Raw genomic sequence first — 144,179 nt, 5'->3', positions numbered from 1 at the left:
GAGGCCTTTGGATCCACTGGTGCAGCTGGTATGTCCTGGTACCTGGCTACCTGGAGGCAGAGGTTTGGACAAAAAGACCTGCTGGGGCATAGGTGGCACAGAGAGGGGACACTTCCTGCAGCTCCATTCCAAGGGTGTCAGATATAGGTCCTTCCCTCCCACCCTGAGGATACCCTGGCTGCTCCTGGACTTAGACATGGTTTCTCTGTTTCCTTTAGTCCCTCCCAAGCCCCTTTCAACACCTCTTCAGTGGGAAGAAGGCATCAGTTCTCAGCTCCTGACCTTTTCCCTTGGGATTGTTTTCCCCAGATTTCACTAGGCAAGGCTCCTCCAGAGGGAGGCTGGGGTAGCCAGATCCTTGATGTAGATTTCTTATTGATCCCCTTCACTTCTGCCTGTGAGTTGGGTGGGTGTTCCTGGCACAGGAGACCCTCCATCCCTGATTCACCGAGTTAACTGTCCACTTTGTCTCTGGTTTTATCTGCTTATCTCTTTCTCTCTCTCCATTCTCTTCCTCTTATAGTCTCTCTCAGAGGCCTCTCTCCTTCCCCCACACTCTCCCTCTTTGGTTCTCCTCTCCTCTTTACCTCTTGACTTAAGGTGTTGGCTGCCACATCTCTAGCTGATGTTCAAACCCTAATACAACCACAAAAAGCGCCAGTGACATTGCCCTTAATCACCTGTTGCTGTCACATCCTGGGGGATGTCCAGAAGGCAGGGACATTTGCAATCAGGGCTCAGAGACATTTACTGCAGAAAGGAACTGGAGCATGGAATCATGGAGAACACATCTCCTGGGGGCCAACACTTTCACCGTGAGCCTGAACATGAAATAATAATAATTATGAATCAATATCCCTCAGATATGAACTTTGGTCCTGGTCCTCCATAGAGGACCTCATAAATGTCTCATAGACACTCAGGTCTGCCCTTGCACCTGGTTCTCTGCTCAGTTTTCTCTCTACACAGCCTTCTATTAATGCTTTGGCCACCAATGCTCCACTGGTTGGGGCATTTAATTTAGGTATCTGTCAACTAGTTGTTCTATCATCAGTTTACTCTGTCATGAAAAGCAAACATGAGTCTTTACTTCCATCAGTGCCTAATCTGATCTGTGAATGAAATCCAAGGCTCTTAACATTAGTGTTCCTTGTTGAGCTATATATTAAACCCAGATTGCACTTCTAGATGTTACCATCAATGCCCCTCTTTTCTGACCTGCCTCTGCCTATTAAATCTTTATTCATTAATGACCTTTAGCTTTAACCTTAAACCCAGGGCTCTGTTGAGTATTCTGCCGTCAATGTGTCTATGTTCTAGATCTTAAACCTGGGCTTCTGTTAACTTTTCCACCACCAGTGTGCTCCTATGACCATTACCTAGGGGGTCTACTGATATTTCCAACAGTTTCCTTTGTTCTGACTTTGAACCCAGGCCTTTGAAAAAATTCTGACATAAAAGCCTGGGCCCTTTATTGGTAACCATCTGGTCTGAATTCAAACCTGATCTACTGTCACTAGTCTTTCCCTATTAATACTTTGTGCCTTAATCAAGTCTTCCACCACCATTAACCCTCTAATTTGTTGTCTTACATGGAAAAAAGGACCAGATATGATTTGAGATGGGAAGATTATTATGGATTATCCAGATGAGTCCAATGTAATCACAAGGATCCTTTTGAGAAGGAAGAGGAGGGTTAGATTCAAAGAACGTGTGAAGGTGGAAGCAGAAGGTCATGGAGACTTGAAGATGCTACACTTCCTATTTAGGTCACTATTTTACGTTCAGTGTCCTTCTAGTCTGACCTAGAAGTAAGATTTTTAAAAAAGATTTTATGTATTTATTTGAGAGAGAGAGAGAGAGAGAGAGAGAGCGAGCAGAGGGGGAGAGTGAGAGGGAGAAGCCGACTCCCTGCCAAGCTGAAAGCCCGGTGTGGGACTCGATCCCACAACCCCGAGATCGTGACCTGAACCAAAGGCAGACTTTACTTGTTAGTTTTCTCCATCCATGAACCTTGATAGAGGTCTTAACTATTTCACCATCGATACTCCTCTATTTTGTAGATCTAGAATGTGAGCCTTTGTTAACTATTCAATCCCATTCTGGGCTGACCTCAACGCTAGTCTTTTGTTAAGTTTTCTAAAATCAATGCCCCTTAGGCTCTACATTAAACCTCTGCCCCTCTTACTTCTTTCGGCTTTGACATGGGCTGCCAAAGGCCACATCTGCCCACTTTAAGAGACCGGGGCAGAGAGTCTGGCCTGTGAGTGACAAGAGGGAGCGGACCTTCTGTGTTCCAAGGAGCCAATAGAAGAGCAGGAGAGCCCTGAGGCGGGGCCTTGAGTGACCAACGGGTAGGGGGCTCAGCTCCAAGAAGGCCGGAGGGCTCTGACGCTAGGCTGCCAGAGGTGGGCCGGGAGTGTGAAGAAGAGACTACACTATGTCCAAAGACTCTTCACTTTCACCAGAGGTTTTAGAAACGAGGCTTCTGCAGAGGAATTTCCCAGGCTGTGCTTCTACCTTCTGGCCTTACCAGTCCTCCGCCCCCCTCCCCAGATCCCGATTCCCACCCAACACTCCCGACCTGCACGTCGCCCCGCCTTTGCTCAGGCCCGGCCTCTGCAGAGGACCGGGAACGCCCCTTCACCCTCCCGGAAAAGTCCTCCACATCCGAGCCTCACACTGCTTTCAAAGCACTAATTCCGAATACCCAGCCTCGAAAATATCACGGGGACTCCCCGTCCCCTAAAATGCCTATCTCTTCTGGTTGGAATGGGAGCCTCCAGAAGCAGTGTGAGGCCCTGGCCGGCGACAGAGTTCCTGGCGTAGCCCGAATGACGCCATTTTTGTTACTGGCAGAGCTCGGCTGGGAGGCTGTTGCTGAGCCTGCGAAAGATAAGCTAATGCGTCATCTAGAGTTACCAAGGAGGGCTGGAGGGGAAAGGGAATTTCGGGCGATGCTGAGCCTGCTTGTGGAAGCAGGGAGCCAAGCTCGTCTTGAGAAGGAGCTTTGGGGTCCTGAGAGCAGAGCCAGGGTGAGGGACCCGGTTGAGTGATGAGGGTCTGTGTGGTCAGTGATGGGGACATGTGGAAGGACCAATGAAGGGGTTGTTTGGGCTGAATGATGTGGAGAGCAGTGATAGGGAAGGGAGTCTGTAGGACTGTGTGTGGGATATGCGATGAATTTATGGAAGTGAGGGGGGGGGGGTCTGTAGGTAAGTGATGGGGTTTCTAGGAAGTGAGTGAAAGGGGTTTGTGGGGTGAGTGAATGGGGTCTGGGTGAGTGATGGAGAGTTTTTTGGGTGAATGATGGTGGATCTGGGGTGAGCAATGGGGTGGTCTTTATTAGGGTGAGTGATGAGAGTCCATGGGGTCAGGAGTGGGCAAATGTAGGGTCAATGTTGGGATTCTGTGGGGTCCATGATGGGTGGCTCTTTGAGATCAATAATACATCCATGAATAAACAAAAATCCTTGCCCTTGTGGGGTCAACATTCCAATGGAGGAGTCAGACATTGAGGCTTTACTTTATTTCCCTGATGACTGCTTTTTCATATATGTATTGATCTCTTAGATCCTCTTTCGTGAGGCACCTGTTCAGATCTTTTGCTCATTTTCTTATCGGATGTCTGCCTTTTCCTTATTGATTTGTAGGACTTGTTTTCATATATTCTGATAACTACTCCTTTAGCAGTGGTATGTGTTTTGCCAATATTTCCTTGATTTTTTGGCTTCTCTTTTCCTCATTGTGGCTTTGAATATTAAGGTTTTAAGTTAACTTTGAGCTGTAAAGCACAGTGTAAGTTTAGAGTTTTGTTATTCTCAAGTTAAAAAGCAGACAATGTCCTCTGTAATTTAGGACGAGAATTAATTTTTTATGGCACTGGGAAATAGCATGTTGCATCTCTGAAGACTTCGGTGCCATGACAGCCAGGGAGGAGTTCTCTGCTTTTTTTTTTTTTTTTTTAAGATTTTATTTATTTATTTGACAGACAGAGATCACAAGTAGGCAGAGAGGCAGGCAGAGAGAGAGGAAGGGAAGCAGGCTCCCTGCTGGACAGAGAGCCCTATGCGGGGCTCAATCCCAGGACCCTAGGATCATGACCTGAGCCGAAGGCAGAGGCTTAACCCACTGAGCCACCCAGGCGCCCCTAGTTCTCTGCTTTTTGTTTTCCCACAAGCTCACCCTCTAGTCACTGGCTGTGTGATCATGGATAAGTTACTGAAACTTTTAGGCCTCAGTTTCCTCACTGTGAAATGAGGATAATAGTAGGGTCTATCCTTTGAGGCTTGGATGATAATTGAGTTAATACCGGATTATTATCTATTCACCATGGTTTTGTAGCACTTATCTTGTACGGATCGTCCATGAACTGAAGATCAGCTCTATTCGTGTGATTCCCAAGAAAATATAATGAAAGAAATCAAATGCCAAGTAATAAGATTTTGTCAGGTAGCGTTGAGCTTTGGAGGGCCACAAACCATTGCGATTATCTTAGGGGTCAGATGTTTGTTGTTATTAAACAATTGGGAGTGTGATCTTGTGGTCTGCCTTGTCTTCATTCTGCAGCTGTATTTCCATGCTATTAACTTCATTTCCATATTACTACTAAGCTCATTTCTATGGAAATTTTTTTTCAAGATTTTATTTATTTGTCAGAGAGAGAGCGAGAGCGAGCACAGGCAGACAGAGTGGCAGGCAGAGGCAGAGGGAGAAGCAGGCTCCCTGCCAAGCAAGGATCCCGATGTGGGACTTGATCTCAGGACTCTGGGATCATGACCTGAGCCGAAGGCAGGTCACTTAACCAACTGAGCCACCCAGGCTTCCCTCTGTGGAAATTTTTAAACATTCAGCAAAATAAGAGGGAATTCTATAATAACCCCCCATTATGCCCATCACCCAGTCACATCAATCGTCTCCTGATGGCCACTGTTGTTTCACCTAGACCAGGGTATGGAAAACCAGAGGCAGTGGGCCATATTGGCTCGCTGCTCTTTTCATGCAGCCATAAACTAAGAATGGTTTTCACATTTTTTAATGTTTGGAAAAAAATCAGACTATGTTGTGACATATGAAAATGATATAAAATTCAAATTATAGTGCTCATAAGTGAGGTTTTTAAAGAGTATACTTAAAAAATTTTTTTTCAAGTGAGACAGTGCCATGGGGGGAGGGGCAGAGGGAGAGGAATAGAGAGAGAGAGAGAGAGAGACACTCTCAAGCAGGCTTCAAGCTCAGTGTGAAGCCCGATGCAGGGCTTGATCTCACTACCCTGAGATCATTGACCTGAGTTAAAAATCAGGAGTCAGACTGATTTTAACGGACTGAACCCCCCAGGTGCTCCATAAATGAGGTTTTACTGGAACACAGTCAATAAACAGAATTGGCTTATATATTGTCTCTGGCTGCTTTCAACCGCTGAATAGTTAGTTGCAACAGAGACCATAGGCTTCACAAATCTGAAATATTTACTATCTGTCTCTGTACAGAGAAAGTTTGCCAACCTGTAATCTAGACCGCCCATTTATTTCTCCCTCCTAGGTTGTTTTCTCCTTGTTATTGGTAACATAAAATGCACATTTAAAAAAAAGATTTTACAGGTCATGATCTCAGGGTCCTGGGATCAAGCCCCGCATCAGGCTCTCTGCTCAGCGGGGAGCCTGCTTCCTCCTCTCTCTGACTGCCTTTCTGCCTACTTGTGATCTCTGTCGAATAAATAAATAAAAAATCTTTTAAAAGATTTTATTTATTTATTTGACAGACAGAGATCACAAGTAGGCAGAGAGGCAGGCAGAGAGAGAGAGAAGAGGAAGCAGGCTCCCTGCAGAGCACACAGCCCGATGTGGGGCTTGATCCCAGGACCCTGGGATGAAGACCTGAGCCGAAGGCAGAGGCTTTAACCCACTGAGCCACCTAGGCGCCCCTAAAATGCACATTTTTAAAAAAGATTTGACAGAGAGAGAGAGAGAGAGAGAGAGAGAGAGAGCACGAGCCGGGGGAGGGGCAGGCAGAGGGAGAAGCAGACTGCCGGATGAGCAGGGAACCTGATATGGGACTCCATCCCAGGACCATGGGATCATGACCTGAGCTGAAGGCAGATGCTTAACTGACTGAGCCACCCAGGTGCTCCTAAAATGCACAAATATTAAGTGTATAGCCAAATGAATCTTTACATATGTAGTCCTTATTATTTTGAAACAAATCCCAGATATATCATTTCATAATAAAGACTTCATCATGTACCTGTAAAAGATAAGGTCTTAAAGGTCAATACTGTTATTCAAGGTAAAATAATTAACAATAATAACTTCAGATCATCATTGGTTAAATTTTGTAATATCATTAAATATCTAGTCAGGGCTCAAACTTTAATGATTATCTCAAAGATTTTTTTGTGTATTCAAATTAAGATCCAGACAAGGTCCGCACTTTACATGTGGTTGCTGTGTCTTTTGAGCCTCTTAATTGTCTCTAGTGTTACTTTAAATGGTCACCTGCTTTTCCATTTCTTGGAGGTTCCACAAATTATTTTCTCAGTCCTCAGTGACTGGGCATTTGGTTATTTTCAAAACTGTGGTGTTCTTGACAAAGTTGTGATGAAAGTTCTTTCAGTTAAATCTCTGCACGCATCCGTGATTATTACCTTAGAAAAAGTTCTAGAAATGGAAATGCTGGTCAGATGATAAACACAGATTATCAATGAATTAACAAGCAACACATGTTACATTCAGCCATCGAAGAGTGGTTAAACCCAGCTTGGTCTCTGAAGACTCTTCTGTACCCCACCGCACCCCCAATTGCTTTCCGAAGAGAAACAGAAAATGACTGAGTCCCAGGTAAGTTGTTTGTTTCCTGCTTGTTTTTCCCACAGTAAAATGAGAAAGGACAATACTTTGAAAATAAGAATTAGAGAAATTTAGACAGAATAGAAGATCAAGATGCAGGTAAAGTTGCTGTTAAGATACATAGATTATGTGGCCTTACTTCATATAAACTGAGCTAAACATTTTACCTTCAAGCTTCCTGGCAGCCACAGGGAAAATGGCAAACAGGATACGTTAGATGGCTTGTATTCTCCATCAAGAGAAGTTCAGTCCAGCTCTTCAGCAAGTCACAATTTCTGGGACTTTAGCTTAAAAAATTTTATTGCTGAGTTTTCCTAAAGGCCAGTGGTTTTCCACTCAGTGGGGTATCATCAGTAGTTGTTTCAAAGAGGCGCTTTTTAGTTAAAATTTTCTGGCAGAGGCTTGGAGGGTGGATGGTTTCCTGGTTTTCCATGGCTCCTTTGCTGTCATCACATAGTTTGTGGGATCATGCCCCAACACAAGGCCAGTTCCTTCTCTGCTCTTCCATTTTATGTCTTTTTTAAAAATAGTTTTTAAATTTTTTTATTTTTATTTTTTTAAAGATTTTATTTATTTATTTGACAGACAGAGATCACAAGTAGGCAGAGAGGCAGGCAGAGAGAGAGGGGAGGAAGCAGGCTGCCTGCCAGGACCCTGAGATCACGACCCGAGCCGAAGGCAGAGGCTTTAACCCACTGAGCCACCAGGTGCCCCAAAATAGTTTTTTAAAAAAGATTTTTATCCATCCATTTGAGAGAGAGAGAGAATACGAGTGGGGGAGAGGGGCAGGGGGAGAGGGAGAAGCAGACTGCCCATAGAGCAGGGAGTTAGATGCAGGGGTCAATCCCAGGACCCTGGAATCACCACTGGAGCTGAAGCCAGATGCCTAACTGACTGAGCCACCTAGGTGTCCCCATTTTATGTCTTTTTATCCCTTCTCTGCAAGGGTAATATATATATGGTGCAAAAAATGTAAATAATATTGCAAAGTAAAAATTAGAAAGGGAAATATCTCTTTAATGTAACTTCTGCCCTCTTCCCTGGTATAACTAGTGTTGTACAGTTTGGGGATGATCCTTCCAGATACATATAACCCCTGCATGTATAGATACATATGCATGAATGTGTGTGAGTGATTTTATTATTTTCATGTATTTTTCTTTACCACACACACTATATCTTCTGTAACTTTTAAAAAATGTATTGATAAAATATTACCAATAAATACAGCTTTTATATATTTTATTATGGAAAATTTCAATTTTGAACATACACAGAAGTAGATTTTTGTGAACCGCTTGTCCTTATCTCCCAGCTGCAAATATTATCAACTGATGGCCAATCTTGTTTTATCTATGGTCAATCTTCATCCACTCCTGTCATCCTCCTCCTCATCATTATCATCAAGCCAGTCCTTTATTAATATTTTTGTTGAGGATTTTTACTACTCTGTTCATGAGACATATTGACTTGTAATTTTTCTTCTATTTCTGTTTATGTTTTGCCATCACAGTTAGGTTGGCTTTATTTAACAAGTTGGGAAGTATTCTCTGAAAGAGTTTGGGTAAGATTACTATTATTTCCTTCTTAAATATTTGAAAGAGTTCTCCAGTGAAGTCATCAGGGTGTGGAGTTTTCTTTGTGGATAGGTTTTTGACTATGAATTTGACTTATTGAAAAAATATGGTACCATTCATATTTTCTATTTCTTTGTACATTGGGTTTGTTAAGCTGCGGTTTTCAAATAATTTGTCCAGTTTGCCTAAGTCTAAATCAGGGGTCAGCAAACTTTTCCTGTAGAGGGCCAGATAGAAATATTTAGGCCTGTTGGCCATATGGTCTTTGTTGCAACGACTCAGCTCTCTTTTTGTAGGTTGAAAGCAGCTGTAGACAATATGCAAACCAATGAGTGTGGCTGTGATCCAGTGAAATTTTATTTATGGACACTGAAAGTTGAATTTCATATAATTTTTACATGCCATAAAATATTGTCCTTTGGCTTTTTTCTTCAACCATTTAAAAGTGTAAAAACCATTCTTAGCTCATGGGCCAGATTTAGCCTGCATGCCATAATCTGCTGTCCTATGATCTGCATCGTCAAATTTCTTGTCATAAAATTGTTCATAGCATCCTTTTATTATTCTTTTAATGTTTGTAGGATACCAGCCCCTTGTTGATGGACTTTTTTATTTTATTTATTTATTTTTAATTTATTTTTAAAAAGATTTTATTTATTTGAGAGAGAGACTGAACACACAGAGGGAGAGTGAGAGGGAGAAGCAGACTCCCAGCTGAGCAGAGAGCCTGATGTGGGATTCGATCCCAGGACCCTGGGATCATAACCTGAGCTGAAGGCAGATGCTTAACTGACTGAGCCACACAGGTGCCCTGCTTATTGCTTTCTAGAGGCTTTTTTATGAGTGATAGGAATTTTGAAGTACACATTACAAACTTCTTTTTTTTTTTGGCTATGTATTGATTTGTCACTCAGCCTTATTGGCTGTCTCCTCTCACTAGATTATGAGATGCTTGAGGGAAGATATTTTTTCCAGCTTTCTTTCTGGCTCAATCCCCAGTTCCTAGAACAATCCCTGGTATTCAGTGGGGTCTCAGTAACAGCTTTCTGCATAGATGAAATTTTTTTCACCTACAGTGTATCTTAGAGATTGTTGCATATCAATCCTTGTTGCTTTTTATGGTTGTATGTGGTATTCCTTTATGAATTATTGAAGCATAATTCATCCGATCCTCATGAGGTTGTCATCATTTTGCTGTTATAAACAGTACTGTAGTTTTTTATTTATTTATTTTATTTTTTATTTTTTTAAAAGATTTTATTTATTTATTTGACAGGCAGAGATCCCAAGTAGGCAGAGAGGGAGGCAGAGAGACGGGGGGAAGCAGGCTCCCTGCTAAGCAGAGAGCCCGATGTGGGGCTCGATCCCAGGACCCTGGGATCATGACCCGAGCCAAAGGCAGCGGCTTAACCCACTGAGCCACCCAGGTGCCCCAGTACTGTAGTTTTTTAAAAAAGATTTTATTTATTTATGTGACGGAGAGGGAGAGAGATAGTGAGAGAGGGAACACAAGGAGGCGGAGTGAGAGAGGGAGAAGCAGGCTTCCCGCTGAGTGGGGAGCCTGATGCAGGACTCAATCCCAAGACCCTGGGATCATGACCTGAGCCAAAGGAAGATGCTTAACGACTGAGCCACCCAGGCACCCAACAGAACCATAGTGAAATAACTTCACACGTGCTGTTTTGTTCACATACCTGAATATATATGTTAAGTAATTTCTAGAAATGGAATTGCTGGTCAGATGATGTGCACATTTAAAATTTTAATGGCTATTATCAAATTAATTGCCCTCAAAATATTTTGTACCAGTGTATACCCACAATTTGAGTGTGCTCTTTTTTGGTATCTTTACCAACTTAGTGACTTATCAAACTCTAATCTTTGATAATATGTAAGAAAAGCATGATGTTTTGTTTTGGTTTAATTTGCATTTCTCTTCATGTAAATGGATTTGAACATCATTTTCCATGTTTAAAAGCCATTTGCATTTCCTTCTCTGTGAATTGATGGTCGTGTCCTCTGATTATTTTTTTAAAAAAGTGAAGTTGTTGGTCTTTTTCTTCGTGCTTTGTAGGAGCTCTATAAGTTGAGGAAATTATCTCTTTGTCCATTTTATGTGTTGTGCACACATCCACTCCCCAGTTAGTTGCTTGTCCTTTGAGTTTGTTTATGATATATTTTGTTGTGCAATACAGAAACTAGTCAGATTTATCACTGTTTTCCTTTGTGGCATCTAGGTTTTGTAGCATGCCTAGCTAGAAGATTTTTCTCCACTTTAAACTTATTTTAAAAATCTCTCCTGTCTTTCTTTATTTTATGGCTTCTCTTTTTCTTTGTTTAAGTTTTTGTTGTATCTCAAATTTATTTTTGTGTATGGTGTGAAATAGGGAGTCTGTCTTTACATTTTTTTCTAATAGCTACCCAGTTTTGAATAATCTGTCTTTTTTGCAGTTATTGATTTATTTATGTATTTTTTTAAAGATTTTATTTATTTATTTGACAGAGAGAGATCACAAGCAGGCAGAGAGGCAGGCCGAGAGAGAGGAGGAAGCAGGCTCCCTGCTGAGCAGAGAGCCCGATGTGGGGCTCGATCCCAGGACCCTGAGATCATGACCTGAGCCGAAGGCAGCGGCTTAACCCACTGAGCCACCCAGGTGCCCCTTATTTATGTATTTTTATTTTATTTTTAAGTAACCTCTACTCCTCACATGGGGCTCAAATTCACAAACCCAAGATTAGGAGTCACATGCTCCATCGACTGAGCCAGCCAGGCGCCCCTGCACTTATTTAAAATACTCCTTTCTTATATATTAAATGTCCCATTTTTATTTATATCTAGCTTTAGACTATTTGTTCTGTTCCACTAACTATTCTTGGCAATGGCAGAATTTTACAAAGTTTTTCTCCTTAAGTAGGCTACACAAAGGTGCTAAGTAAGTATCCTACAGGTATTGCTGTGGTAAAAATGATCAGAATGAGCAGATTGTACAGGAATGTGCTGTCATAGGAACCAGTGACATATGAAGATGTGGCCGTGGACTTCACCCAGGAAGAGTGGCAGCACCTGGATGCTGCTCAGAAGACCCTACACAGAGATGTGATGCTGGAGATCTATGGCCACCTGGTCTCTGTGGGTAAGGGCATATTCTCCATGGAACAATGAATTGAATCCTCTTCATCCTTCAGAGCTGTCAAGACCATGACCTTTATGATTTTCCATGAATAAAGTCTTCTTTTATAGCTTGCACTTTCCATTCATATTTTTGTTATATCTGAAATTTATATTTGTGAGTTAAGGATCCATCTTTCCTTGGGAGGCCCCTGAGACTGCTTCTTCTCCTCATGGATTTCTGAGCTGCCAAGGCCAAGACAATTATACTTTTCCCTTAACAGGGTGTTCAAGTATAAAACCAGGTATAATCTTCAAGTTGGAACATGAAGAGGACCCATGGATCATAAAGAGTGAATTGTCAACATGGATCCACTCAGGTGAGTGAGAATTGGGTAGATGGCTGAGAGGACATTTTCTTCTTCTCTGACATCAGTGGCCTCCTTTCTTTCTTAAAATTCATTAGGCCTTTTTTATAGCATCCATCTTACATTAGCACCTTCCTAACACTTCTGTTTGTTGCTGTTTTCTTTTTGGTTCCTATTTGATTTTATATTTTTCTTCTTCTTTCAGACAGGGAGAAAAGCCTTGACTCCTCCCAGCAGATCATTTCAGAACTTTCATTTCAAAAGGAGATATTGGAGAAAGCCCCAAAAGATAATTCATTGTACTCTCTCTTAAAAGCCTGGCATACTGATGGTCAGATAGATAGGTATCAAGGAAACCAAGACAAGGTTTTGAAGCAGGTCACAGTCCTTAGCCATGAAACATTGGCCAAGGAGAAAACCCCCAAATATAATACATTTGGAAAAATATTTGGTGGGTGCATAGACCTTGGCCCTTCAAGTAAAAAACTCCATGATTTTGATTCATGTGAAAAGAGCTTGAAATCTAATTTAGACTCACTGACATGCAATAGGAGCTATGCAAGAAAGAACCCCATTGAGAGATTTGGATGTGGGACACCACTTAGCTGTAGTGATTCCTGTACTGTGCCTGAGAAAATTTATACTGACATGAAACCCCATGGACATAGTCGATGTGAAAAAGGTCTTAATCATGAACAAGTCCATATTCAGTATAAGAAAGATCAAGCTGGTAGGAAACCCAATGTTTGTAGTGAGTGTGGGAAAGGGTTTATTAAGAAGTCACAGCTTACTATACATCAAAGAATTCATACTGGAGAGAAACCGTATGTATGTGGAGACTGTGGAAAGGCCTTCAGTGAGAAATCACACCTCATTGTGCATCAGAGGATTCATACTGGGGAGAAACCTTATAAATGTACTGAGTGTGGGAGAGCTTTCTCCCAGAAGTCACCCTTCATCGTTCATCAGAGAGTCCATACTGGAGAGAAACCCTATGAATGTTTTGAGTGTCAAAAAGCCTTCTCTCAGAAGTCACATCTCATTATACATCAACGAGTTCATACTAGAGAGAAGCCATTTGAATGCAGTGAATGTGGGAAAGCCTTCTGTGAGAAGTCTCACCTTTTTACACACCAGACAACTCATACTGGAGAGAGACCCTATAAATGTACTGAATGTGGGAAAACTTTCCCTCGGAAAACACAACTCATCATCCATCGGAGAACACATACTGGAGAGAAACCCTATAAGTGCAGTGAATGTGGAAAAACCTTTTGCCAGCAGTCCCACCTCATAGGACATCAAAGAATTCATACAGGAGAGAAACCTTATATATGTACTGACTGTGGAAAAGCCTTTTCCCAAAAGTCACACCTTACTGGACATCAAAGGCTTCATACTGGTGAGAAACCTTATATATGTACAGAATGTGGAAAAGCCTTCTCTCAGAAGTCCCCTCTTATTATACACCAAAGAATTCATACGGGGGAGAAACCTTATGAGTGTAATGACTGTGGTAAAACCTTCTCCCAGAAATCACCCCTCATTATTCATCAGAGAATCCATACAGGGGAGAAACCCTATGAATGTCCTGAGTGTGAAAGGGCCTTTTCCCTGAAGTCACATCTCATTATACATCAGAGAGCTCATGCTGGAGCAAAACCATATGAATGTAGTGAATGTGGAAAGGTCTTCTGTGAGAAGTCTCCACTAGCTGTGCATCAGAAAACTCATACTAGGGAAAAAACCTCTGAATCTGCTGAATATGGGATGGCTTTTTCCCGGAAATCACAGATGATCACATATCAGAGAACAGACACAGGGGAGAAACCGTCAAAATGCAGTGACTGTGGAAAGGTGTTCTGCCAGCATATACACCTTGCTGGACATCAGAATCCACATAGGAGAGAAACGTTGTGTATGTACTGATTGTGGGAAGGTCTTCCCAGAAGTCAGATCTCACTGTGCGTGAAAAAACTCACACTGAACAGAAATCTACGGATGTGTTGGACAGGAAGAAAATGTGGCACCTCCTTTACTGTAGAATAGCCTCATATGCTGCTAAGTATTTCTTTTTTTCTGTAAAGATTTTATTTATTTATTTATTTGAGGGGGTGGGGAAGAGGAGTGGGAGAAGGACAAGCAGACTCTGTGTTGAGCTCGGAGCCCATCGTGGGGCTTGATCTCAGGACCCTGAGGTCGCTACCTGGGCTGAAATTGACTGAGCCACCCAACCACCCAATTCTGAAGTATTTCTGATTACCCCTCCACAGAATGATCTTGTCAGGTTCTCAATACCGTAAATGTGGAATGGATTTGTTCACCCTCAAAGTATCCTATCCCCCCTCACAGAATAAATGTATCTGGCACAATTAGCACTGTTTGGGTGTTATTTGGTCCTTGAAGGTATTGTAGAACTCTCCTTGAATTTATTTGGGGATGGTGCATTTTTTGAAAGCAATCTTTCTGTATTTCTTTCATCATATTTTCTCTCTTTAGATTACACATATATTTATGTTGATATACCTATCGATATATAGATATAGATATATGAATCCCTGTAATTTTCATAAAAATCATCCATTTCCTGAAGGTTCTTAATATATTTGTGAAATTTTGAAAAAATATATTTGTGAAATTTTGAGCAAAGTGATCTCATATGATTCATTTGATTTTCCTCTAAATATGGAGTTATTTCTCCACTATCATTTCTTATAGAGTGTATTTGTGATTTTTTCCCCCTCAGTTAGGTAAACTAATACTTATGTTTTGTTTATCTTATGTCCCCCCAAAGACCAATTCTTGCATTTATATAATTTCTCCATTTTCCAATTCATTCATTGGTACTTTTTATTTCATTAAAGTCCTTCCATTTTCTTTTCTATTTCTTCTAACCTCGTTAATTGAATGTGTATGTCAATTAATCTCATTCTTTCTGGTCTGTTTATAGATGTGTTTTGGGCTGTGTATTAATCTGAGAACTACCTTAGCAGTTTGTGGTTCAATCTGAGAGTATTCTGGTTTTTGATAGGTTAGTCCTACTGTATAACCCAATATTGTTTGTGGATATAACAGATCTATTTAGTCTTAGGTCTTTCAGCGTATTTCCTGTTGTGCATCCTGTTTTCATTGCTTTTATGTCTTTTCATCTTTCACCATGTGTTCTAATTTCTTTTGTACTGTTCTGGATGTGTTACTTGTGTTCCAGAGCATAGCAAAGGGATGTATGCTTTCAAAAGGTTTTCAGGAAGCTAGCAGAATTATGGTTTCCATAATCTTGATAACCCATAGTAGCAGAGAGATGAGATTTGAGGCTGCAAAAAAGCATGATGGCAAACTTTTGATCATAAATGTTCAGAGGACTTTTTTTTTTTTTTTACCTTTCTGCTTAATGCCATGATTTAAGGTATATAATTTCTCTTACAGTCCTTTTGGGCAGAGATGGTTTTATTTTTAGCTCATTCTTTCACAGAGAGTAAAGCCTTTTTGTTTCCAAATTTATGTCAGCAGTCTTTGCCCACATTGAACAGGACATGTTCTTGAAAACTGTAGTGTGAGTGACTTTGGTTTGGTGATTGTTCTTGAAGTGAAGGATACGCAATAGTGAAATGTCTGTTTGCTGTGGTGTGGCCCAGCTTCTGGGGTCTGGTCTCTTATGGAGTCAGTGACTTGCAGCACACCACAGCAAGAATGGGGAATTTCCTAAAAATGTCCCAGAGTGTGGATGGGCATTATTACTTCATGTGCAACCAATCTTTACTGAGCATGGCAGGCACTACTGTAAGGATTCTGCAGTGAACAAAGCAGACAGAAATGTCCCTGTCCTCATGGAGAGATGGACAATAAAAAATTATATATATTATATTAAAATACATTTATATAATATGTATCATAGATAAGTGTATTTTTAATATAGTAAAGAATAAAAAGCTTAATGTAACATAGATAATATTTAAGGGTTTCTTAAAAGATGTATCTCCAACAGAAACTGATTGCAAATAATGATCCGAGATACAAGAATGATGAGCAAAAAAAGTGATAAAGATGTGGGTAAATTAAAATGAACAGTAACTACAAAACCCAGTAATGATAAACCATGGGTATAAGAACAAGACAGAAATAAAATGTGCATGTTACACTTAGTAGGAAATATATTGACTAAATTTAGACTTTAGTAAGTTCAAATGCATGCTAAAATTTCTAAGGTAACCAGCAAAATAATAGAAAGAGTGTACAACTTCCAAATTAAGAAAGTCAAGAAATGGATGGTGTATTATTTTCCTATTGCTGTTATAACAAATTACCATAAACTTTGCAGCTTAAAATAACTTAGATTTATCTTAGAGTAGGTCATAAGTCTAACACAGATCTCACTGGGCTAAATCAAAGTGTTGACAAGGCTACATTTATTTCTAAGCTTTCAGAGAGAATTCATTTACTTGCCCTTTCTGGCTTCTGGAGGCTGTCTGAATTCTTTGGCTCATGACCACTTTCCTTCTTCTTCAAAGCCCTCAAGTTACAGCTCTATGACTCTTCCCACATTGTCACATTTCTCTCTGACTACAACTGGGGAAGGATTTCCACTTCTAAGCACTTTTGTAGTTGGATTAGACCCACCTTGCTAATCCAGGATAATTTCTGCATCGCAAGGTCTCTAACCTTAATCATATCTGCAAAGACCCCTATTCTATGTAAGGTAACATATTCACAGGTTCTGAGCATTAGGGCATGGGTATTTTTGGTGGTCATCATCCTGCTTATCAAAGGTGGATTAAAAAAAATCAACCTAAAAGAAGACAAGAAGGGAGACAAAAATATTGAAAAATAGTGTTACAAATATAAAGCACAGAATAAGATAGTCGAAATACATATATATATATAGAGAGAGAGAGAGCGAGAGTCAGTCATAATAAATACAGATGAACTGTACCCACCAGTTAAAAGAGAAAATTGTCAGATTGGATGACATAAAATCTAGCTGTATGCCATTTTAAGAGACATACTTAAAGTCTAAAAACATTATCAGGTATTTTCAGAACAGCATTACACAATAACACTCTTCCTGGGCTTCGCATATTGTTGAGTCAGCATATATATTGTTTCCCCACAGAATATGCAGGCTTTGAGTTGACAGAGAGATAGTATATGATGATAAGTCTCCATCTGTCCCTATTTTATTGGAGTTATTTTTTTGAGTCAAGAATAGCTGTTGAATTTTATCAAATTACCTTCTCAGCGTTTATGGAGATGATCATATGACTATTCATTTTGATCCATTATATAATAAATTATATTAACAAATGTCCTTATATTGAACCCTTCTTGCACTAGTAGAATAAACTTCATTTGCTCGTGCTATGAGCCAGCATGCAGCAGACAAACTTTTGCTGGTATTTTAGTTAGTAGTTTTGCATTGATCGTTGCAAATAAAACTGATCTGTAGCTTGCTTTTTTGGTCCATATTTTTCAGATTTGTTTGATTCAACTATGTTGGCTCCCCACAAACCCTTTAGAAGTGTCCCTCCCTTTGTTACAGAAGAAACTTGCCCAAACTAATATGAAGGCAACCAGGACCGCATGACAAAAGATTAAAAGACAAAAGCAATGGAAACAGCATGAACAATAGGAAAAAGACTGGGAGATCTAAGACCAAATAGCTCTGTCATGTGTACAGACAAAATCAGGGTAAACTTGTCTACTGAAAGACCAAATATATTCAGTTTGAAATACAAAGCAAAACCCAAAATACAGGACACCTGGGTGGGTCAGTGCATTAAGCCTCTGCCTTCGGCTCAGGTCATGATCTCAGGGTCCTGGGATCAAGTCCCCCATTGAGCTCTCTGCTTCGCAGGGAGCCTGTCCCCCACCCCCGCCTGCCTCTCTGTCTACTTGTGATCTCTCTCTGTCAAATAAATAAATAAAACATTTTAAGAAACTTCAAAATACAAGAGATAATTTGGAAAGATTAGAAGAAGGACAAATATAAAATCATACCTGACAATTGCAAACAAAAGGAAGTGAGAAGAGAATCTTGACATCTGAAAATGTTGAGTTTAGGACAATTAACAACAAGTGACAAAATGTAGACTGATTTTATTTTATTTTATTTTTTAAAAAGATTTTTATTTATTTATTTATTTGACAGACAGAGATCACAAGTAGGCAGAGAGACAGATCAAGTGTCACATGTCTACCGACTTAGCCAGCTAGGCACCCCAATAGTTTTTTTTTTAAGATTTTATTTATTTACTTATTTATTTACTTATTTTAATTTTTCAGTGTTCTAAGATTCACTGTTTATTATTTATTTGACAGAAAGAAGAGAGAGAGAGAGCATAAGCAGGGGGAGTAGCAGGCAGAGGGAGAGGGAGAAGTAGGCTCCGTGCTGAGCAAGGAGCCTGATGTGGGACTTGATCCCAGGACCCTGGGATCATGACCTGAGCCAAAGGCAGAAGCTTAACTGACTGAGCCTCCCAGGCACCCCTTGATATTTATAAAAAAAACAAAAACTATGGGGCACCTGGGTGGCTTAGTCGGTTAAGTGTCCAACTCTTGATTTCAGCTCAGGTCATGATCTGAGGTCATGTTGTGAGATCGAGTCCCCTGTTGGGCTCTGTGCTGGGCTTGGAGCCTGCATAAGATTCTCATTCTCCCTCCCGCTCTGTCCCTCTCCTCTAAAAAAATCCCCCAAAACAATAACAACAACAAAAATAAGAAATAAAATAATATTCAAAAATTTTAAAAATGGGAGATTTTATGTATTGATCTATAATAGATCAATTGGACAAATAAAAATTATAGAAGAATTAAAAAATATAATAAGATATTCCTTTTTTTTAAAAGAAATCATTTAAATCGCAGCACCACCATTGTGTATGTGCCTTTTTTTAAAAAAGATTTTATTTATTTATTTGACAGACAGAGATCACAAGTAGGCAGAGAGAGAGAGAGGAGGAAGCAGGCTTCCCGCTGAGCAGAGAGCCCGATGCGGGGCTCGATCCCAGGACCCCGGGATCACGACCTGAGCTGAAGGCAGAGGCTTTAACCCACTGAGCCACCCAGGTGCCCCTATAATAAGATATTTGTAACAAATAGGAGACTAAATCTTTTAGATCTACAAATATAACAGGACTAAATTTAGTTATTAAAAAACAGAATACCATCAAATTGGATCACACTTAAAGTAGTACTCAAAATGATTAGTCCAAAATATTTCTATTAACAAACAAGAAATGCTGTTAAGGGAAAATCATAAAGGTCTTTGCCTTGACAGTTCAAAAATTCACGTAGAAAATAAGCAATTTCAGGGACATCATAAAGAAGCTGCACATTAGCCTCCCATTAAAACTGGATCCCTAACTCATACCATACACAAAAATAAATTCCAGGGGCGCCTGGATGGTTCAGTTGGTTAAGCATCTGCCTTTGGCTTGGGTCGTGATCCCTGGGGTCCTGGGATTGAATCCCGTGTCAGGCTCCTTGGTCAGTGAGGAGTCTGCTTCTCCCTCTCCCTCTCCCCCTCCCCCTGCTTGTGTGCTCTTTCTCTCTCCCTCTCTCTCTCTCACACACAAATAAATAAATAAAATCTTTAAAAAACAATAAATTCCATATGTAACAGAAAGGTAAACACTAAAAAACTCCCAGAAACCATAAACGTAATAAAAAAGAAACACTCTGTTATAGGAAAAACAAAGACCTTGGCACTGACAGCTCTGAAGTACAGAGAAAATGATTAGGTTCATTAAATTACAGAGGGTGGCCATTCTTACCCACAGAGATCAGGTGGTTGTAAGTCTGCAGCTTCACTTTCATATTCAAGGTCCTCTGAACAAGGCCCACATTCTTTTTTTTTTTTTTTTTTAAAGCAGAAAAGCATTTTATTTACAGTGCAGTGGCTAGAATTACAGAATCAATGGAAGTCTGGAGAATCAGGGTCAGAAAAGAAAGAAGAGCTAAGAGAAATAAGGCATTCAGAAGATCACACCCTGAGAACATTTTTTTTTGCTTTTTATTTATTAAATAACAATCTTCTAATAACATTAAATTCAAATTTAAAAAGAGAAAGAAAAAAATCCATAATTTCTCCATGAGAGAGTTGTCTTTCTTAGTTTTTGTGTGTTTCTCACTACTCTTTTATTATTGTTAGGTTGATGTGCTTTAGAAATGATAGCTCTTTTTTAAAGATTTTTTTCTTTTTAAATTTAAACTCAACAATTAACATATAATGTATTATTTGTTTCAGGGGAACAGGTCTGTGATTCATCAGTCTCATATAACACCCAGTGCTCATTAGAACACATATCCTGCCCATTGTCCATCACCCAGTTACTCCATTCCTCCACTCCCTTCCCTCCAGCAGCCCTTAGTTTGTTTCCCATGATTAAGAGTCTCCTATGGTTTTTCTCCCTCTCTGGTTTCCTCCTGTTTCATTTTTTTCCTCTCTTCCCCTAAGATCCTCTGACTTGTTTCTTAAATTCTACATATCAGTGAGACCATATAATTGTCTTTCTCTAATTGACTTATTTTGCTTAGCCTAATACCCTCTAGTTCGATCCATGTTGTAACAAATGGCAAGATTTCATTTTTTGATGGCTGCATAATATTCCATTGTATATATATACCACATCTTCTTTATCCATTCATTTGTTGATGGACATCTGGGCTCTTCCTCAGTTTGGCTATTGTGGACATTGCTGCTATGAACACTGGGGTGCATGTGCCCCTTCAGATCACTACATTTGTATCTTTAGGGTAAATACCCAGTAGCGCGATTCCTGGGTCATAGGATAGTTCTATTTTCAAGTTTTTGAGGAACCTCCATACTGTTTTCCAGAGTTGCTGCACCAGCTTGCATTCCCAGCAACAGTGTAAGAAGGTTTCCCTTTCTCCAGGCCCATATTCTGCCACTCCTCCTGGGAGAAGTCCAGAGCCATGTCCTTAAAGGCTACTGATCCCTGTTCAGCACATACCTGTTCAGCTTGAAGTGATTATCCTCATCATTTTTACCACATTAAAATGTGTAGAATACTTACTGTGGACCTAGATTTTGCTTGTACTTTATAAGAGAAATAATGTAAAATCCTGCTATCAGCAGAATAGTAATTGAAACAAAATGGAGTCCAAAAAGGGACCCAACTACAAATGGGAATTTAATAATATGATAGAAGTGGCATTCTACATCCATGGAGGAAAGATAGATTATTTAAAACCAAGTAGTCATGAGAAAAAAAATCTAGTCAGACTCCTACCTCACACCTTAGAAAAAGATAATTACATATGTGACAAAAATTTAAACCTAAAATACTGAAACCATAAAACATAGAGAGAAACAATAAAAGAAATACAAGAGAATAAAGAGAATTTTTGTTTATAACTTCTTAGTGTAAGAGTCCTTATAAAGCATTATATAAAACCTAGATAGTGGGGCACCTGGGTGGCTCAGTCATTAAGCATCTGCCTTCTGCTCCGGTCATGATCCCAGGGTCCTGGGATCAAGCCCCGCCTTGGGCTCCCTGCTCTGCAGGAAGCCTGTTTTCCCTCTCCCACTCTCCCTGCTTGTGTTCCCTCTCTCGCTGTGTCTCTCTCTGTCAAATAAATAAATAAAATCTTTTAAAAAAAAAACTTAGTATAAAAGATTGGTAAGTTTTTCTCTATAAACATGTTTTTCTTCAAATTATATAAAAAACTACCATAAACAAAACAAATAGCAGGATAGAACATAGAGTAGATTTTTTGTGTGTCAAAGACAATACAGAATATAATGAACAACACACTCATTTTACACAAAGCTCCACACAGATAGATGGGCTTATATGTATATTAAACAAAATCTGGCCAGAATTTCTTCAGACCAGATAATCCTGGTTATGTTAGACCGAAGGTTAGGGAATATATTATGGAGGATTTTCCTTTTCCTTTTACAGAGATTTTTTTTTTCCTAATGTTTACCTATATTGTTTACATTTTTTCCTCCATATACAGGTTGTGTTTGTGGAGAAAAAAAAATGCTTTTCAAGTAGAAGAGCATAGGAGAACGAACTTGCCTTCAGTTGGGGGATAAACTCATAGAGATGACTGCAAAGAAGCCATAGAAAAACCAAGAAAGCCTACCCTCCACCCTGAAAACATCTGCTCAGAATTTTTTACTAAATATGGACTCACTGGGAAAATTCTGAGCTGAAAATCACTGACCTTTAGAAAGAACCAACAATAAAATTTCCTAGGCCTCAGTGCCTGGCAATCTTTATTTACTTCCTTAGGAACTGATTTGTTTTCTCTGTGTGGAGAATGCGAATCATGTAGCTGATCACGTTTGCCTTTTTTTTTTTTTTTTCCAATCGTGGTTGTCAGGAAGCTAACAGACAAATGCATAGTTTGTATAGAAGTTGGGAATATGAGCTCTTCATCTTTTTATTCTAAATTTCTCTAGTCCTATTTTTCAATTATTTTCCCTTCTCCATTTTGTTGTATGGAAAAACAATGAGGACTACTGTGTTGAGGGTCCCAAAGACCACTCTCAGTCATGATGATTTACTAGAAGAACTCACAGAATTCAGAAAAGCTGTTATACTTGTGGTTATGATTTATTACAGTGCAAGATATGGATTAAAACCAGCAACAGGAAAAGGTCCATGCTGAAGAGTCCAGCAAAAACCAGAAGCAAGATTCCAGTTATTCTCCCCAAGTAGGGTCACACAGAGAGTCCTTATTCTTCCAGCAATGATGTGTTACAATACACAGGAAGTATAGTCAATCAGAGAAGCTCATCTGAGCCTTGCTGTCCAGGGTTTTTATTGGGGGTCAGTCATGTAGGCATGGAGTGCCCACCTATGGGAGTGGAGGGACTGACCTTAGCTACTCAGTCTCCAGCTCCCAAGAAGTCGAACTGCTACAGGGTAGCCCAAAGACCAAAGCATACAAAGACCAGGCTTTTGCATAAGTTGCTCTGTTAGCATACACTGGCATGACCCAAGATTGCAGGTAGGCAAAGACATTCTTTTTTTTTTTTAAGGTTTTATTTATTTGATGGAGAGAGAGACAGTGAGAGAGGGAACAAAAGCAGGGGGAGGGGCAGAGGGAGCCTGATGTGGGGCTCGATCCCAGGATGCTGGGATCATGACCTGAGCTAAAGGCAGAGGCTTAACCAACTGAGCCACCCAGGCGCCCCTCTACTAATGTTGTTTTAATCCACCGTCCATGTTGTTGCCGCTGGGTACTAATGGCCTGAATGTAGTTAGGATATATGTTTTGTACTCCAAAATTTCGGGACATCTGTTAGGGCTAGCTGAGTGGTAGGCATATCTAGATGTAGTTTAGTCTGAGTATTCCAATGAGGCCTCCAAAAGGCTTCTTCATCTCAGAGAGGGGCTGTCCTGCAGGGAATTTGGACCAAGCATGTGATGCCTACTGCTTTATCCCCTGTCTGAAACCCACTCCCCCCGGCATTTTGTTTAGTAGTTCTCTGTCCATGAAAACAAGCACAATATATACTCATGCACAGCACACTGTGGTGTATCAGACATGTTGCTTCTGTATTTTGTTCAGTATAATCAGGGACTTTAAAAAAAAAGATTATTTATTTGAGGAAGAGAGAGAGCAGCGTGAGTGGTGGGGAGGGGCAGAGGACGAGGGGGAAGGAGAGACATAGACTCCCTGGTGGGGACAGAACCCTGTGCTGGGCTTTTCTCCCTAGATATAAGGAATCTCCTTCAACCTCAATACTTTTCAAAAAGGGCAATGTATGCTTAGCCAGACTGCTTTCTTTTTTCATCTTAAGTACTCTGTTCCTTCTGATTTAAGTTTTCTAGACTCTCAGTGAGCTAAAGGTCTACAAAAGCATGTTATATCTCTAAGTTTAGGCATTCTTCAAGTCCCAGAAGGAGGCAGTAGCTTTCTTTTCTCATCATGCTCTCAAGAAACCTTTGAACGAGAAGCTAGGCCGGGAGTAAATGTAAGAATTTTGCTGCAGCAAATCACGTATGGGCAACCGGTATGGTTAGAGCTGTTGCCGTGTGGGCCACTCTGGAGTTCACCAGGACTCCTGCATCTTCCATGCTCTGCTACTGGAAATAGCCATGACCGTGGACAATTTTACCAAAACCACCAAGATGATTGCCAAAGAACTCCAAGAACTCCAGCCAGGGGTCCTTCATAACTATCTAGTATTGGCCATGATCCTGGCTTCTCAAGGGGGCGATTGCTTATTTTACCTTCTAATTTTTTAAGATTTTGTTTGTTTATTTGTCAGAGAGACGGAGAGAGAGAGCACAAGCAGGGGGAGCAGCAGGCAGAGGGAGAAGCAGGCTCTCCCCGCTGAACAAGGAGCCCGATGCGGCGCTCGATCCCAGGACCCTGAGATCATGACCTGAGCCAAAGGCAGATGCTTAAATGACTGAGCCACCCAGGCGTCCCAAGGGGGCACTTGTTTAATGGCTAGAAGGTACCACTGTGCATGTACTCCCTGAAACTTCGCTGAAGTTTATGACATCGCCAAAAACATTCAAACATTTCAGGAAATTCTTCAGATTGCCACTCTACTGTCTGGATATGCTTCAGGCCCAATGTCTAGGAATCTTCTTGACTGGGTCTCTCTAAACCTTAACTCTTTCTTTTGTTCTTTTATTTAGCCATGAATAACTATGATTTTGTTTTCTTCCTGGGTATATCTTCTTGTTAAATGCCTAATCTCTAACACATCCCAACAGGTGGCAGCCCGACAGCTCAATCAACAGATGATACCAAAGGAACAACAAGAACATGAAGGTCAGGGGCGCCTGGGTGGCTCAGTGAGTTAAGCTTCTGCCTTCGGCTCGGGTCATGATCTCAGGGTCCTGGGATCGAGCCCCACATCGGGCTCTCTGCTCAGTGGAGAGCCTGCTTCCCCCTCTCTCTCTGCCTGCCTCTCTGCCTGCTTGGGATCTCTGTCTGTCAAATAAATTAAAAAAAAAAAAAAGAACATGAAGGTCAACCCTCTTGAAACTATTTGGACTAAAATCAACTTCCCAATGAGTCTTATTCCATCCCCTAATAGTGTTTAAGGACAGACTTTGTTTTAAACAACAGGGGGGACTAAGTTTCAAAATTACCAACTACTTACCCTCTGCTTTGTTTTGAACAAGTTTAGACAGGCTCCTCTTTCCTACAGGTACCTGAACTCTGCTTGTCTCCAAGCAAACACACAAAGAGTGGAATATGTCCCCCTTCTCAGCTTCTCCTGAGAACTGACTGACAACAGCCAGATACTTTGCTGTCAGAACCCACCAGTCATTTTCCCTTGCTTCTCCAACTTCCCCTCCAAAGATTCAGCTTATCTTTGGTTGCTTTCTCCTTATCCTATAAAATAAAAGCCTTTTTTCTGCTTCATTTTGAGACCCTTGCAAACTTATGATCACAGCACTCTCCCCATTGCAACCGCCCCCCTCCACCCTTGAAATGATCTTTTCCCTCCCTTGCAATAATCCTTTCAGAGAAAAAAAAGTTTCTTCTCACAGAGTACTGATTTTTGACAACCAACATGAAGCAAGATGTATTAATAAGGGCCCAGACTTCTTTCCTTTAAAAAAAAAAAAGATATTTTATTTATTTATTTGTTAGAGAGAATGAGCACAAGCAGAGGGAACATCAGGTAGAGGGAGAAGCAGGCTCTCCGTTGAGCAGGGAGCCCAATGTGGGACTCGATTCCAGAACCCCAGGATCATGACCCAAGCCAAAGGCAGACGCTTGACCAACTGAGCCACCCAGGTGTCCCCAGACTTCTCTTTCATCAGCCAGTAGGTAATCTAGGGCCATGCTGTTGTCTAACATCATGTTTGCTAAAGTATGGTGACGTTGGCCAAGAGTTTCAGTTCTTGGTGATTTATTTAATTTGTGTGGATAACTCCTGGGACACAGCTGTCTGAGTTTCTTTTCATTGCTTTGTGTTGTCTTTTACATGTGCTGCTTTTATTGCTTTCCCCTACTCCAATTAGTGATCCTCAAGTGGTTAGTATCAGGGAAATATTTTTTAAAAGATTTATTTGAAAGAGAGAATGAGCAGGAGGGGCAGAAGGAGAGAGACTCTCAAGCAGATGCCACACTGAGTGTAGAGCCTGTCATGGGGCTCGACCTCAGGACCCTGAGATCACAACCTGAGCTGAAACCAAGAGTCGGCTGCTTAACTGACTGAGCCACCTGGGCGCCTCTATCTGGGAGATATTTGGAACGTTCGTCGTAGTGTTGGAGAGTTGTGGCTAGTGTGGTTGCTGAGGACAAGTCATTGGCAGGGGGGTGTGGGGGTTGCTGTGAGGAAAACTCTACAGGAACTTTGACTAAATCCAGTGTCTGAGCTTGGACAAGGGGAATCCTGTAATAGGGGAAGCCCCTTTACAAGGGATTCCCTTATAGGCCCACCAGGCTCCCTCCGTTGCCTGTATTTCATGTTCCTGTGGAGGCAAGTCGTGTGGCTTAATGCAGTTCCAGGTGGTGTAAACAGATGCTTATAACGTGTTAGTGTAGCAAAATAAACCTGTGTGTTAGTCACCTCGTATTCAGCACCTGGGTCAGATCCATTGGTTATGGGCTCAGACTCTGGCCACATATTTGAACTAGAAGTTGGTGCATAGCGTTAGAAGACACCTGTGAGCGACAAGTATGTTGTTTTCAGACAGACTTCATCAGCAGTAAGGTATTGGGGGTCCATCGGGGGCTGTGGAGCTGACGCTGGCGAAGGTAGGAAGTTCTCGGGTAAGGAGAGGACACAGCCAAAGGGTCGAGGTGGAAATCAGAGGTCATCTGTGTGCAGCAGTCGGCGTGGGGAGAAGCGAATCAGTCAAATGGTCTTACTGGGTTTGTTCTGAGGCGTTTTCAGTGGAGCTCGTGGGCAGCAGATGATGAGGACGCTTCTCTCTGTCTCCAGCCGGCAGGAGAGGTTTGCTCAGCTTCCACTGGATGGAGGAGCGGAGGCAGGCTGAGAGGATGGGCCCAGAACCAGCGGTCTGGGGCTGATGCCTGTCAGGCTGGAAGGGAAGGGGGCCGGATTTTCTGTAAGGGAGAAAAGAAAGCGGCTTTGCTGTGGGAGGCTATTCGAGGGCTCCCGTGTCTGTGAAAACTAGTAATAAGGGGCACCTGGATGGCTCAGTCGGTTAAATGTCTGACTCTTTTTTTTTTTTAAGATTTAATTTATTTATTTGAAAGAGAGAGAGAGGGGAGAAAAGTCAGCAGGAGAAGCAGATTCCCTGCCGAGCAGGGAGCCTTATGTGGGACTCGATCCTGGAACTCCAGGATCATGACCTGAGCTGAAGTGGGGGTCACTTAACCAATTGATCCACCCAGGCACCCCAGGTGTCGATGTTGGTTCAGGTCTTGATCTCAGGGCTGTGAGTTCGAGACCCACACTGGGCTCCATGCTCAGTGGAGAGTCTGCTTGTCCCTTTCTTTCTTCCCCTGCTTGGGCACGCTCTCTCCTTCTCAAATACATAAATAGAATCTTTTAAAAAATTGGTAATTGAGTTGTGTCTGGGTATGGATGTGTACACTAGCAGAGGTCATAGCATCTCTATTAATGGTTTCTTCATTTGTTGTGAATTTTAATATGGCACAGTTATGTCACGGAGGCACGAATTTGCTGTCATCAGGACCGTGAGCAGTACTTGTGAACCGGAGGGACCACTGTCCCTTTGTTTTAAAATAGCATTATGTCGGACACCTGGGTGGCTCAGTCGTTAAGCATCAGCCTTAGCCTCAGGCCATGATCCTGGGGTCCTGGTATCGAGCCCCACATTGGGCTCCCTGCTCCGCGGGAAACCTGTTTCTCCCTCTCCCACTCCCCCCGCTTATGTTCCCTCTCTCGCTGTGTCTCTCTCTGTCAAATAAATAAATAAAAATTAAAGAAACAAAAAATTGTGTCTTCTTATGACACCTGCTGCTGTGGGACCACAGGGTAGGTAAAAAACCCGAGCAATGTTACTTTATAATGCTTGTTACTGCATTTTCTCTGCAGTGAAGTGGAAGCCTTGATCTGATTATACATCAGCACAGGTTGGTGCCCTGCGTAGGGAAGCGGATAGAAGGCCCATGCAATATCCACCATTGTTCAGTCATATATGATAGTTCCTGTCACTGGAGGGAGGGGCCTAATGAAATTGATTTGCTATTTCATTTCTCTTTTCTTTTTTTTTTATTGTGTTATGTTAGTCACCATACAGTCCATCAGTTTTTACAGTTTTTGATGTTGTGTTCCCTGATTCATTGTTTGCATGTAATAGCCAGTGCTCCATGCAATCCATGCCCTCCTTAATACCCGTCACCCGGCTCACCCACCCCCCTCCCCTTTCCCCTCTGAAACCCTCAGTTTGTTTCTTGGAGCCCACAGTCTCTTGTGGTTCGTCTCCCAGATTTGCTATTTCAGAGGTAGCCCTCTTTCTTTGTAAATCTTTCTCCCATGAAGTAGGCTCAGTGTCTAGATTTCTGGCATCTCGTGCAGTCCCTAATGGCTTTGTTTAAAATCTCTCTGTGGCGTAGATTCCTCTATTAACAATCCATTTGGGGAAAAAAAGGCATGCATTTTTACAACCACACGCAGCCCAAATGTTCTCACCTCTCATGTGGCCACAAGGGGTAGGGTATTTCCTCCCAAAGGTCTGGAGACTCCCTCTCTTTCTAGAACCCTACCTCCTTTGGTGGTCTGGTCAATTCTTTAGATTCAGCATCATAGCATGCCTCCTCTGTCCCTTGTTTGGCGTGAACAGAGATATGGTGTACCCAGATGGGATAGTGGGAGCCAATGTGATGATTTCCTCCCATCTCTGTATCCCAAATGTCTCAGCTTGTATTTTTTTAAAAGATTTTATTTATTTATTTCACAGAGAGAGAGATCACAAGTAGGCAGAGAGGCAGGCAGAGAGAGAGGGGGAAGCAGGCTCCCTGCTGAGCAGAGTCAGCTTGTATTTTTTTTAGCCCTGATCTTGCCGAAGTCCTGACTGAGTATTTAGGTCATTAGCCACTGACTGGGAGTCAGTAAAAATGTAAACCTTTGGAGCATGTTTGTCAAAGTCATACTCTTTTGCTAGGATATTACACCTAGTTTGGCCTCCTGGGCATATCATATGCCCCCCATGTGGACTTTGGAGCGTTTGAATGGGAGTGAGAGGCTGTAGCTATCCATTGCTGGTCCCTTATATCCCATGCTTTACACCATTGGTGAAGGAAAACCACTGCTTTTCTTGTTTTGAGAGTGCCGACCATCCTCCTTATTGTCCCCATTGAGCAGAGACACCTTGGGCAAGTTAGCCTCAGTGGCGGGGAACATATGTAGCTATCTCCTCATGGAGTTTCTAATATTCCAGTAGGACTAGGTTTAGGTTTACCCTTAGATACTATTTCCATTTTAATAAGGAGGTCTCTGTTGCTGATCTGATTTTTATGGGGAGCTTTTTCCTTTATGTAGTGCATATTAGAAATCTCTGTCTGAGGGTAACTAGTTTTACCCCAGAAAGGGCCTCAGTTTCCATAAATGCCTTGTATGCGGCCACGAGTTGCCTCTCCAGTAGCAAATATATTTGGGCTGAGATGGGAGCCGCTTACAGCAAAAGCCTGTGAGTAGGAGTTTGCCTATCCATTTAGCCCAGAGGCCCCAGCAAATTTTGTGGTGGCAGAAACTTCTTTTTTAGGTAGGCTCCAGGCCCAGTGCAGAGCCCAACACAGGGCTTGAACTCATGACCCTGAGATCAAGACCTGAGCTGAAACCAAGGGTTGGATGCCCAACCTGTGGGCTGAGCTCCCCAGGCACCCCAGTGGCAGAAACTTCTAATCGTATGTCCTGTCCTTGGGGCAATATTGGAAGAACTGAAGTGAAAACCCCCTTTTAATTTATGTAGTGCTTGTTCTTACTCAAGGCCCCATCGAATACCCAAGAGTTATGGACTACTACCCAGGAGATAGGGCCTAGCAAATAGTTAAGGTGAAGAATGTGTTGAAACTCAAATCCAAATTTTTCTAGCAAATGTTGAGCCTCCATTCTGATGTGGGCATTGGGAACACTAGAGTTTTTTTGTTTGTTTGTTTATTTGTTTTTACCAGACTGGGAATGGTTGCCCTTTTCAGTTCCAAATGTAACCTCTGAATTTAATAGATAGGAGGACCCTTGTATCTTATGGGAGGGCAGGAGCCCATCTTCGCTCAGTGAGGTGTTCATTCAGGGCTGTGACAGATCATGAGACAGAGTCTTGGCTAGGTCCAGTGGAAAGTTTTCTTGGCGTTTAACAAATACTAGCACATTTGAATTACAGATTAATTAAAAATAGTGGGAAAGAAAATCAAAAGGAATTCATTTTATCCCCCTATGTCTATATGTCCATTCTTAGACGGTTTTAGTGTTTTAGGGCTCTGGGTTTTTAAACATTTCACATGTAGTTTGAGGTTAGATTGGTTCCATGAGTTTAACTGTGGACCGAGAGGGTCCATTCCAATAATGGGAACTGGGAGAGTCTCTGAGGGACCAACCAGAAAAGAAACATCTTTTAGCAAATCTGGGCCGACTTTATTTTTTTATCTCTTTCACCCTCCCTGGGAGGGGGCAATCTTAATAGTTAAGTTGGTAATTTTGCCTTTAATTAATTCTCCTCCCAATCTCGTCCTCTCCTGTGGAGGATCCATTTGAAGCATGGGTGCTCCCTGGTATTAGGGAGGTTTGAGCACCCTTGTCCAACAGAGCCAGCCAGGGTATTTACTCTTTGGTGCCCCAAATCATGTTACAAGGGTGATTTTCTTCTAGAAGGGTCCTCACTTCTGTGGCTGCTGAATCCCTACATGGGGGCTGTCCTGGGTGCTGATGGAGATCACAGGTAGGGATTGAAAGTGTGGCTGCCTCTGAAGGGGAAGACTGCTATATAGCTTGTAATCTAACCCTAGCATTGTAATTCCTCCCCTTATTTATTAGAGAACATCCAATCTGGGACCCTCTTGTCTCTCAGGGTTCCATATCATTTCTGATGGTTAAGTTTATGTGTGACCTTGACTGGGCCATGTTGTGCTATGGTATTTGGTCAGTCGTTATTCTGGGTGTTGTCTGTGAGGCTGTTTCTGGAGGAGATTCCATTTCAGTCAGTGGACTAAGGAAAGCAGATCGCCGGCCCCAGCGTGGGCGACCAGCAAGCCATCAGTTAAAGGCTTGAATAGAATAAAAATGCTGACCCTCCCGTGAGTAGGAGGGCGTGACTTCCTGTCCAACTGCCTAGAGCAGGGACTTTGGGTTTTTTGTTTGTTTGTTTGTTTTGTTTTGTTTTCTGCTTTTGGACTCAAACTGAACCACTGGTTTTCCTAGGCCTTGAGCCAGCAAGTGTTTGGACTGGAACTATGCCGTTGGCTCTCCTGGGGCTCCAGCCTGAGGACTGTAGATTTTAAGGCTTCTCTGTGTCTCTACCCACATGAGTTCAATTCCTCCTAATAAACCTCTTTCTATATGTGTACATCCTATTAGTTCTGTTTCTCTGGAGAAACCTGACTAATGTATAACCTGTCCTGTTTTCTTAAGGTTCACGCTTAAGCAGAGGCCTGGCTGTAGGTGGTTTGTTTGGTTGGGGGGGCGGGGGTGGGAAGGGAAGGGGGAGGGGGACAGCTTCCCTGTTGATCCTGATTTTGATTTGGGTCAGTTGGCCCAAACACTTGGCCCTGAGTTTGTTTTTCATGAATCTCTATTTAATTCAGGGAAGCTATGGTTTCTTGTATTGTTTTAACATTAGCCATCATTGTCAGGAAAGATGACTTATATTTGTCAGGAGCCTCCCCCCTCCCCCGGAGAAACAACTGTGTGGACTCAGGATTCAGTTCCGCCTCCTCTAACTTGCCAAGTCATGAGGCACACCATCTGTTACCTGATAAGCCCACTCCAGCACTCCCAGCTGATGGAGGAGATCTTTGGGCTCAGCTAGCATTTTCTGTTGACAGTCTGCTCAAGTGGATATAAAGCCTAATGTAGGGTGGGTGGTCCTTGAAGCCGTAAAAATCCACATCAACAAGGTATGTGTGGACTGGGGTCTGCAGCCTCCTCTGGGGGTCATTCCCACCTTCCTGACCAATTGCTCAGGGTCCTGAAGTAGGCCCTCCATCCTCCCATCCTGTACTATGGCGGCCAACTGGTTGTGTTTCAGCTCGTATTAGGTGGAACTCTGAATGAGCACATCAGGTTGGGGGTAGGGGTTGGGGTGGGGGGTTGGGGTGCGGGTAGGGAGAGAGAGAGAGAAGGAGGAGGAGGAAGAGGAGTCCCCTCCTTCAAATGAAAACCAGCCCCTCCTTCTTGACCCTCCCCTCTTGTCTTTTGGGTCTATATTACCTTGCAGGTGGTCTTGGGGAAAGCGTAGTTTCCCTTTTCCACAACCATGGTGGTATCCTGCTGCTTGTTCCTCTAAAAGGCACCAGTTCTCTTCCCCACACCACCCCCCCAACCTCCTCTCCATCTTGTCTCCCGGTCCTGGTGAGGACCCGTCAAGGGGAAGGCCTAGTGTGTCTCTCCTGGTGTGGAGCCTCTGTTCAACCCCCTCCGGGGTTGGGACTAGAATGGCGTCTGCAACAGCCGATCTGGGGGCCACAGTTTCAGAGTCAGGCCAGCTGTGTGCAAAGGTGCCTCCCCCAGGCACACTCAGGAGACCAACCTTGGCCTGATGTCTCTGCCTCATAAGCTTGTTCAGCTGCCTTAGTGGTCTGGAGACAAAGATGACCTCTCCTCTGAGAGGACGGTTGAGGGACCGGCCCATGACAGGGAGTTCCTCCCACCATAGCTAGGATGGGGTAAGGGTAGCTCACCCTCAGTGGGGGGGCTGGCGGGGGGCGGGGAGGCAAGTCCTCCTGCCCCTCCTCTGTTCAGAACCAGGGATCTGACATTCATCATCGCCATTTCATGGTGAGCCTAGGAAGGCGAGCTCAGTGCCTCTGACCTCAAGAGTCAGTTTCAGCGGCTTGGATTCATTCAAAGACTGGTGTAACTGCCCTGCCGAGGTCACGAGGCATGGGGAGACCATGATAAATGCGTAATATAGCCCAAAGCAATGCCATACCCAAATGAGGCAGTGGCATTCCAGATTCTGAATCCCAGCCATTTGAGGCTGTCTCGGATTTTTGCCAATTGGTCGTCCCCCCCGACTGGGTCCCCCCTGCCCATCCATTTCCTAATTATCTCCAGAAATCCGCTCTTGCTTATTGCCGCTGTGTGCAGGAGTTGGAGGTATGTGGGGTACTGAGCAAGGAAAAATATATGACCACAAGGCGGCAGTAGCACACACAAGCGTTATCGGGTGACATTAGGGTTCGCCTGCAGGGTGAGTGCTTGTCGAGGCAAGTCTATACAAGGGGACCTGGGTGGCTCAGACCCTTAAGCACCTGCCTTCTGGGGTCCTGGGATCGAGCCCCACCTCGGGCACCCGGCCCAGCGGGGTGTCCGCTTCTTCCTCTCCCTCTGCCCCACCCCCTGCCCCGGCTCTCTCTCTGTATCTCTCTGTCTCAAATGAATAAATAAGATCTTTTAAAAAAAATCTAGCATTCTGAATATTTGCAGCTACCACCAAGTATGCAAAGCCCAGTAGAGTATCTATTCCGGTCAAGACCCATTTAGAAAAGAAATAATAATTATGTGGTATGATAGTGATGAAGTTCTTGAACCTAGGTGAGGTTCGGTGGGGTGAGGTTCAGAGCCGATGGCTAAGAAAGAATTCTTAAGACGTCTTTGGTGCAAAAATGTGGTTTATTATAGCACAGGGACAGGACCCGTGGGCAGACGGAGATGCTGCGCTGGGCATGTGAGGAGTGGCTGGTTATATACACAGGAGTTGGGTAGGTGAGACAAAGGGGTGTTCAGAAGGGCTATTGGGGTAAAGAAGACTGTCAGGATATTGAAGGCCTGGTTACTATCAAGCCAAGGCCGCTTTCCCTCTAATGAGGCACTAACATAAAGACAATTGGGAGTCTCCTGGTGGAATGTTACATTCCTATCAAGCGTCCTTGTTAGTGAGATTTAGGTTTAAAAGAAATTTAACTTTATTTACTTTTCCTTCTACCTCAGCCTCCTTCAGTTTTTATGGAGGGGAGGGTGACATTAGGGCTTGAGGAACTGAGTTATGTGCCTCTGGAAATTGGGCTATTGATAAGGTAACTTCTTTGTTGTAAATCTCAAGTACATTTGTAAACCAAGGGAGACTCTGTCTTGCAGGATTGTGATCTCTGCAAGTTAACTATTTGTTTCTCGTTTATGGCAGTCAGGGGTGCCTGAGGAATGTGACACATATTACCGAGGGGAGCGGGTGGAAAGGGGGTGCAAGGTGCCAGCTTTTGCTTTGTTTTCAGCCAGCCTCCTGCTCCCTCATCAATAGAGGTGTTAGCTAATGAATGCTATGGTGGTAACCATATTGGAATATGGAAATGTACCAAATCAACACCATTGCACACTTGAAACTTAAGTAATGTTTCATGTCAGTTATAGCTCAATGAAAAAACAAAGGGGGCGTGTGGATGGCTCAGCCAGTTAAGCATCTGCCTTCGGCTCAGGTCATGATCTCAGAGTCCTGGGATCGAGCCCCACATGGGGCGGGGGGCTCCCTGCTCAGTGGAGAGTCCACTCCTCCCTCTACCCCTCACCCAGCTCATGCTCTCTCTCTCTCTCTCAAATAAATAAATAAAATCTTTTAAAAAAACACCCCCCAAACCCAAAGACTTGTTTACAGCTTCCCGAAATTACCAGCAGTGATCTGACATAACTGACCTGCCAGTTTATGTGTGGGGCTTTCTCCAAAGGAGTCTGCCCATAGTCATCCAGAGGTCTCTTTCTTGTCATTCGACAGGACAGAGATCAAGATTTTATTTATTTATTTGTTAGAGAGAAAGAGAGATCACAAGCAGGGGAAGCAGGCTCCCTGCTGAGCAAGGAGCCGCATTCAGGGCTCCATCCCAGAACTCCTGTGATCATGACCTGAGCAAAGGCAGACACTTAACTGACTGAGCCACCCAGGTGTCCCTCAACAGGACAGTTCTTTTTTTTTTTTTCTTTTTAAAGATTTTATTTATTTGTCAGAGAGAGAGGGAGAGAGCGAGAGAGTGCACAAGCTTGGGGAGCAGCAGGCAGAGGGAGAAGCAGACTCCCCACTGAGCAAGGAGCCTGATGCGGGGCTCGAATGCAGGACCCCCGGGATCATGACTGGAGCCAAAGGCAGACAGCTTATCGACTGAGTCACTCAGGCGTCCCTCGACAGGACAGCTCTTGTTGACATTTTGTGTCTCAGTGGGTGCTGGAGGAAAATGTCTACATTGCTGCATCTCTCCCATGTCCACTCATTTCACAGACCGGCAGGGCTGCCTCAAGCCAGCACACTGGGATATCCACTTGCCAGTTCCTTAGCATCCTGGAAACGGGCTCTTCTGATGGGCATTGACATGCTCTACTTATTGTGCCATTTAAACTCCCCAGTGATTTTCATAGGACAGGTGACCCCCCCCCCCGGGGACCCCTTTAACCGTCCAGTTTTCTATTCCCCATCTGCCTGACCATATGGCCAGCCCAGTGACTACTACCCATTAGTCAGTGAAAACTCAAACATAGTGGTTCTTATCCTTGCTCTATTTTTCCATCAGTGCAAGGAAAACAGCATGCAATTCAGCCCACCGAGCTGATTTGTTCTCACTTTCTTTAACCAGAGTTTTTACAGCAGTCAGCTGCTGTGTGGTGGCCTTCCAAACAGGATGTTGTCTGTCCACGTTGGAGCTACCATCTGTGGACTCAGCCGCTTTTTGTTGTTCCGTGTATGCCTGTTGATAGAACACCACTCCGTGTAGCAATAGGATCTGGCAGCTTCTCGGGTGACTACAAAGCCAGCCCTCAGGAAAGGGGTCTACCCACTTGGGAATAAGATTTTAGCATTCTTCTGGCAGCATGTTCCTATGTAAACCATTTCCATTTAATTATGTAACACTTCCGGCTATTGCCTTTCTTCTTGGAGTGTTTCTCTGACATTACCCAAGACATGAAGGGTATCTCATATTTCAAGGTTATTGTATGATCTTCAGTCATGGGGACGGTTTCAAGGACCGCCGAATAGCAAGGTAACAATTGTTTCTCAACCAGCGTCTATTATATTTGCTGTCTGGAAATTTTCTGATCCAGACTCTTAGTGATCGCCTCTGGGTGGCGCTCGTGGACTTTTGCCATAGGTTCCCATCCATTGCCCACCAGGTCTTCTTTCTGTTTCTTTTATTTTTGAAGATTTTATTTATTTATTTGACAGAATGAGATAGAGAGAGAGCACAAGCAGGGGCAAGAGGGAGAGGGAGAAGCAGGCTCCCCGGGGAGTAGGGAGCCCGATGCAGGGCTCTATCCCAGGATCTTGGGATCATGACCTGAGCTGAAGCCAGATGCTTAAGCAACTGAGCCACCCAGGCACCCCTTCTATACAGCTTCAAATTAGGAAACTGTGTGGGGTCTGACAATTCTGTAGGTTCCCATTTAGCATGTTCAATTAATACTGGCCGAAGGGTAAACTTCCATGCCTTCTGTTCTCCAATACTAGGTAGGAGAGGAGATCTGCAGTCGGACTCATCCCAATAATACATTCAGATAAGGGAGATGCAAACACTTCACATAAAGTCCATTCACGCATTTCGATTTTCATTCAACTTTTCATCTTAATCTCATCAACTATTACATCCCAATATTCTCTGAATCTAACTGTATTCTCTGTTAAAACCTCACCAACAGGTTTTGGAAAACTGCACTGGGATCTCATGTCAAGGAGTCCCAGAAAGTTTTTCCCTACCCTGACCTTTTTACTCACTCATGTTCATATAGGCTTAGATCCTCAAGCCAGGGATCTGTCCATGGGATTTCTGGCTCCTTTATCAATCTTTATCCTGATTAATTTGCCAAACCATGACCCCTGGTAACTCAAGGTCAGTTTTCCCATCATCATTATCTTTGCCTTCTGGCCTTTAAAAAAAAAAAAAAGATTTTATTTATGGGTGGGGGGAAGCAGAGGGAGAGTAGGACTCGATTCCAGGACCCTGGGATTGTGACCTGAGCTGAAGCCAAATGCTTAACCAACTGAACCACCCAGGTATCCTACCTTTTGGCTTTTTAAAAAAAATTTATTTATTTGACAAAGATCACAAGTAGGCAGAGAGGCAGACAGAGAGAGAGAGAGAGGAAGGGAAGCAGGCTCCCTGCTGAGCAGAAAGCCCGATGCGGGGCTCGATGCGGGGCTCGATGCCGGGCTCGATGCCGGGCTCTATCCCAGGACCCTGGGATCATGACCTGAGCCGAAGGCAGGGTCTTTAACCCACTGAGCCACCCAGGCGCCCCTGCCTTTTGGCTTTTAAAATTCCTCCAGACTAGGGAGAATAGAGTGGATTTGTTTAGGGCACGCCACTGTTGGTGGACCAGCAGAGGGCCCATCAGTCCACCGAACCTCCAATAGAGCTGCATGAATGCCTTGGTTCTGGCTCTATCAATATCTGCTTTATTAATCCTATTTCTCATTAACTGTTTAAAGATTTCCACCCTGCTTGGGCAAGTCCCTTGACTCTCCTTTTTGTATTCCCCATTCTTTTGTGCATCACTCTAATTTTTCTTAGCACCTATGATAACATAATTGGTAAGACATATATATTTAGTCATTCAGATGACCACAGTGTATTTCTCAGATGTACTTGGATTTCATCCACAGTTCCTAAGAAGGCTTCAGAAACCTAAAGGTGACATGGGTGTGTTGTTACTAATGAAGGTGACTTCTGGATCCCACCCTTGGGGAGGCCTGTTGCCAGGAGGCCAACCATGTGATTAGAAGGTTGGAACTTCCAGCCACACCGATGCCCCCCTTGACCTCTGGGGAGAGGAGAGGGACTGGAGGTTGAATCAGCCAATTGCCAATGACTTAGTCAATCATGGCTATGCAATGAAGCCTCCATAGAAACCCAAAAGGACTGGATTCAGAGAGATTCTGGGTTGGCGGACACATGAAAACATGAGGACAGTGGTGCTCTTTCCCCATACCTTGCCCTATGTATCTCTTCATCTGGCTGTTGATTTGTATTCTTTAATAAAGTGGCAAATATGTTTCCCTGAGTTCTGTAAGCTGCTCTAGCAAATTCAAAGAATTTCACAAGAAAGTTCTGGGAACTTCTAATTTCTAGCCAATTGGTCAGAAGTAAAAATAATAATCTGGAATTGTGACTGGCATTTGAAGTCCAAGGAGGAGGTTGCTGGAACCTCCAGTCTGTAGCTGGTCAGTCAGAAACACAGGTAACAGCTTGGGGCTTGTCACTGGTGTCTAAAGTTGGGGGTAGGGGTGGGTGAGGGGATAGTCTTGTAAGACTGAGCCTTTAACCTGTGGAATCTGATTCTACCTCTGGGTAGATAGGTCAAATTCTCAGAATTAGGTCAAATTCTCAGACATCCTGCTGGTGTCCTACAATTGCTTGGTGTGTGTGTGTGTGTGTGTGTGTGTGTGTGTGTGTGTGTGTGTGTGTGTTTAGGGGGGAGCTCCCTTCCCCTACTTTGGAGTTAGGTCTGGAAACTCAGAAAGTGTTGGTGTCAGTAGAACATCTGTAAGATCCAGAAAAAGTTGATGTTACTGATCCAAAAAACGAGATAATTCCTTGTTCTGATTTTGTTAAATTAGCATCTGTTAAATAGAACCTTGGGGAGCCAGATGGCGAGCCCAGGTTCAACAGAGAAATGGAAAATAGGGAGGCTTATTATCCTTAGATCCTGAAGAGACACACCTTGATGGGCCACACGGGGAGGTCAAGGCATGGTGCAGGCAGAGAGAGAGGTAGGTCCTGGGGCGCAAGCCTTTATTAGAGTCCGTGGGTATACTGCTTTGGGGTTTCTGGTCTAAGGCCAGATTGGTCAGTTCAAACCATAAAGAGTGAGGTTTTGGTAAGCTCCACAGGGTCTTAGACAAGGGTCACGCAAGGGGAACGTCCTGGGATGGGGGAAGACCTGTTTATCACAAAGGCCATTGAGGAATTCATACCAGGAACTTACATTTACTTGTGATTCTCTGGGCTGTGGACACCACATGCTCTTGTAAGAGGTGACCAAGTGTCAGTGTAAGGCCTCTGTAGGCTGCTTGTCCCCAAAGAGTAGATGCCAATGCAGCAAGACCATGGAGAAGCTTAGCTAAATTCTTGACTCTCCTTTGTGCTGTACCCTCTGGTTTCAGTAGTTTCTTGCTATTGTCCCCTGCCACCTGGGCTACCTTCTTGGTAGTCAGAAGTTGTAGAGGTATTATCTGCTATCCCAGCATGCTCCCCCCCACCCATTTGGTAGTGGCTCCAAGGCTAATAGCTGTAGTTCAGACCAGCCAAAATCTAAGGTGGGCACAATGTCAGGAACCACCTCAACACTCTCCTTTGTTTTCATTTTAGTTACTACAGATAACAATAACCAAGAGATTGTATCTTCAGCTCTTTTGATTTTCCTTGTATATCCAGTATGATGGTTAATCAGTGTGTCAATATAACTGGATCACCGGGTGCCCAGATACTTGGCTAAACATTATTTCTGGTTGCATCTGTGAGGGTGTTTCCAAGGAAGATTAGAATTTAAATAGATTGAGTAAAGCAGATTGTCCTTCCCAGTGTGGGTGGGCATCACCCAATCCATCAAGGGCCCAGATGGAACAAAAAGGCAGAGGAAGGGCTTTGCCTGACCTTTTGAGCTGAGACATTGGCTCTCTCCTGGCCTTGGACTGGGACTTACACCATTGATGCTCCTGGTTTTCAGGCCCTTAGACTTGGATGGGAACTTACACAACCACCTTTCCTGGATCTCTAGCTTATAGACAATATCTTGTGGGACTTCTCAGCCTCCATAATTGCATGAACCAATTCTCTATAAGAAATCTCATTATATTATGTAGGTTGTATCTTTTTATACAAGTTCTACTCCTGTTTGGAAATATATAAAGTAATATAGAACAGAACCAGTAATAAATAAAAATTTAAAAATATATAATTGGTTCTGTTTCTCTGGAGGACCCTGAGTAATATATCCAGAGACCCAATTGCTCAGGAGTTAGGTCTGTCATTTCTGAATTCACTGGTAACTTTCACCTCTAGTAACTGATCACAGCATAGTTGCTATTTATACCATGGGTGATTTGGTATATATCCAGGTGTCAAATGTTCATTAACTTCCACTGCCTCATCTTTCCTTTTCTCCAAAAATACCTTTGCCATGTTTTGGTGAACCAGGGTCATTCTAGTGAACGTCATTCCTGATGACAAATGTATGGTCTCCAGGATCACTCGTAGGTTTCATGGAAAGACTCAGAGAACTCAAAGAAGTGATCATATGCATGATTGTGGTTTATTACAACAGAAGAACACAGATTAAAATCAGTGAATGAAAAAGGTACCTAGGGCAGAGGGCAGGAGAAACCAGGTGCTTAGCTTCCAACTTCTTCTCCCAATGGAGTTACATGGACAGCACTTAATTTTCCCAACAATAATATGTGACAATATGTATAAAGTATTGCCAATCAGGGAAGTTCACTGGAGCCTGGAGTCCAGGGTTTTTACTGGGGGCCAGTCTCAGGCATGGGTCACCTGTGTGCTTTAGCTCTTTAGTCTCCAAGCCCTCTAGAGACCAAACAAATACAGTGTGATCTAAAGACCTGGACATTAAAAAATACACATTCCCCATAAATTAGATTGTTAGCATAAACTAACTGGTGTGGCCCAAGGTCTTAGGCATACAAAGACACTCTTATCAGGCAAGATATTCCAAGGACTCAGAGGTTATCTCCTAGGAGCTGCTTAAGTGCCAATCCTGAAGACATTTGGAAGGTGTCAGGTTTGGGAAGGCCAGGCCTTATGAATTAAGTCTCTATAGCACAGTGTAAACAAACATCTCAATAGGGACCGTATCACTTTCTACTCAGTTTAGAAAGGACCTAAGGGGAAGAACAGAGTGTTCAGAGACCAGAGTGGCAGGTATTTTTATATTGGAAGGTGTAAAAATGTTAGCTCTTCATATGGACCACTTGTTGCCCTGCTGAAAGCAAATAAATCTGTCAACCAAAAATTCTATACCCAATCTATACCAGTAGTCAAAAAAAATCAGGTGAAATAAAGCCCTCTACATACAAAGTTCTGAGAATTGATCAGCAGTAGACTTGTACTGCTAGAAATACTAAAGGGAATTAATGAATCTGATCCCAAATGGAATCAAGAATTATAGAAAGGAATGAAGAAGTGTAGAAAGCTTGAACATAAAAGGATGGACAAAGATATGCCATGAAAACACTGATAGAAAGCTGTTGGAGTTACACTAATACCAAAGTAGTCTGTCAAGTAGAAGAAATATTGGTAGAGATAGAGAGGAAAATTTCATAATAATAAAAGGTTCAATTCAAGGGAAAATATAACAATCCTTTTTAATCTACCTGTGTTATTCATTTTTTTTTTGAAACAACATCCATTTATCACTTCCCAATTTCTACAGGGCAGAATTCCAAGCAACATGCAGCTCAGCTGGGTTCTCTTCTTTGGGTCTCTTAAGGTTGAAATTATGGTGCTGTCAAGGATGTGTTCCTTTCTGGAGGCCCTGGGACAGAATCTACTTTCAAAGTTAGTTTGTTGGCTGAATTCAGTTCTTTTTCCCATGGCCCCCTCCATCCTTAAGCTGACAACAGCCAGGTCAGCTTCGGTATGTGCTCTAAATCTCTGAATTTCCTTACTGCCTTACTTTTCCACTACCCAACATCTGCTTTTAAATAAAGTTTTTGTTTAAATTCCAATTAGTTAACATACAATGTTGTATTAGTTTCGGGTGTATAATACAGTGATTCAACACTTCCATCCAATACCCGGGGCTCATCACAAGTGCATGCCTTCATCCCCATCACCTATCTCACACATCCCCCCCACCTGCCCTCTAGCAACCATCAGTGTGTTCTATATAGTTAAGAGTTTGCTTCTTGGTTTGCTCTTTTTTCCCTTTGCTCATTTGTTTTGTTTCTTAAATTCCACATAAGAGTAAAATCATGTTGTATTTGTCTTTCTGTGACTGACTTCTTTCAGTTAGCATTATACTCTCTAGCCCCATCCATGTTGTTGCCAATGGCAAGATTTCTTCCTTTTTTTGGCTAAGTAATATTCGTGTGTGTGTGTGTGTGTGTGTGTGCGCGTGCACGCGCATGTGCACATACCACTTCTTCTTTATCTGTTCATCAATTGATGGACACTTGGGCTGCTTCCATAATTTGGCCATTGTAGGTAATGCTGCTCTAAACATTGGGGGTATCCCTTTGAATTAGTGTTCTTGTAATCTTTGGGTAAATACATAGAAGTGTGATTGCTGGATCATAGGATAGTTCTATTTTTTAAAAAATTTATTTATTTGACAGACAGAGATTACAAGTAGGCAGAGAGGCAGGCAGAGAGAGAGGAGGAAGCAGGCTCTCTGCAGAGCAGAGAGCCCGATACGGGGCTCGATCCCAGGACCCTGGGATCATGACCTGAGCTGAAGGCAGAGGCTTTAACCCACTGAGCCACCCAGGCGCCCCAGATAGTTCTATTTTTAACTTTTGGAGGAGCCTCCATACTGTTTTCCATGGTGGCTATACCAGTTTGTATTCCCACCAACAGTACAAGAGTGTTCCCCCTTCTTCACATCCTTGCTAACATCTGTTGTTTCTTGTATTGTTGATTTTAGCCATTCTGACAGGTGTGAGTTGACAACTCATTGTAGTTTTGACTTGGATTTCTCTGATGATAAGTGGTGAGCACTTTTTCATGCGTCTGTTGGCCATCTGGATGTCTTCTTTTGAAAAATGTCATTCCTATCTTCTGCCAATTTTTTAAAGATTTTATTTATCTGACAGAGGGAGATCAAAAGTATGCAGAGAGGCAGGCAGAGACAGAGGGGGAAGCAGGCTCCCCACTGAGCAGAGAGCCTGATGCGGGGCTCGATCCCAGGACCCTGAGATCATGACCTGAGCCAAAGGCAGAGTCTTTAACCCACTGAGCCACCCAGGCACCCCTTTCTGCCTATTTTTTAATTGGATTATTAATTTGTCAGGTGTTGAGTCTTATATGTTCTTTATATATTTTGGATACTAACCTTTTATCAGACATGTTATTTGCAAATATCTTCTTCCATTCTGTAGGTTCTCTTTTAGTTTTGTTGATGGTTTTCTTTGTTGTGCAGAAGCTTTTTATATTGATATAGTCTCAGTAGTTTGTTTTTGTTTCCCTTGCCTCAGGAAACAAGCTAGAAAGAAGTTGTTATGGCTGATGTCAAAGAAGTTACTGCCTGTGTTATCTCCTAGGATTTTTGTGGTTTCGGTCTCACATTTAAGTCTTTAATCCATGTTGAATTTATCTTTGTATATGGTGTAAGTAAGTGGTGCAGTTTCATTCTTTTGCTTGCTGCTGTCCTCTTTTCCCAGCATCATTTGTTGCAGAGACATTTTTTCCCCCATTGGACATTCTTTCCTGCTTTGTCAAAGATTAATTGACCATACAGTTGTAGATTCATTTCTGGGTTTTCTATTCTGTTCCATGGATCTATGTGTCTTTATTTGTGCCAGTACCATACTGTTTTGATCACCACAGCTTTGAATTATAACTTGAAGTCTGGAATTGTGAAGCCTCCAGCTTTGCTTTTCTTTTTCAGGGTTGCTTTGGCTATTTGGAGTCTTTTGTGGTTCCATACAAATTTTAGGATTGTTTATTCTAGCTCTGTGAAAAATGCTCTTGGTATTAGGTATATTGGTAGGGATCGCATTAAATGTGTAGATTGAGCTTTGAGTAGTATAGACATTTTAACAGTATTTGTTTTTCTAATCCATGAGCACAGAATGTCTTTCCATGTCTTTGTGTCATCTCTAATTTCCTTTTTGAAAAAAAGATTTATTTATTTATTTGAGAGAGAGAGAAAGAACAAGCAAGTTAGGGGAGGGGCAGAGGGAGAGGCAGTGGCAGATAATCTCAAACAGACTCCCTGCTGAGGGCAGAGCCTGACACAGGGCTTGAACTCACTACCTTGAGAGCATGACTTGAGCTGAAAGTAAGACTCAGATGCTCAACTGACAGAGCGACCCAGGTGCCCCGTCTTCAATTTCTTTTATCAGTGTTTTATAGTTTTCAGAGTACAGGTCTTTCACCTCTTTGGCTAGATTTATGCCTAGGTATCCTATTATTTTTGTTTCAGTTATAAGTAGGACTGATTCCTTAATTTTCTCTTTCTGTTGCTTCATTATTGGTACATCAAAATGTAACAGATTTCTGTACACTGGTTTTGTATCCTATGACTTTACTGAATTTGTGTATCAGTTCTAGCAGTTTTTTGGTGGAGTCTTTTGGGTTTTCTATATATAATCTCCAGTCATCTGTAAATAGTAAAAAATTTTACTTCTTCCTTGGCAATTTGGATGACTTTTCTTTTTGTTGTCTGATTGCAATGACTAGGACTTCCAGTACTCAGGTAAATAAAAGTGGTAAGAGTGGATATCCCTGCCTTGCTCCTGACTGTAGAGGAGAAGCTCTCAGTTTTTCCTCATTGAGTATGATGTTAGCTGTGGGTTTTTCATATATGGCCTTTATTACTTAGAGGTATATTCCCTCTAAACCTACTTTGTTGAGGGTTTCTATCATGAATTGATGTTGTACATTGTCAAAAGGTTTTTCTGCCTCTATTGAAATGATCATATGGTTCTTATCTTTTATTAATGTGATGTATGACATTGATTGATATGACTTTTTTAATTATTTTTTTATTTTTATTTATTTTTTATTTTTTTAAAAGATTTTTGTTTATTTATTTGACAGACAGAGATCACAAGTAGGCAGAGAGGCAGGCAGAGAAAGAGAGGAGGAAGCAGGCTCCCTGCTTGAGCAGAGAGCCCAATGCGGGGCTCGATCCCAGGACTCTGAGATCACGACCCGAGCCGAAGGCAGAGGCTTTAACCCACTGAGCCACCCAGGTGCCCCGATATATGAGTTTTGAACCACTCTTGCAACTCAGGAATAAATCTCTCTTGATCAGGATGAATGATTTTTTTAAATGTATTGCTGGATTTGGTTTGCTAGTACTTTATTGAGAATTTTTGCAATTATGTTCATCAGGGATATTGGTCTATTCTCTTTTTTAGTGGGATCTTTATCTGGTTTTGGTATCAGGGTAATATAGAATGAAATGTGGAAGTTTTACTTCCTTTTCTATTTTTTGGAATAGTTTGAGAAGAATAGGTATTAATACTTTTTAAAATATTTGGCAGAATTTGCCTGTGAAGCCATCTGGTACTAGATTTTATTTGTTGGGAGTTTTTTGGTTACTCATTCAATTTCTTTGCTGGTTATTGCTCTGTTCAAATTTTCTATTTTCTCCCATTTCAGTTTTGATAACTGGTTGCAAGAACTCATGAAATTCAGCCCCTCTTGTTTCCCAAGCCAATGGCTTTGGGGAAACCTCCTTTTGTGTTCTTCCCTCTCTTGGCTTTCTCTGTGACCATCGTTCCCTTCCCCCTGCAGCACCCATGATCCCTGTGTTCCCAAAACACATTCTTCAAGGTGGCCTCTTCTCTCTCTTTAGTTGTGGAGTTCATTCTGTCAGTCTTCAGGTTGACTTCTGAGGTATTTAGAATGATTTGGTAGTCATCTAGTTTTGTTTGTAGGATGAGGCAAGCCTAGGGTCCTCCTACTCTGCTGCCATCTTCCTGCCTTCACCCCCCAACATCTGCTTTTAAGGGTTCATGTAATTACACCAGGCCCATTTGGGTAATCCAGGATAATCTCTCTACATTAAGATAAACTGATTAATAATCTTAATTATATCTGTAAAATCCATTTTGTCACGTGACAACATATTCATGTATATGGCAACTCATCACTCAGTTGCTGGGAATTAGGGCAGGGTATCTTTGGGTGTCCATTATTCTGCCTATTATACCACCTAATCACATAGGTTCAAAATATATAAAGTGAAAGTTGATAGAATTAAAAGGAGAAATAGACAAATCCCCAACAAAGTTAGGGACTTTAACCCACCTCTCTCAGTGATGGAACTAGAAGAAAGAAATCAGAAATGATATAAAAGATTTGAATAACACAATTAAAGAATTTCATCTAATTGGTACATGGGCAACACCATGCCCTGCAACTGAAGAATTCACATTCTTTTCAGGTGCACAAAGAACATTTACCCAAATAGATCTCATGCTGGTATACAAAGAAAGTCTCAACAAATTTCAAGGGATGAAGTTTAACTGTGTATATTCTCTGACCACAATGGAATTAAATTATATATCTATAACAGATAACTAGAAAACCCTCAAATATGTGAAGATAAGTCACACACTTGTAAATAACTCATGGATCAGGAAGAAATCACAGTAGAAATTAGAAAGTGTCTTGGACCACATGTTAATGAGAATATGTCATCTCATTGATGCAGGAAAAGAGACTTGACAAAAATCCAACATCCTTTCGTGAAAAAACATTCAACAAATTAGGAATAGAAGGGCACTTCCTCAATCTGATAAAAGGCATTTATGGGAAACCCATAGCTAACATCATACTCAATAGTGAAAGAACAAAAGCATTTCCTTAAGATCAGGAACAAGACAAGGAGGCCCACTTTTGCCACTTCTATTAAACATTGTACTCAGAGTCCTAGCCAGAGCAATTTTCAGTCAAGAAAAAGAAATTAAAGGCACTCAAATTGGAACAGAAGTAAAACGATTTCTGTTCCCAGATAATATCATCTTATATATATAAAATCCTAGAGAATCCACAAAAAACTATTACAGTTCATAACTGAATTCAGCAAAGTGTCAGAATAGAAGATCAACACACGAAAGCACTTGTATTTCTATACACTGGCAATGAACAATCTGAAAAGGAAATCAAGAAATCAATTCTATTTATAATAGGACCCAAAAGAATAAAATACTTAAAAATAAATTTAACTAAGCAGGTGCAAGACTTGTGCACTGAAAAGTTTAAAACACCAGTAAAAGAAATGAAAGAGACTTAAATAATGGAAAGACATCCAGTGTTCATGGTTTGGAAGACTTAACATTGTGAAGATGGCAATACTTCTCAAAGCAATGTACACATTTAATGTAATCATTACCAAAATTCCAATGGCCTTTTTTGCAGAAATGGAGAAGCAGATCCTAAAATTTATATGGAATTTCAAGGAGTCCCAACTAGCCAAGACATTTTTGAAAAAGAACAAAAGTGGAGAACTCCCACTTCCTGATTTCAAATCTTATCACAAAGATACAGTAATTGAAACAGTGTGGTACTGGCATAAGGAGACATATATATAATCAGTGGAATACAACTGAAAGTCCAGAAACAAACCCACCATGTACAGTCAGTCAATTGATTTCAACAAGTGTGTCAAGACAATTAGATGGGGGGAAAGAACAGTCTCTTCAACAATGTGCGAGGACAACTGGATATCCACATACACAAGAAGGCAGCTGGATCCTGACCACACATCACATATAAAAATTAGCTCAAAGTGTATCAAAGACCTAACTATAAGAACTAAAAGTATAACATTCTTTAACAAAAATATAGTGGTAAATCTTCATGACCTTGGATTTGGCAGTAGCTTCTGAGATATGACACCAAAAGTATCAGCAACAAAGAAATGATAGGTAAGTTGGACTTCATCAAGATTGAAAACTTCTGTATATTAAAGGACGTTATCAGGAGAGTAAAAAGACAACTTAGAGAATGGCAGAAAGTATTACTAATCAGATATCTGATAATGGTTTAGTATCAAAAATATATAAAGAACTCTTACAAGTGAACAATAAAAAGACAAAAATCCATTTTAAAAAATGGGCAAAAGTGCCTGGCTGTTTTAATCAGTGGAGCATGTGACTCTTGATTTCAGGGTCATGAGTTCAAGTCCCATGTTGGGCATGGAGCCTACTTAAAAAAAAAAGATTTAAAAACTGGGCAAAGGATTTGAAAGGACATTTCCCCAAAGATGATATACACATGGCCCATAAACACATGAAAATATTCTTACCATCATTAGTCATCAGGGAAATGCAGATCAAAACCACAAGGAGATAGCACTTCATACCTCCTGGAATGGCTGTAATAAAAACAAATAGAAAATGACAAGTATTGGGCAGGATGTGGAGAGATTGGAACCCTCCCACATGGCTGGTAGGAATGTAAAATAGTGTAGCCATGGTGAAAAACAGTTCGGTAGTTCCTTAAGTAGTTAAACATAGAAATACCATATGGTCCAGCTAGCCTATTCCTAGGTATATACACAATAAAATTGAAAACAGGTGTCCAAACAAAAATTTTTACACGAATGTTCATAGTAGCAGTATTCATGATAGCCAGAAGGTAGACACAACCCAAACGTCTACCAACTGATGAGTGAACAAACCAAATGTGGTCTATCCCTACAATAGAGTATTTAGCCATAAAGGAGAATGATTACTGATACATGACACCACATGGGTATATCTTGAGGCCATTATGCTCAGTGAAGGAAGCCAGACACACAAGGCCACGTAGTATACGATTCTATTTATATGAAAATCCCGAACTGGCAAATCCATAGAGACAGAAAACAGATTAGTGGGAAGCAGGAGCTGAAGGCACAGGGGAGAATGGGGAATGACTGCTTTATGGGTAGAGTTTCCTTTCAGAGTGATGAAGTTAGTCTGTAGCTAGATAGTGGTCATGGTTGCAGACCATTGGGAATGTACTAAATGACACTGAATTGTACACTTCAAAATGGTAAAAATAATAAATTCCATGTTATATGTATTTTATTGTGATAAAAAAGGTGTTCATTCTCTCTCCCTTTCCCTGCTATTGTGGCATGTGCAATTGATTTTGTTCTTCGTCATATCTTCTCACAAGACCTTTAGGATCAAGTGATTCCTGGCCAAGAAACATAATCAGAATTACCTTATCCCTCGATGGGTTTGAATGAAAACTGGTGATAAAATCAGGTATAACTCCAAGAGGAGACAATAGGGAAGAACGAAGCTAGGTGTGTAAGGAATTGCACATGAGATCACACATGTATTTATGCTGTATCAAAGTCACTAGCATCTTAAACCATATCAAGCTGAAAACATCACCACTACCTGGACAGCTGGGCATGCTTAATTGGGAAAATGATTTTTCTGTTTGTTTCTGTGCTTCTGCACTAGAATGTTGTTTGTGGGACTTTTTTTTAAAGGTGTTAATATGGGGTACAGTATGGGTGACTGGTGGCCACAAAGCAGAGTGAATGCGAAGTGAGTAAACAGTGGGACCGGATGGGGAAATCTGGGGCACAGTGGGAGGGAATAGATTTGAATGATTGGTAGAGTAGGAAGGAATGGGAGCCAGGAGGGACAAAGGTGAGCTGGAATGGAGGGGCCTGGCAGTTTCAGACTTTATAGCTGAAAGAGTCCTGTTCTTCTGGAAAGCACTGATGGAGAAGAAATACCCCCACTCATTCGTGTTCCGGGAAGTGGAGAACCGCAAAGTTCCCAGTATTAGCTCGAGCTGCCGTAACAAAATACCACAGACTGAGGAGCTTAAAAACAGAATTTAGTTTCTCACAGTTTTGGAAGCTGGGAAGTCCAAGACCTAGGCACCAGCCGATTTGATTCCTGGAGAGAACTCTCTTTCAGACTTTCTGAGAGCCACCTTCTCAGTGTGTCCCCACATGACCTCTTTGTTGTGTGGCAGAGGTGTCTCTTCTAAGGACGTTAATCCCATCCAATCTGGGCCCCCCTGTATGATCTCATCTAACTTTAATTAACCTCCCAAAGGTCCCATCTCCAAATATCATCATTTTGGGGGCCAAGTCTTCAATGTATGTGTTTTGAAGGGGACACAATTCAGTCCATAGCAATTCCCAATGCCTTTGCATATTCCAAGGTAAGACCAGTCTCTGTCCTTCCTGACTCAAGGATGACTTTTTTTTTTTAATCTGCCTCATGTTAAAAAAAAAACAAACCAAACCATAGGTTCAAAATGGTGTCACTTAGACTGAATTCCCAAATATAGTCCCAAAGACATAATCTTTTTAAAATTATTTACATTTTGTTAACATACAGTGCGATATTGGTTTCTGGAGTAGAATTCAGTGATTCATCACTTACAACACCCAGGGTTTGTCACCCTCTTTAATACCCATCACCCATCTAGCCCATCCCCCACCCATCTCTCTCCATCAACCCTCAGTTTGTTCTCTATCATTAGGAGTCACAGTGGTTTCCCTCCCTCCTTATTTTTTTTCCTCCTTCCCCTTTGTTCATCTGTTTTCTTTCTTAAATTCCACATGTGAGGGAGATCATATGGTATTTGTCTTTTTCTGACTGACTTGTTTCACTTAGCGTAATATACTCTAGCTCCATCCATGCTGTTGCAAATGACAAGGTTTCATTCTTTTTGAGGATTGAGTAATAGTCCACCATATATATACATCTATCTGTCTATATCTATGTGTGTGTGTGCCACACACACACACACACACACACACACACACACACACATATATATATATTACACACACACATACATATACCACATCTTCTTTACCATTCATCAGTCGATGGACGTTTGGTCTCTTTCCATAGTTTGGCTTTTGTTGATAATGTTGCTATAAACATTGGGGTGCATTTATCCCTTTCAATCTGCATTTTTGCATCCCCCAAAGACATAATCTAATTGCAGTTCCAACCTCCTGAAGAAGTATAGTCTTAACCAGATAGCCAGGAATTTTTCAATCCACATCAATGAATCTGCCACTTGAGCCCTTTCCATACCACTCCCAAAAAAGACGAGGTAATCTGTAGGATAAGACATCTTGCTTTTATTGCACTACTGGGTATTTACCCTAAAGATACAAATGTAGTGATCCAAAGGGGCACGTGCACCTCAATGTTTATAGCAGCAATGTCCACAATAGCCAAACTGTGGAAAGAACCTAGATGTCTATCAACAGATGAATGGATAAAGAAGATGTGGTATATGGAATATTATGCAGCCATCAAAACCCGAAATTGCGCCATTTGCAACAACGTGGATGGAACTAGAGGATATTAGACTAAGTGAAATAAATCAATCAGAGAAAGGCAATTATCATATGATCTCACTGATATGAGGAATTTGAGAAACAGGACAGAGGATCATAGGGAAAGGGAGGGAAAAATGAAACAAGATGAAACTAGAGAGGGAGGCAAACCATAAGAGACTCTTAATCTCAGGAAACAAACTGAGGGTTACTGAAGGGGAGAGGGGTGGGAGGGAGAGGTGGCTGGGTGATGGACATTGGGCAGGGTATGTGCTATGGTGAGTGCTGTGAATTGTGTAAGACTGCTGAATCACAGACCTGTACCCCTGAAATAAATAATACATTATATGTTTAAAAAAAAAAGGCACCTTGCTTTTCCCCCTAGAGTGAGGCCTGGCATGAAACAATCCTTTTCTTTTGTTAATAACTTTCTTGCCCTCATCCTTCTGTACAAATGTGCCATTTTTTACAACTCCTTAGAGCACCTCTCTACTTGGTGGGGAGGGGCGGCTTCTGGCCGATTCATGAACCATTTAATAAAACCAATTAGATTTTCAAATTTACTTGGTTAAGTTTTGTTACTTAACACTCTATAAAACCCCAGGTCCCTTTCCTTGCCTTTGAGATGTTCCTCGTTAATGAGTTTTCCCCATTGTAATAGCCTGAAAAAAAAATCATCTCCTTAATTATCATGTACATTTTGCCTTTCACATGACTAAGTGATAGAGTGTGATTAATAGGGTAGAGTGTTTAAGGTCCAGAATCTGAGCACACTGTCCTGGTTGACCCTCCATAGGTTACTAAGGCCCAGAGGCCAGGGACCTGGGACTACAGGACTCGAACCCTGGCATCTCGACCCTCCCACAACTTTCTGGGAGCAGATGCCTAGAAGGGGGATGGAATGTGGGCTTGGCAGATCACTGTCAGGTTCGGATTCTTATTTAGTCTCTAACTGATGAAGTTCTAGAACCTAGGTGAGGTTCGGTGGTGTGAGGTCTGGAACCGATGACCAAGAAAGAATTCTTGAGACATGTTTGGTGCAAAATGGTGGTTTATTAAAGCACGGGGACAGGACCCGTGGGCAGAAAGAGCTGCTGCCCTGCTATCCTGAGGAGTGGCTGATTATATACACAGGAGTTGGGTAGGTGAGGACAAAGGGGGTGTTCAGAAGGGCTATCAGGGTAAAGAAGACTGTCAGGATATTGAAGCCTGGTTATTATCACGCCAAGGCCGTTTTCCCCTCTAATGGGGCACTAACATGAAGACAATTGGGAGTTTCCTGGTGGAATGTCACATTCCTCCTATCAAGTGTTCTTGTTCGTGAGATTTAGGTTTAGAAGAAATTTAACTTTATTTACATTTCCTTCTACCTCAGCCTCCTTCAGTTTTGTTTATGGAGGGGAGGGTGATGTTAGGGCTGGAGGAACTGAGTTATGTGTCTCTGGAAATTGGGCTATTGATAAGATAACTTCCTTGTTGTAAATTTCTAGGACATTTGTAAACCAAGGGAGACTCCTGCCTTGCAGGATTGTGATCTCTGCAAGTTAACTATTTGTTTTTCTTTTAGGGCAGTCAGAGGTGCCTGAAGAATGTCACACATATTACCGAGGGGAGTGGGTGGAGAGGGGGTGCAAGGTGCCAGCTTTTGCTTTGTTCTCAGCCAGCCTCCTGCTCCCTCATCATAACTAAGACCTCCCTGTCGTCCCAATCCTCCCAGGCTTCTGTCTCTGGCTCTCCTTGCACTTCTGTTTACCCTTGTCACTTTCTTCACCTGTCTCTTTCTGCGAGGACAGAATTTCCCCCATCTGCGCTAGTGGTATCTCCCAAAGAGGAAGGCTAGCTGAATCGTATCTATCAGAAGGACTGTACTCCCCCAGTTCTCCACGCCCCCATCTCCCCGGTATTACGTTCTTGCACCCCTACACTTTCTCTCTATTGCCCCAGTGGCAGAGGAAGGGATCATTCCCAGTTTGCTTCCCTTCTTCCCACTAATAGTTCCCGGGTTTATCTGTAATACTCCCGGTCTCCTCACTCCCACCTCGCCGTGGTATCTTCCCACGGAGGCGGTGGTCTCGTCCTCAGCCCTACGTTGGTACAGATCAGTTCCCATCACACCCGCAACCACGCGCAAAACTCTCCCATCACTAGCCTTTGCGTCTAGGGCCTCAGTCACGGCAAATTTTCAAAGTCCTCCCGAAACCTCATCTTTTCTGAACTTTCAGAGACACCTATCTCCGCTGTACGGAATTGGCACCTTCGAAAGATGTCTGCTCCCTGACAAACCGGTTTATCGGCGCGGCCATTTCCTTATCCCCCCCCCCCCCCCCCCCCCCCCCCCCCCCCGGCCCCGCGCTGCCTTCACGCCCGGCCGCCGCAGAAACAGGCACGCCCGGCACGGCCACTGGCTACTGGCCCTGACGGCTTCAGCGAGGGCCACTGCGCATGCGAGGGACAGAGCAGGACCCTGCCGACGGCTGGGTGAAGGACTGAGAGAGTGGTTGTCGGAGGAACTGGTGACTGATTTGGGGGAAACTCCAGGCAGAGCTCGCCAGAATCCAGGGGGAAACAGGAAGAGTAGGGGATGGAGGGCGGACGGTTCCCTCGGAGCGGCGGGGAGACAGCGCGGGTCTGCGGGCGGAGCGGCACGTGCGAGTGCGGGCTGTGTAAAGACGCGACGTCGCCGGGTGAGTACTTGGAGGGGGCCTCTGAGATGGGTCGTGAGAATCGCTGGGGGTATGCGATGGGGGGGGGGGCTCTAAGGTGAGTGATGGGGCCTGTGGAGTGGGGGTGTGGAGTGAGGAATGGGGTGTCAAGGGGGTGGGGTGTGTGGGGTGCGTCCTGGGGTCCGTGGGGTGAATAATGAGGGTATTTGGGGGTGATGTGGGGTGCCTAGAGTCAGTGATGGTTGAGGGTGAGTACTGGGAAGTCTGTGGATTCCGTGACAGAGCGGTGTTGTGGAACGATGGGGCTCTGTGGGGCAAACAGATGTCCTTTTCTGTTTTGTCTTGGCTACAGCAGGGTCATTTAACCAGCTGGCGTTTATGGATTGCTAGCCTGATGATGTGGTGAACTTTCCAGTTTTCCATGCTGTTACAACTCTTCTCTTTTCTTCTCTCCGCTCTCCAAAGCTTTGCTTTTCTAGGCCACTGCCCACTCTCCATAAGGCAGACATGACTAATTTCCGGGTAAGTTCTTATTTGCTCTCCCCTCCCTGACCCATGTTAAAACACTCAGAAGCAAAGAAGCAGTAATGCCTAGTGGTTAAGAGCCCAGACTCTTAATAGCTTTGTGAGCTTAAGCAGGTCTCTAACTTCTCTGTAGCTTAGTTTCCCCATTTGTAAAATGATGATGATGATACCTAAGCCTTTATGATTGCTAGTGAAGATCAATTGAGATAATATTAAGTGTTTAGGGGGCACGTGGGTGCCTCAGTTGGTTAAGTGTCTGCCTTCAGCTCAGGTCATGATCTCAAGATTCTAGGATCCAGCCCTGCCTTGAGCTTCCTGCTCAGTGGGGAATCTGCTTCTGTCTCTTCTCTCCCTCTGTGTGCGCGCTCTCTCTCAATTAAATAAATAAAATCTTTTTAAAAAGTTAAGTGTTGGGTGGGTGGTTGGGTGAGCCTGGTGGGGGGTATTATGGAGGGCACGTATTGCATGGAGCACTGGGTCTGTTGCATAAACAAAGAATGCTGGAACACTGAAAAGAAATAAAATGGAAAATTAAAAATTAAGTGTTTATAACAATGCCTGGCACACACATAATAAGGTTTATATATGGGGTTGGCATTATTTATACCATAAAATGAGCATGTATAAACACATGAAAAGTTAGGATTAGGGAAATAGAGCAATATCAAAGCAAGGTTGATATGTATACATGTAGATCATAGGATCTTACATAATTACATTGAGCTACAGTTCTTTTTCTGAGCTTCTTGGAAGCTGTGACATATAGGGGAGAAGCACTCATTTTATTTATCTTACCTATAGAGAGAAAGTAAGCCATTCCCTCAGAAGCAAAGATTTCCTGATGTTGAGGTTTCAAAATAATTCTCTAGTGGGTTAGCCATATCCTCATCACCAATCTTGTGATAATCACAGGGAGACGATTGCTCTGCATGTGACTTAAAATATATCTTCATACCAGCCAAAGGTGTCCTGTTGGGACAGAACTAAAGGGATGTGACACTTCAGGAAACCAGAGCCATGTCAGTACAAGCAGCTGTCATGTTCAGGTTCAATACAGGGATAAAACCTTAAGGGTCAAGAAATAACCAGTAAATGGGGGCATCCAAGTGGCTCAGTTGGTTAAGCATCTGCCTTCAGCTCGGGTTGTGATCCCGGGGGTCCCGGGATTGAGCCCTGCATCGGGATCCCTGCTCAGTGGGGAGTCTGCTTCTCCCTCTCCCACTGCTTGTGTTCCCTCTCTCACTGTCTCTCTCTTTCCTTGCCAAATAAATAAATAAATAAAATCTTAAAAAAAGAAAGAAGCAGTAAACCCCATACCCTCCAAATTATTTTCCAGTATTTCTTTAAATTGAAGTATAATTTAACATACAATGTTATATTAGTTTCAGGCATACAACATATTGATTTGATAATTCTCTACCTTACGGAGTGCTCACCGGAAATAAGCGTAGTCACCATTTGTCCCCCGACGACATTATCACGGTATTATGGACGATATTCCCTATGCTGTACTTTTCTCTCCTGGACTTATTTATAACAGGCTGTTTGTACATCTCAATCTCCTTTCTCTATTTCACCCATCCTCCCACCCACCTCCCCCCAATACTTTGTTTTTTTTCTCATCTGGGATTTCGGCAAAGCTGGAGCAATCCAAAGATCTGACTTTTTCCTTTTCAGGCTGAGAATTCATGATGTCCCTGACTGTATTCGGTTCTTTCCCTTTTGCCCTTTGCATGTATGTACGTACGTATGTATGTATGTATTATTTATTTAATTCATTTGAGGGAGCAGGAGTGCACAAGTGGGGGGAAGGGCAGAGGGAGAGGGAGAAGCCGATTCCCACTGAGCAGGGATCCTGATGCGGAGCTCGGTCCAGAACCCCGGGGTCATGACCCGAGCCAAAGGCAGGTGCTTAACCGACTGAGCCACCAAGGCACCCCTCCCTTTTGCCCTTTATAAAAATGTCTATTTCGTTTTGTCATTTTTCCCCCTCTCACTACAAAAGAAGTGGTACCAAAAAACTCAGACTCTTAGGAATGTAGTCTAAAAAGAGAAAATATCTCTAGGTGTCATATCATCACTCATTCCAGATAACCAATTCTGTGGTAAATTTATTTTCCATCGACACCCCTCTCTGTCCCTTCTTCTTTATATTTACATACACATAAAAGCAGATTGTTGCTGTTGACCTTCCTTTGCTAAAATTTGCTCATAATATACTAACTGTTTTGCAACTCCCTGTTTTCTCTTTACATGGTAATATTGATGAAGGTAGTAGGAGTAATGATAACGATAATACAGAGGATAAGGAGGAGGATGGTATTAGTGGCAGAAACAGGAGCTAACATAGAAAGAGCCTGCACTGTACCGGGCACTCTACAAAGTATTTTATTTTTTAAAAAGATTTTATTTGGGGCGCCTGAGTGGCTCAGTGGGTTAAGCTGCTGCCTTCGGCTCAGGTCATGATCTCAGGGTCCTGGGATCGAGTCCCGCATCGGGCTTTCTGCTCAGCAGGGAGCCCGCTTCCCTCCCTCTCTCTCTGCCTGCCTCTCTGTCTACTTGTGATCTCTCTCTGTCAAATAAATAAATAAAATCTTTAAAAAAAATAAAATAAAAAGATTTTATTTATTTATCGAGAGAGAGAGAGAAAGAGAGTGAGCGAGCGCATGGGCACACAAGCAGGTGGAGGGGCAGAGGGAGAGGGAGAAGCAGGCTTCCTGCTGAGCAGGGAGCCCAGCACAGGGTCTTGATCCCAGGACCCTGAGATCTGACCTGAGTCGAAGGCAGATGCTTAACTGACTGAGTCACCCAGGCACCATTGTTTTATTTTTTTCATCATGAGAAGCAAACTCCATAATCTCCATCCCCTACTGCCCCCATTCTCCCACTTCTCTCCCTTCTGGTGACCGTTAGTTTGTTCTCTATTCTTAAGACTCTGTTTCTTGGTTTGGCTCTCTCTCTTTTTTTCCTTTGTTTGTTTTGTTTCTTAAATTCCACCTATGAATGAGATCACATAGTATTTGTTTTTCTCTGACTGCCTTACTTCATTTAGCCTAATACTCCAGCTCTATGAATGAAAATACCCTTTCTAATCCTTTTGTCATGTTTTTAGTCCTTGCCATTTGATAGTTAAAATATTTCTTTTGTTTGTGTTTATGTAGTTGGCAATGAGGTTGAGTGTCTTTTCATATTCTTTCCTTTGTTGGTGAATTGTTCTTTTACATACATGGCAAAAGAACCCTTACAAAAGAACCCTTTTTCATGTGGGTTCTTTTTTTTTTTTTAAGAGTTTTTTTTAAGTAATCTCTACACCAAAGGTGAGACTTGAACTCACAACCCTGAGATCAACCATCATGCTCTACCGACTGAGCCAGCCAGGTGTCCCTTTCCTACAGGTTCTTAAATCTTTTGTTGTTGTTGTTCTTATTATCTTTGTCTTATTTTTTATGGAAATATTTTATTTATTTATTTATATGATGCAGAGAGAGAGAGAGAGGGAGAGACAGCAAGAGAAGGAACACAAGCAGCGGGGAGAGGCAGAGGGAGAAGCAGACTTCCCGCTGAGCAAGAAGCCTGATGTGGGACTTGATCCCAGGACCCTGGGATCATGATCTGAGCCGAAGGCAGACGCTTAACAACTGAGCCACCCAGGCACACCTTTTTATGGAAATATTATGGGAATATTACTTAGATAAGAATTTGGGGGTTGACATTTTGTTGAAGCATAGCATACAGAGAAAAGTTTATAATTTGTGTACTTTCATGAACTACAAATTGGAAACACCTGGGTAACCAGTACCTGAATCAAGAAACAGGAAGTGCGAGGTCACCCAGAAGCCTCCTTCACGCCCCTTCCAATCACCATCCCCTGACTCCGGGATAACAGCTGATTTCTCTAAGCATAGATTATTTTGCCTGTTCTTGAATGTCACATAGGTGGAATCATACATTATTCTTTTATGTCTGGCTTCTTTTTTTTTTTTTAAAGATTTTATTTATTTATTTGACAGACAGAGATCACAAGTAGGTAGAGAGGCAGGCAGAGAGAGAGGGAGAAGCAGGCTCCCCGCTGAGCAGAGAGCCCAATTCGGGACTTGATCCCAGGACCCTGGGATCGTGACCTGAACTGAAGGCAGAGGCTTTAACCCACTGAGCCACCCAGGCACCCTTATGTCTGGCTTCTTTCAGTTATAATGTTTTTGAGATTCATCCTTGTCGTTTTGTGTATCATTAGTTTTTCCCGTTACTGTGTACTGTTTTATTGTATAAATACATCACCGTTGTTTATCCATTCTACGGCTGGTGGATGTCCCCATTTTGGCTATTTCAAATAATGCTTCCATGGATATTCTCGTACATGTCTTGATGTGTGTGCATTTCCATTGGATACATATGTAGGAGTGGGATTGCTGCGTCCTCGGTTAGGTGTACACTCAGCATTAATAGATTCAGCTAAAATGTTTTCCAAGGTGGCTGTACTCTTTTATGGTTTACTCTCACCAATAATATGTGAGAGTTCCAGTTGCTCCATACCCTTGCCAACTTTTGGGTCTTTGGTCTTAATTTTAGCTACTCTGTTGGTATATAGTTATAGCTCATTGTGGTTTAAATTTGTATTTCCCTGGTGACTGAAGATGTCGAGCACCCTTTTTAAATAAAATTATTTTATTTATTTATAAGAGAGAAAGAGAGAGAGAGAGAGAGAGAACACAAGCAGGGAGAATGGCAGGTAGAGGGGGAGGCAGGCTCCCCACTGAGCAAGGAGCCCAATGTGGGGCTTGATCCCCCAGGACCCTGAGATCATGACCTGAACTGAAGACAGACACTTAACTGACTGAACTGCCCAGGCGCCCCTTGGGCACCCTTTCATATGTTTACTAGTCAGTTGGATATCATCTTTTGTGAAGTATCTATTCACATCTTTTTCTAGTTTTTCTATGAGATTGCCTATATTTATCATGATTTGTAGGAGTTCTTTATGGTTTCCATAGTATAAAAGTCCTTTGCTAGAGATAGCTATTGCAAATATCTCAGAGAAAACTTTTTGGAAATTATTAAACAATAGCCTCTCTCTAAAGAATATTCCATTCATCTTAAAATATATAAAATATAAAATATATCACCATTTATCTTAAAATATATCATCATTGAACAGATCGAGTAGGAGGATGCGATGACGGAGATCGGTGTCATTTGAGGATGTAGCTGTGGACCTCACCCAGGAGGAGTGGAATCATCTGGAATCTTCTCAGAGGATACTTTACAGAGCTGTGATGCTAGAGAGCTATAGCCATTTGGTCTCTGTGGGTGAGCATGGGTTTCCTGAGTAACTCACAGTGTACCAAATAGGATCACTTTCGACCTCTGAAGTGTTTCAATACTTTGACCTCAAGTTCTAGGGATTCAAGATTCCTGATCCCTTTTAGGGGTACAAACACCGTTTAGGTGTTTGTATTTTCATCTCTTGTGTGAAATTTATACTTACTAAGATATACCTTCCTAATCGCCTTGAGGCCATGAAACCCACACAGATGTGCCTAAGTCATCTATCATTTCCATTACAGGGTGTCCTGTTACCAAACCAGATGTGATCACCTGTTTGGAGAAGAGAGGACTTCAGATCATAGAGAAATTCCAAGTTTGAGTTATACAGGTAAATAAGAAACGGACAGATGGAGATGATGAGTAAGACCCCAGTGGGTGAGTGAGGGCTGGATGTCCTTAGAAACTGAGAAATGTCTTCCTCAAGGATATACCTTTCTTTTTTCTTTTTTCGCTAACTCCAAATTGTTACTCTTGTGAGTTGCCGTCTCATGGTAATCTTGGAATGGAGTGGTGAGGAACTAGACTGTGATCTGCCTTGTCCTTCTGCTTATTCTCTTGGTCATGTCAGTTGTTTTTAGCCTTCCTTCTTTTTTTTAAGAGCGAGAGAGAGCAAGCGCACATGCACAGGTGCACATATGCACAGGTGTGCACATGAGCAGGTCAGAACAGAGGGAGAGGGAGGGAATCCCAGGTAGGCTCCATGCTCAGTGTGGAGCCGGACATGGGGCTTGATCTCATGAACCTGAGATCATGACCTGAGTTGAAACCAAGAGTCCATCGCCCAACCGATTGAGCCACCTACATGTCCCATTTTCAGCCTTCCTGGAAGGCTCTTCTGTTTGAGTTCCCTTCCTCCAAATCCTGGATCTACTACCTTTCAACAATCCCTTTTCCCTACTCATGGCTTTCTAAACCTATTTTCACCTTCTCTCTTCCATTTTAAGGTATTTTTCTTAATCAAAGTCACTTGTATTTTTTTAAAAGATTTTGTTTATTTGACAGACAGAGATCACAAGTAGGCAGAGAGGCAGGCAGAGGGAGAGGAGGAAGCAGGCTCCCCGCTGAGCAGAGAGCCCAACATAGGGCTCGATCCCAGGACCCTGGGACCATGACCCAAGCCGAAGGCAGAGGCTTTAACCCACTGAGCCACCCAGGCACCCCAGATTCACTTGTATTTATCATTACTTTCTTGTTCCAATTTCTTTTAGAGCAATTTGTGATTTCTTTCCCTCAAGCTAGGAATATAAGAGACATATAATTTGAATTTCTTTCTGACTGGTATCTAGACCTAAAAGAAAATAAGTCAACCTTTCAGAGGTCTGCTTCTAACAAAAGGTAGATTCACAGGGAATGCTTTCTTCTTCTTCTTCTTTCTAGAAGTCTGGCAAGTTGACCAGCTGGAGAGGCACCAGAAAAACCAAAATAGACACCGGAGGCAAACTACGTCCATTAGAGAGAAAGATGTGACTAAGGAGTAAGGTCGTGAAAGAATAGATTTGTAAATCCACTTCCTCAAAGGACATGGGTGGTTTCTGCATTACACATACCCTATATACAGGACTCCTATGGAATAAGTTTTTTTTTAAGATTTTTTTTATTTAGGGACGTCTGGGTGGCTCAGTCAGTTAAGTGTCTGCCTAGGGTTTGGGTCATGATCCCAAGGTCCTGGGATCGAGTCCTACATCAGGTTCCTTGCTCAGCAGGGAGCCTGCTTCTCCCTTTGCCTGCCACTCCCCCTGCTTGTGCTCTCTCTCTCTGTCAAATAAATAAATAATCTTTTTTCAAGGATTTTTTTAAGGCTTTTAAGCTACCTGATAAGATTTTAGGAGATCTACTTTTTACTTAAGTTCAGCAGAGTTCATTTTTGCTGCTTTTGATGAATATAGAAATCAGTACCCAGAGTGATGGCACTCTTTATGGATCTCCAGGGAAGTGTGAGATTGGGCCCTCCAGGCTGGCTGGGGCTGAAGGCAGGAGAAATCAAAATGGCATTAAGGAGGGGGGCTCGGTCATTCTCCCACTGGTGGATATCTGCTTTAATGATCATCTGTGCTTACCCTGGATGAAGTAAACACTGAAAACAAGACTCTGGGTAGGTGAATATCCACCCATAATCAAAAAGTACAAAAGGCATGAGGGACTGCTTCCTCACAGGTGTGGTTGCTTCAGATGGGGCCAGTAAAGAGAGTGGCAAGTTTAAATTCCTAAATTCTCTGCCCAAGACACAGATCCAAATCCAGTCATTCTGTAAAAAAAGAAATTACTACCCTGCGCATCCATTGAATTCCTGGCCTAGATTCCCACCCTGTCATTCAAAATTTACCATTACTTATGAAAGAGGGAGTGCGGGGCCAACTGTTAGAATAGGGAGATATGGGAGGGTGTGGGAGAATGTGAACACTTTAATTCCCACTGAGTTTCCTGTGTAAGCTGAAATCAATCTTATTTTCCATGGAGAGACTGTATCTACCTTAATTAAAGACTCTGTAGTGACTGCTTTTTAAGGAAAGCGAATTTTCATAGCTCCTCATCCCACCCTTCCATCTCCAGACCGATAACTGCCTTGTGACACTCTAGGTGCTTTCCAAACATTCATTCATTTAATTCTCCCAACAATCCCATGAAGTAGGTACTACCGTTATCACCCTCATTTTGCCAATGAGGAAGCAGAGGCACAGAGAAGTTAAATGCCTTGCCCGATGCAACATAGCTCCTGAGTGGTAGAGATGGTATTTGAACCCAGGAGAAGCTATGCTCTTACCTTCACCCCAAGCAATATGGTGTCCCTGATGAGAGCTTTGAATGTATGTGGGCAGTGATTAAATGGGGGGGGTACCTCCAAGCATTGGGAAAATGAAGAGAGTTAGGCATCAGAGGACGCTTGTCTAGTTTATAGATACCATTCTTTATTAAAACCACAGAAGAAAGAAAAGAAAGGAAAAGAAAATCTCTTCTTCTGGGAAACCGAGTCACGAATGATTAACCTTCTTTGCGTCAGGTTTCACATGCATATTGCATCCCTTGAGCCATTCAGATAAATCATGGCCAGAACAGTGCCGGGTCCATGAATCCCTGGGAAATGAAGGGAGAGGAGGAGGGTGAAGTGGACAGGCTGATAGGGTGGCAGTGGCATTATCCCAGCTGCCCAGGATCCAAGCCACCCCTATGAACTTACCAAGCAGCCATACCATCCTGTGAGGACACCACCTGCCTGGCACACAAGATATCATCTAGAATATGGCGGTTGAGCAGGTCTAGGTGGGGAGGGGAGAGAGGGACATAGTGATCTGGTGCACTGGGGACAGGGTGACAGTGTATGGTGGGCCCAGGGGTTCTGGATTCCTTGGAGCCTGAATAATTTCAACCACTACGTCGACTGATTCTAGATGACCTTGATTCACTTGTCAGCTGGTTAGGAGTGACCTCAACTGCCATGTTGGCTGGTTCTATAGAACCTTAACTCACACTGAGAGATCCTGGGTGATCTTGACTGTCATCCTGCCTGGTTATGAATATCCTCAGCCTTCATACTGCCTGGTCCTAACAACCTCAAACTCTGTGTTAGCCGGTTCTGGATGACCTCAACTGTAATTTTGTGTGATTATGGATGATCTCAACTGCAAAGGCAGCTGGTCTGACATCATCTTAACCCCCGTGCTGGCTGGTAGGGAAGCTACTCAGCTGCAAGGCTGGTCAGTCTTGGTGACTTCAAACACTATGTTGTCAGGTCTTGGATAACCTCAGCTGCCACTTTGGTTACAAATGGCCTCAGTCTCCATGCTGGCTAGTTCCATTCAACCTCAGTCATCATGGTGCTTGGTTCTAGGTGATCCCAGCTGCTCAACCAGGGTGACCTTCACTGCCATTCTGACTGGTTAGTGATCTCCACTACAATGCTGACCAGTCCTGGACAACCTCAGTTGACATTTTGACTCATTATAAATAACTCCACCCTCCATGTTGACCATTCCAGGACTGCAACTTCCATTATAGCTGGTCCTGGACTACCTCAGCTTCTATGTTAGCTCAAAGTGAACAACCTTAGCCTTTATTTTAGTTAATCTTGAGAAACCTTACTATTCATGTTACCCTGTCCTCGACAGCTTCAACCTCTGTGGTGGCTAGTTCTGGACAACCTCATCCTTCAAGCTGGCCAGTCCTGGGTAACCTCTTCTGTTTCTGTAGCAGGACTTGGACAGCCTCAACCTCCATTTGGCCTGGCCCCCAATGACCTCAGTCCCCATTTTGGTCTGTCTTGGACAACCCAAGTCCCATTTTGGCCAGCCCCGAACAACGACCACTATTACATTTTGTCCTCAATACCACCACACTCTTATCTGGAAAGCTCTCTTCTTTCTGCACAGATATTCCTTATTTCTGTTCCTATAGCCAGATGTGCATTTCTTCCCTCAGGGCCTGAACAGCCTCAACCCCAAATCAGGACAACCTCCCCCTTCCATTCCACATGGAGCTAAGTTTCCTGTTTTCTGAGTCCCTGAAACCTTCGGCCTCCATTCTCGGGGAGGTATAGGACTTCTGAGTGCTCCTGACCTGGACAAAATCTCCATGTAGTCGGTAAGGATACAGGAGGTGGTGTCTCTGACAGCCCAGGCAACTGTACTCCTTTCCCTATAATTTTTCTGCTTTTGTTACTGGAGAGTATGGCTCAGGCAACCTTGCCCTCTATGTGTTGGGCAGTGGGGCTGGGCAAGGCTTCAGGGTGTCCCCAGTGCTGCCTCACCTTGACACTCTATGTGACAGAGGTTCTGGGTGCGTGTAAGGCCGTTGTTGCACCACCAGGCAGAGTTCAGCTGGAAAATGCCGTACTCGCTGCTGCCGTCAGGATTGTGGTCCACGAAGGAGGTGTCAAAGCCACTCTCATAGTGTGCCATGCACAGCCCTGGGGCAGGGAGGGGGTAGATAGGAGGTAAGCATGAGTCCTAGGACTGGCTGGTGGTAGGAGAGGGGGAGGGTACGGGGATGGTTGTCATCTCGGTTGTGGGGGGGGTGATCTTGGTTTGCTGGTGGTGTAGATGTTGGTGATTCTGGTGAGATACGAGGGATGGCAAGGGGTGTTGCCCTGTGATGACTCAGGGTAGTGACGGTGTTGATGGCAGAGGTGAGGGTGACGGTTGTGAAGGCAATGATGGTAAGGACATTAGAGCAAGTCAGGGGGTGGCCGAGAGGATCATACCCTAGCCTAGGGAGGTGATAAATGAGAAGGAGGGGCCTGGGTCTGAGTGTGGTGGGTAGCTCGGGGTGTGGGTGGGACTTGGGGCACTGGAATCTCACAGTCTCCAATGCTGTAGCCCCTGAAGCCATTGAGGCCTGCCTTCTCCAGCTTCACTGCCAGTTCACAGCGTTCATAGATCTTCGCATCCACGGTAGCGACCATCAGTGTGGCCAGAGTCACCATCACAGTGACGCAGGTCTGCATGATAACACCCATAGGCCCTCCTATCCAACTCTTTGCTCTAGACTCAGATGCTGCCCTGTTCAGAACTAGGGGCATTCTGGAACTCCGGGCCCTGTGAGCAAACACCATGTAGTAGATTCTGGAACACAGAAGCCAGAGGACTGGACACCCTCACTGTCTTTCCCAGTGCCATCTCTGTTAGAGACGGACACACAAGGGAAAAAAAGATACTGACCTGTACATAAAGATGGGAGGGGGCAAAACCAGGGAGAAACCCTGAGATGTCAGAAAGAGATTCAGGAAGAAAGGAGCTGGAGACACAGAGATAGGACTCAGGCCCTGGGCCTCACGCTCAGCCCACATTCCCGCACTTTCCTTAACATGGTGCCACTGCCCTGTTTTTAATCTTGCTCTACCACTTGGTTCCCTCCATTTCCACTCATTCTGCCCCTCATCGCCTCCATTCCCCTCACTCTGCTCAGCAGTCAGCTCGGTTCACCACACTGCCTCCTACCACCTCGGTTTCTCATGCTCTGCACAATATGGCCACCATGCCCTCGCCTTCCGCCCTTGTTACCTCCATTTACCCATTCTTGGCACCTGTTCACTTCACTTACTATGCCCTAATTTCCTGGGATCTGGCCACGTTTGCCCCATTCGATCACACTGTGCCCTCCACTACATATTATACACGACACGTGACGGAGATGTGCCCTTAACTGCTGTTCTGCCTCCATTCTTGTTCCAGCTTTCATTCCCACCCCCCAACCCTGCACCGTTCACTTACACTGCCTCTTGTCCACTACCCTTCCTGCACGCTGGGCCTCCTATGGCCACAGTTCCTTAACCCTCTCCTCACATGGCCCCAGTTCTCTCATGTCGTATTACTTCACCTCCGCTCACTCTCAGACTCTCATTTTCCACGTTCCCCTCTGCTCCTTGACACCGCACGAAGCGGCTCCCATTCATGCTCATGTAGCCCACCCTTCCACTTGGTTCCTGGGCTCTGGGCCTCATTCTCTCCCTCATTCACTCTCTTGCTGCCCCTTCTTCACCTTTGTTCTCTCCAACACCGCTCCCACATTTACCCCCATTCCCTGACACTAGCTCAGGTTACCCACAGATTCTCCTTCTACGCTTGCTCAGCCCCATTCCTCACTTTCTCTTTGTTGACTCCGTTAACTCTGCCTCTTGTTCTTCGAAACAATCTCACTCATAGAAATTTCCAGTGTAACCCCTGTTCCTCCTGGAACCACTCCCATTCTGCACCTGATCTCATGTCTAGTTGTTTTCATTCTGCCCCATAGTACCTTCATCCAATCACACTCTGCCCTGAATTCACCACTTTTTGCTAACACTGGTCCCCATGTTTCCCCAGTTTATTCACTTGGGGCCATGTGACCTGTGACCTTTGTCTTTCCCTTTGGCTCACAGTCCCCACAGTGACTTGCCGTCTTCTTTTTGCTTCTATTCCCTCTTACTCTGCCCAGCATTAGCTCCATTCATGCACATGCGGCATCTCCTTCACCTGGTTGATGGATGCTGGGATCTCTGGACATTCCTGGAGCCCCGCATCACCCCTGTCTGGTCCCAGTCTGCCCCTCATTCACTCTAGCCACTCCCCTTCTCCCTCAGAGTGTCGCCACTCGAACTCAACCTGATTCACACATTCACGTTCTACCATGTATATGGCTTCAGTCCCTCTTCTTCTGTCCCTTGTGCTCCCCATTCTTCCCTCTATGCCCCACATTACCTCCATTCCCTCCCACGTTCCACCTAAATTCACCTCTCTCACCCTTAACATGCCCCATAAACCATCATTTATTCACACTCTGGTCCTCTGTGCTCAAAACAATTTGCACTCTCCTGCTTTATCAACTCCATACACATTCACCGTGTGAATTGCTCCATTCACTCAGTCTGCTCCTACTTTCACTTTTGGTCACTTTAGCCCAATCCTCAATTTCCTATCACTTACTCAGTCTCATCCATAATCTTGATTAATTCAAGATCAAATGCACAGGCATTCCCTCATGTGGCTCCACACTACCCACTTTCATTCCACTCTACTCTTGCACCTCCCTCCCATCCCCCTCTGTCTCTCCTTGCCACCATTCACTCCCAATCTGCCCTTCATTCACCATTATTTACCCCTGCCCCCAGCCAGTCCCATATGTCTCCCATTGAGTGACACTCACATTGGCCAAGACAGAACAGTCTGACAGGATTCATGTACCAGTGATGGCATGTACTACAAACACCAGTGGCTTCAAAAGAATGGAAGGGGGTTCCTCCCTTGGAAGCAGGTAGTTCAGGGCTAGCATGCCAGCTTCAAGGTCACCAGAGAACTGGCTTGTGAGCTGTTGCTCTGACAAACTCACCCACTACCTTATGGTCCCAAGTCACTGCTTGTAATTGGCCACGCTTCTATAGTTTTGATGAAATATATCTTATATTGTAAAGTAAGCTCTACACCCAATGTGGGGCTTAAGCTCATGACCCTAAGATCAAGAGTCACCTGCTCTACCAACTGGGCCAGCCACATACCCCCTGATGAAATGTATCTTAAGAGCAATCGTGGTGACCACTCACTGGTGAGGTGGGGGAACTGTGGGTGGGAGTGTCACACTGTACAAACTCTGTGGTGGGACCAGCTGCTGTCAGCTTCCCACACCCCTTCAGCTAGCTACCTGCTGCTTAGACCACTGTGTGAGGAGGTCGCTCCAGCAGGGACTGTTGGCAGAGGATGCCCAGCACAGAGTGAGAGTCCAGCTCCTCAGCACAGAAAAGCTGGCCTCACATAGGTTGTCAATGTGCCTTGTGAACCCTGGGACGGTTCTTGAGGGGTGGCTCAGGGACATTTCTGGAGTTGGCAATCTCTGTACCCTAATACCTCCCAATCCTAAAGGATTCTTTCTATACACAGGTGTGTGTGTACAAGGTGGTGGGGGGATGATGTTTGTAAGATGGAAGAGGCCAGGCTGGGATGGACCCTACAGTCTGGCCCTTCCTATTTCCCACTGACATATTTTGTACCCAAGAAGTACTGATCCTTCGGGGAGCAAGAGATAGGAGCTAGTCTTCTGTTTTTTCTCCTTGCTTTGGCTGCCAAGAAGCTCCAACTAGATTTCTGGAAAAAAAAAAATCCTTGTCTAGTTTTAATGGTTCTGGGATGAGGACCTGCAGATTCTTTCCGGAAGTTCTGTGGGATAGCGAATAAACAAAAGAATATTATTGGGTAGAAGTTAAGGATCCAACCTTGGAAAACTGTGTGACCATGCGCACGTTACTTAGTCTCTCTGGGACTCAGTTTCCTCCTCTGACAAGTAGAGGCCATGGGACTGTTCACAGATAGTGGGGACTGAGTGAGGCAGGTCATACCATGTGCTTCACACGGTGTGTGGCACACAGGAGATACTGAGCTAGATCTGAGCCCCCATTATCACTTGCTGGGCCTGGTGGCAGAAGCCACAGTTTTTCCTGCTTTCGCCCTTGCCCTCTGTTGTCTGTTCTTCAAAGCAGCCTGCAGGTTATCTTTGAATTTTTTCCTTTTGATTAACAAAAGCTTAATATATATAGATGCCTGATTTTATTTAAATAATAATACAAAACATGTAGCACTTGCTGTGTGCCAAGAATTGTTCTAAATCTTTACAATTACCAGTTCGTTTGTCATCGTCCCCCTTTTACAGATGAGGAAACAGCACAGAGAAGAGTTCTGCCCTAGTTACAAAGCTGGTGAATGGGGGTTTATAACCAGGCTGTCTCCATCAGTTTTGTTTGAGAACAATTTCTTCCTTGCTGTGTTCCCAATGTCTGGAATACTGTCTGTCATACAGGAGAAGCTCATGTTCTAGTGGTGCACGACTCGCAATAAACAAGAATTCGAGATTGCTTCTGATGGGTCTTTAAAAAAATCTAACCCCTCTCACGGCTCCCCATTCTGTCTAGAATGAAGCATGAGCTCTGTTCCTGGCAGAGGAGGCCCTACGGCATTTGCCCCCCCTCCCTCCCTCACACCTCCTACGCTCCCAACACACTGCCAGTTTCCATTCCTCCCAACACGCCAAATTGGTCCCACTTCCCGGCCAGGAGGCTCTTTTCTTCGGCTATTTGTGTGGCCGGCTCCTTTTGGTCAGCAAAACTGTCACCTCCGACGAAAGGATTTCGTTCCTGCCCATACAGAGAAAAGAACCCGTCAGCTGCTGCTTAACACATTGGCTTCACCGCGGGGTGTGTGTGTCCTAGGTCGCCGTTTATGTATCCTTCAGCTTGTTTGTATGCTGTCCTTCAAAACTCCCGGCTTTAGCCACTGGATGGAGCCAGTGTGACCTTTCCCAACCTCCCGGCCTTTGTGCACGCTGGGCGATTCTGCCACGCGTCCCGTCTTCCTGTTCAATTACACCTGTAAACCCGACGCTGCCCTTCGGGTTCAAGACACCAAATTCCCGCCTGCCAGAATTTTCCTCAGTTGGGCAGTTCCCCTCCCCATCATAAGGAAAATGGTTTTCGAAGCCTCGGGCATGACGGTCTCTGTAGAACCAAGTAGACACCTGCTCCACACCACAGCCCTCGAGGCGTAGAGCCCCGGTGGGCGCGGCCATCTCAAAGCAGGGACCGCGCGGGCGCGGCCATCTTCCCTCCGCGCAGGCGCCGCGGCCCCGCCGCGTTCGCGTGGGGCCAGGGGGAGGGGGGCGGGAGGGGGACGGGTGTTGACTATTGGCGGACGCGGGCTCAAAGCCCCCACTGAGCGTGCGCACATCCAACCGCTGCAACACTGTAGGTTGCGGAGCCTGAGTTGGTCCTGAAGCGGAAGTGCTTCTTGGGGCCAGTTCTTGCACTGGTCTCTGCAATGAGCAGAAAATCTATTGTCGAGAGGGTGAGAGAGAGAGAGAGAGAGAGAGAGAGGGGTTGAGAGGACGAGTGCTAGAGGTGATGGGCGGAGTGATGGGGAGTTCGGGGGGAACGAAAGAAGGGGGATTTTGGGGGGGTCATTGATGGTGGGACTTGTGGGGTGAGTGATGGGAGACCGAATGACGATCTCTGGGCACGATGGTGGACAAAGTTATGGGACTAGTCAGGGTTGAGTGGGGCTTGTTAAACGTTGACTTTTACACATTTTCCAGCACAGTGACCTGCGCTAAGGGTTCATACGCACTCCTCAGGCCCCTCCTTAGGCGCCCCCCGCCTCTCCCCGTGCCCCTCTCCCATTGCCCGCGCCCCAGGGTAGGGGCCTGATGTGAATGCTTCAGCCGAAGTGAATCTGCACCCGAAGGCTTCCTTCTGGCTCCTGGGCAAGCCGGCCCCAGTGAGGTGAGGAGGAGGAAGAGGCACCTGAGAGGACTCATCTCCCGAGCTGAGAGCTTGGGACTTGGGAGGGGGGTGGGCGAGGCCTGGTGCTGCGGGGTCTGGGGGTGGATCATCAGGCTTAAAACGTCAGGAGGCTGATAGTTTTCCAAAAATTCAGTTTTCTTGGCGTTTAACAAATACTAGCGCATTTGAATTACAGATTAATTAAAAATAGTGCGAAGGAAAATCAAAAGGAATTCATTTTATCCCCCTTTGTCTATACATCCATTCTTAGACAGTTTTAGTGTTTTAGGGCTCTGGGGTTTTAAACATTTCACATAGAGTTTGTGGTGGGTTCCTGCGGTTTTATAACCTACCTTTTTTTTTTTCATTTAGAAGTTGACTGTGATTCAACTTAATTTATTCTGTGACGTGTTAAAAACTTTCATTTAGGTATGTGTACAGAAAAGTACACAGATGCTAAAGCATACAACAGTCTTTTAAATAGCTATGTAGCATTTCACCCCTTGTATTTCCTTATTAATCTTCTTATTTTGAGTCATACAGGATTAACTTTGGCATTCATAAAGTCGACGCTGAGATGAAGGTACTTACAGAGGAATTGTGATGCATTAGAGTACATTATTTCATTAAGGAAAATGCCTAGAAATACTATTTCTGGGTCAGTACACAAGTGTATACAGACAAAACCCTTTTGTGTTAGATGCTCACGTTTGGAAAAGAATCAAGAATACACAGGTGGTTGTTAAAAACCACACGGTTGCCCACACTTCCACAGAGTGGCCTCATGCCCAGCTTATGGGAGGGTATTCTTGGGCAGATAATTCTAGGCAGATAGTCCCGATGGGTTCTCTCATACTCTGTATACTTCTCCGTTCTTCCAGCTCAGCCTTCGCACGTCTCTGCCTTTTCCCAAGAAGAACAGGAAATGGCCAAACCCCAGGTAAGTATGTGGTCTGTTCCTTTTTTTTTTTTTTTTTTACCATGGATGTGATGAGCTTGGAGGAATTCCTGACATAAAATAGGAAATTATTTGTAAATAAGCATTGGGATCAGGAAAAACGAGAGACAGCAGCAAGGCCAAGTTAGAGTGTAGACATGTGGAGGACTTAGGGTGTGACTGGTACTAACATTGACTTACAGATGTCTCTTTGAGCCTCTGGCTGCCAGAGGGGTACTTAATTAGGAAGCTGGCTCACCTTGCTCATCAGGAGAGAGCACACCAAGTCCTCGGGGAAGTGGAGGTTTCCTGTAATTGCCTTCCATGGCATTTCTTTTCAGAGTCTTCCTGTGGATGGTGGAATTGTCTTTAAGCACAGCCTGGTGATAAATGCAGTCCCTGGTTTCCTGCTGATATTTCTTACAGCATTCCTCAGTGAGCTGGTGACATAACGTCAAGGTGTAATTTGGGAACGAAATGTCTTAGGGAACTGGCTTTTCTTGAAATCATTTTCCTGTAAGTTTATCAGTCAGACTTTGGATTCTCATTTGGCCAAGAGACAGAGTCTTGCAGATGTGCTTATAGCCACATCTTTTTTCTTTCAGTAAAAAAAAAAAATTAAATTAGTGCGCAGGAATATTGAATTTGTTGTCACTGCCCAGTACAATAAATATGAACCCATTTGGCGTTGTTAATATCAGTGCTGAGGCGAAGGTATTTCATGAATACAGATGGGTGTAACTAATCTATGGGATAGAGAATAGTTTCATCAGGCAAAAAAATGCCTTATGCTACTCCTTCATGGTTCTCTCCTTCCCCACTTGTAACCTCAGACAACCACAGATATGTTCTGCATCACTACAGTTTTTATCTTTTCCAGGATGTCATATAAAAGGAATCCTATGTATGTAACCTTTTTTTAAAAAATTAAATGTTCGTTGGAGATAATCGATTGATGTGCAGTTATAAAAATACAGAGACATCTCATGTATCCTTTACCTGTTTCCCCCAGTAGTACATCTTACAAAGCTATAGTAGAATGTCATGACCAGGATGTTGACTTTGCTGTGGTTAAGACAAGCCCCGGCACCACAGGGACCTCTTATGTTGCCCTTTTATAGCCAAATCCATCCCTTTTCTCTAATCCTCCCATTCTTAGCCTCCTAGGAATTACCACTCTCCATTTCTCAAATTTTTTTGTTTCAAGAATGAGATAAAAATCAAATCCTGGGGCGCCTGGGTGGTTCAGTGGGTTAAAGCCTCTGCCTTCAGCTCAGGTCATGATCCCAGGGTCCTGGGATCGAGCCCCATGTCGGGCTCTCTGCTCAGCAGGGAGCCTGCTTCCTCCTCTCTCTGTGCCTGCCTCTCTGCCTACTTGTGATCTCTCTCTGTCAAATAAATAAATAAAATCCTAAAAAAAAAATCGTACAGTATGTGATCTTTTGACACTGAGGATATTTTTACTCAGCATAATTCCCTGGAGATTCAGACAAGCTGTGTGTGTCAGGTCTTTTTATTGCTGGGTGGTATTCCATGATATTGATGCACCACAGCTTGTCTGTCCCTTCTTCTGTTGAAAGACATTGGAATTATTTCCAGTTTTTGACAGTTACAAGTAACACTACTTTAAACCTTCATACACGGGTTTTTGTGTAAACATCGGTTTTCATTTCTCTAGAATAAATATTGGATTGCTGGGTCACATGATAAGTGTGTGTTTAACTTTTTAAGACTCTGCCAGATTGTCTTCCAGAATGGTTGAATCATTTTTCATTTCCACCAGCAATGTATAAGAATTCCAGTTGCTACGTTATTGTCAGCACTTGGTATTGTCAGAATTTTTAATTTTAGTCATTGTGGCAGTATAGTTGGTATCTCATCATGGCTTTAATTTGGGTTTCACTAATAGCCAATTATGTTCAAGGTCTTTAGATACACTTATTTACTTTTTGTATATCCTCTTTGATGAAGTGTTCAATCCGCTTTTCTGCCCATTTAAAATTAGATTGTTTTCTCACTACTGAGCTTTGAGAGTTCTTTATGTATTCTGTGTGCAAGTTCTTTGCTGGATACATAGTTTGTGTGGTTTGCAAGTCCTTTGCTGGATACATAGTTTGTGTGGTTTGTCTTTTTATTCTCTAAACAGTGTATTCACAGAGAAAGAATTTTTAATTTTGAAAATGTCCTGTGTATGAATTATTTCCTTTATGGATGGTGATTTTGGTGTCATGGTTAAGAACTCTTTGCTGGATCCTTATGTCATGAAGATTTTTTTCGATTCTGTAAGTTTCATAGTTTTAGCTTTTACATTTAGACCTGTGATCTCTTTTGCATTAATTTTTATATAAGGGGTGAGAAGTAGGTTGAGGGTTATTATTTTGCATGTGGAATTCCATTTGTTCCAACCCCATTTGTCCAAAGGATCATTTTTCTCCTTTGAATTGCTTTTGCAGGTTCGTCATAAATCAGTCGGCCATATTTGTGGATTTCTGGACTCTACTCTGTTCTGTTGATCTATGTATCTAATCCTCTGCCAGTCCCACACTTTTTTTTACACTTTTATTTAAATTCCAGTTAGTTAGCATACAGCTGTTTCCATAATTTGGCTATCATAGATAATGCTGCTATAAACACTGGGGTCTGTATGCCTTTGAATTAGTACTTTTGTATTCTTTGGGTAAGTACCTAGCAGTGTGATTGCTGGGTTGTAGGGTAGCTCTATTTTTAACTTTTTGAGGAACCTCCATACTGTTTCCAGTGTGGCTGCACCAGTTTGCATCCCCACCAACAGTACGAGAGGGTTCCCCTTTCTCCACATTTTCCACAACATCTGTTGTTTCTTATGTTGTTGATTTTACCCATTCAGACAGGAGTGATGTGATAACTCATTGCAGTTTGGATTTGCATTTCGCTGAGTGATGTTGAACATCTTCTCATGTGTCTGTTGGCCATCTGGATGTCTTCTTTGGAGAAATGTCTATTCATGTCTTCTGCCCATTTTTAACTTTTTTAAAAAGATTGATTTATTTTCATGCTTTACAGGTGTTTTATTTCCTGAAGCTGATGTCACTGCAAGCTGCTTTTCCGTTTTAAGTAAAACACTCAAATTGTTGATAGGATTTGCTGGTGGCGCGGGGTTTGTAGTGACCCCTGCACATTGTTTCAAAATTGGATCGTACTGCACTGGGACACTCAGGTCCATTTCAGGAATCTTTTCTTAAATTACTTACTTCAGTAGTCACTGGTATTCTGGGGAAAAAAATTGGAAAGTTTCTGTTTGTATTTTATTGTAGTTTATAATAAATCAAATTATTTTTTATTAGTTTCTGAGGTAGAATTTAGTGATTCATGGGTTGAGTACAATACCCAGTGCTCATTCCATCAAGTGCCCTCCTTCATGCCCATCACCCGGTTGCCCCGTCCCCTACCCACTTCCCCTCCAGCAACCCTCAAGTTTGTTTCCTAGAGTTTATCGCCTCTTATGGTTTGCCTCCCTCTCAATTTTCATCTCGTTTTTTTTCCCCCTCCCTTCCCCTATGTTCATCTGTTTCATTTCTTAAATTCCAAATATGAGTGAAGTCATATGGTATCTGTCTTTCTCTGACTTATTTTGCTTAGAATAATACGTTCCATCCACGTCTTTGCAAATGGCAAGATTTTATTCTTTTTGATGGCTGAGTAATATTCCACTATATATACTCACTCAGTCTCTGTGCTGAGCTTGGAGTCTGACGTGGGGCTTGATCTCACGACCCTGGAATCACAACCTGAGCCAAAACCAAGAGTCAGACTATTGACAAACTGTGCCATTCAGGCATCCGTTCCATCCATTTTTTAATTGCATTATTTGTTTTTGGGGTGTTGAGTTTTATAATTTCCTTAGATGTTTTGGATACTAACCCTTTTTGAGATATGTCATTTGCAAATATCTTCTCTTGTTCTGTAGGTTGCTTTTTTAGTTTTGGTGGTTGTTTCCTTCACTGTGTAGAAGACTTTTGTTTTGATTTAGTCCCAATAGTTTACTTTTGTTTTTGTCTTCCTTGCCTCAGGAGACAGATCTAGAAAGAAGATGCTTCTACCCATGGCAAGAAGTTACTGCTGGTGTTCTCTTCCACAGTTTTTATGGTTTCACATCTCACATTTAGGTCTTTCATCCATTTTTAATTTATTTTTCTGTGTGGTGTAAGTAAGTGATCCAGTTTCTTTTTTTTTTTTTTAAGATTTTATTTATTTATTTGACAGACAGAGATCACAAGTAGGCAGAGAGGCAGACAGAGAGAGAGAGAGGGAAGCAGACTCCCTGCTGAGCAGAGAGCCCGATGCGGGACTCGATCCCAGGACCCTGAGATCACGACCTGAGCCGAAGGCAGAGGCTTAGCCCACTGAGCCACCCAGGCGCCCCTCTTCTTTTTTTTTTTTTTTTTGAAAGTTGCTGTTCAGTTTTCCCAACACCATTTGTTGAAGAGACATTCTTTTCCCACTGGGTATTCTTCCTGCTTTGTCCAGAATTAATTGACTGATAGTTGTGGATACATTTTGGGGGTTTCTTGTCTGTTCTGTTGACCTATGTGTCTATTTTTGTGCCAGTATCATGCTGTTTTGATTAGTACAGCTTTGTAATATAACTGGCAGTCTGGAATTGTGATGCCTCCAGCTTTGCTTTCCTTTTTCAGGGTTGCTTTGGCTATTTGGGGTCTTTTATGGCTCTACAGACATTTTTGGATTGTTTGTTCTAGCTCTGTGAAACATGCTGGTGGTATTTTGATAGGGATTGCTTTAAATGTCCAGATTGAGCTTCGAATAGTATAGACAGTTTAACAATATTTGCTTTTCCAATCCATGAGCACAGAATGTCTTTGCATTTCTTTTTTTAAAGATTTTATTTAAATTATTTTGAGAGACAGTGAGAGGTAGGGAGAGAATAGGGGGGAGAGGGAGAGGGAGAGAGAGAATCTCAAGCAGACTCCATGCTGAGTGTGAAGGCCGATGGGGGGCTTGATCTTACCACCATCAATATCATGACCTGAGCTGAAACCAAGAGTCCAATGCCTAGCTGACTAAGCCACCCAGGTACCCATCTTTCCATTTCTTTGTGTCATCCTCAATTTCTTTTATCAGTGTTTTATTTTCAGAGTACAGGTCTTTTATCTCCTTAGCTAGGTTTGTTCCTAGGTATTTTACTGATTTGGGTGCCATTGTAAATGGGATTGGTTTCCTTTTTAAAAAAAAAAATTATTTGAGAGAGAGAGAATGCAGGAGAGCAGAAGCAGTGGAGATGGAGAAGCAGGCTGCCCATGGAGCAGCGAGCCCGATGCGGGGCTCAATCCCAGCACCCTGGCATCATGAGCTGAGCCGAAGGCAGATGCTTAACTGACTGAGCCACCCAGGTGCCCCTGGGATTGATTCATTAATTTTTTTTTCTGCTGCTTCATTATCGGTAAATAGAAATGCAGCAGATTTCTGTACATTGCTTTTGTATCCTGTGACTTTACTGAATTTGTGTATCAGTTCTAGCAGTTTTTTGGTGGAGTCTTTTGGGTTTTCTATGTACAGTACCATGTCATCTGCAAGTAGTGAGATTTTTTAGTTTTTCCTTGCCTATTTGGATACTTTTTATATCTTTTTGTTCTCTGATTGCAATGACTAGGACTTCCAGTACTCAGGTAAATAAAAGTGGTGAGACTGGATATCCCTGTCTTGTTCCTGACTGTAGAAGAGGAGCTCTCAGTTTTTCCTCATTGAGTATGATGCTAGCTGTGGGTTTTTCATATATGGCCTTTATTATGTTGAAGTATGTTTCCTCTAAATCTACCTTGTTGAGAGTTTTTATCATGAGTGGATGTTGTACTTTGTCAGATGCTTTTTCTGCATCTATTGCAATGACCATATGGTTTTTATCCTTTCTTTTATTAATGCGATATATCACATTGATTTGTGAATTTCGAACCACCCTTGCATCCCAGGAATAAATCCTACTTGATCGTGGTGAATGATTTTGTTAATGTATTGTTGGATTTGGTTTGCTGATATTTTATTGAGAATTTTTGCATCCATGTTCATCAGGGATATTGGCCTGTGGTTCTCTTTTTTAGTAGTTTTTTTTTTATCTGGTTTTGCTATCAGGGTAATGCTGCCTTCATAGAATGAATGTGGAGGTTTTCCTTCCTTTTCTATTTTTTGCAATAGTTTGAGAAGAATAGGTATTAACTCTTTAAATATTTGGTAGAATTTGCCTGTGAAGCCATCTTGCCCTGGACTTCTTAGTATATGTGCTGCTGAAGTGAGCACTCTGGACTTTTGTTCGTTGGAAGTTTTTGGATTACTGGTACAATTTCCTTGCTGGTTATGGGTCTGTTCAGGTTTTCTATTTCTTCATGTTTCAGTTTTGGTAGCTTTTATATGTTTGTAGGAATTTATCCATTTCTTTTTTTTTTTTTAAAGATTTTATTTATTTGACAGAGAGAGATCACAAGTAGACAGAGAGGCAGGCAGAGAGAGAGAGAGGGAAGCAGGAGAGGGAAGCAGGCTCCCTGCTGAGCAGAGAGCCCGATGCGGGACTCGATCCCAGGACCCTGAGATCATGACCTGAGCTGAAGGCAGCGGCTTAACCCACTGAGCCACCCAGGCGCCCGAATTTATCCATTTCTTCTAGGTTGTCCCAATTTGTTGGCATATAGTTTTTCATAATATTCTCTTATAATTATATTTCTGTGGTGTTGGTTGTGATCTCTCCTCTTTGCTTTGTGATTTTATCTATTTGGGTCCTTTCTCTTTTATTTTTGATAAGTTTGGCTAGAGGTTTATCAATTTTATTAATTTTTAAAAAGATTTTATTTAAGAGAGAGATAGCAAGCAAGCATGAGCAGAGGGAGGGGCAGTCGGAAAGGGAGAAGCAGAAGGCAGATGCTTATCCCACTGAGCCCCCGCCAGGCGCCCATCCCTAAATTTTATTAATTTTTTCAAAAAACCAGCTCATGGTTTCATTGATTTGTTCTGTTGTTTTTTAAAATTTCAGTATCATTTATTTGTCCTCTAATCTTTATTATTTTCTTCTTTCTGCTGGCTTTGGGCTTCATTTGTTGTTGTTGGTTTTTTTTTAAAGATTTTTATTTATTTATTTGAGAGAGAGACAGTGAGAGAGAGCATGAGCGAGGAGAAGGTCAGAGGGAGAAGCAGACTCCCCATGGAGTTGGGAGCCCCATGCGGGACTCGATCCCGGGACTCCGGGATCATGACCTGAGCTGAAGGCAGTCGTCCAACCGAGCCACCCAGGCGTCCCTCATTTGTTGTTTTTTTACCTAGTTCCTTTAGTTGTAATGTTAGGTTGTTAGTTGAGATTTTTTTCTTGCTTCTTGAGGTAGGCCTCTATTGGTATATACTTCCTTCTTAGGTCTGCTTTTGCTGTGTTCCAAAGGTTTTGGACCATCGTGTTTTAATTTTCACTTGTTTCTGTGTATTTTTTAATTTCTTCTTTGATTTCCTGATTGACCCATTCACTGTTTGGTAGCATATTGTTTAACCTCCACGTGTTTGCGGGATTTTTTCTTGTAGTTGACTTCAAGTTTCATAACGCTGTGGTCAGAGAAGGTGCATGGTGTGACTTTAGTCTTTTTGTATTTGTTAAGATCTGTTTTTGTGACCTAATCTGTGTTTTATTCTGGAGAATGTCCTGTGTGTACTTGAAAAGAATGTATTCTGCTGTTTTAGGATAGAATGTTCTGCATGTATCTAAGTCCATCTGGTCCACTGTGTCATTCAAAGCTGTTGTTTCCTTGTTTATTTTCTGTCCCTTGATGTAAGTGGTGGGGTGTTACTATCCTCTACCATTTTGTATTGTTATCAGTTAGTTTTTTTATGTTTGTTATTAATTGTTTTATATATTTGGGTGCTCCCAGGTTGGGTGCATAAATACTTTCAATTTTTATATCTTCTTCTTAGATTGTCCCTTTTATTATGATACAGTGCACTTCTTTGTCTCCTGTTGCAGTCTGTTTGAAAGTCTGGTTTGTCCAATATATGTAGTTACTCTGGCTTTCTTTTGACATCCATTTGCCTGATAAATTTTTCTCTATCCCTTCACTTTCGATCTGTGGATGTCTTGAAGTGTAAAATGATTCCCTTGGGTGGAGTGCCTGGTTAGCTCAGACAGTGGCCATGTGACTTTTGATGTCAGGGTTGTGAGTTTGAGCCCCACGCTGGATGTAGAGATTACTTAAAAAACTAAAAAGTAGAATAAAATGAATCTCTTATAGGTGACATATTGAAGGGTCTTGTTTTTTTTTTAATCCATTCTGACACCCTGTGTCTTTGGATTGGCGCATTTAGTCCATTTACAGTCAGAGCAATTATTGATCGATAGGCATTTATTGCCATTTTATTTCTTGTTTTGTTATTTCTGGAGATTTTCTCTGTGCCTTTCTTGCCTTCGTCACTTTTGGTCTTTCCTTTCCAGAGTCCCCTTTAATACTTCTTGCAGGGCTGGTTTGGTGGTCATGGACTCCCTGAGATTTTGTTTGTCTGGGACACTTGTTATCTCTCATTCTACTCCGAATGCTAGCCTTGCTTCGTAGAGTACTCTTGGTGCAGAGTTTTCCAGTCAGCACTTGGAATAGATCATGCCACTCCCTGCTGACTTGCCAAGTTTCTTTTGATAAATCTGCAGCTAGCCTTATGGACCTTAACCTTGTACGTTAAGGACTAATTTTTTTAAAGATTTTATTTTGTTAATTTGACCGAGAGGGAACACAAGCAGGGGGAGTGGGAGAGGGAGAAGCAGGCTTCCTGCAGAGCAGGGAGCCTGACACGGGGCTCGATCCCAGGACCCTGGGATCAGGACCTGAGCCAAAGGCAGACATTTAATGACTGAGCCACCGAAGGGCTCCAAGGACTAATTTCTTTAAGAGTTTATTTTTTAAGTCATCTCTGTACCCAGCGTGGGGCTCAAACCCACAATCCCGAGATAAGGAGTCACATGCTCTACTGAATGAGCCAGTTGGGTGCCATTAAGGACTTCTTTTTATTTTACTGCTTTTTAGATTTTTTCTTTATCAGTATATTTCACAGACTCAATTACCATATGTCTTTGTGTTGGCCTGCTTTTGTTGATTTTGATGGGAGTTCTCTGTGCTTTGTGGATCTAGATGTCCGTTTCCATCCCCAGATTAGGGAAGTTTTTAGCTATTATTTCTCCAAATAAATTTTCTGCCTCCCCCCTTTTCTCTCCTTCTTCTGGGACTCCTATAATACAAATGTAATGTTTGATGGAGTCATTGAATTTCCTAAGTTTATTCTCTTGTTGCATAATTTCTCTCTCTCTTTTCTTCATCTTCATTACGTACTTTCTATTATTTTGTGTTTTAGGTCACTAATTCATTCCTTTGCTTCTTCTATCCTGCTGTTTGTTATATCAGGCGTGTTTCTAATCTTGTTTATTGTCCTTTTCATCTTTGGTCAATTCTTTTTTTTTTTAAGTTGACGCCCCAATGTGGGGCTTGAATTAATGACTCTGAGATCAAGACATGAGCTGAGAGTCAAACCAAAGGCAGACGCTTAAACTTCAGAGCCACCCAGGCACCCCTGATTGATTCTATTTTAATTCTTTTTTCTCTTTGGCAAGTGTCTCACTGATGTCTTCTATTCTTTTATCAAGCCCAGTGTGTATCCTTATGATGATTGCTTTAAATTCTCCATGAGGCATGTTACTTACATCCGTTTCGGTTAGATCTCTGACTGTGGCCTTGTTCTTTCATTTAGGATAGTTTCCTCTGTCTTCACATTTTATCTAAGTCTCTGCCTTTTTTTGTGTGTTAGAGAAGCCGTTTATGTCTCCTGCTTCTGAAAGTAATGAAGGGGCCATGTGATGCCCAGGGCCTGGCACTTCACAGAGGATCTCCTGTATGTGCTGTGTGTGCTCAGCTGTTGTGTGCTGGCCGCTCTTAAAAAATAAAATCATCTGCAGAGGCTCTTCTTGCCTGCTGTGGGCAGTGCTTGGTCCCTGGCCTGAATGTGGCGAGTTTGAACTAGATGTGCTGTGGTCTGCTTGTTAAATGAGACCTGTCACTGACCTCACTGGAACTGAGGCCCTGCAGAGAGGACTCCCTGGTCAGGCGATGTGGTGTGGACAGGGGTTTCTGCTGGTCTCTGGGGGAGGGGCCTGCCATGCTAGGACTGAGCAGGGCTGTTCCACCTGTGTGCGGGGGCGTAAAGCTTTGTGTAAACAAGTTAGGTAGCCAGTGTCAGTGTATGCCGCTTGCCACAGATGGCTCCGTGTATGCTGAGGGCTGGGGAATTGAAATGGCTCTGGCCAACTTCTTTGTTCCTGGGGAGGTGTCTCCATGAGGGTTGTCTCTCAGGCATGCACTCCAAGAAGAGTGAATAATCTCCCTACTATGTTCCCTGGGCCCTGAGCTTGTTTTTATGTATGTGTATGAAAGTGGTCCGGTTTCATCCTTTGGCATGCAGCTGCCCACTTTTCCTAGCACCCATTTATTTAAGACACTGTCTTTTCTCCATTGTTATATTGTTGCCTCCTTTGTTCTAGATAAATTGACCATATAAGCATGGGTTTATTTCTGGGTTCTCTATTTTGTTCCATTGATCTATGTGTGTGTTTTTGTCCAAGTACCATACTGTTTTGATTATTGTAGCTTTGTAGTATAGTTGAAAATCAAGGAGCATGATATCTAGCTTTGTTCTTTCTCAAGATTGCTATGTCTATGGGAGATGTTTTGTGGTTCCATATAAACTTTGGTATTATTTGTTACAGTTCTGTGAAAAATTCCTGTGGTATTTTGATAGGGATTGTGTTAAATCTGTAGATTGCTTTAGCCACAGCATTTACACAGTATTATTTCTTTTAGTCTGTGAGCGTGGTATCTTTCCATTTGTGTCATCTTTGGTTTCTTTCATCAGTGGTTCATGGTTTTCAGAATAAATGTCTTTCATGTCCTTGGTTAAATTTATTCCCAGGTATTTTAGGTTTTTTTTTTGATGTACTTGTAAATCTGATTGTTTTTTTAAATCTCTTTCTGATAGTTTTGGTGTTAGTGTATAGATACACAACAGATTTCTGTGTAGTAATTTTGTGTTCTGCAACTTCACTGAATTTATTCCAATAGTTTTTTGGTGGAGTCTTTAAGGTTTTTTTTTTTCAATAGAATATTATGTCATTTGCAAATAGTGACAGTTTTCCTTCTTCCCATTTAGATGCCTTTTCTTTCTTTTTTTTTCTGCATAGTTACTGTGGCTAGGACTTCAAGTACTATGTTGAATAAAAGTGATCAGTGGACATCCTTATGTTGTTTCTGATCTTAGAGGAAAGGCTTTCTTTCACCTTTTCACTGTTGAGTATGATACTAGGTGTGAGTTTGTCATATATGGCCTTTATTGTGTTGACATACCTTCTCTGTATACCCACTTTGTTGAGAGTTTTTATCATAAATGAATGTTAAATTTTGTCAGTGCTTTTGGTGTATCTCATTGATTGATTTGTGGATGTTAAACCATTAATTCCAAGTGGAATTAATTACTTGGTCATGGGGTGTGATCCTTTTAATGTTTTATTGAATTTGGTTTGCTAATATTTAGTTGAGGACTTTTGCATCTAGGTTTATCAGGGATATTGGCCTGTAATTTTCTTTGTAGTGTCTTTGGTTTTGGGATGAGGGTAATGCTGGCTTTGTATAATGAGTTTGGAAGTGTTCCTTCTTCTTTAAGAATTGGCATAATTTGAGAAAGCCAACTTGACCTGGACTTTTGTTCTTTGGGAGTTTTTTGGTTACTGATTCAGTTTCATTCTTAGTAATTGGTCTTCAGATTTTGTGGTTCTTCATGATTCAGTCTTGGAAGATTGTATGTTTCTAGGAGTTTATCCATTTTCTTTCTAGGTTGTCAAATTTGTTGATGTGTAGTTGTTGATAGTATTCTCTTACAATCTTTGTATTTCTTTTTTTTTAAGATTTTATTTATTTATTTGACAGACAAAGATCACAAGTAGGCAGAGAGGCAGGCAGAGAGAGAAGGGGGAGAGCAGGCTCCCTGCCAAACAGGGAGCCCGATGCGGGGCTTGATCCCAGGACCCTGGGATCATGACCTAAGCTGAAGGCAGAGGCTTTAACCGCTGGGCCACCCACATGCCCCCAATTCTTTGTATTTCTATGGTATTGGTTGTAATTTCTCCTCATTTGTTTCTGATTTTATTTATTTGGGCTCTTTTTTTTTCTAGACTCTGGCTAAAAGTTTGTTGATTATCTTTTCAAAGAACCAGCTCTTATTTATTGATGTTTTCTATTGCGCTTTTAGTCTCTATTTCATTTATTTCCATTCTGATCTTTACTCTTTCCCTTTTTCTACTAACTTTGGGCTTTGTTATTCTTTCTTTATTTCCTTGCGTATTAAAAGACAGATTGTTTATTTGACGTTTTTCTTGTTTCCTGAGGTAAGCCTTTATTGCTATGAACTTCTCTCTCAGAATTACTTTTGCTGTGTCCCAAAGATTTTGGAACATTGTGTTTCCATTTCATTTGTGTCACGTTATCTCTCTTTTTAAGATTTTTATTTACTTGTTTTAGAGAGAGAGAGAGAGAGAGTGCGTGTGAGTGCACAAGCAAGTGGGGGGAGGGGCAGGGAGAGAGGGAGAGAATCCTAAGCAGATTCCCCACTGAGCTCAGAGCCTGACTTGAGGCCTAGTCACGAGACCCTGAAATCATGACCTGAGCTGAAACCAAGAGTTGGACACTTAACTGAATGAGCCACCTAGGCACTCCCATGTTACCTTTTGATTTCTTTTCAGTTTCTTGATTGGTTGTTTAATAGCATATTGTCAGACTGGTTTTGTGATCTAACATGTGGTCCATCCTGGAGAATGTTCCCTATGCATTCAAGAATGTGTATTCTCCTGTTTTTGGATGGGGTGTTCTGTATATATCTATTAGATTCATCTAGTCTAATGTATTGTGTAAGGCCAGTGTTTTCTCACTGATTTTCTGTATGGATAATCTATCCATTGATGTAAGTGAGGTGTTGTAGTCCTTCACTATTACCGTATTGCTGTCTATTTCTGTTTATTTTTGTTAATATTTGTTACATGTATTTAGATACTCCTATGTTCAGTGCATAGACATTTACAAATTCCATATCCTCTTGTTGGATTGACCCCTTTATCATTGTGTCTTTTGTTATGGTCTTTGTTTTAAAGTCTAATTTGTCTGATACAAGTATTGCTACCCCAGGTCTCTTTTCATTTCCATTAAATGAAATATCCTTTTTCATCCCCTTCTTTCAGTCTGGGCATGTCTTTAGGTTTGCAGTGAGTCTTTTGTAGGCAGTATATAAAAGGGTTTTTTTCCCCATTCACCTACCCTATGTCTTTTGATTGGAACATTTAGCCCGTTTACATTTAATTATTGATAGGTATGTACTTACTGCCATTTTGTTAATTGTTTTCTGGCTGTTTTATAGTTCCTCTTTGTTTCTTCTTCTTTTTCTTCATTTGTGGTTTATTTTCTTCAATGTTATGTTTAGATTCCTTTCTATGTATTTACTGAAATTTTTTTCTTCATGGGTACTGTTAGGTTCACATATAACATGTATGTAACAGTCATTTTTAAGTAGACAGTAGTTTAATTTTGAACACATTCAAAAGCAAAGCTTTATATTTTTACTCTTTCCCCCAAATTTTAGATTTTTTTAAAAGATTTTATTTATTTATTTGACAGACAGAGATCACAAGTAGGCAGAGAGGCAGGCAGAGAGAGAGGTGGAGGCAGGCTCCCTGCGGAGCAGAGAGCCCGATGCGGGGCTCGATCCCAGGACCCTGGGATCGTGACCTGAGCTGAAGGCAGAGGCTTAACCCACTGAGCCACCTAGGCGCCCCGCAAATTTTAGATTTTTGATGATACATTTTGTATCTTTTTATTTCATGTATCCCTTAATTATTTTTTTAATTTTATTTTTAAGTAATCTCTACACACACCGTGGGGCTTGAATTCACAACCCCAAGATGAAGAATCAAATACTCTACTGACTGAGCCAGCCAGGTGCCCCTAATTATTTTACTGTCAGTTAATTTTACTATTTCTGTCTTTTACCCTTCATACTTGCTTTATAAGTGGTTGACCCACTGTCTTTGATTTTTACTTACCTTTTCAAGTGAGAGTTTTACTTTCGTATGTTTATTTTATTATTATTATTTTTAAAGATTTATGTATTGGTGGGGGGAGAGAAAGAGAGAGGAGGGGCAGCAAGAGAGAGCCATCACACAGACTCCCTCCTCAGAGTAGAGCCAGACATGGGGCTTTATCCCAGGACCCCAAGATCACGACCTGAGCTGAAATCAAGAGTTGGATGCCTAACCAACTGAGCCACCCAGGCGCCCCCCCCCCCTTTAAATATTAATTACTGCCTTTTCTTCATAGCTTAGAGAAGTCCCTGTAACATTTCTTGTAAGGCCAGTTTAGTGGTGATGAGCTCTGTTTTTAAGATTTTGCTTATCTGAAAAACTCTTAATTTGTCCTTCAATTCTGAATGATAACCTTGCTGGGTAGAGAATTCCTGGCTCGCAGTTTTTCCCTTTCCACACTTTGAATATGTCATCCCACTCCCTTCTGGTCTAAATGTTTCTGCTGAAAAATCTGACAGACTTTTGGGGTTTCCTTTGTAATACTTGGCTTTTCTCTTTCTGCTTTTAACATTTTCTCTGTATTTTTATCTTTAACCATTTTTTAAAAAGAGTTTATTTATTTGACAGACAGAGATCACAAGTAGGCAGAGAGGCAGGCAGAGAGAGAGAGGAGGAAGCAGGCTCCCTACCGAGCAGAGAGCCCGATGCGGGGCTCGATCCCAGGACCTGGAGATCATGACCTGAGCCGAAGGCAGAGGCTTAACCCACTGAGCCAGCTAGGCGCCCCAACTTTAACCATTGTAATTATAATGTGTCTTGGAGTGTTTTCCCTTTGGGTTCATCCGATTTTGAACTCTGATTTTGAATTTCTGAAACAGATGTCTGTATCCTTCCCCAGGTTAGGGAGGTTTTCAGCTATTTCATCAAATAATTTTCTGATCCTTTCTCTCCTATCTTCTGGAACTCCTATAATGCTATTATTCTGTTTAATGTTGTGCCAGTGGTCTCTTAAGGTATCCTTACTCTTTTAGTTATTTTTTTTCTCTTTGATGCTCTTTCTGTATGTTTTCCATTGCTTCTCTGATTTGTGCTTCTATATAATCTCTTTTGCTTTTGAACCCTTCTGGTGCGTTTTACAGTTTAGTTATAACTTCTGTTTGGTACTTACATATTTTTCTTTTTTTTCCCCAAAAGACATTTATTAGAGAGAGAGAGTGTGTGTGCATGAGTTGGGGGAAGAGGCCAAGGGAGAGAGAGAAGCAGACTCCCTGCCCAGCAGGGACCCCGACACAGGGCTCAGTCCCAGGACCCTGAGATCATGACCTGAGCTGAACACAGATGCTTAACCTACTGTTCCACCTAGGTACCCACATATTTTTTTTCTTTTTGTTGAAGTTCTTTTTTTAAAAAAAAAGATTTTATTTATTTGTGACAGAGAACACGAGCAGAGGGAGAAGGCAGAGGGAGAGAGAGAAGCAGACTCCCCACTTAGCAGGGAGCCTGATGCTCCATCCAGGGACCCTGAGATCATGACCTGAGCTGAAGGCAGATGCTTAACTGACTGAGCCACCCAGGCGTCCCTCTTTGTTGAAGTTCTTATTGTGTTTGTCCTTTCTTCTCCTGAGATCAGTGAGCATCTTTATGACCATTACTTTGGATTCTGTATCAGGGAGTCTCCCTATCTCTCTTTCTTTCTTTTTTTTTTAAAAGATTTTATTTATTTATTTGACAGAGAGAGAGATCACAAGTAGGCAGAGAGGCAGGCAGAGAGAGAGAGGGAAGCAGGCTCTCTGCCGAGCAAAGAGCCCGACTCGGGGCTCGATCCCAGGATCCAGAGATCATGACCCGAGCTGAAGGCAGAGGCTTAACCCACTGAGCCACCCAGGTGCCCCATCCCTATCTCTATTTCATTAAGGTCTTTTTCTGAGGGTTTGCTGCTGCCTTTGGTTTGGAGAATATTCCTCTGTCTCCTCATTTTGCTTGTCTCTCTGTGTTTGTCTATATGTATTAGGTAAAACAGCGACCTCCCTCGGTCTTGAAGGAGCAGTCTTGTGTAGGAAATGTTCCGTGTGGCCCAAAAGTCTCCCTTGGCCACCAGAGCCTGGCACTCTGTGGGTGTCCCTTGTGTGGGCTCCATGTGCATGCCAGTGGTGATGGGGCCACGGCTGCTGTGTGGGGAGGGCAGGGCTCAGGGCCCTTGCCCAGCTCTGTTGTGGTTGGGCTGCTGCATGGGGAGAGTGGGATGCAAGCTGCTTTCCCTTTCCTTGTGGCCTGGTCTCTGCATGGGGAGGGCAGGGCTTAGGGCATTCACCCTGTCCATGTGCAGCTTAGCCACTGTGTGGGAAGGTGAGGCTCAGGGCACTGACCGGGCCTACTGGCATCTTGGCCACTGAGCAGGGACAATGGGGCTTGGGATGCTCACCTGTCCTCCCCATGGCTTGGTCTCTGTGAGGGTCACATGGTGCTTGGGTTGCTCACCCAGCTCTGTGGTGGCTCAGATGTCTTGCAGGGTGTGTGGGGGGCTAACCCAGCCCCGTTACAATGTGGGATGGGCAGAACATGCCCTCTGGTGCTGGTAGGCGCCCAAAATGGTGCCTGTCAGCTTCATCACCAGCAAATTAGGATGAGGTTGCAAAAATGTTGTTGGTCAGCACGTCCTTTCCCAGACAAAATCCTTGTAAGTTCTGTCTCTGTGGCAGCTGCTTGAAAATTAGTCAGTGTGTCTCTCTTCTTTATGGTCTAGGCGCTTTTCAGTCTGTTGCTTCTGTGCTGGATATCAGGGTGGGTGGGTTTTGCATGAGAGCCCTTGAAGAATCTCTTCAAGGGATCTCTCTGTTCCCGACATTCTCTGATTCTCCTGGCCTTAATCCCCATTGACTTTCAAAACCAAACATTTTGGGGGCTTTCTGGTGTGGGCCCCAGGGTCAGGGGTGCTGATGTGGGCCACAGTCCCTTTACTCTTTGAGTAGAGTACCATATTTTTGTGATCTCTTCCGATTGTGGGGTCGCCACTCCTGGTGTAGGGTCCCACGTGAGGTTCTGTCACTGCCTCTCCTGGCCTTCTCCTTGTGTCTCTTTGTCTTTTGTTGTGGAGGTGCTGCTGTTCATCTAGTTCTCAGGTCCTTTTTAGAGGAAAATTACTCTATATAGAGCTGTAAGTTTGTTGTGTCCGTGGAAGGAGGTGATTTCATGGTCTTCCCACAGGGCTGTCTGGAACTCCCATTGTGGTTTTAATTTGCACTTTCTTCAGGACTAATGATGTGTTGAATATCTTTCTGTGTGCTTATTTGTGATCTGTATGTTTTCTTTGGTTTAATATCTTTCTTCTGCCTTTTTTTTTTTAGTTATGAGAGCTCTTTATATATTCTCAATACAGTTTTTTTTGTTTTTTTTTTTTTTTTTTTTCTTTTTTTTTTTTTTTTTTTTTTTTTTTTTGCCAGAATGTGATTTGTAAATATTTTCTTTCATTCTGTGGCTTTTTCTTCTTTTAACAGTGTCTCTTGAATTTCACTCTCCCATCTAAGAAATATTTGACTAACCTAAGGTTAAAAAGATTTTCTCCTGTGTGAGTGTATTTTTTTTTTTAAAAGCCCCAACACAGGGCTTGGACGCATGACCCTGAGATCAAGACCTGAGCTGAGATCAAGAATTGGACGCTTAACTGACTGAGCCACCCAGGTGCCTCTCCTGTATCTTCTAGAAATTTTATAGGTTTAGATTTCACATTTAGGTCTGCGATCTGTTCTGTGTTTTGAGTTTTATATATGTTGGAAATATTTATTGGAATATTTTGTTTTTGCATATGTATATCCAATTGTTTCAGCACCATTTGTTGAAATGGGAACTCCCATTTTCCGTTTAATTGCCTTTGCACTTCTGCTGAAAATAATTTTGGGGGCGCCGGGGTGGCTCAGTGGGTTAAAGCCTCTGCCTTCAGCTAAGGTCATGATCCCAGGGTCCTGGGATCGAGCACCACATCGGGCTCTCTGCTCAGCGGGGAGCCTGCTTCCCTTCCTCTCTCTCTGCCTGCTGCTCTGCCTACTTGTGATCTCTGTCTGTCAAATAAATAAATAAAACCTTTAAAAAAATAATTTTTAAGTATAAATATATAAAGTACATTTAACTATACATGAAATGCAATTTATAAGTGTACAGCTTGGTACGTTATCACAGAGTGAACACACTTTCTAGTCACCCCCCCAGGTCAAGATTAGAAGAGGACGAGGACCTCCGAATTCCCACTCATGCCCTTTCCCAACCAGTACCACCCAAACCAGTACCACCCACAAAGGTAATTACTTGCCCGACTTTTATTTTTTTTAAGATTTCTTTATTTATTTATTTGACAGAGGGAGACACTAAGAGAGGGAACATAAGTAGGGAAAGTGAGAGAGGGAGAAACAGGCTTCCCGCGGAGCAGGGAGCCCGATGTAGGACTCAATCCCAGGACACTGGGATCATGACCTGAGCCAAAGGCAGATGCTTAACGACTGAGCCACCCAGGCGCCCTTGCCTGACTTTCAACATCATGGATTAGCCTTGCCTGTGCTCTTACTCTCTATATAAATAGAATCGTGTAGCATATACTCTTGTGTCTAGATTCTTCTGCTCTTCAGTACATCTGTGAGATTCATCTGTGTTACGCAGTTTGTAGTTCATTTATTTTCGTCACCACACAAGATCCCGTTGAATGACTGCCACAGTTTCCCTTTGTGTTGTTGAGGGACATCTGATTTTTTTCCCCTGATTTAGTTTTAGAAGTAGGGCTTCTGTGAACATCCCTGCACTCGTTTTCTAGAGCACGTGTGCATGATTTTCTTGAAGCTGTGTACCTAGAATTGCTGCGTTGTACCTCATGCAAATCACTAACTTTAGTAAACACTGTTAAACAACTTCCCCAAGCAGCTCTGCCAGTATTTATTCCTGCTAACTGTGGGAGTTCTCATTTCACCACGGTCTTATGCTATTTTTGGCTGCTTCATTATAACCTTTCTAGTGGGGGCACAGGAGTGTCTCAGCATGGCTTAAATTTTCCTTTACCTGAGTGCTAATCAGGTGGAGTACATTTTCTTATGTTCACAGGCCATTTGGATCTTGTTTTTAGTGAAGTACACATTCACATCTCTTCTCGGCTTTTTGGTGTTGTCTTTCTTCTCGATGTGCAGGGGTTTTATATGCACCAGAGAAGATCCCTTTATCAGTGTTGAATGTTGCAGATAATCTCCCCATTTCTTTTTTGCTTTTATTTAAATTGCAGTTAGTTAAGATACAGTGTATTATTAGTTTCAGGCGTACAGTATAGTGACTCAGCACGTCCATACAACACCCAGTGCTCATCATGACAAGCGCCCGCCTTAATCCCCTTCCCCTGTTTCACCCATCCCCCACCCTGTCCCCTGTGGTGACCATCAGTTTGTTCTTTACAGTCAAGAGTGTTTCTTGGCTTGACTCTTTTTCTCTTTTGTTTTCCCCTTTCCTCATTCATTCTGTTTCTTAAATTCTGCATATGAGTGAAGTCATATGGTATTTATTTTTCTTTGACGAACCTATTCCACTTAGCGTAATACTCTCTATCTCCATCCGCATTGCAAATGGCAAGATTTTGTTCTTTTTTATGGCTGAGTACTAGTCCATTGTATATATATAACACATCTTCTTTATCCATTCATCAGTCGATGGACACTGGGCTCTTTTTTTATAATTTGGCTATTGTTGATAATGGTGCTTTAAACATCAGGGTGCATGTATCCCTTCAAGTCAGTATCTTTTTTTTTTTAAGATTTTATTTATTTGACAGAGAGAGAAACAGCAAGAAAGGGAACACAAGCAGGGGCAGTGGGGGAGGGAGAAGCAGACTTCCCACCGAGCAGGGAGCCCGATGCGGGGCTCGATCCCAGGACCCTGGGATCACAACCTGAGCCAAAGGCAAACACTTAACCGACTGAGCCCCCCAGGTGCCCCTCAAGTCAGTATCTTTGAATCCTTTGGGTAAATAGCTAGTAGCAGAGTTGCTGGATTATAGGGTAGCTCTATTTTAACGTTTTTGAGGAACCTCCATACTGTTTTCCGGAGTGGTTGCCCCAGCTTGCATCCCTACTACCCTTTCTCCACATCCTCGCCAACACCTGTTGTTTTGTGTGTTCTTAATTTTAGCCATTCTGACAGGAGTGAGGTGGTGTCTATCTCATTGTGGTTTTGATTTGTATTTCCCTGACTGTTGTACTTTTAATCTTGTAACATTTACCAATCTTTTCCTTCATGAGTAGCACTTTCCACATCTTGTTTCAGAATTCTTTCCCTCCACCAAGACCATGAAGACATTTTCCTGTCCTGTTTTCTAGGCACCTCCTTGTGTTATCGCTCACATTAGATTGACAGTTCCTCTGTAGCGGATTCTTGTGTATGGCAAGTTAGTGGCTAAAGGTGATTTCCCCCCATAGATACCCAGTAATCCGTCCACATTTATTTGAAAAGGTCATCCCCCCCCTTCCAATGCCTTGCCATGTCAACTTTGTCATAACTCAGGTGTCCAGAGGGCATTTGGATTCTCTTTTTAGTCCTACTGGACTGTCCTTCCTTGTGCAAATACCACATCGTTGAACATACATTCTGTATACTTACGGAACAGTCCATATACTCGATGGATCAGACTTTCTGCTGGGGCTTGTGATTTCCCAACAAAGCAGGCGTCCGGTATTAAGTCATCATCACGAACTGGGAACCCAGTCAGCAGTTCCCTGCATTTCATCCTCCTCACCCAGTGGTCAGTATTTTGGAGTACAAGGAATGTGCAATTACAGGGACTCGTGACATTTGAGGATGTGGCTGTGGATTTCACCCCGGAGGAGTGGCAGTACTTGAACCCTCCACAGAAGACTCTGTACCGAGAAGTGATGCTGGAGACGTACAGCAACCTGGTCTCTGTGGGTAAGAATGGCCTCCTCAGGTTATTTTGCTGCTCGTGACTATTGTGTCGGATAGAGGGCCTTTCCTTGCTCGCTCTGGAAAACTTGTAAGGTCTCTGAACTGCTTGAAACCTCGGACGTTGAGTTTCGGGGATCGAAGTTTCCTCACAGGGTGTTTGTGAACTCAAAACCCAGGTGGAATGGTGCAACTTGACCACTGGACCATTGTGTCAAGTGAGCGGGTCTCCCACGCTGCCCCAGACCCCACCGCCCTCTTTCTCAGAGGCTCTCTGAAGACCCAGGAGGTATCACTGTCATTTCTCATTAGCAGGACCGCAGGGGACCAAACCAGACCTCATCCTCAAGTTGGAGGTCAAAGAGCCATGCCTGGGAGAAACAAAAATCTCCTTCTGGAGCTTTCCAGGTGAGTGGGATCGACTCAAGATGACGGGGACAGGGGGTGCCAGCTTGTCAGCCAGGGGCAAGGACATCTGAAAGACCTTTCAGGAATGTCTGGAGAAGCGCTGTGACCCTTTATTCTTGTTGGACAGGGACATGAATGCCTCAGACATAGGACTGACACCACTCGCCCCTGTCCCACACCCACTAGACCACTCCCCTTAAGTTGGTGCTCACCCTAAAGTTTCTGCACAGCTTTTTCTCCCAGTGGCTAAGTGTCTTGTAAGTGCCGGTCCTGCCCCACGCCCTCTCCCAGTCTCACTTCTCACTGCCTTATCTGAAGCCAGGCCCCCCTGAGTCCCAGGCCTCGGCACTACTGTCCTGACTCCGGCCTGGGCTACCTGTTTCCATCCAGTCTAGATAGTCCTATCAGGTTGCTCTCCTAAAACATCTTGATTATCTTTGTTTAAAAATAGCTTTATTGAGAGAGAATTCCCAGACCACAAACTGCACTCTCTGATGGATACAGATGCAGCCGGTTTTTAGTATATTCGCCGAGGTAGGAAACCAGAGGTTTTTAGTATATTCGCCGAGGTAGGAAACCAGAGGTTTTTAGTATATTCGCCGAGGTAGGAAACCATCACCATTATCTAATTCTAGAACATTATCATCACCCCAGAAAGAAGCCCATACCCCTCATCAGTCAGTCTCTATTTCCTCCTTCCCCCATCCCCTGGCAACCACTTTCTGCCTCTATGCTTTTTCCTGTCTGGAGATTTCATGTAAATGGAACCATACAAAATGTGGCCTTTCGTGTCTGGTCTCTTTCACTCGGCATGGTTTCCAGGTTCCTCCACGGGGTAGCATGTATTAGGACTTCATTCCGTTTTATGGTGGGATGATCCTCTGTTGTCTGGCTTCCACCACTTATGTTCATTTATCTACGGATGGATATTTAGGCTGTTCCCACTTTTTGGCCATTAGAAAGCTGCTATGAACATTCATGTAGAATTTTTTATGGAGATGAATGTTTTCATTCCTTTTGAGTATGGACATAGGAGTGGGATTGTTAAACCACATGTTTAACATTTTGTGGAGCTGCCAAATGATTAATATCCTGTTTTCAAAAATTTTTACTGAGTGGTTTTATCACCCACAGAGGATTCTTGCCCGAATCATTTTATAAGATATTTGGAAGAAGGGGGAATTTTCTATCATTCCTTCTCCATTTATAAGTTGGCACTCTTCTCTTACCCTGTCCCTTTAATGAATGCATTTTAGTATCGGTATGGACTCAGAGTTTTATTTTTCAGGATGTTATAATGCACTAATGTCTTCTGTCATTACTCATTTTGATGTTCAAATTGTCCTCAGTTTGGCCAGTAGGAGTCCCTTCGGGCTGGCTCCTCCGTCTCTTAACATGACCCCATCCTTCTCTGAGCACTTTCTAGCACAGAAATATGTTCCAGGTTCACACTGTACTTGCCCTGTTTCAGACCTAGAATCAGCAGCTTCTCCAAGGATTTCTGATCCCTTTTAGTGGGGGATGGTATTGAGAAATGAGGATCCGGGGGCGGAGGGTTCTCACAACTCCTTGCGTTCTCGTTTCTCATAATGTACAAACGATTCCCAGCTATCTTCTCCCCCCTTTTAAGTAACTGTTTAATTTGTCTTTTAGTTTCCCACGGTCTGGACTTTGCTAAGTACCCTACTTAACATATTCCTCTGTCCCTTATTTTTTTCTTATAAATTGATGGTTAGATTTTGAAGTTTGACCAAATTCAGGGTTTTTTTTTTTTTCTTTAAGCAAGTTCACTTCCTGGCTGGCATGACATCCTCTCATCAGGAGGCATGTAATGCATGGTTGTCTGTTGTAGTTATGAGTTCTCGGTGGTCATTGCTTTTATCTGTTCATTAATGTTGCAAAATGGTGATATTCTGTCATGCCTTCTTTGTTGATTAGCTGGAATAGTTCTATAAAGAAGACTGATTGCCTTTCATCTGTTACTTATATTGTGTGTTCCTGGAGTTCCATTTCAGTTATATACGTTTTCCCATTTGTTTACCAGTTTTAAAAAATAATGAGTTGGTTTTATAGCATCTTCAAAAAGTGACTAATAGGTCTTTTTTTTAGATTTTAACAAAGATTTATTTATTTATTTATTTGACAGACAGAGAGAGAGAGAGAGAGAGAGAGAGATCACAAGTAGGCAGAGAGAGAGGGGGAAGCAGACTCCCCACTGAGCAGGGAGCCTGATGCGGGGCTCAATCCCAGGACCCTGAGATCATGACCTGAGCCGAAGGCAGAGGCTTAACCCACTGAGCCACCCAGGCGCCCCAATAGGTCTTTTTTAAAAAAAATAATCAATATTTCGTGTTTTAATCCATTGCCTTATCCTCATTATGAATCAGACTGCCTTATCTTTGGCCGGCAGAAACTTTGTGGTGTCACAGGATGTTCCAGGCTCATTTTATATAGTTCTCATCTCTGGCCTGGAATGAGCCATTTCTCCAAGGTACCCTGTTTTTTGTTTGTTTGTTTATTTGTTTTGGTTTTTTTTGGTTGGTTGGTTGGGTTTTTTTGGTGGTAAATAGTGTGTTTTTTTTTTAAAGATTTTATATATTGATTTGACAGGGAGAGATCACAAGGCAGAGAGGCAGGCAGAGAGAGAGGAGGAAGCAGGCTCCCTGCCAAGCAGAGAGCCCGATGTGGGACTCGATCCCAGGACCCTGAGATCATGACCCAAGCCGAAGGCAGAGGCTTAACCCACTGAGCCACCCAGGCGCCCCGTAAATAGTGTTTTGAGACCACAATTTGGATGCTAGTGAATTGCTTCTAGGCCTTTTAAAAATTGACGGGGATGCCCGGGTGGCTCAGTCATTAACTGTCTGCCTTCGGCTCAGGTCATGGTCCTGGAGTCCTGGGATGGAGCCCCACATTGGGCTCCCTGCTCAGTGGGGAGCCTGCTTCTCCTTTTTTGCCTGTGCTCTCTCACTCTCAATCTATCTCAGTTAAATAAAGTCTCTAAAAAAAAGTAAAAATAAAAATTGACAGAGCTAGGAACCATGTAAAAATGATTTTTTAAAAGATTTTATTTGAGAGGGACGCCTGGGTGGCTCAGTGGGTTAAGCCGCTGCCTTCGGCTCAGGTCATGATCTCAGGATCCTGGGATCGAGCCCCGCATCGGGCTCTCTGCTCAGCAGGGAGCGGTTTTTAGTATATTCGCCGAGGTAGGAAACCAGAGGTTTTTAGTATATTCGCCGAGGTAGGAAACCAGAGGTTTTTAGTATATTCGCCGAGGTAGGAAACCATCACCATTATCTAATTCTAGAACATTATCATCACCCCAGAAAGAAGCCCATACCCCTCATCAGTCAGTCTCTATTTCCTCCTTCCCCCATCCCCTGGCAACCACTTTCTGCCTCTATGCTTTTTCCTGTCTGGAGATTTCATGTAAATGGAACCATACAAAATGTGGCCTTTCGTGTCTGGTCTCTTTCACTCGGCATGGTTTCCAGGTTCCTCCACGGGGTAGCATGTATTAGGACTTCATTCCGTTTTATGGTGGGATGATCCTCTGTTGTCTGGCTTCCACCACTTATGTTCATTTATCTACGGATGGATATTTAGGCTGTTCCCACTTTTTGGCCATTAGAAAGCTGCTATGAACATTCATGTAGAATTTTTTATGGAGATGAATGTTTTCATTCCTTTTGAGTATGGACATAGGAGTGGGATTGTTAAACCACATGTTTAACATTTTGTGGAGCTGCCAAATGATTAATATCCTGTTTTCAAAAATTTTTACTGAGTGGTTTTATCACCCACAGAGGATTCTTGCCCGAATCATTTTATAAGATATTTGGAAGAAGGGGGAATTTTCTATCATTCCTTCTCCATTTATAAGTTGGCACTCTTCTCTTACCCTGTCCCTTTAATGAATGCATTTTAGTATCGGTATGGACTCAGAGTTTTATTTTTCAGGATGTTATAATGCACTAATGTCTTCTGTCATTACTCATTTTGATGTTCAAATTGTCCTCAGTTTGGCCAGTAGGAGTCCCTTCGGGCTGGCTCCTCCGTCTCTTAACATGACCCCATCCTTCTCTGAGCACTTTCTAGCACAGAAATATGTTCCAGGTTCACACTGTACTTGCCCTGTTTCAGACCTAGAATCAGCAGCTTCTCCAAGGATTTCTGATCCCTTTTAGTGGGGGATGGTATTGAGAAATGAGGATCCGGGGGCGGAGGGTTCTCACAACTCCTTGCGTTCTCGTTTCTCATAATGTACAAACGATTCCCAGCTATCTTCTCCCCCCTTTTAAGTAACTGTTTAATTTGTCTTTTAGTTTCCCACGGTCTGGACTTTGCTAAGTACCCTACTTAACATATTCCTCTGTCCCTTATTTTTTTTCTTATAAATTGATGGTTAGATTTTGAAGTTTGACCAAATTCAGGGTTTTTTTTTTTTTCTTTAAGCAAGTTCACTTCCTGGCTGGCATGACATCCTCTCATCAGGAGGCATGTAATGCATGGTTGTCTGTTGTAGTTATGAGTTCTCGGTGGTCATTGCTTTTATCTGTTCATTAATGTTGCAAAATGGTGATATTCTGTCATGCCTTCTTTGTTGATTAGCTGGAATAGTTCTATAAAGAAGACTGATTGCCTTTCATCTGTTACTTATATTGTGTGTTCCTGGAGTTCCATTTCAGTTATATACGTTTTCCCATTTGTTTACCAGTTTTAAAAAATAATGAGTTGGTTTTATAGCATCTTCAAAAAGTGACTAATAGGTCTTTTTTTTAGATTTTAACAAAGATTTATTTATTTATTTATTTGACAGACAGAGAGAGAGAGAGAGAGAGAGAGAGATCACAAGTAGGCAGAGAGAGAGGGGGAAGCAGACTCCCCACTGAGCAGGGAGCCTGATGCGGGGCTCAATCCCAGGACCCTGAGATCATGACCTGAGCCGAAGGCAGAGGCTTAACCCACTGAGCCACCCAGGCGCCCCAATAGGTCTTTTTTAAAAAAAATAATCAATATTTCGTGTTTTAATCCATTGCCTTATCCTCATTATGAATCAGACTGCCTTATCTTTGGCCGGCAGAAACTTTGTGGTGTCACAGGATGTTCCAGGCTCATTTTATATAGTTCTCATCTCTGGCCTGGAATGAGCCATTTCTCCAAGGTACCCTGTTTTTTGTTTGTTTGTTTATTTGTTTTGGTTTTTTTTGGTTGGTTGGTTGGGTTTTTTTGGTGGTAAATAGTGTGTTTTTTTTTTAAAGATTTTATATATTGATTTGACAGGGAGAGATCACAAGGCAGAGAGGCAGGCAGAGAGAGAGGAGGAAGCAGGCTCCCTGCCAAGCAGAGAGCCCGATGTGGGACTCGATCCCAGGACCCTGAGATCATGACCCAAGCCGAAGGCAGAGGCTTAACCCACTGAGCCACCCAGGCGCCCCGTAAATAGTGTTTTGAGACCACAATTTGGATGCTAGTGAATTGCTTCTAGGCCTTTTAAAAATTGACGGGGATGCCCGGGTGGCTCAGTCATTAACTGTCTGCCTTCGGCTCAGGTCATGGTCCTGGAGTCCTGGGATGGAGCCCCACATTGGGCTCCCTGCTCAGTGGGGAGCCTGCTTCTCCTTTTTTGCCTGTGCTCTCTCACTCTCAATCTATCTCAGTTAAATAAAGTCTCTAAAAAAAAGTAAAAATAAAAATTGACAGAGCTAGGAACCATGTAAAAATGATTTTTTAAAAGATTTTATTTGAGAGGGACGCCTGGGTGGCTCAGTGGGTTAAGCCGCTGCCTTCGGCTCAGGTCATGATCTCAGGATCCTGGGATCGAGCCCCGCATCGGGCTCTCTGCTCAGCAGGGAGCCTGCTTCCTCCTCTCTCTCTGCCTGCCTCTCTGCCTGCTTGTGATCTCTCTCTGTCAAATAAATAAAATCTTAAAAAAAAAAAAAAAAAGATTTTATTTGAGAGAGAGCATGGGTGAGAGAGAGAGCAGGAGCTGGCGGGGGGCAAGTAGACTCCCCGCTGAGCAGGGAAGCCCAATGCAGGGCTTTACCCCCAGGCAGACGCCCAACTGACCGAGCCATCCAGGTGCCCGGTAAAAAAAGTTTTTGTAAGAGAAAATACATCATGTATTCAAATTGATACTTCTCCTTCATTTAAAAAGATTGGTATTTCCAAATCAAATTCTGGGGTTAAACGTTTCTGTTAATCTTACATCTGATGGTAATGTAGTTAGTATTCTTCTGAGACTGCTGTTGATAATGGTGTGAATCAACTGAGGTAATCACGTTGGTGCCGTTGAGAACCAAGACTTTCCAGCGATGGTGGTTTGGAAATACAGATGAGGTTATATTATTATTACGGGATCCTTTTAAATCCAGTTTTGCTTTAGGAATGTATAAAATACTGACTTGGTTCCAAAGTCAAATCTAGAAAAGAAGGTATATTTAAGGAAGTTCAGCTTCTTTCCTTGCATTTCTTTCTCTCCCTTCCTTCTGTAGGTAACCATTTATTAAAATGTAAAGGTGTATTCTTCCCTTGTTTACCTGGTGAGCCTATTTAAGTATGTATTTATAGATTTCTTTCCTTAGAAATATGGTAGCCTACTATACAGTTTTCTTCACCTTTTTTCACTTAGTGGTCAAGAGCATGTGAAATGTGTTGAGTTATTTCTTTTCAGAGTAGTGCTGTGGCTCTGAGTCAGCATAGCTGCTGTTGTAGTAGCAGCATTGGTTGTGACACTTGGTGGAGCTTGGGTGGCCCCATCAGATGTATTTTGCAAAAACAACTTCTATGAGTCTGATATTCATGCCTAAGAATGAGTTTTTTGCTAATGATATTAAGGATGTCATAGGAACATGGTCCATTTTCAAATTCAGTATTACTATTGTAAATGTTATCACTGTTAAGTCTGAGTGGTAGTCTGAATAGTTTTTTATACTCTTTCATCTTTTCTGTCCATTTTTCATACAAAATTTTAGGAAAAGGTGAAAAGTCAACTACAGAAATGATTAAGCTTTGGTAGATGCAGAAAGTATTTACCATATTTTATTGACTTCAAGATCCAATTGATTTTAATACATAGGCACTAAGAAAAGTTTCCACCACTTAATTGGTGACATGCCATTGATAATAAGGTACACCTGGGTTTAGAAATGTGTTAAAATGTGAAATAATGTGCATCTTGTAGGTGATGAAATATGGTATATTTAAGCCTAAGCTTTGGAACTTTAACTTTCTAAATGAGTGGGACAGATAGCTACTTTAGAAAAAAACAAAAATTAGTTATACAGGAAGATCAGAATAAGCTTCTTTGAAAAGACAGAATTGCTTCTTGAAAGTTATCTAGATTTTGTTTTTTTTAAGATTTTATTTATTTGACAGAGATCACAAATAGGCAGAGAGAGAGAGGAGGAAGCAGGCTCCCTGTGGAGCAGAGAGCCCGATGCGGGGCTCGATCCCAGGATCCTGAGATCATGACCTGAGCCGAAGGCAGAGGCTTTAACCCACTGAGCCACCCAGGCAACCTGAAAGTTATCTAGATTTTGAATATAGCAAAATATGGGAGACTAGGCTATGTGGATGATAGAAAATGAGGAAGGGTTTGGTATTGATAGAGTCATCATTTTTAGTGAAAATAGTGTGGACAGGAGAAGGTGGGGTTGAACTGTGAACGTAAGCTCGGATGAGTCCAGATTGGGGAAAGATCTTTGAGTTTTTCTTCGTTTTTGTAAGGTTAATTATTCTGCATCTTTCTCTGATTGACTAAGAATGTGGATTCAGGATTGCCTAAGATTTGAGTCCACTAACCACACTGTTGCATTTCTACGTAGAAATTGTATAAGTCCTGGACACTTAAGAATTCATATGATAAATAAAGATAAAGGTTGATAAGGTCCCCAGAGTTGACAGGAATCAGAGATGATGTAAAAGTAGAAATAAGACAGACTGAGATGTCAGGGCAAGATTGTTCTTGGTAACAAAAAGCCTAGCAGGTGGGAGTTTAGTAAAAGAACGGGATTTGATGGTCAGGATCTTCTCTAGAACTCAGATAAAATGAGATAATAGTATCAGCTTTCATATGGTAGGGCACTTTTAAAGAAGGTTCATTATATAATATTAAGTTACAAAAATGGTTTATTGTACTTCCTTCTAGAAGCAGTCTGTCAAATTGGTGAACAGATTGAGAGACAGCACCAGGATGACCAAGATAGGTATCTGTTGATGCAAGTTGGATTCCCTGACAAGAAAACAATTATCACCAAGACTGGCCATGACTATAATGAATTTGGAAACGCATTTCATCTGAATACAAACCTTGTTGCTTCAATCCAAAGGTCCCATAAATATGAGCCATTTGGAAATAATATGGTAGATAGTTTAGACTTATTTACCAGAAGCTCTGTAGGAAAGAAATATGATAGTGGATGTGCAAAGTTATTTTTCCATACGGAGTATGAGAAAACAACTCCTGGAGTAAAGCCCCATGGATATAAAGAGTGTGGGAAGGCCCACAGGCGGAAGAAAGGGCTCAGTCTACAAGAGAGAATTAAAAATGGAGAGAAACCCTTCGAATGCACCGCGTGTAGGAAAACCTTCAGCAAGAAGTCACACCTCATTGTACATTGGAGAACTCATACCGGAGAGAAACCCTTCGGATGTACTGAATGTGGAAAAGCCTTTAGCCAAAAATCTCAGCTCATTATACACTTGAGAAGTCATACAGGAGAGCGACCTTTTGAGTGCCCAGAATGTGGAAAAGCCTTCAGAGAAAAGTCAACCGTCATCATACATTACAGGACTCACACAGGAGAGAAACCTTATGAGTGTAATGAATGTGGAAAAGCCTTCACTCAGAAGTCAAACCTTATTGTCCATCAGAAAACGCACACGGGCGAGAAAACTTATGAATGCACTAAATGTGGGGAATCTTTCATACAGAAGCTTGATCTAATTATACATCACAGTACTCATACAGGAAAGAAACCCCATGAATGTAATGAGTGTAAGAAAACTTTCAGTGATAAATCAACTCTTGTTATACATCAAAGAACTCATACAGGGGAGAAACCTCATAAATGTGCTGAATGTGGGAAGTCTTTCAATGAGAAGTCAACCCTCATTGTGCATCAGCGAACTCATACAGGAGAGAAACCCTATGAATGTGATGTGTGCGGGAAAACCTTCACCCAAAAATCCAACCTTGGTGTACATCAGCGAACTCATTCAGGAGAGAAGCCTTTTGAATGTAATGAATGTGAGAAAGCATTCTCTCAGAAATCCTATCTCATGCTCCACCAGAGGGGTCACACAGGAGAGAAGCCCTATGAATGCAGTGAATGTGAAAAGGCATTTTCCCAGAAATCATACCTCATTATACATCAAAGAACCCATACAGAAGAAAAACCCTATAAGTGTAATGAATGTGGCAAAGCCTTCAGAGAAAAGTCCAAGCTCATTATACATCAGAGAATTCACACAGGAGAGAAACCCTATGAATGTCCCGTATGTTGGAAAGCTTTCAGCCAAAAGTCCCAGCTCATAATACATCAGCGAACACACACAGGAGAGAAACCCTACGCGTGTTCTGAGTGTGGCAAAGCCTTCAGAGAAAAATCCACATTCACTGTACACCAGAGAACTCATACGGGAGAGAAACCCTATAAGTGTGCAGAATGTGGGAAGGCTTTTACCCAAAAATCAAACCTGATTGTACATCAGAGAACACACACAGGAAAGAAAGCCCACGCGAAGGGCCATAGCCGGAAGTCAAAGCTCATCACACATTAACGAGTAGATCCAAGGTGCCTGTTAAGGTTCACCGAGGGAAAGTTTTGTCTCATTAACGTTTTAAAGGTACGTTCTGATTTCTGGTTTAAATATGGGGAGTAAAAGGCTCTTTTCATCTCAGTCTTCACCCAGACACTACAAGGAGCAAAAGAGGAAGTGTAATCTCTGTATCTGCCACAAGGAGGAGATAGCGGAAACCCTGCCAAGAGTGCAGCTGGAGGCAGAGGGGACCACGCGCCAGTGCAGGAGATCTCAAAGCAAACACTCAAGGCTGCACACGTGGGGCTGCACTGGTGAGGACTCACCAGTTGAGGTTCAGGATATCCCCCAAGTGCAAGGCCAACTACATCCACCACGGTAACAGAGGGCATTGATAGGTGGGAGTTAGGATGTCTCCTAGACCCATTTGGGGTCTGAGGAGAGGCTGGCAGAGGCCTTGACAAGAAATCACTCAGACAAGCCATATTTGTAGAAAGTAGTCTGCAGTCATGAGAGGAGCCCTTGACAGGGGCTGGGGCAGGAGAAGGGGGTGTTCCTTGTGAAGAGCCCTACAGCCGCCCCGGTTTACGGACTCTGGAGAAGTCAAACCGAAAAGAAATACCAAATGGGAGGGGGGGAACAATTTTAAGAAAAACTCTTACCTGCCTAGAATGTGGCCCCTGTTTCTTACCCTACATGAACCTCTGGGGAACAGCAAACCAGGCAAAACTCTTACTCAAATAATGATTCCAAAGTAATGAAAACCACAAAGGCAATGGCTTTTGGGCCTACAGTTCCACTTCTAGGAATGTATATACTCATGTACGTACGAAATGATGACCACAAAGAGATCTTCACAGGCGCACTGTGAAAACAAAAGGTTGGAAGCTGTCTAGATGACAGGGGTCTAGATCCCGAAATCATGGTATGTTCATACAGCAAACCTCCTAGGTAGACAAAATGAAAAAAAAAATTGTGTGTGTGCGTGTGTGTGTGTGTATATATATGTAGAAATATATAAAAATTTATATATATACATATATATAAAGAGAACTTGGACATCATCTGTGTAGTGATGTGGGACGATCTCCGACATGATTAGGTACAAAAAGCAAGATGCAGGATCATGAATATAATATGCTACCATTCGCGCATAAAAACAAATTGTAAGTACGTAATTGAGCATATATGCATCAACTCTCTCTGGGAAGATACATGAGAAGCTGCGAACCCTGATTACCTCTGGGAAAGGGCAGGGGAAGTGGGTGGCTGGGGGAATGGAATTGGGAGGGAGACACCTCTATGTCCTTTCATAACTTTTGAAAATTGTGCTCTGTGGCTGTACTACCTTTTCAATAAATAAAACCTTTTAAAACGAATATTTTGTTCCATTGCTGTGATAATGAAGTTAGATTCTAGATACAGGATTTCCTAACATTTGAGACATGGATGTTCAATATGGAGTTTAATGTTTTGAGTGAATAGTAAACAGAATAATCTGTCAGAACAACAGGTAGCCAGCCGGTTCGAAAGGCACACGGGCCTCACTTTCCTGAGTGTGCCAAGTGCGGTGGTTCTTAGGTCAGCTGGGACAACATCACATAAACCTGAAATCATGGAGACTGGAAAACATTTTCTAATTTAGTGTGCTCCATGACCTCTGAAAATACCCTGTATTAAAGCCCATCACTGTCCTTACATATTTTAACAAAATGATGTACATTGCTTCATTTTGTGTTTGTGCGTGTGTATTTTTATCGTGAGAGAAAGAAAAGCGTGAGTACCCAGGCAAGTTGGGCAGCTCGCGTCCTGGGTCACACGACTGCTGGTGACCTATCGAGAGCTGTGGTCTGAACGGACATAGCCGAAGACCAGGTTGCAGCATGTCTGCGCCAGAGGGAGAGGTCCCACTCTGTGACTGTGTTTGTGGCCTCAGGATGCTGTGGTTTTTCACTGGGGCTCGATCTCTGGTGGGACAGGGGAACCCAAGCTGTGTAAATCCAGGGCAGGGGAAGGGTTTTGATTTAACCAGACAGGTGAGTGAGCCAGACCTCTGAGACCCTGCCTGTCTCCTGCCGGGCCTTGTTTTTTCCCTAAAGTATCCTGTAAGAAAACGAGGCGTGGGTTTGCTTTTTTGGAGCTACATAAGTCAGACGTGTCCCGTTTAGTGTCCTCCCAGGGAGGAGGAAGCTTGGGGAAGAAACATGGGGCTGACAGCCTTACTTCTGGGGCCGTCTGCTGAGAGGATGCCCAGAGGCACCAGAAAGGAAGCATTTCCTCTTCCCGCTGCTAGGGAATATTCCTGGGGTTTCAGGCCTGTCAAAGGTCTGAAGGGCGGTGTGGACAGGGGTCAGGTCTTGCTGTTTCAGGTTGATCGTGGACACCAGCTTCCTGGGACACAGATGGCTGTCTGATGGGCCCTGTGTGTGAGTGGAAGTCAGTGAGGCATGGACCATGGGGGAGAAAAGGGGAGGTGAACAGCAGGATATGGACGGATGGACCGGAATCGGGAAAATAGATGAAGGTAATGAAGGGCCAAGTGGGGGGGGGGGGCATGGGGGAATGAGAGGGCAGAAAGAGGGCGAGCTGGGAAGAGTAGGCAAAAAATGTGGTAAATAGCCAGCGGGGAAGGTGCTGGAGAAGAAAGAGTAGAGTAGAAGGGAATGTGAGTAATGGCTCGGAAAGTGAGAGTGAGTAGTCAGAGTGAATGGGCTGGGCGCGGATGTTGGCAGTGTGGGCAGAGCGGTTAAGTTGGGACATGAAGCATGGCGGGAATGCTAGCGGTGAGTGGGGCGGAGTAGAGAAGGGTCAGACAGGTGGCAAAGTGTGGCAGAGCACTGGCAAGTGTGAAGAGGAAGAGTACAGGTTGTTGTGGGACAGACCGCTGGATCTGGGGAGTGAAGGGTGCTCTGTGAGTTGGGCTGTAGGGTCTTGGGGTTTCAGGGATGCAGGGTCTCACGGTATTGGTGATGAGTGTTTGGTGAGGACTGAGTGGAGGCGGCAGGAGGTGGTCTGCATGGGTTTTTGTATGAAGAGGAGCTGCCCCGAGGACCGCAGGTGACTTCAGGTACACGGGATGGGAAGAGCCCATGCTCAGGACACAGTGTTCAACAAATGTGCCTCCCATGTACCACGTTCTTCTTCCGATTTGTATACCCTGGGAGACGGAGAGCCCCCCACCCCGGCAAGGATAACCCTGATGCCGCCCCCAAGTCAGCTCTGCTGTGGCCATAGGCCAGCCCTAGTCCTGTCATCTTGTTTTAGCTAAAACCTCTAAAATGGTATAAGTAATGATGGCTCTTCAACCTGTTTCCCAGGACCCTCGAGACTACCCTCAGATCCCTAAGCTCAGCCCTGTGACCCTTGATTGGCCCTGTGACCACCTAGGTCAGCACTGGGACCCCAGTATTTTAACCAGTTACTTTCTATTGTCTTATTTCTTTAGGAAAGATCTCCAAACTGAACTATGATCCCTTCTCACCTCCTCCTCTGGGAATGGTTACTATGAGAAATTCCCTCGACAGAATGATGGCCTCTAATACACTACCAGCCAAGCCGTCCCAGAGGTCTCAGAGTAGGAAGGCTCACAGACCAAAATAAAAATGCTCCAGTGATGCGGCTTATTGTCACTTAAAAAACACAAGATCCATATATTTTAAAACCCACCAAGAAGCAAACAGAAAGGGACGGGTAAGTTAACATTTAGAACAGGGAGCAAACTGGGCGAAGAACCACGTTTCCTGATTCCTGTGTTACGTATTGTTCATACACCCTTACCTCCGTTCTCGCTCGGTCTCTCCCTGTCTCTTGCATCAGCCTCACTGATGACCAGAGTCGAAGTTTAGACAAGGGGGCCAATCAGACTGAGGTTGCCCAAGGCCAAGGACATCTCCTGCTGGCCCCAGCTGTAGCTCCCCAGTTAGCTTCCGGCACAGTCCTGGGTTTTATCTGTGATCAATGGAACAATCCCGAGTGTCAGCAACTGGTGGTGAGTTTAGGTAAAATGCAGCTGTTGGTTTGGGTGGTAGGACACCTATGTCCTAGGTTTTGCATTCCTTTCTGTCTTTAAGTAACACTCGTGTTTGTTCCACCACATATTCCATTTATTTTATTTCTCTTCAGCATATCCTATCACTTACTGACTTACTCGCTAACTATATTTAACACATCGTACAAATTCTGCCTGTGCCTCCGAAGCAGCCTGCCCACTCACTGTTGATACCTAATGCCTAATGAGTTCTGGTAGATCCCAAGCTCTTTTCTGTGCTTTCCTCTTAGGAGTTTCCTCCCTCACATTTGCTTTCCTGTCCTCTAGAGGACAAGCAATAAGAAAAATCAAAGGGAGTTCTTTGAAGAGGTTAATGCATAGGAGAAACCCAGAGAAACCCAGGTCAAGGAGGAGGGAAAACACAAATTGTCAAATTAGGAGTGATACAGTGGACTTTACAGATTTCATAAACATTAAACAAATTGGGGAATTATGAAAAAAAAAAAACTTTATGCCAGTAAAATTGACAATTTAGCCAATGTAATTAATGGAGAAACTCACATCCTAATCTCTACGGACGCGGAGAAGGGGATCTCCTACGATTCAACATCCATTCATGATATAAATTCTTGGCAAACTAGGACAGGAGAGAACTTCCTTAGTCTGATAAAGGGTGTATTAAAAAAGAAAAACTTGGGGCGCCTGGGTGGCTCAGTAGGTTAAATGTCTGCCTTCGGCTCAGATCATGATTCCTGGGTCCTGGGATGGAGCCCTGCATGGGGCTCCTTGCACAGCAGGGAACCTTCCTCTCCCTCTCCCTTTGCCTGCCATTCCCCCTGCTTGTGCTCACTCTGTCAAATAAATAAATAAATAAATAAATAAATAAAATCCTTGAAAAAGAAAAAAGAAAAACTTAGTGGTGACAGTAAAAACTTTCCTCCTGAGACTAAGAATGAGAACTAGGATGGCTGCTGTGCCCACTTCTATTCAACACTACAGGAGGACTTAGTGGCATACAGTGAGACAGAGAAAAGAGTTACTGGAAAGGAATAAAGCCCCCAGTTTTTTTTTTTAAGATTTTATTTAGTTATTTGACAGAGAGAGATCACAAGTAGGCAGAGAGGCAGGCAGAGAGAGAGAGAGATGGGGAAGTCACTCAGGCTCCCAAAGCCCCCAGTTTTTACAGATGACATATGTACACAGAAAAATCCAAAAGTATCCATAAATGAATTGTTAGATTTTTAAAAAGATTTATTTATTTATTTATTTGACAGAGATCACAAGTAGGCAGAGAGGCAGGCAGAGGGAGAGGAAGCAGGCTCCCCGCTGAGCAGAGAGCCCGATGCGGGGCTCGATCCCAGGACCCTGGGATCACGACCTGAGCTGAAGGCAGAGGCTTTAACCCACTGAGCCACCCAGGCGCCCCTGAATTGTTAGATTTAAGTGAACTTTGCAAGGCTGCTGAATATAGGCTTGAACACAAACTGTTTTTTGTATTTGACTGACAACAACTAGAAGACAAACACCATAGCTTCAATTTGGTGAAAAACAAATGGATAGGGCTAGGGAACGGTGATCCCTGAAAGGAGTTTACATGTGGATGGGGTGAATTCCAACTGGGAAACGGAGAAAACAGCTTAAAGCTTCTCACAAGGAGGAGAGAAGAAAGCAGAAGAAGCAAAGGTCGCAAAGTTACGGACAGATCTATAAATGTCTGAATGCGTAAAAAAGGATTGACGACAGGGGCGCCTGGGTGGCTCAGTGGGTTAAGCCTCTGCCTTTGGCTCAGGTCATGATCCTGGGGTCCTGGGATCGAGCCCCGCATCGGGCTCTCTGCTCAGCGGGGAGCCTGCTTCCCTTCCTCTCTCTCTGCCTGCCTCTCTGCCTACTTGTGATCTCTCTCTGTCAAATAAATAAATAAAAATCTTTATAAAAAAAAAAGGATTGACGACAACTGGAGGGTTGGAAAATGAAAAGGCCAGGGAAAGGGAGAATGACCCAGAAGGGCTTGTTCCAGCTGCAAGAGGCAGGGATGAGATCTTGAGGAAAAGAAATGGTTTTCTCAAAGCTAAGCAAAGAATATGGGGGGTGGGGAGAGTGGGAATGTGGAAAGGAAAGTTATTCCAAGGAGCTCACACCCATGTTCTATAATCACCAGAGGCCTACGTCCTCTCTGTTAAGGAAGGCCAAAGATCTGTCAATTACGTGTCAAAGAAATTTCCCTCTTCCATCATCACCCAGGGAGGATCTTGCCCTGCCAGCTGGCTCCTGTACATAGAAGGCAAGGAGAGAGCAAAAATAGAGACCAACTGTTCCAGATTGGTACGTGGCAAGTTTAGTAAGCCAGGGGACTTACTTATGAGGCTTGTCTGGGGTGGCTATAAGAGGAGTCCATCTCCACACCCACTGGCCGGGATCTTGAAGGGATACAGAGGCCATAAGTGGGCTCAGCCACATACACCAATCAGATGGTCTCAACGACCTATTACTCTCTGAAGTCTGCATCCTTGAAAATGGCTCCCACGGTAAGGATGGTGGAAGAGTATACGTTCCAAGGACAGGAGAGGGCGTGAGGAGCCTCTTGTGGCCTGGGTCCCACTCACGGATGAACTGGAAGTCCTGTCCTCCTGCTGACCTCCTCCCACACCCCAGTCTTTGTGATTGGTTCTTATACTCTTACCCATGCCCGTCTTCTGCGGTGGGTCCCGACCAGTCAGCAAGAGCTACGGCCGGCACGGAAGCGCCTCATCTGTAGGCCATCTGGTGGCACTGGAGGCAGACACCCACAGTGACAGTACACCAGTTCAGACGATAATTCCCCAAACAAGCAACAGTGGTTTCCACCAAGAACCCCATGACCCAAACCACTGATTTATTAATTCCTATAGGCTGGGGACTGGATCACTTAGGGCATTTTGTGATTTACTTTTATTTATTTATTTATTTTAAAGATTTTATTTATTTATTTGACAGACAGAGATCACAAGTAGGCAGAGAGGCAGGCAGAGAGAGAGAGGAAGGGAAGCAGGCTCCCCGCTGAGCAGAGAGCCCGATGTGGGGCTCGATCCCAGGACCCTGAGACCATGACCTGAGCCGAAGGCAGAGGCTTAACCCACTGAGCCACCCAGGCACCCCACATTTTGTGATTTAATAAGGATGATACATTAGCAGGCTCATCTGGTATGAACACACAACAATGAATAATGGCACAGGTGCCTCCTTGAAAGGCAGTAATAATGTCCGAGGCCATTGTACTTTGGAGGACAATCCTTCTCATGAGAGACATTGCAGTGTTCAATACAAGGGTCTGCTGGCTGTCATTTTGTTGGGTGAATTCGTAAGGTTTCTGTGTGTACTATAACAACCTCCAGACTAGTGGAGGGGACAAAGATGGCGGTCAGGTGATCATGGAAAAGACAGTGTGCCCACTTGGCCTTGAGGAAAGGGAGACTGGAAGCTCTAGGCACTTGACCAGGCTGTGCATACCATGTATTTGGCTGGTGGAGGCAGTACTGTCGGATGTGAGGAAATGGACGGGGGACAGGACCTCCTCCTCCTCCCCCTCCCCTCTTTCAGTGGTGCATGCTCCACTCTAGGCATAGTACATTTCAACAGGTCCGGCTTGCAGCAGGATAATGGGATCCCAGCGGAGAAGGGAGTAGTTCCCCCTCACCAGGGGGTGTGAAGTCACTCACCGATCCTGGAGAAATGCCCCATTGCAAATTCCCGTAGATCGTGCCTTTCCCAGGAATGTTCTCAGCAGCACAGCCTGTTGATCCATGGTGAAAGTTAGGGCAACGGCCATCTCCTGTGACTTCCCTACCTTTATGGTATTGGCTGTCTCTGCAGTGGCCCCTAGTCTGGTGTAGGGGGCAAGAGACCCTACCGGTTGATCGTTCAAACATCTTAAAGGCTCCAACATCTGGCCAAGGTGGGTTTACCTGTTAGTAATTTAATCTGCTGCTTTAACATTCCATTCTTTCTAACATCCGTGCTGCTTATGGCTTATAGGGGAAACGGAACCTCTGTTCAATGCCATGTTGTTTTGCCCAGTCTTGCACATTATGACCTTTGAACTGTGACACTGTCTAGTGATTGAGGGTATCTGTACATGGTACACAACTTCTCTGATCCCCTAATGGTAGCAGCCTGGTTTGCACAGTGATGGGGGAAAGCTCAGGTTAGGCTGGACGCAGTGTCCATACAAACCAAGACATACATAGAACCCTGACTCGGGGGTGGGGGCGGGGGCAATATCATCAGTTTGCCAATCTCTCACCAGTTGGGAACTCCCGTGGATGTTCAGACTCCATCAGCAGCTGTCTTGGGCACTGTTTAGAACACACAGGACATGAGGTGACTGCATTAACCAAGTCACTGCATTTCAAGGGCAGTGGACAATCCCACACGGGTGCTACGGGGGCCGCTCTTCCTACGCACCCTGCTGTGTTGTGTCTACTGGAGGATCTGTTGCTAGGGCTTGTACCCATGCTGGGGCATCAGCTGCCTCATTGCCTGGGGGTGTCACTGCCTTAAGGCCCAGGATGTAGAAGACAGAGAAGACTGCTTCAGGTTCTAGAAGGTGAAGCCAAATGCCTTCCAACCTATCCCGACCCCCAAGAGGGCTTATTCCTGATCATCCACCACTCAGCTTCCTATTGTCCAAGCCACAGGGTCAGTCCCTGTAGAACAGCCCAATTGTCAGGGCCAAGGGTTAACAGCGGGGGCTCAGGAGTGATCACCAGCCAAGCCACTCAGAGTGCAGCCTTACAGCTCCTGTGGCTTGTTCCTGTTTTGAGGCATCAACAGGAATTGCCCCCGTGCCCACTCTGCGGGCTGCAGGATGGCCACAGGAATTAGGATGGGGCATCTAGAGAATCTACATACCATAAAGGGCCCAAGAACCCCCATATTTCTAGAGACAGCAGGCTGGCAGATGGGGTGCTCTGCTGCAAACAGACATGGGACTTCATCAGAGTGGGGGGTTTGAACCATGGCAGAGGTGGGCAGACGGAACGTCCTCTCAAACCACCCTGTGGTAGGGAGGGAAGTTCTTTCCCTGATGTGTTGCTTCCTTCACGAGAGGCTTGACCCAAAGGAGCGCTATGTGCCCCGTTAGAAGCTGTCTCTCTGTGGGGGTATACTGGGCTTCTGCCCCTGTCCAGAGCTGGAACCCAAATCCTAGGGGTACTCTCCCCTGTTATTTCTGCCACAGTGCCCCAACCCGTGCCTTCTGGAGTCACATCCAGCTCAAACGGCAGCCCTCCCTCCGGGCTTGGGAGATGCCCAGAGTTTTCATCTGCTTCATCTTACCCAGACAACTTCCCCAAACCACAGTGCTGTCTGGGTCTTGAATGTCCTGTGGGTTCACGGCCCATCCTCTTCCTCACGGATGCTCTAGCAGAAGGTCCTGCAGCAAAGGCAAGACTTCACATGTTAACATGACGTCATCGATGCAACCGGCCCATCTTACCAGTGTGGGGAAAGAACGGACACAGGTCTCGGGCTCCCAACCCACGACGCACCATGGGGCTGTGCAGGCTGCCTTGGGGGAGCACTTGGAAGACCCACTGGTGCCCCCCCCCCACATGAAGGCAAATTCCTCATCCTTATCAGAAAACTGTACCTGTCAGTCTTTTCCATGAATCCCCATGAAGACGATGCACTTTTATAGGAACACTGTTGCCAAAGCACTTTGGTAAAAGGATAACCGTCTATCAATGACAAAAGACTTAAAAATGGTCGTGACTGAAGATCTGATGGTTCATGATAATACAATGGACAAGGAAATTTTTTTCTTCTTTTCAGAGAGACCAGCTCTAATGTATCTTTAATTTATACGAAAAGGGCCTATTAAGCAGGAGACACACCAAGAAAAGTGTTGTTATGGCCCAGGAGACAAGGAAGGGAATGACAGGCCTCTTGAGGCCCTGCTGGGAGAAGAGGAGTCTAGGGAAAGTGATGAGAAGATTGGAGGAAAATTGTTTTTTTCTGTGACATCCTTAAAAAAAATAACTAGAATTATGATCGATAACATTATACCAGGAAATATCAGAGTTTTAGAAATTTCATACAATTTCTGGAACATTTATATTTATATAACATATATTTGGGGTGCCTGGGTGGCTCAGTCGGTTGGGCATCTACCTTCAGCTCAGGTCATGATCCCAGGATCCTGGGATCGAGCCCCACATTGGGCTCCTTGGTCAGCAGGGAGCCTGCTTCTCCCTCTGCCTGCCACTCCCCCTACTTGTGTTCTTTCTCTGACAAATAAATAAAAATCTTAAATAAACATATATATATGAATATCACCTAATGAAAGTTTAGCATCACTTATTTGATAATGCTTCCCATGAAATTTAATATATCAAATAAGCCTAACTAGTTTAATACCTTTCCTTTTTAAGGAGAGAGAACACATCTTTTGAAATGTTCCAGGGAACATCTCGGAAATCCCAAAGTTAGTTTGAGGTCAAAAAGACTTCAGGATTTGGGGCACCGCCCAGGTGGCTCAGTGGTAAGTGTTGAACTCTTGGTCTGAGCTCAGGTTGTGAACTTGGGTTCATGGGATTGAGCCCCACATCAAGCTCTGTGCTTAGTGCACAGTCTGCTTGAGATGATCTCCCTCTCCCCTCCAACTCTCTAAAATAAATAAAATCTCTAAAAAAATAGCACTTCAGAATTTGTCTTTATGACATTTGTCAAAAATATCAAAGGAATTTAAAACACTTCATTAAACAGAATCATAGATTACTGTGAAACAATACTTAAATATCCATTTAATCAGCGACAAAGACTTCAAAGGCAAATGCAGAAAGTTACATAGTTACAAAAAAACTTAGCTCTTTCAATAGAGAGTTTTCTTAAGTAATCAAAGACACTGCACATGGGAAAGAATTTTGATAAAACATAGGATCTTTGATCTTTGTTTTCTAGGCAGGTTACTTAAAAGGTAAAGAAAACCTTTTCATAACTTCCTTAAGAACAGACCAATAGGACAAGAAAACTTTGTCCTTCTGGCAGATGAAAGAAAGTTAAGTTTTCATTTTACATAAGTACACCATTAATATTAAAATTTATTTAAGCCAAAATTATTTAAGCCAATTAAATCATATATATATATATATATATATATATATATATATATATATATATACACACATATATATCTCCTAATATCCAGAGACAAACATAAACATAGAGACACAGAGTCTCTATAGCTTTCATTCCAGAACTTTAGTCACCTATCAGGTACAACAACAATGCAAAACTCACTAGTTGATTGCTAACATTTGACCAAATTGTGTCTCTAGCGGATGGTACAAGTTAAGGTCACCAGCTTACACGGCTAAAACTTTCCCCCCAGATTTGTGGAGATTTTAAGATTTGTATTTGCCCTTGACAAGTAATCTTATGGATGCTGTGGGCTAGATTTTGGGCAAGGGAGCTTCTAGAGTAATATTTTAAGAAGCCTCTTTCCCTTTTTTTCTCTTCAGTCTCAAGCAATTATGGGTAGTGATTACGTTATCTCCTGAGGTGTTTCCTTTTCAAAGACACAATAAGAGTCATGATTTCAAAGGACAGAGAGAGAAGGCAAGTTTTCTCCTAGGAGTTTTGGGGACATATTTCTCTATTACCAGAAGTCTAGGATAATTCCAACTTTTCCTTCTATTGGGTCATATCGCGTGTGGCACTTCGTCTCTTCCACCATCAATGACCACAACACCCTCCTCTCCACTCTTATCACTTTCCAGGAATCCCGCCTCTCAGCATCCTTATCAGATTTTGCCACAAATGCTCAGACCCTTGGGGCTCCTGGGTGGAGCTCAGTCATTAAGCCTCTGCCTTCAGCTCAGGTCATGATCTCAGGGTCCTGGGATCGAGCCTCACATCGGGCTGTCTGCTCGGCAGGGAGTCTGCTTCTCCTTCTCCCAGTACCCCTGCTTGTGTTCCCTCTCTCACCGTCTCTCCCTCTGTCAAATAAATAAAAATCTTAAAAAAAAAAACAAAACAAACTAGGGGCGCCTGGGTGGCTCAGTGGGTTAAGCTTTTGCCTTTGGCTCAGGTCATGATCTCGGGGTCCTGGGATCGAGTCCTGCATAGGGCTTTCTGCTCAGCAAGGAGCCTGCTTCCCTCTCTCTCTGCCTGCCTATTTGTGATCTCTCTCTGTCAAATAAATAAAATCTTAAAAAAAAAAACCTAAACATACAAGGTCCTATGTAGGACACAATAATCATGAATACTGGATTACCTGGGCGAGCTTTCCTTGCCTACGGACGAGGTGGCTGTCGTTCTGTGGTATCCCCTCTCCATCCAGAGGTCTTTGAGCGGGGCCTGCGAGCGGCCACTCTTGCCAGCTGGAACCTCAGCCTTCTCCTCAGATGTCACGGATCTGGTGGTGGCTCCATCCGAAATGGTCTTCTATTAGAGAAGGTCATCAGCAGGACGTGACTGCCAGGTGACCTGGGAGCTGGAGCCCAGCCATGGGAGGCTCCTCACCCCGTCTCCTGTCTTTGGAATGCCCGCCACTCCCACAGCGGGAGCCGTTCTCCAGGACGTAGCCTCAAGAGAGCAAGGTGTTCCTGAGACCACTTGGATTGTACACACGACTAAGCCCCAGTAAGGCATCTCTAGAAAGTTTTATAATTCTGGCAGGCAGACATGAAGATCTCCTCATCTCCCGACTGTCCATGACATACCTCGGAAGTCGCCTTGCTTATTTAGAGCTGCTGTTTGCCGATCTGGAATGGGTTGCCTCTTTCTTGGGGCTCCCCTTGTTCTCCATGTATGGGGGCCAGTTTGTGAAGCAACAATTGGCGAGCCATCCCCAAAGTGCAAAGAAACGCACCAGCTTGCCTCCCTGTCAGGAGCTTCCAGGGTATAATCTGGAACTGGCCCTCCGCACTCAGAGGGCAGGGAGAGAACAAAGACGGAAGCAGGCCCCTCCAGCTGAGTATGCAGCTGATTTAATAAGCAAAGGAAACGTCTATACAGGATTTGTCTCGGGGAGAAGCAGGAGGAGTAGATCCCGGCACCTGCCCAGCAGATCCTTAACGTTTACACAGAGAGAGGGTTTAACTGGGTTCAGTCAAGTACGCTTGCTGCATCACTGTCTCAAGGCTTTGTCTCTGGAGAAGCCTCTGGGAGCAGGTAAGGCAAGTGGAACCCACACTTCAAGGACAGGGTTGGGGAGTAAGGAGCATCTGATGGACTGGCTCATGGGTTAACTGTCGCACATGTGCTCTGGATGACTTTCCCCAACGAAATGGGCCTTGGGGAAGAAGCACCCACAAGAGAAATCCTGAGTTGGCCGTCAAGCTCTCTGGCAGGAGTGGGCAGGGGTGGCCCAGAGGTTAGGGGCTTTCGGACTGCCCTGTGAGTATGGTGATGCCCCATGGTCCTGGCTGGTTTGGGGTGCTGGCCTGGGGAACCACGCCGAACGGACCGCAGCAGAGAAGGAACAAATGGCAGCCACGGTGGGCTGGCCACTGCTTGAAAGGGTTCATCTGCCCAACTAGAGGCAGAAGAGCGAGGCAGAAAGTCGGGAGAAGCACTGAGATTAGAGAAGTAATGCAGTTGTCTATGCTTTGTGAGCTTCGGGGCTGGCAGACCAGGTGGGGGGACAGGATAATATGTTGGAGAGCTTAGCGTGCCATTTTTCGAAGCTAGGAGGGTGCAAGCTGCTACAGATTAAGGTCTGAGCATTTTTTTAAAGGATTTTATTTATTTATTTGACAGAGATCACAAGTAGGCAGAGAGGGAGGCAGAGAGAGAGGAGGAAGCAGGCTCCCTGCCGAGCAGAGAGCCCGATGCGGGGCTCGATCCCAGGACCCTGAGATCATGACCTGAGCCGAAGGCAGAGGCTTAACCCACTGAGCCACCCAGGCGCCCTAGGTCTGAGCATTTTTTTTTAAGATTTTATTTATTTATTTGACAGAGATCACAAGTAGACAGAGAGGCAGGCAGAGAGAGAGAGACAGAGGAAGAAGCAGGCTCCCTGCTGAGCAGAGAGCCCGATGTGGGGCTCGATCACAGGACCCTGGGATCATGACCTGAGCTGAAGGCAGAGGCTTTAACCCACTGAGCCACCCAGGTGCCCCAGGTCTGAGCATTTTTAAAAAACATCTCATTCATTTATTTGAGAGAGAGAGAGAGAGAGAGAGAGAGAATGCACAGAGGGAGAGGGAGAAGCAGGCTCCCTGCTGAGCAGGGAGCCCGATGCAGGGCTGGATCCCAGGACCCTTGGATCATGACCTGAACTGAAGGCAGAGGCTTAATGACTGAGCCACCCAGGCGCCCCTTCTGTTTAGGTTTTGAAAGCTATCTTTTTTCCTCATCCTCAAATGTTCATGAGTTTGTAATGACACATGATGACTACATGTAAATGGCCAATCCTGGGTGATGAGGAAAAGGTATGAGGGAATATCTTCTCTGTTCAAGAAAGAGTGCCTGTGGGGCCCCTGGGTGGCTCAGTCATTGGGTGTCTGCCTTTGGCTCAGGTCACAATCTCAGGGTCCTGGGATCGAGCCCCGATTTGGGCTCCCTGTTCCGCGGGGAGTTGGCTTTTCCCTCTCCTTTGCCCCTCCCCCTGCTTGCTCTCTTTCTCTCTTTCTCACTCTCTCTTAAATAAATGAACTCTTTAAAAACCAAAAATAAAAAAGAATGCCTGTGCTCAACCTGGTTTGTGTTACATGTTGGAGGAGAAACAAAAATCTAATTGGAGAAAATTCTGCTTTTGGTGATGACAGAGAAGCTTTTAGCAGACCAATTTTCCTGCTGAGATAAACTAAACAACTGGATAAAAGACATTATTGATTTGGAAGCATCATAAAATTGCTGGGGAGACAGAGAAGTGAGAGGCCAAGAGCACAGAGAATTCCAAGCCCCACATTGCCAGACCAGATGAGTACCAAGCCCAACTATAGTGCGTGCCACGTGGGAGAGACCACGTTCTCTGGTCTTGCCCTTACGCACTGCACATGGGGACTCCAGGCCCCGTGTGGGTGGCCACCTCAAAACTAAGTCTCTCTCCAGTGCCTGGGCCTAGCCGGGGTGGTGTCCTCTGGGTAGGTTCCCAGGTGTGGTGCTAGCACTGCAAGTAGATGGCCCTTACTGCATGGTACCATGTTTCTCTCATGGGCTCTCATGTCATGAGGTCACCAGAATGGTACTACTGGCACATCCTAATTTTGGATGATGCTCGCAGTGAACATGGGATGCCTTCTGGGCTCAGAGCTATAAAGGTCCACCACCAATCCTTGGGTTTGAGCTACATGTGTGGGCCCGTGTATCAGCTCATCTGTTAGTTTTCTGACTATAGTGCCACCTCTGGCTTCAGCATTCAAGAACAGTGAGGTGTCTTTATTATCCGAGCAGAGAGCCCAGATGCAGGGCTCGATCCCAGGACCCTGGGATCATGACCTGAGCCGAACGCAGAGGCTTTAACCCACTGAGCCACCCAGGTGCCCCCATGACCTTTCTTCATAAAGCCATTCCTCTCAGGAGCAGGAAACATAACTGACTTTTCAAATACAGAGAAGGCAGAGACTTAGACAAAATGCCAAGACACAGGAATTCATCCCAAATGACAAGAACAAGACAAGGCCATGGCCAGAGATCTAACCAAAACACATATAAGTAGCATGCCTGATGGAGAATTGAAAGCAACCATGATGAGGATACTCGCTGGGCTTAAGACAAGACTGACTGGAAGACCTCATGTGTGTACTTACCACAGAGAGAAAAGAGCTAAAAAACAGTCAGAAATGAAGAGTATAATGACTGCGATCGGAAACAGGCCTGATGCAATGAACAGCAGACTGGAAGAAGCAGGGGAGTGAATTCCTGACAGAGAAGACAAAATAATGGAAAATAAAGATGCTGAACATAAGAGAGAAAGAAGAATGATGGAACATGACAAGAGACTTAGGGAACTCAGTGACTCCATCAAATGGAATATTGTATATCAGAGTTCCAGAAGGAGAAGAGAGGGAAAACGGGGCAGAAAATTTGAGAAAATAATGGTGAAAATTTCTCTAATCTGGGGATGGAAACAGACATCTAGATCCACAAGGCACAGAGAACTCCCATCAAAATCAACAAAAGCAGGCCAACACCAAGACCTACTGTAATTAAATCTACAAAATGTGCTGATAAAAAAAGCAGCAAGACAAGAGAAGTCCTTGACTTACAAGCAAAGACCCATATGGCCTGCTTCAAATTTATCAACAGACACTTGGCAATCAAGAAGGCAGTGGCGTGACACGTTCCAAGTGCTGAATGGGAAAAATCTGCAGCCAAGAACACTCTGTCCGGTAAGGCTAACAGTCAGAATAGAAGGAGAGATAAAGACCTTCCCAGACAAACAAACACTAAAGGAGTCCGTGCCCACTAAGACAGCCCTGCAAGAAATATGAAAGGAGGCTCTTTGAGTGGAAACAAAAGACCAAAAGTGAAAGAAGACAATAAGGATTCAGAGAAAATCTCCAGAAACAATGACAAAACAAGGGAAAAAATGGCACCGAATACATATCAATAATTACTCTGAATGTAAATGGACTGAATGCTCCAATCAAAAGACACAGCTGGAAGAATGGAAAAAACCAGATCAACCTACATGCTGCCTACAAGAGACTCATTTTAGACCTCAAGATGCCTGCAGACTGAAAGTGAGGGGGATGGAAAAATATTTATCATGTAAATGATGTCAAAAGAAAGCTTGAGTAGCAATACTTACGTCAGACAAACTAGATTTTAAAACAAAGACTGTAACAAGAGATGAAGAAGGCACTATGTTATAGTAAACGGGACTATCCAACAAGAAGGTCTAATAATTGTAGGTATTTATGCACCATTAACATAGTACACCCAAATATAGAACACAGTTAACATAAAGGAACTAATTGATAATACAGTAATGGTAGGGGATATTAACACCCCACTTACAAGAGTGGACAGATAATCCAAACAGAAAAGAAACAAGGTGGGTCACCTGGGTGGCTCAGTGGGTTAAAGCCTCTGCCTTTGGCTCAGGTCATGATCCCAGGGTCCTGGGATTGAGCCCCATATCAGGCTCTCTGCTCAGCGGGGAGCCTGCTTCCCCCTCTCCGTCCACCTGCCTCTCTGCCTACTTGTGATCCGTCCTGTCAAATAAATAAATAAAATCTTAAAAAAAAAAAAGAAAAGAAACAAGAAAACAATGGCTTTGAATGACACATTGGACTGGACGGACTTAACAGACATATTCAGAACATTCCATTCCCAAATAGTAGAATACACATTTTTTTCCAAGCATGCATGTGATAGTTTCCAGAACAGATCACATATTAGTACACAAAATAGACCTCAACAAATTAAAAAAGACTGAAGTCATATCATGGAACTTTTCTGATCATAATGTTACAAAAGTTTAAGTATTGGGCACCTGGGTGGCTCGGTTGGTTGGGTGATTACCTTCAGCTCAGGTCACGATCCCAGAGTCCTAGGTTCGAGTCCCACATCGGGCTCCCTGCTCCATAGGGAGTCTGCTTCTCCCTCTGACCTTCTCCCCTCTCATGCTCTCTCTCACTCTTTCTCTCAAATAAAAATAAATAAAATCTTTTAAAAAGAACTTGAAGTAAATCACAAGAAAAAAATCCAGAAAGACCAAAAATACATGGAGGGTAAACAACATGCTAGAAAAGAATGAATGGGCCAACCAGGGAATTAAAGAAGAAATTGAAAACCACATGGAAACACATGAAAATTAAAACATCATCATCCAAAACCATGGGGATGCAGCAAAAGTGATTCTAAGAGGGAAGGGATGCAGGCCTACCTCATGAAGCAAGAAAAATCCCAAATAAACAACCAACCTTACACCCGAAGGAGCTAGAAAAAGAGCAACAAACAAATCCTAAAGTTAGAAGAAGGAAGGAAATCCTAAAGATTAGGGCAGAAATACATGATAGAGAAACTAAATAATAATAATAATAATAACAATAACAATAATAATAATAGAAAATACCAATGAAACCAGGAGCTGGTTCTTTGAAAAAATTAGTAAAATTGATAAACCTCTAGCCGGACTTAACAAAAATAGAAAGGACTCAAACAAAATCACAAATGAGAGAGGAGAGATCACAACCAACACCACAGAAATACAAACAATTAAAAGAGAATATTCTGGAAAGCTGTATGCCGACAAATTGGACAACCTGGAAGAAATGGATACATTCTTACAAACATAGAAACTACCAAACTTAAACAAGGAGGAATAGAAAACTTGAACAGACTGATAACCAGCAAAGAAACTGAATCAGTAATAAAGATCTTTCAACAAACAGAAGTCCAGGTCCAGATGCTTTCACAGTCAAAGTTTACTAAACATTTATTTTAAAAAATTTTTAAATTTTATTTATTTATTTGAGAGAGAGAAATAGTGAGAGAGGGAGAGCACAAGCAGAAGGAAGAGGGAGAAAGAGGCTCCCCACAGAGCAGGGAGCCCAACGTGGGGCTTGATCCCAGGACCCTGGGATCATGACCTGAGCTTAATGACTGAGCCACCCCAGTGCCCCGAAATTTTACCAAACATTTAAAGAAGAGCTAATACTTATTTTCTCATACTCTTCCAGAAAAATAGAAAAGGAAGGAAAACTCCCAAATTCATTCCACGAGGCCAGCATTACCCTGATACCAAAACCAGATAAAAATGCCACTAAAAAAGAGAACCACAGGCCAATGTCCCTGATGAACATGGATGCAAAAATTTTCAGTAAAGTACTAGCACACCAAATCCAACAGTACATTAAAAGAATCATTCACCATGATCACCTGGGATTTCTTCTTGCTTTGTAAGTGTGGTTCAGTATTCACAAATCAATCAATGTGATACATCACATTAATAAAAGAAAGGATAAGAACCATATTATCATTTCAATAGATGCAGAAAAAGCATTTGACAAAGTACAACATCCATTCATGAAAAAAGCCCTCAACAAAGTAGGTTTAGAGGGAACATACCTCAACATCATAAAGGCCATCTACGAAAAACCCACAGCTCCTATCATCCTCGGTGGGGAAAAACTGAGAGCTTCTCCTCTCTACAGTCAGGGATAAGACAAGGATGTCCATGCTCACCACTGTTATTTAACACAGTACTAGAAGCCCTCGCCACAGCAGTCAGACAACAAAAAGATACAAGAGACATCCAAATCAGCAAGGAAGAAGGAAAACATTTACTATTTACAGATGACATGATACTCTATAAAGAAAAGCCGAAAGACACCACCAAAACATTGCTAGACCTGATACATGAATTCAGTAAAGTCGGAGGATATAAAATCAATACACAGAAATCTGTACATTTCTATATACGAGTAATGAAGCAGCAGAAAGGGGAATGAAGAGATCAAGCCCATTTAAAACTGCACCAAAAGCCATAAGATACCAAGGAGTAAACCTAACCAAAGAGGAGAAAGACCTGTACCCTGCAAACTATAAAACACTGATGAAAGAATGTGAAGACACAAAGAAAGGGAAAGACATTCATGCTTATGGGTTGAAAGAACAAATATTGTTAAAATGAGCACACTATCCAAAGCGATCTACAGATTTAAGGCAACCCCATCAAATTACCCACATCATATTTTCACAGCGCTAGAACAAACAATCCTAAAATTTACATGGAATCAGAAAAGACCACAAATAGCCAAAACCATCTTGAAAAATGAAAGCAGGGGCGCCCGGGTGGCTCAGTCACTTAAGCATTTGCTTTCGGCTCAGGTCATGATCCCGGGGGCCTGGGATTGAGTCCTGTGTCGGGCTCCTTGCTCAGAGGAGAGCCTGCTTCTCCCTCTCCCTCTGCTGGCCACTCTGCCTACTTTTGTTCTCCCTCTATCAAAGAAAATAAACACAATCTTTTTTAAAAAAATAAGATGTTGATAAGAAAAAAAAAGAAAAATGTAAACAAACCTGGAGTCATCCCAATTCCAGACTTTAAGTTACCCTACAAAATTGTGGTAATCAAAACAGTGTGGTCCTGCCACTAAAGAAACACAGAGATAAATGGAACAGAATAGAAACCCCAGAATTGAGCCCACAATTATATGGTTAGTCTTTGATAAAGGAGGAAAGAATATACAGTGGGAAAGAGACAGTGTCTTCAACAAATGGCGTTGGGAAAACTGGACAGCGACATGCCAAAGAATGAAACTGGACCACTTTCTCACACTATACACAGAAATAAACTCTAAATGGATTAGGGACCTAAATGTGAGACCTGAAACAATAAAACTCCTAGAAGCGAGCATAGGCAGTAATTTCTCTAACATCAGCTGAAGCAACATTTTTCCAGATGTCTCCTGAGACAAGGGAAATAAAAGCAAAAAAATAAACTACTGGGACCACATCAAAGTAGAAAGCTTCTGCACAATGAAGGAAACATAACTAAAAAGCAGCCTACAGAATGGGAGAAGATATCTGCAAACAATATATCTCATGACGGGTTACTATCCAGTACATATAAAATAGTGATACATGGGGCGCCTGGGTGGCTCAATGGGTTAAAGCCTCTGCCTTTGGCTCAGGTCATGATCCCAGGGTCCTGGGATGGAGCCCCGCATCGGGCTCTCTGCTCGGCGGGGAGCCTGCCTCCACCCCCCTGCCTGTCTACCTACTTGTGATTTCTGTTCTGTCAAATAAATAAATAAAATCTTTTAAAAAAATAAAATACTGATACAACTGAACACCTGAAAAACAAATAATTCAATTAAAAAATGGGCAGAAGACATGAACAGACACTTCTCCAAAGAAGACATCCAGATGGCCAAGAGACACATGAAAAGATGCTCAACATCACTCATCATCAGGGTAATGGAAATCGACCCACAATGAAATATCAGCTCTCACCTGTCAGAATGGCTAAAATCAAAAAACACAAGAAACAACAAGGGTTGGCGAGGATGCGGGGAAAGGGGAACCTTTGTGCACTGTTGGTGGGAACGCAAACTGGTGCAGCCACTCTAGAAAACAGTATGGAGTTTCCTCAAAAAATTAAAAACAGAACCACCCTACAACGCAGTAATCACGCTACTGGATATTTTCCCTAAAAGAGAAAAACAGCAATTAAAAGGGATACGTGCACCCCTGTGTTTATAGCAGCATTATTTACAATAGCCAAGATACAGGAGCAGCTGGAGTGTCCCTCAACTGATGAATGGATGAAGATGTGGTGTGTGTGTGTGTGTGCATGTGCGTCTATTGTGTATGTGTGTGCATACATATATATACACACACACACACAAACACACAATATACACATGCGATAGAATATTATTCAGCATATAAAGGAATGAAATCCTGCCATTTGTAATGACACGGATGGAGCTAGAGAGTATGATGATAAGTGAAATTAGAGAAACACAAATGCCATGATTTCACTCATATGTGGAATTTAAGAAATAAATGAGCAAAGGAAAAAAAAGAGAATGTGACAAACCAAAAAAACCACACACTAAAGTGTAGAGGACTGGTGGGTACTAGAGGTGAAATTGGGGGGGGGATGGGTGAAATAGGTGATGGGAATTAAAGAGTACACTTACGATGAGCACTGGGGAATGAACAGCAGTGTTGAATCACTACGTCGTACACCTGAAACTAAGTAACGCTATGTCAGCTATACTGAAATTAAAATTAAAATCTTAATTAAAAAAAGAGTAAAAAAAAGTCAACTAGAAATAGACAAGAACTCCCCTAATCCGACAAAGGGTTAAAGATAAAGATCTATATAAATCCTACAGCAAACATTATAGTTATAGTGAATGAGTAAAAGTTTATTCTCGGATCAAGATCAAGAAAAGAATATCTGCTATTGTTATACCATTTTTATTCAGTGTTGAACTGAAAGTCCTATCCAATGCAACAAATCAAGAAAAAGAGGTTGAAAAAGTAAGGATAGGAAAAACTAACACCATCATAATTTGCAGATTATACTTTTTTAATGTAAAAAGATTTAAAAGTATCTTCAGATCTATTAGATTGTAGAAGTGAAGTTAGCAAAATTACTGAATAAAATGTCAATATATAAAATTGTATATACACAACTGTATTTTTTTATTTTTTTAAAGATTTTATTTATTTATTTGACAGACAGAGATCACAAGTAGGCAGAGAGGCAGGCAGAGAGAGAGGGGGAAGCAGGCTCCCTGCTGAGCAGAGAGCCCGATGCGAGACTCAATCCCAGGACCCTGAGACCATGACCCGAGCTGAAGGCAGAGACTTAACCCACTGAGCCATCCAGGTGCCCCATACACAACTGTATTTCTACATATCAGCAATAATTAGAAAATAAGTTTAAAATTATGCAATTCACAATTATATCAAGAAATGTAAAAAAAAAAAAAAAACCCACAAAACACCCCAAAGAATAAATTTAACAAAATAGGTATGAGATCTCTGTAGAGAAAATTACAAACATTACTGAAAGAATGTCAAGAGCTAAATAAATATATAGCCTTTATTGGAACACTAAACATTGTAAAGGTATCAATTTTCCCCCAACTGATGTTTAGTTTCAATGTACTCCCAGCACGCTTTCTGGACAAATTGATAGATTCTAAAATACACGTGGAGATACAAAGGACCTAGAATATCCCCAGATCATTGTGAAAAACCAGATTGGAGGACTCACACTGCCTGGTTTCAGGACTTACTATAAAGCTACAATGATCAAGACCTGAAGAACAGGGACAAGACCTGTAAAGAAACAGAACAGATGGAACAACCTAGAAATAGAGGTACAAATCAGTTGAACTGCAACAAATTCAATGAACAACAAACAATGCAACCTAGTAGAGGAATTACAGTCTTTTCAAAGCAAGTGATGCTGGAACAACCTCATCTCTATTTGAAAAAGAACCAATCTTATCATTACCTCACATAAAAGTTCAAGATTGTTACATAAATTAGGCAAGTGTGGCCTGTATCTACGGGCCTTCTCTTTGTTACTTCTTCATAGCGAACCGGGACCATTACTTCAAAGCTCGCCAGTGCCAAACTCAAATCTTAAAAATCCACTTGCTTTTAATATAGCCCAAATCATATTTTCAGCCAGGTAGAGTCTGCCCGCTTCACGTACCCTGCAAAACTGGACCCCAAATCCACCAGCCATAGATACGACAAACTGTGGGATCATAAGGGACACCAGGCAGCCATTGCCGCCTTGCTGCTGAGTGATGTTACCCAGCTGTAGTTAGTTCCCCATTCTCCAATTCCCCTCCCCACCGGGAGTTGCACTGTCTTCTCGCCTTTCTGGGAAAGGGCACTGTGCCATCGCCTCTGGAGTTTTCCTGTCATGAGGGACTTCAGTCACATGCCACCTGTCCAAGCACCACCAAAAGAAAAAAAAAAAAAAAAAAAATCCTGCTGAGAAATACTGACATCCTCTTGTGATCCCATCTCTTCTTTGATTAGCCCCAAATCCTCAAACTCACTACATGGGGTTGTAAGGATGGGGCTTTGGTGACGATCAAGGAATTGGCACATCTGTCTAGTCGCTAGGACACTCAAATGGCGACGTGATTCTGGATGGCTTCAGGTGTTCAGGGCTCAAATCTGGACCGCATCCATGTCACGGCACTGTTCTTCTCAGTGGCTCCATCTTCTGTGGGCTTCTCTTGGGCCTCGTTAGCCTAGTCAAGTGGTAACCCCAGTATGTGGATGAAGCCACATTGTTAGAATGGACTTTTGCCATCAGGGGTGCTGAGCTGCCCAGGGAAGGAGAACAGCTCACCTGCTTGGGTCTCTGATATGAGGCAGGGGCTGGATACCCTAAGGCCCATAGGTCTGATAGAAAAAGAAGAGGAGTGCAGGGCCCTGGACTGAGGGAGGGCTACTCCTGACCCCATGTCGGGCCATAGAAGGAGGAGCTCCCCTGTGGCCGGGCCAGGGATTTGGGGAACATGGAAATGAGAGGATGCCTTCTTCCCTGGAGACCACTGTGACAGGCCAAGGCCAGCTGACGAAGCGCAGCTGTGGTTGTGAGGGGACACAAGCCTCAGCTGTTGTGACGTTGACCTATCCTGTTGCAGATGTCATCATTCTAGCTTGTCCCTGGAGGGATATCAAGATCCTAACCCTTGGGCTTAGTTGGGTGAAGCATTACTTAAAGTGACCAAGGCAAGAAAGTTTTTATTCTTGACCCTCAACGGGACTCCAAAGGGGGTTGCTGTCTTCCTGGAAAGGGGCCCCCCAAGTCACCGAGAGGCATGCTGGGCCTTGCTTCCAGGCAGCGTCTCACCAGGACACAGCCTGGAGGGGAGTAAAAGCCCACATTCTGGGGGAAGACAAGATGGAGATGGGGGAAGGGGTGGCGGTACCCTGGGAGGTAAAATGCTAAAGATCTTTTTGTCCTGATTGTTCCCTTGGAGATGATCCCTGTTCTCATTATTGGAAGGGGCAGTCTCAGTCATCAGTGAGTAACAGCCTAAGGCTTGTGAGCTGTTGGCGGGCACCAGTAACCAATGAATGTTCAGACCCCAGTAACCATCATGGCAAGGCACCGAAGGGTGACATCCTGTCACAGCAGACGCGGAGTGCCGTCCTGTCATTCCATTCCCTGATAGCCTGTGCTTACAGCCACTACCAGTGAGTGATGGCTACTTACAGATTATAGACGATTAAACAAGTCTTTCCCTACATTAGAGCTCCTCTACCAGATAATCAATCACCCCTTTAGCGAACAACACTCAAAAGAATATGGGCAGGGCGCCTGGGTGGCTCAGTGGGTTAAAGCCTCTGCCTTCGGCTCAGGTCATGATCTCAGGGTCCTGGGATCGAGCCCCATATCGGGCTCTCTGCTCAGCAGGGAGCCTGCTTCTCCATCTCTCTCTGCCTGACTCTCTGCCTACTTGTGATCTCTGTCAAATAAATAAATAAAATTCTTAAAAAAAAAAAAAAAGAATATGGGCAAATGGTCTGGAGTTACAGACTTGGCTAACATGTTCCGTTCAGTGAAAAGTCTCACAGGAGAGTTGACCATAATCTGCCTTCACCGCTGAGTGTCAGCAACAGATCTTTTCCTGGTTGCCTGGGGGCAGGGGGAGGGTGGACTTCAATAGTCTCACCACTGTGCATGGGTTTTTGCTGACAGGACCTAGATGCCTGCCCCTCACTCCCACCAGAATGCCTTTGGCATTATATTGAGGACATCCTCTTCCCTGCACCTGCCAACTCTCCGTCTTACAGACCCACAACAATGAGTGAGCACCTTTCTGAGAGGGCACAGGCCACTGCGTCACTTCAGAATGTGTAAGGTATAAGGTACCCTAGAAGGTCCTTTTACTGTGTTAAATTTGGGGGCTACATTTGGAACTGAAAAGCGTAAACTATGAGGTGCCTGGGTGGCTCAGTTGGTTAAGCATCTGCCTTCGGCTCAGGTCATGATCCCAGAGTCATGAGATCGAGTCTCAAGTCAAGCTCCCTGCTCAGCGGGGAGCCTGCTTTTCCCTCTCCCTGCCACTCCTTCTGCTTGTGCTCTCTGTAAGATATGTAAATAAAATCTTTTTTTAAAAAAGATTTTGTTTATTTATTTGATAGAAGACACAGCAAGAGAGGGAACAGAAGTAGGGGGAGTGGGAAAGGGAGAAGCAGACTCCCTGCTGAGCAGGGAGACTGATGCGGGGCTCCATCCCAGGACCCTGGGATCATGACCTGAGCCAAAGGCAGACGCTTAATGACTGAGCCACCCAGGCGCCCAACAAAATCTTAAAAAAAAAAAAAAAAGGGTAATCTATTCCCAATCTGGTAAAAGAAAATCTCCTAGCATTCCAACCTTCCACATCCATAAGGAGGCTCGACATTTGCTAGAAGTTCGGATTTTGACACCAACACATTCTTCAGCCATACTATTTGCTAGGCCCTATCTACCGGGTAGTCAGTCCATAAGTCTTCCATATTCAGTGGGGACCTGAGTGACAAGAGGCTCTAGATAAACTAAGGGAGGTTATTCAGTTCAGCTTTCCCCCTACGTGCCCTGAGGGCAGAAGATACAATTAGAAGTTTCTGCCACCAGAATTTGCTTCCTGAGGCCTCTGGACCAAAGGAACAGGCAAACTCCTACCCATGGACTTTTATTGTAATCAGCTTCCGGTCTCAACCCAAATGTGTTTGCCATTGGAGAGGCAACTCCCAGCAGCCTACAGGGCACTTTTGGAAACTGAGGCCCTTTCTGGGGCAGAGCAAGTTACCCCACGGACCAGGATTTCTAGTATGTCCTGCACAATGGAAAAGGCCTGTGAAGTCAGATCAGCAACAGAGACCTCATTATTAAAATGGAAAGGATATGTACAGGGGCAGGTCATACCCAGCCCTCCTGGAGATTTACAAAGTCCATGAGGAAACAGCCTCATATACTGCAACTGAGGTTGACTTGCCCCAAACCCAGAAATGCCCCTGCCTTCCACTCCCCGCTCACTCAATGGGGACAACGGGGAGGATGGTCAGGACTCTCAAAGCAAGAAAAGCAATGGTCTTCCTTTACCAACGGAGTGAGCATGGAGTATAAGAGGCCAGATAATGGACAGCTGTAGACTGTCACCCCTATTCAAATAGTCCGATGTCCGTATGGGGTGGAGGAGTCAACCTAGCCCTTCCATGAGAGGTTGGGGCACTGGGGCATCACGGGCTCATGAAAATGGACTATTAACAGAGGAGGTGTCATGGCAGAGAACAAAGCCATTAGGGACTGTACCAAATGTCAGCTGTCTCTTCAATAAATGGTCTTGAGGGAACTGTCCAGGGACAGGCAAAATAAGGAGATTAGACTATCTTACATTATGCATAAAAATTAACTCAAAATGGATTAAAGACCTGAATGTAAGACCTGAAACCATAACCTTTCTAGAAGAAAACATAGGCGGGAAGCCTTGTGACATGTCTTGGTGATGATTTTTTTGGATTGGATTCCAAAAACAAAGGCAACCAAAGCAAAAATAAATGAGTGGGACTACATAAAGCTAAAAGCTTCTGGAAAAAAAAAGAGGAAATCATCAACAAAATGAAAAGGCAACTCTTTTCCACATTGTATATTCTTGCTTCCTTTGTCATATAAGTGTGGGTTTATTTCTGGGCTCTCTACTGATCTTTTTTTTTTTTTTTTTTTTTTGCCAAGACCCTACTGTTTTGATTAATATAGGTTTGCCATATACTTTAAAATCTGGAACTGTGATGCCTCCAGCCTTGTTCTTTGTTTCAAGACTGCTTTGGCTGCCTTTCAGGGTCTTTGTGGTTCTACACAAATTTTAGGATTATTTGTTCTCGTTTGGTGAAAAATGCTATTGGTATTTTCATAGGGATTGCATCAAATCTATAGATTGCTTTGGGTAGTATGGACATTTTAACGATATCAGTTCTGCCAATCCATGAGCAAGGTATGTCTTTCCATTTGAATCATTTTCAATTTCTTTCTAAGTACAGGTCTTTTGCCTCTAAATTTATTCCTAGGTATTTTATTCTTTTTGACGCAGAAGCAAAATACAATTGTTTTCTTACTTTTTTAAAAATGCAATTGTTTTCTTCATTTCTCTTTCTGCTGCTTCACTGCCAGTGTACAGGAACAGTATTAATTTCTTGGTATCAATTTTGTATTCTGAAACTTTAGCAAATTTCTTACTTCTAGTAATGTTTTGGTGGAGTCTTTGGGTTTTCCTACATGTATGTCATCTGACAATAGTGACAACTTTGTTTCTTCCTAACCAATATGAATGCCTCATTTCTTTTTCTTATCTGACTGCTGTGGCTAGGATTTCCAGTACCATGCTGAATAAAAGTGATGACAGCAGACATCCTTGTCTTGTTTCTGGTCTTAGAGGAAAAGATCTCAGGTTTTTTTACCCTTGAGTAGGACGTTAGCTGTGTTGGGAGAACTGGCCAGTAACATGCAAAAGAACTGGACCACTTCCTTACACCCTCGGCAAAAATAAATTCAAAATGGATTAAAGATCTAAATGTGAGACTTGAAACCAGAAAAATACTACAAGAGAACACAGAGAGCAATTTCTCTGACACTGGCTGTAGCAACATTTTTTCTAGATATATCTCCTAAGGCAAGGGAAACAAAAGCAAAAGTAAACTATCCAAACTACACTAAAATGAAAAGATTTAGTACAGTGAAAATAAATAAAAAATAAATAAGTAAAACAAAACAAAAACCAAACCATCCACAAAGCGAAAAGGCAACCCGCTGAATGAGAGATGTTTGCAAATGACAGATCTGATAAAGGGTTGGTATCCAAAACATATAAAGAACTCATACAACACAGCACCAAAAAAAACCCCATCCTATTAAAACTGAGCAGAGGACAGGAACTGACATTTTCCTAAAGAAGATATACAAGATGGCGAACAGACACATGAAAAGATGCTCAACATCACTGATCATCAGGGAGATGCAAATCAAAACCACAATGAGACATCACCTCGCACCTGCCAGAATGACAGCTGTAAAAAAGAAATATCAAGTGTTGGTGAGGATGCGGAGAAAAGATAACCCTTGTGCCCTGTTGGTAGGAATGTAGTAAATTGGGGCAGCTACCATGAAAAAGAGTATGGAGGTTTCTCAAAAGAAGTAAAAATAGAGCTACCATATAATCCAGGAATTCCACTTCTTAGTAATTATCCAAAGAAAAACATAAATGCAAAAAGATGTATGCAAATAAATAAAACACACAAACAAAAGGCAGAATCAGATCTATAAATACAGAGAACAAAGTGATGGGTACCAGAGGGATGGGCGGGGGGGCGGGGACGGGCAAAATGGGTGAAGGGGAAGGGGAGATCCAGGCTTCCAGTTATGGCATAAGTCCCAAGAATAAAGGGTACGACATAGGGAATATAGGCGATGGTATCGTAATAGCGCTGTACGGTGAAAGATGGGAGCTACCCTTGTGGGGAGCACAGCATAACGCAAACACTTGTTGACTCACTATGTTGTACACCTGAAAGTAATGTAACTTTGTGTGTCAACTATGCTGAAGTAAAAAAATAAAAATAAAAAAGAGTAAAACAAAAATATTAAAGTAGTTTAACCATTAAAAATTTTAAAAAAAATATGCATCCCCATGTTCATTGCAGCACTATTTTTTAAAAGATTTTATTCATTTATTTGAGAGAGAGATAGAATGAGAGAGGGAGAGAGAGCATAAGCTGGGGGAGTGGGCAGAGGCAGTGGGAGAAGCAGGCTTCCCGCTGAGCCGGGAACCTGACGTGGGACTCAATCCCAGGACCCTGGGACCATGACCCAAGCCAAAGGCTGACGCTTAACTGACTGAGCCACCCAGGCGCCCCTGTAGCACTATTTTTAATAGATAACATACAGAAACAACCTAAGTGTCTACTGATAAATGAATGGATAAAATAAATATGAAATAAATATAAAATATGGTATATAAAAAAATCCTATTGACATCAAAAGGAATGAAATTTTGCCGTTTGCAACAACATGGATGGACCTTCAGAGCATTATCCTGATGTATGTATGTACATATGTATGTGTGTATGTATATGTGTGTGTGTCTGTGTGTATGTACATAAGCAAGCTCTACGCCTAATGTGGGGCTTGAACTCATGACACTGAGATCAAAAGTCGCATGCTCGACTGACTGAGCCAGCCAGGTGCCCACAGAGCATCATTCTAAATGAGATAACTCAGACAGGGAAAGACAGATGCCATATGATCTCACTTATACGTACAATCTAAAAAAAACCCTAAAAACTAAAACCAGACTCACAGACTCAGAGAACAGACTGACGGCTGCCCAGGCCAGGGGCTGCATGGTAGGCAAATGGGCAAAAGGAGTCAAAAGGCACAAACTTGCAGTTATAAACTGAGTAGGTTCTAGGGAGGCAGGGTCCGCCACGGTTTCTATAGTTAATAATACTATACTGCATATTTGAAAGTTTCTAGGAGAGTATATCTTGAAAGTCCTTTAGCACAAGAAAAAAAATGGTTTTGTAACAATATATGGTGATGGACATTTGCTAGCTTTCTGTGGTTACATTATATACCTACAGCTAATGTCAATTATACCTCAATAAAAAACTAGCACAGCTTAGATTTTCCACCTATCCTGTCATCCTACAGCAAGAACTATCATAGAAAGAAATAGAGGCATTTTAAAACAAGAACTCCTGAAAGAACAATGGTCCCTCGGGTTCAAAAGTACAGGGGCACCTGGGTGGTTCAGTCGGTTAGCCATCTGCCTTTGGCTTGGGTAATGATCTCAGGGTCCTGGGATCGAGCCCCACATTGGGCTCCCTGTTCTGCAGGAAACCTGCTTCTCCCTCTCCCTCTGCCTCTATCCCCACTTGTTCTCTGTTGCTCTCTCAAATAAATAAATAAAATCTTTTAAAAAAAGATCAAAAGTACTGCCCACAATCCTGATTCCATTAAATTCGCACCCCCGTGGCATAACTTCATCATACGAAAATTCACAACAAACAAAGAGACCGCCAGTAGAGATGCTCTGACTTCGGCTAGCATACGTATCCACACCGGACACAACTCAGCAGCAGATCTCACGGACTAATTGCCCTCTCCCCGCCCCGACTGCTGCACACAGATGACCCACGACTTTCACCTCTAACCTTTTGCTGTGTCCTCTCCTTACTGGAGAACTTCCTACCTACGCCAGCATCAGCTCCACAGCCCCCAGTGGACCCCCCCAACACCCTACTGGTGACGAGGTTTGTCTGAAAACAACAGGCCACACACATGCTACAGGGTGACATGCGACGTGGGTCAGCACGGAGACCCCAAGAACTGTGCTGTTGCCTATTCAGATCGGTCTGTCCTGCTACCACGATCACAGACACCAACACAGAGGCTGGCGCTCCTTGCCCTCCTGTCTCTACAACTAACCAGCAGCTCCCACTCTGGCTAAGCCAGGCTCTACCATGTGGCTGTGACTCACCCAGATCTTCCAACTCTGGGGGCCAATTTTCCTCCAAATCAGACGAAATTGACTATTACCAACCAGTGCTAGCAAATGAACGGAGCAAAGGGCCACCAACCACGAATCTAATTTAAGGCAGGCCCAGAGATGGCATGCACTGATATTACCACCGGGATGCTCGTGATTGGGGGATTCAAATTAGAAATGCCATAGTCCACAGCCAACACCAATAAACCCTACGGGATCACACTGAGAAAACGAGAGCTCTCACTAGTCCCCCCGACGATGATAAATCAAACCTGGCCAACAACGTATGCCCTTAAAACTACTGGGCCCTTTTCCCATTCATTGTAATGCTCTCTTTTGTCCTTCAAGTACAAGCCACTCTCACTGAGGCAGAAGGAAAACTGTTCTCACCAAGTGACCCAGGGAAACTTACCAAGAAACCTCCTTCCTGGCTGCTAATCTAGTTTACTACATCTCACCCAGGGCAAAGCAAGCCCAAGATATCAGTGTCTACAATCAGCTTGGGAATTCCTCTCTACCATTCCCTCACAAGGCCAAGGGCAAGCTGACACTACACGTGGGGGAAGTGCGCTTTGCAAACATTGCTGCATTCCTTAGCCACCACAGTGAACCAGCAGAGCTCCAAGGTGTCACAGCAAGGACAAGCCCCATGAAAAGCAGATCAGATCCTATGGAGAAATCTATCTGCCCACCTGCATGGGAGTCTTTCCACCCAAACCCACATCTACTTGCTTATAGCTACTGTAATGTCTGCTGAGTCCACCGAAACCATCAAATGCCTTCAGAAATATTTGAGTGAGACGGTCACCGTTCTGGGGGAATTCTTGAAAAAAATGTCCAGGACCCCACAAGGGAGGAGATGGAAACAACAATTCAAAATTTAGAGGCGAGGTTAACCTGGGAGGAAATTGACTGGCGTGGTCACATCACCCCCTCCCTAGGGGCACCCTCTGAGTCTGCCCTAGAAAAGTGGCCCCTGGGACAGAAGTGGTAGAGTCAGGATCCCAGCTCCGTGGGGCGTCTGCTTCTCCCTCTACCTCCTCGTGCTCTTTCTCTCAAATAAATAAATAAAATCTTCCAAAAAAGAGACAGAAAATGGCCAAGTGTATAAAACAATTAATGTCTCTTTTGGAAATAATTCAGTCCCTCCCTATAAGGATCCCACGAGTACCCCACAGTTCATGACATCATTTGGTGCGTGGCTAAATAACAACTTTTTTTTTCCAAACTGCTTAGAGTGCCTGCACAGTTTATTCCCCACACTGGAATCACACCGATGCTGCTTACTACACGCAGCCAGCAGGAAACCCAGGCACCAGCGCACACTTAACAGAAAAAGGAGGAGGATACAGATTTACTGACCAAACCACAGCCGTGTCTAGCCACCGCCATCCACAAGATGGCGCACGCTGGCCTTGCTTCTGCCAACCCGATTTTCAGGGGCATAGCATAAGAACTACCTGGCCGAGCTCCTCCATCAACTTCTTTCATCAAGATAAGCCTATTCCTGTACCCCTCAACACCCAGCAACAATATCCAGAGGCTAAGAGTACAGAAGTATGTGGCCAATCGTGGGCTGTGCCCATGACCAATTGCAAAGCTATTTGACTGCAACACACTTTTTTTAAAGATTTTATTTTTATTATTTACTATTTCTTTCTTTCTTTGAGAGAGAGAAAATGACAGAGAGGGGGGAGAGAGAGAGGATGAGAGAGGTGGGAGGGTCAGAGGGAGAAGGAGACTCCCCACTGAGCAGGGAGCCAGATGCGGGACTCCATCCTGGGACTCCAGGATCATGACCTGAGCTGAAGGCAGTCGCTTAACCAACTGAGCCACCCAGGCACCCTAACACTGTATCTTTCTATAAACACTCCCTGGAGCTTCAGTAAAGCCATACAAACTTAACCTTCACAGGAACACGGAGAATGTAGGCAGCAGGAGGAACCTGGGAGTTTGGAAGGGAATCAGATGGTTTCCTCCATCATAAGCTTCCCCTCATCCAACACAGGACAATATTTCACGTACCTGGACATGGCTAAAAATTACAGCAGCTTTAACCCCCCCGCCCAAGGACTTGCTCCCACAACTCATGCTAGCCACCACTCTCCATCACTGCAAATGAGCTTTTCAAACAGCCCCTCTTGTTCTAACCACCCTGCAATCACTAATTTTGGGGGCAAACTGTATACATTTGGGGCTTGGGACACTAAACGAAAAGTAACACAGGTAGCTATGTTCACACAAATTAAACAAATGGCCCAAGGACTGAAACTCTTGGCCAAATTTTACCACAGTTTAGGATCCACGGCATTGGATACCCACCTAGCCCTCAATTGCTTATTGGTTGCTTGGTGCGGTGGGGCGAGGGGTTCTGCGTACTTACCAATTCGTCTCTCTGCACGCAGGTAGATAACACTCATCCAGTTTCACTAACACTCGGGGATATGCATTGTAGAGGCCATAAAATCACTCTGTTGACTAAACAGATCGAACAATAAAAATCTTTTCCCATTCTCCTGATTTCCCCCCACTAAATCCACTGGCTGTCAAGGAGCTTTGCATTTTCAGTTTGTGCCTTCTTGGAATTCTGGGTCTTGAGAATGCTTTACACGGCCCCCGAAATCCTGTGTTAAGAAATAAATTACAGGGGTACCTGGGTGGCTCAGTCAGTTGAGCGTCTGTCTGCCTTCGGCTCAGGTCATGATCTTGGGGTCCTGGGATTGAGTCTCGCATTGGGCTCCCTGCTCAGCAGGGAGTCTGTTTCTCCCTCTCCCTCTGTCTGCCACTGCCCCTGCTTGTGTGCTCTCTCTCTCTCTTTCTCTGTCAAATAAATAAAAATCTTTTTAAAAAAGAGAAATAAATTACAACTTTTGTTATAAGACAATACAGGGGCAGGGGATGGATTGCTATATAAATGAGCCAAAGAGAGGCCCTATATATTGGTCCTATATTGTTTACTTTTTCACAACAGGTCAGTACCATTAGCTCCTTGTGCTAAAGTTTTACATGTCCCTGTGTTTTAAATATAGCCCTGAGAAGCAGATTTTTAACCATTTAGAGCCCGTCTGCTTTGTATACCCACAAAACTGCAGGCAAAATTTGCTAGCCATAGAGAAGAAAAATCCTAGATCTGTAAGACCGCAGATCACTGCTGCTCTTCAGAACTCTTTAACAAAGAGACTCCCCATCAAGATACGGAAGTCCCCTCTCAGGTACCCCTTGCCTGGGATTTGCCCTGCCCTCCACCCCTTCAGAATGGTGTGGCCCTTTGGAAAGTCTCCCCCTGTGAGCGATGGTCCCCATGTGCGCATCCTTTAAAGCTGGTTGTCTATTCCTGCCAATCTGTGGCCACATCTTTTTCCTTGATTGGCCCTGAAATGCCTTGGACTCATTATAAACATCCAATAAATCCATCAATGAGAACCACTATACTAATAGAAGACAAAAACCACATGACCATCATCCCCACAGACACAGGAAAAATACTTATTAAATTCCAACACCCTTTCATTTGTAAAAGCCTCAATAAACTAGGAATAGAGGAAAATGTCCTCAATCTTATTAAGTGTGACTTTCCAAAAAACTACAGCTGATATTATACTTGCTGGTGAAAGACAGAATGTTTTTGACCTAAGTTTAGAAAAAAGGCAAGAATATCTTCTCTCCCCACTTCTACTCAACATTGCATTGGAGATTTCAACCAATATAATAAGGAAAAGATACTAGAAGGAATATATACTGGAAAAGAAGAAATAAAATTGTTTTTATTCACAGACAACATGATCTTTTTATAGAAAATTCAGAGTTATCTACAATAAGAAAAAATCTACTAGAACTAGTAAGTGAGTCTAGCAGGGTCATAGGATAACAGATCACTATACAAAATCAGTTGCATTCTATATATTAGAAACAGTGTAAGAAGAAAATTAAGAAAGTCATTCCATTTATAATAGGATGACAAAAAATACTTAGGAATAAAGTTGACACCAGGAATGCAAGACGCATGCACTGAAAAAATACAACACATTACTAATAGAAATGAAATAAGAGCTTTTTTTTTTTTTTTAATGGAGAGATATACTATCCTCATGGATTGGAAGACTCAGTATTTTTTTTTAGAGGGGGGGTCGGAAGTGGCAGGGGGAGGGAAAGAGAGACAGAATCCTAAGCAGGCTCCACACCCAGCACAGAGCCTGATGCAGGGATCAGTCTCACAGCCCTGAGATCATGACCTGAGCTGAAATCAGGAGTTGGACACTTAACCCACTGATCCACCCAGGTACCTGAGGAAGATTCAATATCTTTAAGATGTCAAGTCTTCCCAAATTGATTTATAGGCTCAGTGTAATCCCTATGAAAATCCCTGCAGGGTTTTTGTTTTGTTTCATTTTTAGAAATTGACAAACTGATTCTGAAATTTATATGGAAATGGAAAGAGCATAGAATAGCCAAAATAATTTTGAAAGAGAACAATGTTGGAGGACTCACACTACCTGATTGCAAAGCTTAATATAAAATTACAATAACCAAGACTTATATTTTTAGAATAAGGATAGATATATAGCTCAACAGAACAGAATAGAGTCCAGAAATAAATCCTCACATTTTTGTCATCTGACTTTTGGCAAAGGTGCCAAGGCAATTCAACAGTAAAAGGATAATCTTTCCAACAAATAATCCTGAAAAACAAAAAGTCCTGAAACAACTTCATATCCATATGCAAAACAAAACACAAAAAATGAAATTAGACTCATATCTCACCATATGTGACTCAAAATGAATGATAATCCTAAGTGTAAAGGCAAAGATGAAAAAAATCTTACAAAGAAAACATAGGAGAAAATCTTTGTGACTGTGGCTTACACAAAGATTTTTTAGATATGACTTTAAGAGTGCAATCCATACAAAATGATGCATTGGACTCCACTGAGATTTTAAAAATATTTCCTGCAAAGACATCATTAAGAAAATGAAAGGACCAGCCACAGACTATGTGGAAATATTTGCAAATCATATATTGCATAAGGAATTATATCCTGAATATACAAAAAAAAACCCCTTTTAATGCAGTAAGATGACAAACCAATAAAAATGGAGGAAATGGGGAAGAGTTAAGATGGTGGAGGAGTAGGGGGACCCTAGGCTTGCCTCATCCCTCAAACACAGCTAGATAAATATCAAATCAATCTGAACACCCAAGAACGATCTGAGGACTGAGAAAGCAAACTACATTATCTAGAGGTAGAAAAACAGCCACGTCATGGAAGGTAGAAGCTGCAGAGAGTTGATTTGGAGGAGCAACGAATTGTGGGTGATGGGGAAGGGAAGGAGCCCTGATCATGGAGAGAGGAGGGAGGGGGAGAGAGAAAGCAGAGAGAGAGAGAGCGAGAGAGAGAAAGCAAGAGCAGAGAGAGAGAGAGAAAGCAGCATGCAGGCGATTGCACAAGAAAAACTCTTCCCCCAAACCACTGACTGGGAAAAGGAGAAGGGCTGATTACTGCAAGTTTTTATAAGCAGTGGAGCTCTAAGTCTCAAGTTTTAGAAGTCCGTGCCATCACTGGGGTCATGCTTGGTGGGCTAAGCAGTGCTCTGGTGGGGAAGGAGGGTGGAGGCCCGGAAGGGTGCAGCATGGCCCGAGGATCCCCTGGGTCTCATGGAGAGAAAGGTTTCCCCTTCTTGGAATGCATCTGGGAGAGATGGCACAGCCTTTCTGGGGACCAAAGAGGTGGCGGGCACCAACGTGATCTCCTGTTCACTAGCATAGGAACAGAGATTACCTGCTGAGGGCAGCAAATCTCAGTGGTGACTTTCTGCTACACTTTACCATTAACTCTGAATTGCTGTGCAGTAGTGGGACTGCTTTTCGGGGACAAACTGGCACTGGCCACAGTGTGGCAGGACCCTGCCCCAGGACAATCAGTGTGGGTCTGTGCCATGCAGGTCCCTAAAATTTGGAGTTGTTTTTTTTTTTAAGATTTTATTTATTTGTTTGTCAGAGATAGAGATAGAGAGAGAGCGCATAAACAGGGGGAGCAGCAGGCAGAGGGAGAAGCAGGCTGCCTGCTGAGCAAGGAGCCTGACGCAGGGCTTGATCGCAGGACCATGGGATCATGACCTGAGTGGAAGGCAGACACTTAACTGACTGAGCCACCCAGACATCCCTAAAATTTGTTGTTCTGAAACCCAGCGGTGCGCCTGAGACCAAACACAGGCAGGCAGCTTGGACACAGGGTGAAGGCAGGGATCTGATAGAAGCCAGGGACACAACAGGGGAGAGTTTTCTCTTCTGTGATGGCTTCCTGAAGAGTGGTGGGAACGAACTCCCCACTCTGGGGCAAGACAGCAAGGTGATGCCCTTGTCCCCCCCACCCCACCCCCTCCATCAGCACTGACCAACTTCAGTGAGCAACACAGTGCCCCCCCAGTGGACGCTGGAGCCATCAACACCAAGCCCAGCACCCTGCAGGTGGAAGTCAGTGGGAGAATGAGCAAGTCCACTGATCACAGAGCGCCGCACAGCTTCCATTCTGGGGGATATAGAATCTAGCTTCTTTTTGCAAGCAGACCCAAACACACCTAGTTAAAACCTGCCAAACAATGAACAAGGTCCAAACACCCCCCACCGCAGGCAAGGAGAAACTCCTTGGAGGACTGACCTGAGGGAAAGGGCAGCCAAAACATGACAGCAGGTTGCAGACTCTGAAACATGTCCTGAAGCATCAGGCCCAAGACAGTATAGCACCACTTTCTAATAGAGCCAATACCCTCAGGAGCAGAATTATAACAGGCATTCCTAACAATCACAGACACACAAAGGGACCCAGACAAAATGACAAGGTGCAGGTATTCACCCCAAAAGAAAGAACAGCAAGAAGTCATGGCCAGGGATTTAATCAATACAGACACAAGGAAGGCGTCTGAACTAGGATTTACAACAATAATCATAAGGAAACTAGCTGAGCTTGAGAAAAGCATGGAAAAAACTAGAGATTCTCTTACTACAGAGATAAAAGAACTAAAAATGAGACTGAAATAAAAAAATGCTATAACCGAGATACAAAACTGATTGGACGTAATGACAACAAGGACGGACAAGGCAGAGGAACAAATCAGTGATAGAGAAGATAAAATTATGGAAAATAATGAAGCTGGAAAGAAAGAGGGAAAGAAAGGTATCAGATCATGAATGTAGATGTAGGAACAAAGTGATTCCCTAAAGCATAATAACATTCATATCATACAAGAGAAAAGAAATGGAGAAGGTTTATTTGAGCAAATTATAGCTGAAAACTTCCCTAATCTGGGGAAGGAAATAGACATTGAAATTTGAGAAGCTCAGAGAACTCCCATTAAATACAACAAAACCCAGCCATCACCAAGACATAGCATAGTCAAATTCATAAAATACACAGACAAGGAACAAATCCTGAAAGGAGCAAGGGGAAAAAAGTCCTTAGCCTACAAGGGAAGACATATCACGTTATGGCAGATCTCACACAGAAATTTGACAAGCCAGCAGAGACTGGCAGGATAGATTCAAAATGCTGAATGGGAACAATCTACAGACAAGAACATCCAATCCTGGGCAACTGGGTGGCTCAGATGGTTAAGCATCTGCCTTTGGTTCGGGTCATGATCCTGGGATCCTGGGATCGAGTCCCGCATCAGTTTCCCTGCTCCTTGGGGAGCCTGCTTCTCCCTCTGCCTCTGCTTCTCTCTCTCTCCCTGTCTGTCATGAATAAATAAATAAAATCTTTAAAAAAAGAACACTCAATCCAGCAAGGCTGTCATTCAGAATAGAAGGAGAGAGACTTTCCCAGATAAAGACTAAAGGAGTTCATGACCACTAAACCAGCCTTGCAAGAAATATAAAAGGGGACTCTTTGAATAGGGGAAAAAAGACCAAAAGCAACAAAGATTAGAAAGGAACAGAGAACATCACCAGAAACACCAATTTTACACATAACACAATGGCACTAAATCTACACCTACAATAATTACTCTGAATGTAAACAGACTAAATGCTTGAATCAAAATACATAGAGTATCAGAATGAATAACAATAAAAAAACACAAGACCCATCTATATGCTGGCTACGTTTTAGACCTCAAGACACCTGCAGATCAAAAATGAAGGGATAGAGAACCATCTGTCACTCTAATGGACATCAAAAGAAAACCAAGTAGCCAAACTTACATCTCACAAACTAAATTTTAAAACAAAGATGTAACAAGAGATGAAGAAGGGCACCATATCATAATCAAGGGGTCTATCCACCAAGAAGATCCAATAATTATAAATATTTATGCTCCCAACTTGGGAGCACCCAAATATATAAATCAATTAATAACAAACACAAAGAAACTCATGGATAATAATACAATGATAGTGGGGGACTTTAACACCCCACTCACAGCAATGGACAGATCATTTAAGCAGAAGATCAACAAGGAAACAAGGGCTTTGAATGACACACTGGACCAGATGGACTTAACAGGGATATTCAGGACATTTTATCCTAAAGCAGCAGATAACATTCTTTTTGAATGCACATGGAACATTCTTCAGAACAGATCACATACTGGGTAACAAATCAGCCACTGACAAGTACAAAAAGATGAAAATCTCACCATGCATATTTTCAGTCAGACCACACTATGAAACTTGAAGTCAACCACAAGAAAAAATTTGGAAAGAACACAAATACACAGAGGTTAAAGAACATCCTACTAAAGAATAAATGGGTTAACCAGGAATTTAAGAAATTTAAAAATACATGGAGGCAAATGAAAATGAAAACATGATAGTCCAAAGCTTTGGAATGCAAAAAAGGTGATCCTAAGAGGGAAGTATATTGCAATCCAGGCCTACCACACAAAGCAAGAAAAAAATAATCTCAAATACACAACCTAACCTTACACCTAAACAAGCTAGAAAATGAACAGCAAATAAAGCCTAAATGAGAAGGGAAATAATAAAGATTAGAGCAGAAATAAATGATATAGAAACAAATAAACAAAAACCAGTAAAAAAGATCAACGAAACTAGGAGTGGATTCTTTGAAAGAATTAATAAAATTGATAAACCTGAGCCAGACTTATCAAAAAGAAAAGAGAAAGGACTCAAAATCAAATGAAAGATCCCCATGAAAAAGGAGAATTACAGCTCAATATCCCTGATGAACATGGATACAAAAATTCTCACTAACATACTAGCAAATTGAATCCAACAGTGCATTAAAAGAATCATTCACCACAATCAAGTGGGATTTATTCCTGGGCTGCAGGAATAAATTTATATTCATAAATCAATCAACATGATGTACATTAAAAAAAGAAAGGATAAGAACCACATGATCTTCTCAATAGATGCAGAAAAAGTATTTGACAAAATACAGCATCCATTCTTGATAAAAGCCCTCAACAAAACAGGTTTAGAGGGAACATACCTCAACATCATAAAGGCCATATATAAAAGACCCACAGCTAATATCCTCAATGGGAAAAACTGAGAGCTATTCATCTACAGTCAGGAACAAGAAAGTGATGTCCACTCTCACTGGTGTTATTTAACATAGAACTGGAAGTCCTAGCCTCAGCAATCAGACAACAAAAAGAAATAAAAAGCATCCAAATCAGCAAGGAAGAAGTCAAACTTTCACTTTTTGCAGACAACATGATACTCTATGTAGAAAGCCCAGAAGAGTCCACAAAAAAATTGCTAGAACTGATACACAAATTCAGCAAAGCTGTGGGATATAAAATCAGTGTACAGAGATCTGTTGCATTTCTATACACCAATAATGAAGCAGCAGAAAGAGAAATCAAAGAATTGATCCCATTTACAGTTCCACCAAAAACCTAAGATACCTAGGAATAAACCTAACCAAAGAGGTAAAGGATCTGTACTCTGAATACTGTAGAATACTTATGAAAGCAACTGAAGACAACACAAAGAAATGGAAAAACATTCCACAATCATTAATTGGAAGGACAAACACTGTTGAGATGTTTATACCATCCAAAGCAATCTACGCATTTAATGCAATCTCTATCAAAATATCACAAGTATTTTCCACAGAACTAGATGAAACAATCCTAAAATTTGTATGGAACCACAAAAGACCCCAAATAGCCAAAGCAATCCTGAAAAAGAAAAGCAAAGCCAGAGGCATCATGATTCTAGACTTCAAGCTGTATTACAAAGCTGTAATCATCAAGACAGTATGGTACTGGCAAAAATATGGACACATAAATCAATGGAACGGAATAGAGAACCCAGAAATGGACCCACAACTATACGGTCAACTAATCTCTGACAAAGTAGGAAATAATGTCTAATGGAAAAAAGATAGTCACTTCAACAAATGGTGTTGGGAAAACTGGACAGCAACATGCAAAAGAATGAAACTGGACCACTTTCTTATACAATGCACAAAAATAAATTCAAAGTAGATGAAAGACCTAAATATGAGATAGGAAACCATCAAAATCCTACAGGAGAACACAGGCAGCAACCTCTTTGACCTTGGCTGCAGCAACTTCTTACTAGACATGTCTCTGGAGGCAAGGGAAAAGCAAAAATGAATTATTGGGACTTCATCAAGAAAAAAGGCTTCTGCACAGCAAAGGAAACAGTCCACAAAACTAAAAGGCAACCAATGGTATGGAGAAGATATTTGCAAATGAAAAATCTGATAAAGGGTTAGTATTCAAAATCTATAAAGAACTTATCAAACTCAACACCCAAAAACCAAATAATCCAGTTAAGAAATGGGTAGAACACATGAACTGACATTTTTCCAAAGATGACACCCAGATGACTAACAGATACATGAAAAGATGCTCAATATCACTCAGCATCAGGGAAATGCAAATCAAAACCACAATGAGATACCACTTTACGCCAGTCAGAACGGCTAAAATGAATAAA

General features: G+C 43.1%; 3 protein-coding genes across 4 annotated transcripts; 2 read left to right on the top strand and 1 right to left on the bottom strand.

The window, feature by feature from the left end:
- The first annotated feature begins 2,957 nt into the window (after positions 1–2,957).
- LOC111150581 (zinc finger protein 630) lies at positions 2,958–13,828 on the top strand. The gene is made up of 4 exons (XM_022508080.1): positions 2,958–3,035; positions 11,430–11,556; positions 11,816–11,911; positions 12,105–13,828. Exons 1-4 carry the CDS (start codon positions 2,958–2,960, stop codon positions 13,826–13,828), a joined length of 2,025 nt encoding a protein of 674 aa, XP_022363788.1.
- Positions 13,829–53,398: 39,570 nt separating this feature from the next.
- LOC111150579 (zinc finger protein 182) lies at positions 53,399–103,283 on the top strand. 2 transcript variants are annotated; one of them, XM_022508078.1, is made up of 12 exons: positions 53,399–53,599; positions 54,044–54,100; positions 59,259–59,410; positions 59,668–59,756; positions 63,842–64,003; positions 69,971–70,157; positions 70,701–70,740; positions 71,039–71,097; positions 89,417–89,504; positions 92,014–92,140; positions 92,450–92,542; positions 100,695–103,283. In XM_022508078.1, the coding sequence occupies exons 7-12, from the start codon at positions 70,735–70,737 to the stop codon at positions 102,323–102,325; spliced, it is 2,004 nt and encodes a 667-aa protein (XP_022363786.1). In that variant the 5' UTR covers positions 53,399–53,599; positions 54,044–54,100; positions 59,259–59,410; positions 59,668–59,756; positions 63,842–64,003; positions 69,971–70,157; positions 70,701–70,734; the 3' UTR covers positions 102,326–103,283. The 2 variants fall into 2 exon arrangements, with proteins under 2 accessions (XP_022363786.1, XP_022363785.1); XM_022508077.1 differs by having other exon boundaries at positions 92,447–92,542; positions 100,692–103,283.
- LOC111150591 (sperm acrosome-associated protein 5-like) lies at positions 61,245–68,611 on the bottom strand. Its single transcript, XM_022508099.1, has 4 exons — positions 64,721–68,611; positions 64,170–64,328; positions 62,604–62,682; positions 61,245–62,500 (listed from the first exon to the last, which is right to left on the bottom strand). Exons 1-4 carry the CDS (start codon positions 64,971–64,973, stop codon positions 62,398–62,400), a joined length of 594 nt encoding a protein of 197 aa, XP_022363807.1. The 5' UTR covers positions 64,974–68,611; the 3' UTR covers positions 61,245–62,397.
- Positions 103,284–144,179: the final 40,896 nt, after the last annotated feature.

Source organism: Enhydra lutris, unplaced genomic scaffold (assembly GCF_002288905.1).
Source record: "Enhydra lutris kenyoni isolate GAN:26980312 unplaced genomic scaffold, ASM228890v2 scaffoldscaffold23, whole genome shotgun sequence".
In the NCBI taxonomy this organism is placed as follows: Eukaryota; Metazoa; Chordata; class Mammalia; order Carnivora; family Mustelidae; genus Enhydra; species Enhydra lutris.
The sequence above is the reverse complement of the archived record's forward strand: the minus strand, read 5'-3'. Positions and strand labels throughout refer to the sequence as shown.

Bases quoted from the DNA above. Each gene is read 5' to 3' on its own strand.
- LOC111150581 (XM_022508080.1), top strand. From the start codon at position 2,958: ATGCTGAGCCTGCTTGTGGAAGCAGGGAGCCAAGCTCGTCTTGAGAAG. The intron at 3,036-11,429 runs GTGAGGGACCCG...GTGCTGTCATAG, and splicing joins GTCCTGAGAGCAGAGCCAGG to GAACCAGTGACATATGAAGA. The intron at 11,557-11,815 runs GTAAGGGCATAT...TTCCCTTAACAG, and splicing joins TGGCCACCTGGTCTCTGTGG to GGTGTTCAAGTATAAAACCA.
- LOC111150591 (XM_022508099.1), bottom strand. From the start codon at position 64,973: ATGGTGTTTGCTCACAGGGCCCGGAGTTCCAGAATGCCCCTAGTTCTG. The intron at 64,329-64,720 runs GTGAGATTCCAG...TCCCTGCCCCAG, and splicing joins GGGCTACAGCATTGGAGACT to GGCTGTGCATGGCACACTAT. The intron at 62,683-64,169 runs GTGAGGCAGCAC...CTCCCCACCTAG, and splicing joins CTGTCACATAGAGTGTCAAG to ACCTGCTCAACCGCCATATT.
- LOC111150579 (XM_022508077.1), top strand. The intron at 89,505-92,013 runs GTAATTACTTGC...GTGCAATTACAG, and splicing joins AACCAGTACCACCCACAAAG to GGACTCGTGACATTTGAGGA. The intron at 92,141-92,446 runs GTAAGAATGGCC...ATTTCTCATTAG, and splicing joins CAGCAACCTGGTCTCTGTGG to CAGGACCGCAGGGGACCAAA.